This window comes from Eutrigla gurnardus, assembly GCF_963514095.1.
Source record: "Eutrigla gurnardus genome assembly, chromosome: 18".
NCBI lineage: Eukaryota > Metazoa > Chordata > Actinopteri > Perciformes > Triglidae > Eutrigla > Eutrigla gurnardus.
The window spans coordinates 16856647-17000825 of record NC_139929.1 but is presented as its reverse complement, the minus strand read 5'-3'; the positions used below and the strand labels follow the sequence as shown (position 1 = coordinate 17000825).

Sequence of the window (144179 nt, the reverse complement as noted above, 5' to 3'; positions counted from 1 at the left end):
CATTTCACTATCATATCTTGATACTCAGGCATGGTATCGTATTGTGACGTGACGCCACTAGTAGAGATGACACCTCCATGTTGCCTACCTCATTGATGGCGAGCTGCTCTCCTCCGCCTCCTCCTGGGTGTCCAAAACGATGTCCAGCACAGCGAAACTCTTCGTACAGCAGATCCTCTTCGCTGCCCAGCTCATCCCCGAGCCCCGACTTCTCTGACGCCCCGTCAGGAACCACCACCGCTGAGACAGGGAGGGACAAAGACACCAGACAGTGTGATTGACTGACTTACTGAAACCCGCTGATATTGCTAGAGCAAATCAATCAGTAATTAGCAATACAAGAATCGAATGCTACCTGTATGAATGAAGAAGTTAAGTGTCCCAGTAACAAGTGACAGAAACATGACATTAGATGTGATGACAAAATCCTTGCCCTGAAGACACTTTGTGCTCTTGTAATTTTTTTAATTTATTTTATATTTATCTAACCCTATTTGTTTTTACATTTATAATGAACTAACAAATAACAAATTCAATAAATCTGTAATTATTGGCAGCTGTAGTACAAAAAGAAAACAATCAAACAAATGGAAACTAAATGAGTTCAAACGGAAACAGGCAGATTCTTTATAACTACATACATTAAATGTGCCTCAGCATCCTGTCTTTGCAGGTCAGTGCTTTCAAACTGGCAGTTAAAAATGTAGACAAACAGCATTCTTTCCGTAAATATTCTCTTTCTATTGAACAGACATCAATCAGAAAAAATAAATCCTTTGAACCTACCATGAAGAGTCCAGACTAGACACTAATAATAATACAATAATTACAATAATGACATTTTAAGTTCCCTATAGGCTGAAGCTGTTTTTCAGATCATTACAGATCACAGTAACAAAGCTGGCATATGTTCAGTGGAGACATTTTCCTTTTAATGTAAATCATTCTAAATACTCAGCAGCCTCATTCTACTATGACGTTTTCACGAAGGATGCTTTGTGTTTGAGGCTACCTGGCTGAAGAGCTAAAAATATACCTGCTGTCACACCTCACCATCAGCATCACCATCGCCTGCCTCGCCAACAGCTGTTGCCATGGAGGACGTATCAGAGGTGATAAATCACCGTGGAAACAGAGAGAGAAGAGAACACAGAGCTAAAGGATGTAATAGAAGATGCAGTTGTGGGCTTTTACTGAAGGCATTGTCTTACAGCAGCATCATATAACTACATGATGTAACCCATGATGGCAATGGGAGTGGCGGGTTGTGTCCTCATGGGGGCAGTGTAGGACACATGGAGGAGGACTGGCCTTTATTCAGCAGGCTGGTTTACAGCAGCATGGAGGGGGATGGGACAGACACAACAAGGAACAACACTGCTCTCCAACAGCAATGGCATCATGGCAAATACTCCAATTATACAGTAAAGACAAATAAAAGTGCAGCATTGTCCCTCAGTTAAGATCAATGTAATCTCATCACAGTTGCTCATGACAACAGTAGCTCACCATCATAAATGGATTAAACAATCCTTATTTCTTTATTATTGCACTTTCCTCTTTGCTGATGTCATACAGCAAATGTCCCCACCGTGGGACTAAAGATTCATCTCATTTTATGGTAAATGGAGCTGCATGTATATGTCTCTTTTTAGTCTTTTTGACCACACATGAATGTGTGACATGTCACACATTCACACACACATTCATTCACTGATGGCATAGTATGAGAGGGGAGGTATTCAAGGTGTGTTGCTCATGTGTATATAGATATATAATAAGCATCTCTGTATCTCTGAAATACATGTGTGTGTTTTGACTGAGATGTTAAACATTGATTCAAACGGTGTGTGTGTGTGTGTGTGTGTGTGTGTGTGTGTGTGTGTGTGTGTGTGTGTGTGTGTGTGTGAGCCTATAACCGCAGGAAGCAAAGCGTGTTAGTCGCATTTAATCATCCTGAACCTCTGGATGTGGCTTGGCCATGTTAGTGAATTGAGTTTGTCTGTATAGAAAACCTTCAGTACCCAGCGGCATGAGTGTGTGTGTGTGTTCAAGCAAGGAACTCAAGCATAATGGTTGCACTTTCATTAGATGTGTGTGTGCTGCTGTCTGCAGGCCACGTGACAACTCGCAGTGCGTGACTGGACAGCCTCGTACGACTAACTGCCTCGACTATTCAGAGACTTGAAGACGTCTTTTTCAGAATTGTGTATGCCTACCTTGAAACAGAAACCGATTGACAATGTTTGTTCAGAGCTAAACTAACAGCAAACCTGAACAAGTATGTGTATCTAATCACAGTATATATTCCTCCTCTGTAGAGCACCATCAACAACACATCACTGAGTCACACTACTGCACTGTAAGAACAACGATGTCGTGGGAGGAAATGACCAAACCTAAAACAGTGTTACATCAGGAAGGCTGCCCCCCCCCCACCACACACACACAAAACACTACAAAGGTCCATTCGGCCACAGACTGATCCAAGGTCATTCCAGTCATCAGGCTGCACAACTCCTGTACCCCCGCCACGCTAGAGGCTGATGCTCTGGACTAACACTGTGACTTTAACTTCACACTATTATATATGTATGTATATATACCTAAATAGAAAAAAACAAGTTATTATTAATATATCTTATTGTGCTGTATTTAATGTTATTGTATCTTATTGTTTTTTGCACCATTTCTTCAATGATGCTATGACTATCAAATTTCCTTTTGGGGATTAATAAAGTTACCTATACCACACCCACCCACAGACCCAGCTGGACAGCTGCCCCGGGGCGAGCCTGTACCACTTTCTGAAAACCTGCGAAAAAACACAACCACATCCATCCACCAAGATTGTCTTATCAGTCGGCTTGGAAAACAAGGACCAGGACCCCAAATAAACTTCCATACAGCTGAAAGGACTTTACAAACAGGCCAAATCAGCCTTCCCCAAAGCTGACATATACTTCTCTATAATTAACTTTTCATCCAACCTCACACCAAAACATTGCAAGCCTCTACCCATTCCTAGTGGAAATCTCCCACAATGCCTTCATCACAGAACAGGACAACAAACCTTTACATCATTTACCTGACCTCTCACAACAATAGCCAGCACACTAGCAGTTAGCATTAGCAAATGTAAAGGTCCATCATAAATGGTAAGTTCAAACTGGTGTCCAGCTTCATCTATGTATCTAGCAACCCCTAAATGAGTAAAACTGAACAACTTAATGCTTCATCTATGGACTCTTGTCACAGTGCAGGAAAGCTCATTCCTATCAGCAGATACTAAGTCAAGAACACAGATTTTGTAACAACAGATGTGACTGGACGTGTCTCCACACCTGCAAGTTGATAGCCTACTTGTTTTCACCTTCTAGTCGCATTTTTTGAATTTCCAGGCTGGAGACACTTCAAAACAGATCATTTATATTCCATCAAACAACTATTGTCTTTGTAAAGATATAGTGGATTAACTCTCCCTCTGTGTTTCTTGCTATCAGAGCTGCTCTGCGTACACATGCTTTAAGTGCATGTCAGTGCATGTGAGCGTGCCCTGTTGGCTAGCTCATGACTGCCAGTCTACACTGCTATAAATGTGCCTTGCCTTGCTCTCATATGACCATAACAGCTGAAAACGCCCTCCCAATGGCATCACCCATCCTCCGGTCACTCACCCCAACACTGTTAGCTCTGTTGCTGCATTGTTAGCAGTGTTAGTATCGTTTGCTGCATGCTACTGGCTTGTCGCCATAACGAGAGCTGTGTTGTGTTATCACATGTATATAGTCGCTGAAGCTTGAGCGAGGCACACCGAAACAGGAAGCGAGCTATCTCTTGGAGACCCCTGGTAGGGTTGCATGGTATACCGGTACTAATTTGGTACCGGGGTACTGAGGCATTTAAAACGGTACTATATTGCATTTGGACGGGACCGGTACTTGCAGCGCCGCCGGCAGCGCCCGCAACAGCGCGCGCGTGACGTCACCGCGTTGTAACTACAGCTGAGAGGACGAGGAGCGAGCCGCAGCTTGGGGAGATAAAAAGAAAAAGCAAGCAAGCCGGAGGAAACCGCTAGCAAGTTAGCGAGCAGCGTGGACTGGAGCAACAAACGGAGCAAAACTTGGAGAGAGAGACGTTGGAGAGCTTGTCTTTGTGGTATTTTATTTTATTTGCTGATTAATATGTTATTGTTCTAAGATTTTCTATTAAAATAAAGTCATTAATGACATTTTTTAGTATTTTTAGTTTAGTTTTAGTAATGTTGGTATCGTGACAACACTAACCCCTGGTTGGACCTGCCTCTCTCCTGCGTTATAGAGTGATTGACTGCCAAAGCTCCCTCAAGGTGACAGTGGTTGAGCATCCAGCAGAGTAGATGAACTCTTCCCATCTAGAGATAGACACACAGCTTCTTTGATGCCTCAGGGTTTTAATCTCAGGTCTTAGCTAATGGACAAGGATGAGCTTTTTTCTTGAAGGAGTACAGCTCTCCACTGGGAACCTGCTGTGCCCGGCAAACCCACCTATGGCAATGTGGACAAAATCCAATTATAAAAATCCATTTCTTGTCACCTTGCCTCCATGTGTGCTGGAATAAAACTGTACAAATGGTCATGCGACAGCCAGCAGCTAGAAAACCTGTGAACTGAGTGGAAAGAAATGAGAAATCTGCACACACAAAGACCTTCACTTGATCTTTCAGGGTGACCTTGAAGAGCTCCACTACAGTGCAGATTGATTAAAAGGAGGCTCCACTTACTCAAATGCACTTTACAAATAACACACAAATAGCTTGATAAACGATCTACTATTCTGCAGCTTCTTAGTGGACACCAAGAGCTCAATGTCACAAGCACTATGTCAATGTATTAGCTCTGGACATTGCGTTGTAACATGGACGTGTTTAATTCATGTGTCCACCCTGAAAAAAGATCCTAAGCAACTTTACATTGACCTTATTTTAGTGCTGAGAGACATGAAGAAATGGACAATTCATGTCCCAGAACTTGAAACCAATATTACAATTGGTGACTAGTATTCAGACTGAGACAGACAGTGCTGAAACAACAGGAGCCCCGCAAAGCATCCCAGTGGGACTCCCATATATGGCTGGACTGTCACAACATCGAACCAGAGTCTTCACAAGGATTCAGAGTCTTAATCATCTGCTGGTACTCTCTAAAGATAAGAGAGTGTTGTTTGACATCATCTTGATACCACATGTGACAGTTGTGGGGAACACTATTGATGAAACAGCAAGAACCCTGGACAAGAGACAGAAGATATTAAATGTAACTCTAAAACGAGTATTATCATGATTGCTGAAACCGAAGAGGAAAGAAGAAGAAAATATATCCTTTGTTTTTCATAGCGGAACAACACTAAATGTGGTGAGAAAGGAAGACATCTGGGTAACATCATGAGTAATGATCGACCTGATGCTGATATGCAGCGCCAGAGCTGCAAAGTGTATGCACAAGCGAAAATTCTGACACACAACTTTCATATGTGTACCGATGATGAGTTTAGAGCCGACTGAACGCTCTTTACAGCACACTGGTGGTGCACTTATAATGAAGCAAAAATGAAGAATCTTGCCTCAGCTCCCCTGATGGGCAAGTGCAAGTCATTTGTGAGTAATGATGTTTGCAGCTTTTATGCTGTGTCAAGGAACTTGATGTCAAAAAAAAATAATCATAATGGTCCCAACAGAGCTGACACAAAGTGACATATTGCTGATTTGAAAACAAATGTCTCATATATTCACTTTGGATTTTATGTCTGTGTTGGTGTCCTTGTATTCCATCCATCCATTATCAACAGCTTATCCTGTTAAGGGTTTTGTAATTATTAATTAATTATATTGAAACACATGGTTAAAGAAACAAAAAACAAAACAAAAAAAAAACTACAAGGCCGAGAGTGTGGTTGTAACAGTGCAATGTAAACCCGTTCAAACTAATTAAATAGATTAAGTAGTTTAAACTCAATTTTAAAGGGAAATTCAAACAGTTCCTATAAAATGTTCTTCCATTTTGAGTTACCTGATTGATTTTTGATTAGTTTGAACTTTTTTGCAGATCAAGTAAGCACTACTTAATAGTATATATTTAACTGTACTTATTTCTATTATATATATATGTGTGCATCTGACATCAGTGATGTCAGTAACATGTATGTGGTGAGTTTGTGGGAACGCAGGATTCAGTACTGTTAAAGCACCATATTTGCCTGCAGTATGGTGGATCTGCACTATTAAGGCAGTAAATGTAATCACTGGCAAGTGTTAAATATTGTTAACATTTCTTTTTTTAGGCATTTGATATTTTGAGATTGATCTTGTTTAGCTAGTGTTAGACGTTAGCCAGATAATTGCTATCGTTATCTACCAGATTAGCCAGCAGTTTAGTGGCAGTTTAGCAGTTTAGATTCACAGACATGCTTGAACTATTTGCATGTTACCATCTAATGATAACTATCACGAAATTAGAGTAACTTTACATTACAGGATAAAAATGAAAGTTAACCGAGTGCAGCACACTGTTTGGAAGTGTCATGTGTGTGCCATGAAAGTTTTATGTGGTAGTACTAAATTTAAAAATATTCAGCATACATGGAAAATACATATCATTGTGGAGGTGGGCGTGGTGGTGCAGCAGGAGAGAGGTGTGTGGAGGAAGCTCATGGGAGCAGTGTCAGCCGATTGATGCAGCTGCAGGTGATTAACACACTTTTATATACTCCACAGTAGACGGCGGCCACATAGCTGATTCACATATTTGCGTGAGTTGAAGTCAAGCAAGAAATTTGTGTCACTTAAAGCCTCTCAGCATTGAGATTCTCCTCCTGCCATCCTGACGTTGCTGAATCCCAAATGAAGGAAACAAATGCTGTCTCCTGTGTCTGTGGTCCCCCAGAGGTCTACAGTAGGAGATCATATTACTCAGTTAGTTCTCCTTTCAACTTTCCTTAACCCTGTGACGTTTTCCCCCGAGGTCAAGGAAAAGGAGTTAGGACCTCATTTTTTGACAATTTGACCGCAGCCTCTGTCAAAACAATATCCATGACAATTTCATTGTCATTCCATTGTACTTCTTTTTCAAAATCTTAACTTGGCTTTGACCCTGATGTCAACACCATTTAAAACTCTTACAAATGACCGTTACAAAAACATATTCAGCCAACTGTTTACTTGTGTCTCTTCAGGTTTAGATCAAAATTACTGAGGTAAGGGAACAATTGTGGTAAAAACAAAGACTCTTGACTGTCAGTGTAACATGCTTTTGTAAAATAGTAAAATTAGAAGCCTATGTGTTGACAGTCCAGAAAGACAGCTGCTGGTGGGATTAATGTCTTCACACTGCAACCTGGTTGTTTGTGGGCTATGGAGGTACTGCTAAATGGTTGAATTAAAATAAAATAAAACATCTAAATATGCTCAATGCTAAAAAAAAAGCATGAGAAAACACAATTTCAAGCCAATCAAAACACATCATGAGGTCGAAACAACTGTTAGCTAACATTTCCTCAGATGCAGTGATGGCGAAATGGATGGCGGTGTGTTTTTGGGATGTCTGGCTGGCTGGAGGACAGTTTATTGTCTCATGTGTCTATCACATAATATAAGTCCTGAATCAGAGACAGGGGATCAATAGGGATCAACCGGGCCTGGCGCTAGTTTCTATGTGTATTGATCTGTACCAAAATGACTTGGTACAGAACACACGCACACACACACACACACACACACACACACACACACAAATAGCACTGACACCGCTGTGATGTTATCTGGCTGAAACACTGACGCTGGAAACACACACACTTTGATGCTTGGGTTCCGTGCCTTTGTAGGAATAATGACATGTTACATGTTTATGTCGGTAGCTGTGTTAACACATCCCAGTGGTCTTTAGTGAAATCCAAGGGGAAGAATTCAGCCAGCCTGAGGGGGAATGATGGACAACACACACACACTGCAGTGTTGGTGGGTATGAAGGCGCCACAGGAGGAACCCATACATCATGTGGTATCAACGTGACAAAAGAAACTAATGCTGGGCTACCAGTCATTGAATACCCACCCTGAACATCACATTTATAAGACTTTAAACCCCCTCGAAAACGAGAGGATTCCTCTCAAGGGGTTTATCCTATCAAATAAATTTCTGAATGAATAAACTGTATTTTGGTGCTATAACAGATCTCTATAGCACTAACTGACCCTTAATCATAACAATAGTCAGCATGCTATAGATTAGCATTAGCAATAAGCAGTAGTGATTAGCATTAGCACTGCCAATTACCCTAAGCTAATAAAAGATCCATCATGAATGGTAAATTATAAACTGTGAATTCAAGCTACTTGTTAAAGTAATGTAGACCAAGTCCAGCAGTTCACGTGGTGCTTTTTATGTTGTCTAACTGCAGCATAGAGTTTGCAGGTAATTGTGACAAAGTAAAAATTTGATTACTGAACTAAAAATTGTCACGTAAAAAGCACAAATTTAAAAAAGGTAAAAAGTTGCCATTTCTATTCATTATTCTGAACATTGAAAAACTATTCACTTCCTGTTTGTTAGGGACTGTACATTATTATTTTAAGACCCACTGGAGGGATTTTCAGACCTCTAATCAATTTATGCATAACCCCCCCCCGACCCTGCAATCGACAAAGCACCTTGAAATGTTGCTGTTTTCATGACAAAAGTTGAGGAACCTCCCCCCCTTCAGACTAAAAATTGTTGGGTGACCCCCCCCCTCAACAAAGAATATTAAAACATAACCCCCCCTCCGGTGGTCCATTCCATAGGTTCCTTAATAAACCAATATTTACCTCGTACCTGTACCAACTAGCATCTACAGAACGTAAACACAAACTCATAGTTCACATTCAAGCCACTAATACCATTCATAAAGCCAAACATTTCCACAAATAAACCAATATTTAGCTATATGTTTATATATTTAGCTCCTGCTTCACTGAACTAAAGATGGAAAACACAACAATTATGCTGCAAAGGTTGTGACTGAAGAATGGAAAAAAACATTCAGCATGTCCCACTGGCTCAACAGACTCACTATGAAAATGCTGACAATAAAAAAACGATGAAGACGGTCTGGGTGATCGTCTCATGGCAGAGACATGGAGCCTCATTTTCTGCTGATAACACACAGAATGTCTTATGCAAGCACACGCGTCAGCATATTCTGCCTCATCAGGGTTTGTAATCTTCAACAAACTTCAAAACAGAGAAGATAAATATTCCCAGTCCATCGATTCAAAGTCAATCATAGTCGAGCTGTTTGACTATCAGAGGATGTCACCCTGCACGATGCTTACAGCACCACCCAAGCACACAGATTCATTAAAAATAATCAAAATAAAATGTGACATACTACTTTAACTGTGCCACACACACACAAAGCAGTTCCTGTGTAGATGTTGTCATCATATGTATACACACACCAGGCTTTTAAGTAAGTACAATATAAACCCTTCCACGTTATTATTAGATGCTCAGAGAAAACGCTGCAGGAGTGTGATGAGTGTAAACGACCTGTGGAAACTCACAGAGCTGCTTTCAGTCGTACCTGAATTCCTCTAAAGACACATCACTGGTTTCCTTTGCTGGACAGCTAACGGGCTGCTGACCATACATGGCTGGGTTCCTGGTCGCCCAGCGCTGCTGGATTCACTATACTGATGTTTACTCTGTGCACCTCCAGACCTGAGGACTCCTTCGGTCCTGAAGTCTCCATTAAAACAGGACAGGACTTACTTAAATATTATATATACTTACAACCTGTAAGTCTGATACACTTCATCTGATATGTTAATGAAGTTTCGTTCACAGGAACCTGCTAGACGTGAATAGTGTTCTGTTATCGAGTCCAATAAAACAGACATCATCATATATCATTGTCGTCAGATAATGTTTGCGTTGGAAAAATTGTTTGAAAATTAAACACAAAATAGTAACGTGATATGTTGTGTAGCAATACTATATCGATAAATGGATGCCAAGTATCGATCATTTTTTTATTATATTAAAAAATATTAATATTGCAAATACAATTTAAACCTCTTGGTAAAAAGGTCTTCTTCAGCCACTAAATGGTGCAAGTTTTATTCTGGTCTAATGCTGGGTAAAGTAGGCTGATTGACAGGAAGTTGGTCGGAACAGAGATGATGTGTTGGTCAGTCTGTCTGCTTGACAACGCATTTAGCTGCAATAAAATTAAATATTTAGCGAAAAAGTAATGAATCGTAATATTTGTTATTAAGAAAAAAAAGCTTAAAATCGCATTGATTGTATTTTTAGTTAAGTAGTATCGCAAGAACATTGTATCGTGAGTCAAGGATAGGAGGGGATAATAACGTATGTTAGGTTTAGACAATAAAACCAACGTTTGGTTAAGACACTAGAACCTAACTAAAAACACTAGTGTCTACAGACAAACTTATAGTTCACATTCAAGCCACAAACCCATTCATAAATCCAAACATTTCCACATTCAGTGATGTCTGGTTGTCATCATTTGTTGAAGGAGATGGTTTATTTCCTGGCAGTCCCTCACTTGGAGCCTTCCAGCTTGTGAATGATAAGGTTGACAAGTGATGATGTCCAGGCCTTAATGCATGCCGCCTCTCTCACAGGCACACACACACACACACACACACACACACACACACACACACACACACACACACACACACACACACACACACACACACACACACACACACACACACACACACACAGGAATGAGAAGCTCTCTTACACAAACTGACTCAACACTGATTATACAACCCTTCATGTTTATGTTCCTCTTCTTCTGAGAAACCTTCCTTGAATTTGGTTAGTAACCTCAATGGTGCTCTAATTTCACTTGAAAGACCTCCATGGTAAATTTGAGGAGCAGTAAAACAGTGAAAAGTGAGGAGCTACAAAAAATTCTAAATTCAGAGGATTTTCTTTATCTACTGCAAAGATAAATACAAATCAGTTCAGGAATACCACATACAGATATGGTACATTTACTGAACTGAGAAGAGTATACTGGTCAGAGAACACCTTCCTTACATGTCCCAGTATGAATATGAGGAAGATGTACTGGGAGAAGTTGAAAATCATTCATTTCTAGTGACTGTCGAGTCGTATCAGTACGAGCCTGAAATTCACACAAGCCCGACGTAATGCCCTGTAATGTTTATTGAATATGGACAAAACGTAAAAAACAATCTAAAAATAAAGCAACTTTGGTAAACATGATAGAGGTTGAAGAGGTTCATTCAGCCTACTGATATATATTTTTACACTTGTTTCTCTATAGAGGCCAAGTAGACTTGTACCTGACAAGTTTCGGCTACCTTGCCTCTGTAGCCTTCATCAGAGGTGTCACGTGATGTTGGTGTGACGTCGTCTTTGATGTGTTATATGGAGTTTTTCATCCCACCTGATGTGGTGGGATAGCCGTGTCCCCTGGGGTGCACTTGTCAGTTACAAGGAATTCTACTTTATTGGCCTCTATAGAGAAACAAGTGTAAAAATGATAGAGGTTTATGTTAACTAGGTGGCCGATGCTGTTGATGGACAATAATATGTAGTAACACTGGTATGGTCCTTTTAAGGTAGTTATGTAGCGTTGTTTCAGTCTAGTAGGCTTTGGCCGCTACAAAAATGTTCAAACCGGTTTGATATTGCCAAAGACCGGACCGGTATACCAAATTTTACCTCTAGATGTCGCACTTGCCAGCAGCAATAGCTGCGAATGTGAGTGTATCAAGTCCAGACCACATGGTGGCGGTAATGCACCTCTGCCAACCGCCAAAGACTTAACAAGAAGCGCTTGTTGCTGTATTTGCGTGATACACTCAACAACAAAGGAACGCAAGACTCGTTATTTCTCCACCACTCTGACGGGTCGGCTTCTGCGTCAATCACTGTCTCCTTATTGTAAATATCCACCTCCACTGCAACTTTCTCCTCGTGGTTTTGGAAATGACAGGCGCTGCCACTCAGAAAACTTCCCAGAGTTTTCTTCATATCCAACATGTTGCCATATTGGTGCAGTTCTTGTTTTCTTTGAACCAGAAATGCGCTGTCATTTTTGGAAATGACAGGGGCTGCCACTCAGAAGACTTCCCAAAGTTTTCTTCATATCCAAAATGTTGCCATATTGGCACATTTCTCGTTTCTTTGAGACAAACTCTGCTGCCATTTCTCCTCTTGTTACCCCAAAAACACACAAACTAAGTAAACAAACACAAGGTACAGCGTGCACATTTCCCACCTCTACCGAAATGTGATCACTGTCACGCCGGCCTCGGCTCGCTCAGCAGCATGGCGGCCGCACTACACTCGGACACTAGCTGCGGCTCCGTTTATTAATATTGTGTCAATCACTTGTGATTATTGCTACTTATTGCTAATGCAATACAAGTTGGATTTAGTGCCGTGACGCTGTCGGCACAGGTTGCTGATGTTTTTAATTTTACGGAACGTGTCATGAGGACAAATGCTGTTCAACCATTGCATAAATCAAACCGCTTTAGCCCCGTACACCGAACCGGACCGGTGAAACCAGAAATCCAACTCTACAATCTATATGCCACGTGGTTATGCTAGTTCTGTTCCGTTGTGATGCTATTTCAAACCCTGACGTTTTGTCTACCTAAACAGTGGTTCTGTTGCCGAAACCTATCCAGCCGTTTCACAGCGTTAACCACACGGGTGGTACATATTAAATGTATTTATGAAACAAATTTTTGGCTGAGAAACATTGAAATTAATTTTTTCTGGTAACTGACCTGAGCACCAAGGACACAGCTGGTGCTGGTCCCTGTTCTGTGTTTTTAATGCTTTCATAAATAGTAACAGGAGGACAAGTTGTCCTCCAGAAGTGGACCCCACCCCCAAGGAATCCAGCCAGAGGCACAAGAGTGGTGGGAACTGGGGTCTTGGAGGGACCTTTTGACTGTGCCCTACCCCAAGGGCCCCATATAATCCAGCTCGATTTTAGATGAGTGCATAAACCAATGCATGAACTGTTTAAAAAAGGCTCAGCTCACTTCTGAAGAAGAAGACTCTGAGTGGACTTCATACTGGGAGTGGACCATTACTCCCAGTCCCCTTATCTGTTGTGAATAAAAGGCCTTTTCATTTGTGGACCTCTACGTCATTGGGTCTGTAACTGCCACATTTTTAGTTCACAAACACACGTTGTAACATTCCTTGTGTTGCTGTGAAAGAATGTATACACTAGGATGAAGCACTCCCTAGAGCACTGCAGGCCCTAAAGGGACTAGAACTGCATGTCGACGATGCAGGTTTCAAAATGTTAAGAAGAAGCCATAGATTGTATATAAGATGTCATCGTTGTGATTTGATATATTCAAACTAGCCCTTGAGACCATAAACTTTACTGAGATAATAAATCACGTGAGAAGTAGGGTCATTTTTTCATAGACTTCCATACAATCAGACCATATTTTTGCAACTAGAGGAGTCGCCCCCTAATGGCCAGAAGATACAATGTGAGTCTAAGGCACTTCAGCTTGGCTTCACTTTTCAGGTTGCCGCCTGGAAGAAACCCGCAAACAACACACAGCTAGAGCACTGATGTTAAGCAGTCATTGCACTCATAAGCCTCACAAATTTTACTTCTCATACACAATTTCAGTTGTGTATGAGAAACAAGCTCTGCACCAACAACCAGTTTGGTTCATTCATCATCCAAAACTACCAAAACACTGCATACTTATGTAAATTCTATCAAATGACTATTATGTTACATTATGTTATTTCATATTGCATTACCTTATCTTGTATTAACACATCTTATCTTGTCTTACATTAGCTTACATTTCCTTACCTTATTACTGTATATTACCTTATCTAAACTCATTTACATTATCATATGTCATCTTTATCTTTTTTACAGACAAACACTGGTAATTGTTTTCAGATTCTTCATATAGAAAACAACCAATGAAGTTTTCACGTGTCTTATATCAGGACCACATGATCTGAAGTGGCAGCTATAGACCTTTGTCACCCTGTTATTGAAATCTTCCTTCCTCTCAGCCTGCAGCAGCCAGCGTGGAGGCAGCTGAACCATCAAGCCCCCCACCAAACCTGCTCACCCTGTTGTGGCGTTCCCAGTGACGACGAGGTGCGAGAGAGCGAAGGATGCGATGAAGAAGGAGACAGAAATAGAAAGAGCCTTAGTTCTTGTCAGCAGGTCAGCATGCCTTCCCATCAGAGGAAATCTATTTCAAGGGGCCTTACTTCATCCTCTCCTCCAACAAAGTCGAGGAAGAATCATTTTAGCTTCATATGTAACCACAGGGAGGCTCTTCATGAAACACTTTTACGTTTTCATCCTGATTTCGATGTAAGGATGTGCCTCACACTGAGGAGAGAATAAGGAATGATATGGGGTTTTTAAATATATCGATCTTCATTTGAAAGATCCAATATCAATCAATAAACAAACCTTAGATGGATCTTTAAATAGATTCCTTCTCCTGTGTCCTCTAGCGTAACCGAGCAACGAGATCCGTCCAGGTGAGAGACGGTAAACCAAAACCAGCCACAAGCTGCCCTACTGAAGCCAGACGTCAAGTCAAGTCACTTTTATTTCTATAGCACACTTAACAAAACAGCAGTTGACCCGAAGTGCTTCCCAGTATAAAATAATTCTAGCAGAATACAAAAATACAAAGACTCAAAAGCCTCACAGTTAGGATCAAAAAATCAATTCTGAATTTCACAGGTAGCCAGTGAAGATGAGCAAGGATGGGGGTGATGTGTTCTCTTTTCTAGGTACCTGACGACTTGACTAATCTGTTGATTTCTGTCATATGTGCTCATGTTTAATAAAAACTGCTTCAATGTAACTGCTTGGGGTCTATTTTTAATATTAAACTTTAATATTTATACCAGGTGAGAGAGTTCCATCTATGTACAATTTGCAGCATTATTTTTGTCAACATCTCTTTCATAAACAAGAGAAATTAGTTTTGAAATAGCTTGAAATGAATCGATATTGAATCGGAAATTGAATTGATTGAGGAAGTCTGGACCATCCCTAGCCCTATTAAAGAAAGACGCCGTCTTCTGTGATAAGTGTTTTGTCTGGTACAAAGCTGTGATTTGATCTGACAATAAAAAGATAATCATCAATCACATCCAACCCCTGGTGAGTCCAAAGAAATCTGCATTTGAACCATCATCGACTGGCTGCACATTTTATGACACTGTGGTGGCATTATTGATATCATATGATTCATTATGAATTACATTATGAATAGGACCTTCAATATCAGAATGACATGATCCACTCTCAACAGACAATTATTCTGAAAAGGAAAAACAAACAACAATGTTTCAGTTCTAACTGATGTCGATTGGACCCTCATTAAAAGAAGACTGGAGCCTGAAACCTGTCACGTCTACATGACATCACATGGCCCGGAACGACACGTAGCAGCGGCTTTCATCTCATTCTGGAAAAGGCTGCGATATAATGGGCTGTTGGGAGACAACAATGCCATTAAGCAGAGTTTGTTGCTGCCAGCACTTCATCCTCCTTCTGCTCTGACACTCATGTATACTGGAGGGACCGGTTCAACTACATCTTATTGATTAGTGTCAGACAAGGCAAGGAAAAGCAACATGGACGCACATTGGTGATTCTCTCAATAGCATATCATCAAATTGGATGTTTTCAATTCTGTATAGGATCTGATCTGTTTAATTTTATAACAAATTGCAACTGAGTGAAGTTATAAACGACCAGTATTGTTAATAACTAAGTTAATAACTTGTAGCATAAATGCTGTGACATCATCAGTGTAGTTTCCTCCGGTGTGATCAGAGAGGATGTTACGACTGAAGGTCGCTGCTGGAATACCTCCATTAGACAGAAGTGAGTTAAGTTTATACAAAAGTGTCTGGCAACAACAGTCGCTATGGCAACGGTACATATAAAAATGTCCATTTTACACTTATTTGTGCTGTAATGGATATGCACAGCAGGAGGATGTGCTGGCTATATGATTTTTAATGTTATCAATTAGAGTGACTTTTTCTTTGCGTATGTCATCTCAATGCCAACTGCTGAGCTCCAGTGATGGATTCGATGACAAATGAGTTCTACAGAGATAAACTAAGGAAGTCATTGCAGTGGTTCTGTCCTTTGTTTGCCCTGCCAGCGTCTCGACAGAGGTAGAACACAGAGACACTCATTCTGGCTGAATGCCGCTCCACAGCGACCTATTTCCCAGAGAGCCCTGTGCCTCCCATTTTTTTGTGATGGATGCTTTCAGACATCCCTCCTCCTCCCTCAATCTTTCTGGCCCCACAGATGAGGACATTTGGCTGTGTGTGTGTGTGTGTATGTGTGTGTGTGTGTGTGTGTGTGTGTGTGTGTGTGTGTGTGTGTGTGTGTGTGTTTGTGTGTGTGTGTTTGGCAAAGTTGCCAGCTGGCCTTGCTTTAATCTACAGGCCCACACAGAGGCAAGAGTTAACACAAGCATGTTTACACATATATCCTCCTTGGCATCATTTTGACAAATTGCACCGAGCGCAAGAAGAGGAAGTGACATGAGGAATGTCGGTCTGGGGTCAAGCGTGGCAAGGCGCTGTAGGCGACGAGATGCAGCGTCACGCTGTATGACGGTAAATGGATGAGAATGAGTTCTAGCAAAGAGGCGAGGAATGGGCTCAGGATACTTACACCGTATCAGCTAATGCATGAGGACACCCTGTCCACACTGAAGGGTACCTTTGGCCTGGGTTTGTTGGGTTCCTCACTTCCAATGAAGAGGAATCTTTAAATAATAGTGTACAATGATACGTTAGATAATAGACCCTTATAGAGTTTGTCACCAACGATGACGTAGATTAGAGCCACAGTTTAACAGTAGGACAGAGTGCAACAGCTTGTCAGATATGACTAGGGGTGGGTAAAAATATCGATACGGCAATATATTGCAATACTTTGCCGCCCAATACAATATCGATTTTTCAACTCGAAAGATCCATTAAAAAAAAAAAAGATTAATGTTTAGTCGCGTTGTGAAAGCAGTACTCTATCCTTTTTCATTTTATTTTTAATATTATTCCAGTGAATTTCATGGGAATTAATAAAATGGAGAGGCTGTTTTGAATGAAATAGTTTTGACTGTATTTGTCCTCTGATCAATATCATCTGATGTACATATACAGATACTTGTGTTTTCATCTTTATTTATATTGTAATATCGTGATATGTATCGTATCGTGATACGTATCGTATCGTGACCAAAGTATCGTGATATGTATCGTATCGTGATACGTATCGTGACCAAAGTATCGTGATACGTATCGTATCGTGAGGTTCTTGCCAATACTCACCCCTAGATATGACATTGATGACCAAAGATGGATAATGATCCTCAACACAGACTTTCTATTAGTTAATGGGGAGAATGCATTATCTCTACTGGCCATCAGGGGGCGACTCCTCTTTGATTGTATAGAAGTCTACTACAAAATGACCCTACTTTCATTGAATTTGTCGAAATGGGGATCCAATTTATAAATATCTGTGTTTTCCCATCCATTATAAGCATGTGACACCCCACCGAAGCCAAATGAAAGGGGAAGAACTGTTTGAGTGTAATTAACGGGCACAATGCTTCATCTAGCTTCTCTCCTCTCTGTCTGTTTCACAGAGGGCGGGAATGAGACACACACACATACACACACACACACACACACACAAACACACACAGTGGTCGTTAGTCATGTCGCAGATGATAATTATGGAAGAGAACAACTTTTCTTAAGTTTTGTCAACATAACAATGACTCAACCCGCAAAACGCCAGCTACAAGCAAAAAGAAAAGTAAAAAATTTAAAATTTAACTGAAAATAGTGCAGAGTGGACAGACAGATGCGATGTCCTTTAAACGGTAAAAGTTGGAGGGGAATTAATGTAAGTTAATGTAGAAACGAATGTATTGTGAATTGTCCCCTATTCAAAGAGAGCAGACTTTAATACTATTGTAATGTATTTATTGCGATTCCCCCATAAATGATTGCACACGCATTTGAATATAAATACATATTCACATGGTCTCTGAATGACAAAGAATTAGAATTAGAACTACTAGAACGGTACTTCAATACAATAGACAATAAAACCAAGGTTTTAGACAACAAACCCAACGTGAGTAAGTCAACCAGCCTCCACTCGAAAAACGCAGTCAAGCAAGCCGTCGCACTGTGTTATGGTATGTGTATAAACTAGGCATGACGCTAAGAGCATATAAGAACTGACTTCAAAATAAAAGTAACCTTCTGGTAACGTGATATAGCACTTCACATTCATTTCATAAGTTAGTCATTAAGTCTGTCAATAACGAATGACTTAAGGCATATATTAACAAACAAATGTAATAAGTGAAACAAAATGGATAAATGTAAAATAATACATTAAATGTGATAGCTCCAATTGCGGAAATATTTACTAAAACGTATTATGAAGAATAGATTTCAAAAGACCAATCTGACCTTACAACTATTTCAAATGTCAAAACATCCTTCTAAATTCAGATTAGATTTAAAAGGAAATGGTCCACATTTATGCACTTATCTCACCTCAGAATGATAGCAGACCACCTCAGAGTGTCACAGAGTTAATATCAGAACATTCTGATGTAGCATTTCAAATTAAAAGCCCTATAAAATCATATATGTGAGCAAACTTCCCTCGATATTCACATAAAGCACATCTAGGTGTTGGATACATACTGCTAAAGTATTAAAATGTTGAAAATAAGTATGATATGACACCTTTAAATAAGTTAAAGAAAAAAAAACAATCAATTCAACACCACTTTTGCTTGCCTTCTCTTGATTTTGTGTTTTGACAATTTGTGTTCAATTACTACAAGAGCACAAAATTGTTTACAAAAAATAACGTTTTCATAGATTTGGCCTCTAAATGTTGCTCTCAAAGCGCACAAGATTGATGCATTTAACTTTAAAATGTACAGATTGTTGTGCCCCGGACCCCCAACCATAAAATCCTGTGGGAAACACGTGTTTAGGAATAAAATGTCTAACATGGTGTGAAGTCTTTCTGAAAACATCCAGTGAGCTGATGTAAGGTGACTTAACATTACTGAAAACAAAACTAGAACCGTTTTGTTCTCACTGGAACAAGTTGCATTTCATTTGTAATGAATTATACAACAATTACAAAAATTGCAACTGTTTTTATGCAATTTTCACTTCCACAATGTTATTGCAAAACAATGTCTAAAAAACAGGACAACATGCATCACGATAGTTTCAAAAAGCAACTTTTGGCAAAGCAACCCCTAAACAAAGAAGCCTATCACATGAGCCTCGTGGGGGTAGGGGGGGTCAGACACTGACCTTCATCATGAATCATCATACTGCTGTTTGACTGGGAGGTTTTAATCACGCTGTCACTTTCAAATAACCAGATCAAAATGACATTTCATCTCAGCAATGATTTTGAAATCAAATGACATTTCAAACGACAGACTAAGTCCTGATTCATGAGTCTTCATGCTACCTGAGGGCCACCAACATACACAGTATTAGGCCATGCAATGTTTGCAGAAAGTTTAGCTGTAAAGGTCACACTAGATCTGTTTTACAAGTTAGTTACACCAGTTATTAGTTATTTATGTGCATGTGAAGTGTAGGGGTTTGGAAAAAAATAGATAGCTTTGAAAAACTAGCCTCACATAAGCATTAAGTATATCTTTAAATGACAACCTGTAATCATCAAGTGGTCTGCAGGGAGTTGGGAATGCTGTTTAAAACAGCTTGTCTATTGGAGGAAGCTGAGAGAGGAAGACACCTAACTATTTGCTCAGCCTAAATAACAACGGTGTACATGTGTGGTGTAGCTGAAGGAGACACTGAAGTGAACCAACATCAACTGGTTCAACCTAACTGTTGATCAGTTCATGCTAAGAGTGAGCTCAGAAGTGTGACATCATGTGATGGTTATTTAGGATTCTAACAAGACATTAAATTGGAAAAGCAAAAGTCCTTCAGTCTGGTAGCAGCTGCAGAATTGACTGGAGGATAGAAAAAAACTGAAATCTTTGTGATGACATCAGAAAGGTTAACGGGACATGAAGATCATATTTTCTTTAAATGGAAGCCAATGTTTGAATGGATTTTGTGATAACGCTCAGATGATGTATTGTTGAAGAATGCCCTTCCTTTGTTTGACTAACACACGTTGTATTTCATCCATGTCGTGTGCCATCATCTAATGACGACGGTGTGTTGTGTTTGTGCTCCAGAATGTGTGATCGTGGTCTGGACTCTCATCCATCACATCAGCGTAAAGATATCATCTGCAGTCTGAAAGCTATTCGAAAGGAAGGAGAAGAGGCGCCGCTGTGAAAGGTGACGCCGTTGGTGTTTTCTGGCTTTCTGCATGACTGGGAGGCGAAGCAGGCGGCCCACCCAAACCCACCGACACAGCACCTCGCCTGCCACACACACACACACACACACACACACACACACACACACACACACACACACACACACACACACACACACACACACACACACACATCCCTGGACTTCACACAACACACTCCCTTGCTGTAACCTGAACCCAGGTTTAGGCAGAGCCATCTATAATAGCACAGACCCATCAGGGCTTGAGACCTGCACAGACCTGCATCACTTACCTGTGGTGGAGTGTAGACTCTCCAAGCTCCAATAGCGAGATAGGACCCCCCTCAGAGTTCCACCCAAGCTTCCTCCTCCTCCTCCTCTTCCTCCTCCTCCTACTCCGCCACCCATACATCCACCCACCCCGAGACCTCCGTCCACCATGCCGTCAACTACTCCGGCTGTCGGGCTCCCTCCGTCCGAGTCGGACCCGGGTGACAACCCCGAGCTGCCGCTGCTGCCACAGCTGCCACCGGGCAGGGGCACGCCCCCCTCCGAGCCCTGCTGGGTCCGCATCCCGATCTGGATGCACGGCAACACGGGGGGAAACAGAAGTGGGCGGCGAGGAAGTGAAGAGTCGGCCGCTGGTTGTTCCCGGGGCGCGGCGCAGAGAGGAGGCAGCCTCCTCGGTCCGATCTGCGCCACTATTCGCTGAGCTGAGCTCCAGCTGTCCGCGCGCTGCTTCCTGTTTGACTCGCGGTGCAGCAGCGAAGCCGAGCACTCCCCCCCCCTCTCGCTCTCTCCCTCTCTCTCTCTCTCTCTCTCTCTCTCTCTCTCTCTCTCTCTCCCTCCCCACCCACCACAGCCTCTCTCACGGCTGACATCAGCAGCGTGGACACGGTCTCTGATGGTGCAGTATCCGTATGAAGGAGATGAAGATTATCTATTTATCATCTATCTATCTATCTATCTATCTATCTATCTATCTATCTATCTATCTATCTATCTATCTATCTATCTATCTATCTATCTATAGAGAGAGAATACATAGACATATCTATAGATATTTCTATATATACATATTATTTGATTTTATTGATCCATTTTTATTTTAATCTTATCTTAACTCATATTGGCTGTTTGACTATCATGACTGAAACTATGGATTTTGTAGAATATACAACAATAATATATTGTTTTGTATATTGTAACATACACTGAAAAATATAAACGCAACACTTGTTTTTGCTCCAATTTTTCACGAGATGAATTCAAAGATCTCAGACTTTTTCTACGTTCACAAAATACCTACTTCTCTCAGATTTTGTTCATGAATGTGTTTAAATCTGCGTTAGTGAGAACTTGTCCTTTGCCAAGAGAATCCATCCAGCTGGTGTGGCATATGAAGATACTGATTAGACAGCATGATTATTGCACAGGTGTGCCTTAGGCTTATCACTCTAAAATGTATCTGGTGTGACCCCCATTTGCCTCACACAGTGCAACACATCTCCTTCATTGTTGGTTGTGGCCTGTGGAATGTTGGTCCACTCCTCTTCTTCGCTGTGCCAAGTCGCTAGATGTTGGCAGGAAGTGGAAGACACTGTCATATACACCGAGCCAGAGCATCAACGGGTGACGTGTCCGGTGAGGATGCAGCCATGCAAGGACTGGGATGATTTCCTGCCAGGAAATGTGTACACACTGACAACATGGGGCCGTGCATCATCATCATCACGCTGCTTGAGGTGATGGTAGTGGATGCATGGCACAACAACGGGCCTCGGGATCTCATCACGGTATCTGTGTGCTCACCCACATGACGCCATACACGCATTTGCCCAGTTCAGTGAATGTGTGTGAATGTTGTGTAAAGTGGTTGAAAAGACAGAAATGCAGGTTCAGGTCCAAATACGTCACCTTTCTAAAACAATTTCAACAGCAACTGAACAACTGAATATATACAGTATATTTGTCCTCTTTGCTGCTGTAACCCTGTACATCTGTGGGGCTAATAAAGGATTATCTTATCTTATCAGAACCTTCAGGGGGATTCATTCTGGACCCAACGTACACGTGGTGCTTAGTGAGCTAACATCTCTAAAACACCAAGCAGCTCCTTCTGCACAACAAGTCCCAAACAGGCATCAGTCATAAACACTATTCACTATTAGGGTTTGTTCTTAAGTTTGTGCAGCCATTGCTGGTTTAGCCAGGACAGTATCATCAATTATATAATTAAAAGTATTTTTTTCTTGGCTCTACTGCAGGTGTCTGCTTTATTCTGTCTTCTTCCAATATGAAATAAATAAAACAAGTAAATAATTATAAGGTAAAGAATGTAACATAAAAAAGGCAAAGTGATTTGAAGTGGACTCTCGCCTCACAGCAAGAGGGTCCTGGGTTCGATTCCCGGGTCGGCCCGGGTTCCTTCTGTGTGGAGTTTGCATGTTCTCCCCGTGTAAGCGTGGGTTCTCTCCGGGTTCTCCGGCTTCCTCCCACAGTCCAAAGACATGCAGGATGGGGATAGGTTAATTGGTGACTCTAAATTGCCCGTAGGTGTGAATGTGAGAGTGAATGGTTGTTTGTCTCTACATGTTAGCCCTGTGATAGACTGGCGTCCTGTCCAGGGTGTACCCTGCCTTCGCCCAATGACAGCTGGGATCGGCTCCAGCCCCCCCGTGACCCTGAATACAGGATAAGCGGTAGAAAATGGATGGATGGATGGATTTGAAGTGGAAGCAGTTTGAAACAGTTGTTTCTAACCGGGAGACGTTTCAGGGTTTTACAACCACAAAGGAGGGAACATAAACGTAAAGACAAAGAGAACAGCAGCTCTTAAGCTCAAAAGAGACGTAACATTTTAAGGAAGAAGTGAAAAATGAGGAATGTTATTAGTTATTAGCTAATGTAAACCCACAGCTGTAAAAAGGAGGGTGGATAATACATTGAGTATTTATTTAAGAAAAGTAAACAGCATGTAATGTAAAAATTTGTGTTGAATGACTTTTCCAACAATGTGTTTGTACTCGGGGACATCGTTTCAAATTTCAGCCAACATATTAGCCAACAACCCAGCCTAAATATTTCTATCACCTGGTATACAGTGTATGAACAGTGAGAACTTACTGCACCCCGCAGGTGGAATGAGGAACTGCACTTCTGCTTCCAGCCTCAACTAGACCTTTATTAGGCTGCACAAAGCATCCGTTATGGATGGTCACCCATGTTTTCAGGTGTGGCTCCTTCAACCTATAACATGTGTTTGTAGTGACAGTACACTCAACATGGGAACCAGAGACTCTGTTTCTGTACGGTCGGCACACATTCAACACAGATTCACTGCAAGCTGACGCCCCCTTTAAAGTAAAACCAATCAAGGGGAACTGTCAAAAAGATGGAGATAGAATATATGAATGGTCAAAGATCGCATTTTCACTGTTTACGAAGTTATTAAACAAGCAGACTTCCCAAAATGGATAACTGACAACCAGAATAATACAGACAACTCAAACATTGACCATTTAAGTAAACCTGTTTCTGTGAAGTCTATGTTTACCAACTCCAAATGTGAAGAATCGACACTAATAGACACAATTAGGTCAAATGTTTGTCAGCTTATGAATCTTAATTCTCCAGAAGCTTTGCTTTTGTGAGGAAACGTCAATCAATCATCAATTCCTTCTGCCTTCAATCTAAAATGTTGAAAGGGAAATGTATTCTTTCCCAGTTCTGTTTCCCATCATCCCCACATCAACGAGCACATGATGACACTCAGTGAAAACATAGCTGGTCACGTTTTGGAGCTTTGGAGCTCATATACTGTGAATACACATCATGATGGAATAAAACTACCACTTTGCACCTCGTCAATCAGTCAAGCTGTAGTTTGTCTGTCCAAAATGTCATCACTTTCTTCACTTCGTTATTTTCTTCATCGCATTTGATCCTGTTAGACATCTGTGTGAAATTATCATAATTAAATGGATTCCCAAGTTATGGCCAAAAACATGTTTATAGTCACAGTGGCCTTTGACCACCGAATTCTCATCAATTCATCCAAGGCCTCCGGTTCTGTCTTAAACTGTCATTCGTTCTGCTGGCCACCAGGGGGCGACTCCTCTCTGATTGTACTGAAGTCTATGAGAAAATTACCCTATTTCTCTCTTGATTCATTATCAGAGTGAACATTATAAACTTAATTCATGGTCTCAATCATAGCTTCAAGTCTTCAATCCAGCATGATGTTCGTTTAGTACATTAGGTCACTATCACAGCATCGCTACCATCTATGGTTCAGTGGACGTTTGGGCCAAATTTTAAGACATTTCCTCAAAAACACAGTTTTGGTTAGAGTATGTTGAAACCAAAATGTCACAGGTTCAAATGTTCCCCCAGCCAGTTCATCAACCCCAGGTGAGTGTGAAGCGTCTCAATGAAGAAGACTCAGGTACTTACAGGAGTAGGAGTTTTGTCTTCTCCAGCCCAGGCAGTCCAGACCAATGGGGGTGCTCTGAGAGAAGCAGTGAGCTTTGAGGGGCGTCCAGGCCTCAGTGGGTCCCAAGGTGACTCCAGCATCGGTCTGTGGGAATGAAGGATCATTGTGTCAAGTGTGTCTGATATTATCACCAATATTCATCCGTCTGCTAATGATGAACCCGTAGACAGTCACTCAAACAACACAACTAGGTGATGAATTGGTTTATTGGTATAGACAACTAAAAACATGGTTATTGCCCAGAAAAGTATTTGTTTCAAATAAGGTGCAAGATATACATCTGAATATATTGTGCAGGTGTTTTGATTCAGTTTATGTAAAATATATATGTTGATCCTTGTTTTCCTTCTGTTACTAAACAGGAGGAAACAACAACTCCTGTTTTTTTAGGACTTTACTTTGGTGAGACCTTTCGGTATGACCTTAATCCTCTTTTTTTTTGCTGAAGAAATGTCAAGAAATGGTATATTATCATTGTTAATGTCTTATTAGCAAATTTGCAAAACCCAACTCCACCTGGACTTGACTAAAATTGTGAAAATTAGAGCCTTATATAATTAATTTGAGTATGCATGCAGTGTTGTTTGTTCTGCGCACTACTAAATTCCATATTGTAAATAAAGTTTTAAAAAAAAGAAGAAAAGTCATGTAAGAATGAAAGTACAGGAGAGTGGAAATGAGGACGCCCGGCCTGAAACAGGAAGTGAAGTGATGACAAAAGAACTGCCAGAAGCCAGCAGAGTGAAGCAGACCGACCAGGAAGATGAGGAACTCAGAAGTAAGGCAGAAAAGCAGAAGATGAGGACTACAAAGACTTCCAAGACTTGGATCTTTGGCAGCTGACGGCGCTGTGGCCACATCTTACTCTGTCCACGTCTTCAGACACCAGTGAGTTGAGTTGTCCCAAGCTCCCCCTGATGGCTCTGGCCAGTTTGCCTTTCTTCTTCTTTTGCTCTTCAATCCAGAGGTCATCTGAACACTTTAGCCTTGGCTGCTGGCCCTCTCCACCGAAGCCCACATCCAGCCAGCAGCCGGTCCTCAGCTCACCAACAACCACAGGGGCCTTCCCCTCATCCTTCCCCTCCCACGGCCTTCTTGTTCTGGCCTGGCTGGAAGGTCGCCCACCGTTTTGTGCCCCCTTTTAAGTGCACAGTTAACTGGTTAGTCACAGTGTCCTTTCTCTATACCAACTCCACTCCCTTAGTCCAGGTACTACCTTCCACTCTAGTGTGTATGATATGACATGAGGATGGATATTGACAAGACTACCTGTCCTTCATTGGATTACATGCGAGTGCTCACCCCATAGAAATAAAACAGGAGTAGAAGGTACATTCACAGAGATGTACCTCACCTCAGTGAGTCTGCGACACGCGTTACACTACAACCGTTGCTATGGCAACGGTACCCACAAAATTGGCCAGTGCTCTGGCCCTCCTACTATGTAGATTTGAAGAGGACTGCCCCTTCTACTCCTGTTTTAGGCCGGGATGAGTTTGAACATGGCCTTCCTGACAAACAGAGCATTGTTCTCAGCCAAACTATCACCTGTACAAAAGAAGGTTTAAAAAAACATGCTTTGTTCCCCAGAGCATAGAAAAGCCTGTTTTTCCACAGTTACATGTCTGCTTGGTACAATCCTTTAATAACCACATTCCCTTTTTCAAATGTTTATGTTAAACAACAAATATTTTCATTAGATATTTAAAATGTCTGCTTCAAAATATAGTATCAGTCAGCTTGATCAAAATGAAGCAGTGCCTCATTGTAAGCACCACTTTATCGTCCGTATCTTTGCATGGTCACGTATTTCCAGTGAAATAGGAGAAAGGCAATTTGATTTGAAGGTTGAAAAGATTAGCTCACCGCTCTAGCTCTGTGTCATTAAAAGTTGCAGATTGATTGATGGATGACTGTCAAGATATTATTGCTTGATATAGGTTTGTACGAGCTGATGTAAGTATGTGTCATAGCTTGCTATCCAGGAAGACATTTTTATTTTTTTTATCTTTGTCATGTTTTGGGCGTATTCTGTTAAATTTGTGAGTCCAGTTGTTTTTCCAGACTGATCTCATGAATCGGCGTATGTATGACACGCCAACTTGTATGCCATTATGGCGTGTTATCACTACGCACAATCGCCTTTTCGGGTGTTTATCAACACCGAACCCTAACCCTAACCCTAACCCTAACCTTAAAGGGCGTTTATATACACGCGGATGTGATGGGTCGTTTCGCTAGAGGGCGCTGACAAACACACGGATGTGATGGGTCGTTTCGCTAGAGGGCGCTGACAAACACACAGATGTGATGGGTCGTTTCGCTCAGAACGTACACATACACGCGGATAGCTCGAATTGCGTACAGATAACACGCCACAGGCAGTGGCGTTTATATTTACGAAAAGTCATGATGCCACGTTGTGTTTTTCATGTGTGATTATGTTAGTCTCCATAGTTCACATAGATAGACCATCTTTATTCATTCATTATTAATAATGAATGAATGATTTCATAACTTGACATGTAGTGAATCTTCAGGGTCCCAGCTTTCAAATGATGTAGACCATTTCTATTTGGCATCTACTCTTGACCTGCTGTCGCCACCTAAATACCCCCCCCCCCCTCCCCCTACGTTACATGTTGTGCATGCTGGCTCACTGGAATGACTGCATCACACTAAATAGAATGGGACCATCATTACAAATGTGTTTAATCGGCTCGACTTCAATTTCATCTTTTGTCACTGCAAACAGTGAACATGCATCTCTTTTTTATGTCTGAATGTGTAGTCGTTATTCTTTTGAAAGTGGAGAAGGTAAGAGAAAACACATGTAATTTACATTCGCAGCTCAGTTCGTGACTAGACAGCTATTTTTTTGGTGTGTATAACTGGATGGAATCTCTGTCTCTCTCATGTACATCAATAAGTAAAGGTGTGTTGAGCTGTCATAAAGTATGGAATACTTGGAAAATGATCTGCCTCTCAAAAGTAATACTCTTTTTAGTCGGATTAAATTCTATCAGAAATTTAAAGTCACATGAGAGGATGCCACAAGGGGGGGCTAGTACTTCAGTTTTCCTGCACTGGCCATGTATCAGGACTATTGTCAGGACTGTGAGGTGCTACTATGTAACCAGCTAACTCAGAGAATGGAAATTGTACCACACTGCTGGGGGCTGATAGGGTTGACTCTGCTGTTCCTCTCATCCTCTTCATTGAGTTCCCAAAGAAACAGGGACTCGTTGTCTGTCCCAGGATGGATACTGACAGACATGTACACACAAACACAAGCGTCTGCAGAGCAACACATTAGCTGCTGTTGGCTTTTTTCCTCTATTCATTCTGAGCCAGAGTTCGGGGGGAGGAAACCCATTTCCCAGGGAGCCGTGACCTCTCTGGCATGTTGATTGAGGCCTGTTTTATCTTTATAGTGATGTTAACATTCACGCATTATTACGATCATGGCTCTGTCCTGCGAACTCACTACTCACTGTGTGGACTAGAGTGGACTCTACAGTGAGTTTGACACGTTGTAGTGCTATCTGTGTAAAACTATCCCACAATTTATCATGAAAAGTAGTGTACAAGCAATGGTCACTAACCAGCTATTATATATCATCATGCATAGTCCTCCAATGTCCTCTACATAGTCCTCTATATAGTCCTCTACATACACCTCTATATAGTCCTCTATATAGTTCTCTGCTTAGCCCTCAATATAGTCCTCTACATTGTCCTCTATATAGTCCTCGACATAGACCTCTATATAGTTCTCCATATAGTCCTCTACATAGTCCTCTATATAGTCATCTCTATTGACCTATATAGTTCTCAAGATAGTCCTCAAAATTGTCTTCTAAATAATCCTCTACATAGTCCTCTACATTATCCTCAATATTATCTTCTATATAGTCCTCTACATAGTCACCTATATAGCCCTCTACATAGTCCTCTATATACTCTTCTAAATAGTCCTCTACATATTCCTTTTTATATTTTTCTTTATAGTCTTAATGTTTACGAACACCTGCCTCAGGAGAATTCTGAACATCTGGTGGAGAGACAAAGTAAGCAATGCAGAGCTGTGGAAAAGAACAAACCAGGATCCCATTGACTTACAAAGTCTAAGGAGAAAGTAGAGTTGGATTGGACACACCCTCAGAAAACCTGCCACAAACATCATCCGACAAGCCCTGAAATGGAACCCACAAGGAACAAGGAAAAGGGGTCGCCCCAAGAACAGCTGGCGAAGAGGTGTCCAGGCAGAAATGTCTAGGAGTGGGCTCAGCTGGGGAGATCTAGAAATTCCTTTATATGGTGATCTACATGGTTATCTATATAGTGCTCTGTAAAGTCATCTTTATAATCCTCTACATAATCATCTATATAGTCCTCTATATGCTGCTCTATATGGTTATCAATATAGTACTCTCCATAGTCCTCTATATAGTCTTTTATAAAGGCCTCTACATAGTCCTCTATAAAGTCTTCTACATAGTCCTCAACATAAATCTCTAAATAGTCCTCGTCATAGTTCTCTATATAGTCTTTGATATAGTCCTCTACATAGCCTTCTTCATAGTCCCCTATATCATCCTCCCTATGGGCCTGTGTATGATCAACTATATAGTCATCTACATAGTCCTCAAAATAGTCCTATATACTGTATAGTCCTCTATAGACTGCTGCGTAATCCTCTATATGATTATCTATATGCATCTATATAGTCATCTATAAAGTATTCTTCATAGTCCTGCACATAGTCCTCTATAAAGTTCTTTACATCGTCCGCTATATAGTTCTTACACCGTTCTCAATAGTCCTCTATTATTTCTTCAACATCGACCTATACATAATCCTCTATTTAGTAATTTCAAAGTCCTCGTCATAGTCTTCTATAGTCATCAATGTTATCGCCATAGAACTCCATATATTCCATATATTTTACATCCTCTGAACAGACCTCTAACTAGTCCTCTATATTGAACCCTACATTCAACTTCCTTGATAGTGACTAGGGAGGAGTGCATTAGTGGGTGACTTGGGACACAACCCATAATGTATGTATAAAGACACATTTCTTTTAAATATCAAACAATATCAAATTGAATGATAATCTGCTCTATGCGTGACAAGCTGTTTTTCTTACCTCTGATCCTTTCATCGAGCCAATGTCATACAGGCTGATGTGTGAGTGGTTGTCTGTTCTGCCTTGGGCTGCATCCAGAGGGCTGAGGCTGAGACCCAGAGGGCTAGCTGAGGGTTTTAAGGTCTTAGGTCTCTCGGGGGGGTCTGTTAATCCCTCCACACTGACTGACTGGCCCAGAAGGATAGGACACACAGAACTCGTCCTTGTTGAGAGAGGGTAGCAAAAGAATTTACGCTGGGCAGCTGGCCTAGGACTGTTCGGTTTAGGGCTCATTGGCCGTAGGGGTATCTTAGTCAAGCCCTCATTGACCACTGGGTGGGGCCTGGTCCAGGATTGTGAAAGCTGATGGCTTGATAGTGAGCAGGAAGTCGAAAAAGGACTTCTTGGATTGGGCTGTGGGACTGAATCTAAATATGGATGTAGTTCCGAATTACACTGTCGGGTGGAATGACCATTTGGTATACATTTTCTTCTCTGGCCCTCAGATTTACACACATGGGGGATTTCCATTCCACTCCCTTGTGAAAATGCCCGCTTGGTGATGGGATCAGTGTGTCGCAGGGCTCTTAGTCTATACGATGTCTCTGGCCTATCCAGGAGTGGAGAAGATGTTACCTCTCCACAGTCATGCCCAGAAGCTGTCTCGCAACATTGCCCATCTGGCGCTGAAACAGATCTTCTCAGCAGCTCAGCCTCCTTGGCCTTTGTTAGCTTCTTCCAGGATTGTTTAGCTACACCAGAATCCCCATCAATGCCCACAGTACCCTGATCCCTATTCTCCTTATCCATTGGATGAGAGTCAAACAGGATGGAAAGGGACTTTTGTGCTTGTGCCTTTGCAAAGCGCATGCAGATGTTTAAACTGTCATTATTCTTGCTCCTCTTGTAGGTTTGCCCATTAGGTGACTGGACTTGTCTGAGGAAGGGCTTGTCTGGTCGTTTGTCAACCTCCCCACTACTTCTTTGGCTGACGAGCTGGTGGACACTTCGAGTGTGGGGAGTTGAGGGAGAGAAACTAGAGTCCTCTTCTTCTATCTCATAATGGAATGAGGAAAATGTTTGGTGAACTGTGATAAAACCCTCATTATCTGAGTTGTACCTCTGCGGCCCTTGCTCAGAAAGAAGGCCCTCCTCTCCCCCATCCGAGGACTCCTGTGGTACCTCCTCACTTTTGGCACCATTTGAGCCCTTAGTCTTCCTAAAAGAAGGAATTTTAGCAAAGACAGAAAACTTGGACCCTTTGTTTCCTGGCTGGTTGCCTTTTGTTTTGCTTCTCTTGGTAATTGTGTCAAGGTTGGTATTTCTGTCAAAGTGAGGATCCTCCAACTCATCGTAGTTGCTGGGAGTTGAGGTGTAAGACACAGCATCATAGGCAACAGTCAAAGGTCCACAGTGCTTTTTGCCAGATTCTTCTACCTGGTCAGGCTGGTGATATGGACTCTTGGGACTGGATATGTCATATGCCAGGCTAGCAATACCTCCAACTTCCTCAGCTGGCCTTGTGACCTCAGATTCTTTCTTAAAATCATTCTCTGTTGTGCCACATTTTTCCAGGGAACAATCCGCCTCCAGAATTGGCTCCAAACTACTTATGGCAAGCAGGTTGAGGCTGACATCAGGCTGTGAGTACCTTACTACCCTCACCTCTTGGTCTCTACACTCTTCAGCCAGCGTATATTCCTCAAATGATTCAGATAGGCAGCCTCTTCTTGTATTAGGTAAGCTGTGACCACCTTGTTGTCTCTCTTCTAATTTACTGTCCATTAAAAGGCCTCTTATCTCTGAACTAGACACAAAGGGTTGAAGGCCCTCATGTCTTTCTGATATAGAGCACATAGACTCAAGATTTAGGGCAGTGTTATCCTTGATACTCTTCCCTGTGTTTAGTTTTTCGAGCTCATTTGCATGAGCCCGGCTCACACAACTATGGCTATCAGATTGTTTATGGCACCAGTTGGGTCCTTGGTCCAACAAGGACAGGAACCCCTCAGAATCGCCCTGGGCCTTGTCTTCCAAGGGGTCAGTGGTCATATCTGTTGATGGTTCAACTAAAGGGCAAATTATTGTCTCATTAGTTTCGTAGTTGCTCTGGACTCCCCATGAGAAGCAGTCTAAATTGTCCCCTTTCCCCGACCCTGTTACCTTGATACTTGCCTTGGTGTTATTATTGGAGTTTGAGAGCAGAGAAAAAGAGGTGTTCAGGCTACAAGGAGTTCCAGGGATCTTTAGCATCAGCGATTCTTGCTTACAATGATTAGAAATGGTGCTGACAGTAGTTTCTATGTTGGCATTTTGAGCTATATCTGGGCATTCTCTGCTACTTTCTTGAACGGCCTCAGTAGCAGCAGGACATATTGATGTCTTTTCTATCATAATAGGCACATGCTGAGTTAAGCTGACATCTGGATCACTGACAATAGCTTTTGGTTTTATTCTAATATCTTGTGACTGTGAAAGATTAATTTTGCTTAATGTTTCCACAACTTGTTCCTGGTCATGATAAACATGACTGCCCTCCACCTCCTTGCCCTGCCAAAGAGAGCAGGGTGACCCTTCCCTGCCTAATAACAGAGGGAAGGTATCCTCTGCTCCTTGGTTGCCAGAAAAAAACAACAGATTATTTGATGCTTGGTAATGAGGCAGACATTCCTCTGAATCCTTACCAAAGTCAGATTGGATTTGAGTTGATGTAGGTCCTGACTGTTGCCTCTCCAAAAGCTTGTCTACAGAATGAAGCTGCCTATTAGTGGGTATTTCTATCGTAGCATCCAAGTGTTTAGGTATTAAACCCTGGGTTCCACCGGGAACTTTCCATGGTTCTATCCTTGCTTCCTGAGGTTGTTCTTGATCTGATTGTTTCTCCCTGTCTGAGTCCGCCAACAGGACATGTGAGACTAGTGTAGAGACCTTTGGAACCCCAGTAGAACAGGTATCCTTTGGAAAAGAGGCTGAGGTCTCTGTGGAAAATGTGATGGATGCACACATTTCATTTACTCTCCCAGGTGTTGTAGTCCGCTCTGTTGTAGTACAGCAGACAGCAGAGACCATTTCCTTATCCCAGGGTTTTGTTTGAACAGTACAAACCTGAGGGTGGATCTCTGACGGTCCACTGTTGGACCTCTCCTCACACAGAGTATGTGAACAGCAAATGTCCTTGTTGTGTGCCAATATATTGACTCTGTCAAGTGTGTCATGTGATACACTATTTGTCTTTGCACCGTGTGTGTCTGTAAGTAACTGAGTGTCTATGCATTTTGTCTCAGATATGGATTGTGCTGGTGTACAAAAAGTGTCAGATGTTTGTGCATATAAGAGATCAGTGAAATATGTATCAGCTGTGCATGTTTTGTTATGTGTTCCCACACTCTCGCACACATCCCATTTGTCCTGATGCACTTTAAGAGCCTGTATGTCTTTGTCTCTATTTACTAAACCCTGGTGCTCTAAATGATCTCTCTGCCTGTGATGTCTGCATCTATTCAATCTTGTATTTTTCTCAACAGAGTAAATGCTGAGTCGTTTTTCTCTCTCTCTCTCTGTGTTTCCTGTCTCTAACCTTGTGTTCTGTTCATGTGTGATTTGCTGTTGTGTCACCACAATCGTGTCTTCTGTGGAAGCTCTATGAATCCTGTATGTTTCTGACTCTATAGATTCATCAAGTTCTTCAGGTTGTGCATGCAACTTCACTTCCAGAGTGTCAGGTGGACAATTTACCTCAAAGATGTCCTTGTTGTGTTGGCTTTGTACATGTAAACTATATGGCTCCACGCTGGCTTTTGCTTCAGTTTTTGTGAAAACAGCCTGTAAACTGGACTGTCCTTGGTGCAAGTCTCGTTTTAGTTCCTCTGGACTTGGACAAGGTCCAATCTGAACTGAGCAAAGGTCTCTGGTGCTGTGCATCAAGGGAATATTAGAGCTTTTCCTCCTGCTACATCTAAATCGTCCAACATAAGTCTCTGTCGCATCTCTGTGGTTGTCCTTGGCTGGCGATGTCTCTTTCCGTCTGGCTTTTCTCTGCCCAGTTGCTTGCCGACCATGGTAGGTGCCCTCAAGTCCTAAGAATCCATCCAGAGAGTCCTCCCGGTCCAGACTCAAATCTGACAGGGTGTCGCTGTGCCAAGAGCGGGAGTCAAAATACTCATCAGATGTGTCACCTCCTCCGGTTCCTATCTCACACCATTCCAGGGAGTCAGCACCCAAGTCCCCCTCCTCTAAGCCTAATCCTTCTGAGAGTGGGGGGAAGTGTTGAAGGGCATTGTGAGGCTGTGGAGACAGTAAAGAAAAAGTGTGAGATAGAAATCATAATACTAGTAAGAATCTTAAAGCTGACCATCATACAGCCACTGACGAGTGGCAATATGTAAGGTATTCATTTTAATCCTTAGTTAAGTCTCATTTGACTACAGGATATCAGGATTCCAACATCGTCAGCCATGTTGGTTCAGATCAGGAACAATAGTAACAGTCTATAGTTTATAACGTGTAGTGTGAAACATATTCTCACTACATTGCATCAAATAATTCAGCTGAGTCAGAGCTCCAAAGCTTCAAACTATGATGCTCTACATTTCCCTCTAGCATCACTTTATCACAAGTCAGTGACGGCGTGTCAAAATACGCTCATTAGAGAAAAATCTGAGGTACTTCAGCAACCTGGTAAATAAAGATGACAATAAGACACAGTAACTTGTGTCTAGTTGTGGCATTTATTCACCGACAAATAAGCACACACTGCTCTGATACGTTTATGCTGTAATGTTATTGCTGACTTCATACTCACCATCACTCTCTCTCTTGACTGGACAATCACTAACATTTCATCAGACTGTAGCCTAACTGAGTGAAACCCTGACAGATTCTAGCAGAAGGCACACAGCTGACAACTTCACAGCTAAATGAACTGATGTGGTGGAGACTCACTAAACTGTCTGTTTAGCTTCATGCTGCGGATAAATGATGATTTAACATGTTTATTCATCAGGTAAATGCTGCAGCTGTGCGGCTTATTAGGCTCCATGGTGAGTGGTTAACATCACGTTGCTACAGTGGTGTCAGTGCCGTTGTATCTAAGTCGTTTTATGAGGCTGCGTGTTTATTGATTGTTCCATCTTTGTTTTTTTATACTCAAACTTCCCACCCAGAGAGCCAACAGCATTAATGTGTTAAAAAAAACATTTAATTCATTTAAAAAAGTTCATTTTGACAACCTATATATATCAATGTCTGCTGTTTTGGTGCAAATCAAAGTGACAACAGGTGCAATTCATCTCTAGTTCTGGGTTCTGCTAGTGTCCTTGTCCCTACTTATAGCATGAGGCGGTATCTGCAGCCCAATCAGGTTCACAGGTAGTCCAGCTCCTCCAGGATCCACATCCATACCTGGGGTCCCAAGAAGGTTTGCCGTGTCTCCCAGCACAAGAGCATGGAGGAGATACCACGAGACCAGCCATTACAAGAGGAAAACTGGACAGGACTGTAGAAGGGCATCAACCTAGCAGCAGGGCTGTATCTACTCCTTTGTGTGAGGAGGACAGAAGGAGCACTGCCAAAGGGTGGCATGACGGCAAAAAGACGGCTCAAAGTCCTCCAATGGAACACCTGAATTGACATCATCCAGCATCACTGTTTGGTGGTGGGTCAGTGATGGTCTGGGGAGAGATATCCTTGGAGGATCACACAGACCTCCATGTGGTAGCCGACAGTACCCTGACTGCTGTTAGGCACCGGGATGAAATCCTCAGATTTTACACTGGGGCAGTGGGCCCTGGGTTCCTCCTACTGCAGGACTAGCTCGGCCTCATGTGTCCAGAGTGTGTAGGCAGTTCCTGGATGACAAACACATTGATGCCATTGACTGACCCTCACCTGCACCTGACCTAAATCCAATTGACCAACTATGGGATGTTATGTATTGCATCCACCTGCCATAGTTCATACAGGCAGGCGGGAGCCAAACATACTACTGAGCCACATGAGGTGGATTAGCCTGTTTCACTTTCAGTGTTCTCACTTTCAGTGTTCAACAAATTATATTTTTTTATGCATTGTACATCAGTAAAACGTTCAAATTGAATAATGCCTTCATCAAGATCTGATGTGTATTTAAAGTATATGCATAATCCCTTCCTACAATGACAGTTTTACTTACTCTGCAGAGCTTCAATGCATTAGCTATATCCAGCACCGGAGCACATAGGCGAGCAGCAAACCAGCTCAGCACTGCTCCCATGGCGTCCCACAGGCCCACACACAAACACTCACACATAACCAAACAGTTCACACACAGTTATAGGGTCTCCAGTTTCCTGACACTATGCCCATAGCTTCCCTCTGCACTTTTCTTCCTTTGTCCTTATCCTCCATGATCATGAGTCAGGCTTGCTACGAGGTCCAAGTCTTAAATGACAAATCGACCCCTCCCTTTCTTCATCTGCCTGCAGCGACGGGCCTTTACACGAAGATAACGGCACACACAGGAAGAAGCAGAACTTCCCTTCCCACTGCATGTTTAAGATGTGGTCCTTCCCCAGCAGCCAGCACTTAATCCAACCTGGAAACAGCAGGTGTCTCAATAACAAGGGAAGACATTAAGAAGCTATAAATAAGAGCTACAACTAGTGGCAGTGCAGGCTGCATGACAACTCAACTCTAGGACAAGTAACCTCAATGTAAGCTCACTCAAACCACATTCGGAAAGAAAATTGCAGCATGAATTTAAACAGTAGCACATTCTGAACAAGACCTCATCAATTTTAGTTTTCCACCAAACTGCCATACTAATAATGCTTGGATAGCATTCATTCACTATGCACTAGTTCTACTCTGGTCTAAATTAATCATCATAATAAATTAGTTATTTCCCACAGATCCATCTGGCTTCTGGTGTGAAGCTGTTAACAAAGTTAGCTTCATAATTCACAGTCAACTTTACAGCTAAGTCTTAAAGTAATCTTAGTAGCTAACTGCTTTGGTAGCATGGTAGCGACCTGTCAATCACCAGGTAGCCCCGCCCAAAAGCATCGCCTACTTTATGATCTATTTCACTCTAAATGGAGTGCGTCACATCCACATCCAAGGTCAACTTTAAAATGACCCTATTTCATCATCACCCAAATTGACTGTTAATATCCTTTGAATCCTACAATATTTAGAATGAAAGAAAACATGACATTGCTAGACTTCAAAAGTCAAAGTAAAGCAGTAGAAGTAATGGTGTAGTTATTATTATCGTTAAAAGGGCCACATGTTAAGCTTCCTTTAATCATCTGGAGAAATCTGTTTTGGCAATGTTAGTAAAATGAAAAATAAGGAATTAATAAAACAAACTCCACTCAATTAGTTTCAATCAGTTCTATAAACCTAATTATGTAGTTATGTTGTCTCAATCTAAATATGTCATTTAGGTCTATAAAACTAACTATGTAGTTATGTTGTCTCAATCTAAATATGTAGTGCTGCAGTGTGTTTTCTTTGTTTTGTTCATTAACCACGTTTCAAACATTATTTTTTTTTTGCCTGGCAACATAATTGAGAGTGTAGATTAGTTGTATGGGAATGTAATTTAGTATGAGATGGGGTTCTAATATCAGTGATGAGCCATTGTGATGAGAGAAGCAGCACTTAAGCCCCTGACCGCCATCCGCCCGGAGGGCTGGACCGTAAAGAACCAATCATTGGTCTATAAAGTCGTGCTGCGTTGCCGGTGTTATTTTCTGCTAATTAATTAGAGTTGAGTGTCTTAAAGGAGATTAAAAGCTTAGCAGAGCTCCCTTTCTAGCAGATAGTGAAGTGGCCGATTGAGACTCTTCACCAGTTATCCAAGCATGCATGTACCACGGCATTATCCCCCGATGCAGGCAGCGGACTGACCGAGCATCTAGCTGACTCACAATGACTAACAATACAACACAGTCCCCTGATCCTTTTTCATGGTGACACATGAATTAAACACATCCATGTGACTATGCAATGTCCAGAGCTAGTGTTACAGTATTAGTTTGTGTGCCTTTAGTTTTTTTTGTTATCTTGTGCTTGCTTGCTATTGGTTGTTTGGATCAGTTTGGTACTGATTTTTATTTAGTAGTTTTTATTTCTTTGGTTTAACAAAAGTGTGTTTTATTTTATTAGAGTTTTTACTCTTATCTAGTTATATTGGAGTGTTTAAACATGTAAATATAGAAGAAAACATGTAAATATAGAAGAATTTAAAAAATAAAATGATTACTCCAAAAATCTCTTCAGAGAGCATTATCCCCATACAATTTAACTACACTCTCAATTACATTTCCATGACATGTAACATAATCCACAACAAAGTATTATGAAAGGTTTCAATCTGGTATGAAATTACACCACAGTACTGAAACAGTTTTTTTATTACCTTATTTTAACTCTTGACTCTTGGAATTCTGCTATTCTGCTGCTTTTACACCTGACTTCTGCCTTCGACTCTGTGGATCATAGGATCCCTTTATTATGCCTTGAGCATCATGCAGACATTAAAGACATTGCCCTTGAATGGTTCCTGACAGAAAGGAGCTTCTCGGTTCACCTATAGGCAAATATTTTTCAGCTACAGCGCCACATAATTGTGGGGTTCCTCAAGGCTCCATCTTGGGCCCTATCATCTTCTTTTTGTATATGCTGCCCTTGATGGAGAAGAAGAGACGGCCCCAGGAGGAGGAGAGGAGGGAAGATGGCTAGCTTCATTTTTTTACCAGAAACAACACATTCTATTAAAAACATATACAAGATCTCTTTCTTTGAAGTAGGCTTCTTTCTCACTGTGGTCACTATATCTTAGTTTAGGTATGTTATGGTAAAAATAAATCCATTAGATGCCACTCTCATGCCTTGCCAGTTTGCCTTCTTACAGGAAGTTAGCAACAAGTTACCAGAAACAACTCATGCTATAAACAACGTAACCATACACAGGATACCTGTATTTGATCAAGGTTGTCATCTTCAATCCCTTGTCCCTTTTCTTCTTTGTCTCTCCTTCTTCCAACGTCCCCCCGGTGTCCTCCGGCTCCACAGAGCCACTGTTTCCTCCTGACGACGCCCCCACAGCCAGCATGGAGGGAATGTGGACGTGGGTGCTACAGTCACACTCATGTGGCAGAGCCCCGGGCCCCTGGGTATTGTGCCAGTAGGGCTCCACTGAGTTCACAATTATGCACAGTTTGAATGAATCTTTGTCTTCTGCAAGATGCAGCATTCCTTATTCTGCTACACAGGCTGTGACTGAGCCTTCACCTCTGCAGACCCACGACCTGACTTACACTCCACCCGTTCACAAGGAGACACCTCAAAATGATCTCATGTTCTTTGTCTAACTGACATCTGGGCAGCATCAGTTCAGTTATTGGTACTGATACTTTACTCCAGGGGATAAAGAGTTATACAACTCATCCCATCTCACTTTCCTCTCCTGCTGTCACCCTTGTCTATGAACATAAGGTTTTTCCTTCCTCTTTCATGACTCCTCAGATTTGTTGGTATAAAGGTTACTTAAACTCCACACTGGAGCGACCAACCTATTAGTTCAGGTAGCTTAACCGTCACCAGGGTAGTGGCGCTGGTCCCTGGGCAGCATGAAAACCTCGCAGGAATAAAGAAACGGGCAGCGATGGTGAATTTGTTTTGTGAAAGTGATCACATAGGAAACAGAGTGCACCGGCTTTATGGGGTGTAAGGTTACAGCAGTCAGCCGACTCCATTTACATCAGCCACTCAAATATTCACGGGGGGAAGAGAACCCACAAGCTGCTGCTCACAGACACACATGGCAGCAGCCATACTGTGGAGACACACTCACATAGGTGGATTTATCAGTTATTATTTGATTTGATGAAGTGAGTTCTGCCAGTGTTTCTCTGGAGAACACATTTATAGTCAGATGTCCCACATGGACTCTCAAATATAAGTCTCTCTTCAGTCCTTTTTAACTGCGGTATCTTCTGCCTGGTTCTCATCCACCCTGTTGCATCCAAAGAAACCCCACTTAGCCTCCGAGGTCCATACTTAGTGCTTCAGGCCTGAACATCCTCCTCTACTCGGTGTATCACAGACTAGACCGGTATGTACAAGTACTTCACAAAATGTCATGGCGGTGGGGGGATATTGCCTGTTAATAGCAACTGTTTGAAAGGGCTTGCTGCATGAAGGCAGAGCAGCAGCCTCCCACTATCAGTAGTGCCTGCATCATTTAGCCATACCCACAGTGACACTGAATATTCACGTATCTGATGGAACTCATATAAAATAGTATTGTCCTGGGCTCACCGAGCTCACTCGGTAGTAAAAGAGAGAGAAAAGGGTTGTTCGCATAAAATACATTTGTGTTTTATCCGTGGGTGGAATTAAAATATTGATTTCTTAACAAAATGTAAAGTGTCCAGTATGCTTTAGTGAAAATTAATCGTTTCCTGTTCTGTGGGCAGAACTGATGTCAGTCAACAGAACATTTGCTTTGCTAACTGTCTACAGTCTGCAATGAAAACAGAGCACTCCAGTTTGTAACAAAGGCTTCCATTCACTGCTTAAAGAAAGCTAAAGAGGCAATACTCTGTTACCAGGAGAAACAGCACATGAACAGCATAGCTAATGAGCTGCAATTCATTCTATCAAAGGTCAGAAGGAAGCTGTTCAACAGAAATGAAATATACCAAGTACCCCTTGTGCAACAGAAGAGAAAGTGAACACACCAAACTTACACACACACAATCCTACATTACCAACAATGGATAATTATTCTACACTGACTAAGAGAGGACTTTTGTTTCTGCTTGTTTCGAAAAAAAAAAATGGAATTGTAATAAAATATTTTCTTTAAGGAATTGTTTTTATAATACAAAATGCAAATGTGTTTTTACTTTCTTTCAACCCTGAAAAATATCTACCTATAAGAGAGAGGACCACCATAGTCTACTGCAACTGTGGCGAAACAAAACTTTTAAAACTTTTTCTGATCATTTTTATTTAGTGTTCTTTGTCTTTGTTATTTGAGTTTGAAGTGATTTTCTCATGTGTGCATCCCACACTTCATGTGTCTCTCCTGATGTCTGTCTCCTCCAATCCTCTGAAAAGTCCCTGAAACACACTTTAAAATTGTTCAATTTGACTCACATGTCTGAATGTTTGACATTATTGAGGTTTGCCTGAATATTATGAAAGTAGCACCTCCCCCGTTATTGTCAAAGATTCAGAGAGAACCTATTGTTTTGAGTTGGCTCATTCACTGAGAGAGACAGTTGTAATGGAAGCAAGACTAGAATAATAAATACCGGTATGTAATTAAAATATCTGGTTTCCTCCTAAAAGTATTAATTTTGCTTATTTCTTGTGTGAATATTGCTTCATCCAATCTGACCTATACGGTAGAGATGTAGATAAACAAGCAGATTGCATTGTATACTAATGTTCCCTGAGTGCCCATGCCTTCTATAGTACTCACACTTGAAATCATGTATTTGTGAAAATCAGTCAGGGATTTTTTGCCACTGAAAAGTGTTCGAAGTCTACTTGTTAGACTTGTTTTGGATGTTTAATTGAAATAAAAATAATTCAAGTTATTGTTGATCCTTTTATTTCTTAAGTTACCCAGATTATCTTTTCTTTGTTTTACCTTTTATTCCCCTGCCTTCCAAGTGACCTTTTATTTTGAATATATGAGCTTGTCCATGTTGGCTCGCCGGCTCACTGTTGGTGAATGTGGAATGTTGAACGACGCCATGGTTCACTGTTGGATAGTGCACACACACAAACACATGCAGTCCTTTCACTTAAGCCATCTTGTCTCCCCTCCAGATGAAACCATGGCAACATGGCCCCAAATGGAGGGACTAGTTAAAACAGGCCTCAGAGATCTGGGTTAGAATACTAATAGCACAGTGTGGGAAAAAAGCAACCACTAACTACATGTGATTCCCTGCAGAATTCATTATTCTGGCCGGCACTTCCTGCTACAAAAACTCCGTTCACACACATACACACGATAGACTCATTCACTTTCCCATTATTACAGTAACAACTCAACAAATACATTGGTGCTACATGTTGATAGTTACAGTAGGATTTGTAAAAACCTGCTCTGGGTGCTGGAGGACTGACACTGGGATTTACAACCGCGTCACAACAGTCATGAAACTTCATTTATTCACAAGTGACATGGATGGTCCGATTTTTTTCTGTTAGTTCGAACACAAACACTTCGTTAGATTTAGGTCAAACATCATGTTTGGTCTTAAAATAACTACCTAGAGTCACGTTTATGCAATAAAACCAACGTTAGGTTTAGAAAACAAAACCAACTTCACAACAACACTTTGGGAAACCTTGCATCCAACACTAGTCTGCTGGTGGTTAAAGTCTGGTGTTATTGGACCCACACCACACCACCAATGTAGTTTTTCTCAGTATTTACTACTACATCACAGCTCTGGACGTTACATTGCCACATGAATGTGTTTAATGAATGTGTCCTTCAGGAAAAAGGATCCTAATTCATTTAATATTGACATTGTTTCAGTGCTGAGACACAAAAATTGGAGAATTCATCATGAAAACAATAATTGCATTCGGTGACTATTTGAAGACCTCACATCATCAAAACCCTACATTGAGAGAACCCAATATTGAGCCCTTTCCTAATCTGTAGAGTGCATTTATGAAAACATTCTCTGAAAAAATATTTACTCCATCCCAGATTGTTCAAGATGCCAAAACTCCACCAACCTCGTGGCAGACATGAATCCTCTCTTCATGAAGGTTGACTTTGGCTCATGCAGCAACCAGCAGCAAGTCAAGTCTGGCTTTTGGCTGTGACTTTTCTTTCTCACTGAATGCAACAGGCTGAGGGATCAATGCATGTGCACGATGGTGTTTAGCTGTGAGCTGTTGGCTTTGTTTTCATTGTAAGCATATCCAATACGCAGAGATGTCCTGCAGTGGAGTTACCCTCAGGTCAAACGAGCCTCCCTCGTATCTAATCTCCTCTGATGGATCAAGTGGAAAAGGGGAATCTACCATATATACACTCAACAAAAATATAAACGCAACACTTTTGTTTTTGCTCCCATTTTTCATGAGATGGACTTAAAGATCTAAAATTCATTCCAGATACACAATATTACCATTTCTCTCAAACATTGTTCACAAATCTGTCTAAATGTGTGATAGTGAGCACTTCTGCTTTGCTGAGATAATCCATCCCACCTCACAGGTGTGCCACATCAAGATGCTGATCTGACATCATGATTAGTGCACAGGTGTGCCTTAGACTGTCCACAATAAAAGGCCACCCTGAAATGTGCATTTTTTTGCTTTATTGGGGGTCTGGGGACTCAGAACCAGTCAGTATCTGGTGTGACCACCATTTGCCTCATGCAGTGCAACACATCTTCTTCGCATAGAGTTTATCAGATTGTCAATTGTGGCCTGTGGAATGTTGGTCCACTCCACTTCAATGGCTGTGCGAAGTTGCTGGATATTAGTGGGAACTGGTACACGCTGTCGTATACGCCGGTCAAGCACATCCCAAACATGCTCAATGGGTGACATGTCCGGTGAGTATGCTGGCCATGCAAGAACTGGGACATTTTCAGCTTCCAAGAATTGTGTACAGATCCTTGCAACATGGGGCCGTGCATTATCTTGCTGAAACATGAGGTGATGTTCATGGATGTATGGCACAACAATGGGCCTCAGGATCTCATCACGGTATCTCTGTGCATTCAAAATGCCATCAATAAAATGCACCTGTGTTCTTCGTCCATAACAGATGCCTGCCCATACCATAACCCCACCTCCACCATGGGCCACTCGATCCACAACATTGACATCAGCAAAGCGCTCACCCACACGACGCCACACACGCTGTCTGCCATCTGCCCTGAACAATGTAAACCGAGATTCATCCGTGAAGAGAACACCTCTCCAACGTGCCAGACGCCATCGAATGTGAGCATTTGCCCACTCAAGTCTGTTACGGCAACGAGCTGGAGTCAGGTCAAGACCCCGATGAGGACGACGAGCATGAAGTTGAGCTTCCCTGAGACGGTTTCTGACAGTTTGTGCAGAAATTGTTTGGTTATGCAAACCAATTGTTTCAGCAGCTGTCTGAGTGGCTGGTCTCAGACGATCTTGGAGGTGAACCTGCTGGATGTGGAGGTCCTGGGCTGGTGTGGTTACACGTGGTCTGCGGTTGTGAGGCCGGTTGGATGTACTGCCATATTCTCTGAAACGCCTTTGGAGACGGCTTATGGTGGAGAAATGAACATTCAATGCACGAGCAACAGATCTGGTTGACATTCCTGCTGTCAGCATGCCAATTGCACGCTCCCTCAATGCTTGTGGCATCTGTGGCATTTTGCTGTGAGACAAAACTGCACATTTCAGAGTGGCCTTTTATTGTGGGCAGTATAAGGTACACCTGTGCACTAATCATGATGTCAGATCAGCATCTTGATGTGGCACACCTGTGAGGTGGGATGGATTATCTCAGCAAAGCAGAAGTGCTCACTATCACACATTTAGACAGATTTGTGAACAATGTTTGAGAGAAATGGTAATATTGTGTATCTGGAATGAATTTTAGATCTTTAAGTCCATCTCATGAAAAATGGGAGCAAAAACAAAAGTGTTGCATTTATATTTTTGTTGAGTGTATATATATATATATAGATATAGATATAGATATAGATATACATACACACACCACTGAATTTGGTACCAGGGGTTCGTTTCGCAGTTAGGCCATAGCAGACAAATCCAGTGTGGGCCCCTAGGAAAGTTCTTTGATACTATCTACCAGCTTCAGGCATGAGTGAAACCAATACCAGAGTCCTGCCAGCTCAGACGTTGCCGAGGTCAAAATGGGCTACCGGATCACGACATCCAAGGACTAGGGAAAAGAATGTGGAACTGTTGGAATGCTATATGAGCAACCCCGCTAAGAGGGGGCAAAGGATGTGGGATCAACAGATGCTTGGAAACCCAACATCTAAGCTAACTAAGAAACAACTACTAACACACTGTTCCAACGTCCACAAACGCAAACTGCTATCACAACCAGATTGATGGTACAACAATGACCTGAAGCTGACCTGAGATCCAAGAGTGTCATGTATGAACTTAAGAAAATACATATATACATTTGTCCATACGTGGTCATGGAAAAAAATGAATAAAATGAACACTGTCAGTGGACTACTTGATTACTATAAGCAGATTATTTGAATAGCATTTGTGTGATACTGTCCCAAGCTTTTTGAACCATTTAAGCAGACCATTATAAATGGTTTCCTCTGTCACGAAAAATAAATTTAATATGAGAAATGATTATAAATGATAAAAAGTATTATTGGATTTAAACCAAAAAAATACAATCATTATTTTTGCACAAACATGTACAGATGTGTGTAAGTGTCTCTAGTGTGTATTCTGTTCTTACATATAAGAACAAATAAGAAAACATTGCTTAATGTCAGTACAGTTACTGAATAAGGCCCAGTGTTCTCAGGCAGATACTGTACCGGTAAAACACAGCGTACAACAATAGCTGAGGATGAATGGGGACGGGTGGACCAAGAGGCCTCACAGTGTCAGGCATCAGCTGATAACAATGACACGTAGTAATGAAAAACAAGACAGGACTGAAATGGAGACAGCTAACCTGCAAGATAGAGTGGAGGGAATAGATAACACTTGAAGAATTCAGTGACAGACAGCCATCTACCCTTCCCCCCTGCTCTGCCCAGCTCCTGGACCAAGTCTCTGGGTCTAAAAAAGATCCAGCTTCACAACCTGTTACTATTTTAAAGAGACTTAACCCAGATCAGAGAGAGAGGGAGGGAGAAGGCTAGAGCTGGACCAGCTGAGCCCACACAGGTGGAGGACATGTTGGGGCTCTGACCTCAGCGGCATGTGGATGGGCCCTGCATGGGCCAGGCGGACTTTGGGTGAGGGGGGTTTAGGACCCTGGCCCTTGCTTGCCATTGAGGGGGTCTGGCCTGGTTCGGGGTCTGGCCGTCTCTTGTACCTCCATGGGCTATGCCCTGGATGGGGCTGTGTCCCTGTGGCCCCCTGCTGGTCTCCCACGGGGGATGGGGATGGGTGGTGTGGTCAACTTGTGGGGGGGTCCAGTCCTGGTAATCTGGTGCTCTGGTGTTGTGGGTCCTTGCCTGTTGGCTGGTGGGGGTTGACAGGTAGATGGGACTGGGATCACCCAACCTCAGCATTGCTAGTGACAAACTCACACACACACACATGTACTTACAGTCTAATGTTGATTTGAAGTTGTGTCAATGTCCTTTTTATTTATTTATTTATTTATTATTATTACAATAGGTAGAGCAAGTAATGGGTCTGAATCATAAGGCGGTAATCGTGGATTTAAAGTGGCAAAGGAGTGATTCCGTGTGACCCACAACGACAGAGAATGCACCTCCAAATTTGGAATGCCTGAAATGTAACATTAATACTCAGATGAAAGACCACGTCATAATGTGAAATATCTCTTTGTGGATTGAAAAACGGAATTAAGGAGCGCATCAATGTAAAGTGAGACAACTGAGTGCGGTCAGCATTAATATTGAACTAAATACCTCCAATCAGCCCGCAAAAAGACGAGGTTTATTATAGCGGACATCAATACAACAGCAAATGAAAGCACAAACAAAATGTATGCAAAAATACTCCAAGTGGAAACTGCACACCTCTTCCTCATGTCTGTCCTAACTGACTCCATCTATTTAAAAATGAGGTTTTATTTTTGAAAAGCAATAGGCCTAGAGAGGGGAACTGGTCCGGCCACAGAGTCTGGAAATTGAAACAGGAAGCAACCTAGTGTATTATAATGGCCGGCCAAGTGACGGGCTGTGATGATGATGACGATGATGATGAAGATGTGAATGACAGATGATTTGTGATGATGTGACGCTTCTCATGAAAGGCCTTATATATTTAGAAGAGTAGCACCCTCTGTTGGTCACACCAAACACTGCCGGGTTGGACTGTGATGTGTTTGTGTTTGCTACAGCGTTAATCACATACAGCGCTAAAGAGGAATCCAGATGGGGAAAGAGGCAGGCCGGTGGTTTGCAAACCAGTCGTTTGAAAACCTTCATAGAACCCCTCAACAACCCACGGATGGAGCTGCATCCATGAAGAAGTTTAGTGGAACAGAAGAATGCACCATTGATTGAGCAGCGGAGACCAGAAGCGTAGATTAGCACCGTTCATCTGGAGCAGAGATCTTCAACAGGGGGTCCGGGACCCCTCGGGGGTCCGCAGAGTTGCAGCAGGTTTTCCCAAAATGATTTGATCGCAAACTTTTTTAACTTTTTTGCTTTTTTAAATTTGTCCAAAGAAAGACATTGATATCAATGTTTAATAAGAAAATATATGTTAATTTTTGTGTTAATGTTAAGTTGTGATGTAGAAATGCCAATATAGAATTGCAATATGTTCTATAAATATATGAATCTGTCAACAATTATTATTTTTAATGGCTTTGCATTGTATACATACATCATTACAAAGTACCTTTATTCATGGCACTATAGGCTGCACTACACATTGTTATTGGCCCGGTTTTTATAAGCAACACAATTTTATATATGTAATAGGGGGTCCCTCCACCGTGTCACAATCAGTCAAGGGGTCCTTGGCCTGAAAACGTTGGAGACCTCTGGTCTAGAGATTTGTTTCTGTTTGTTTGAAGTGAGTGCTCTTGTGATGATCAGGTGATGCGTGCTCCGGGGGAACGATCATGCTGAGGTCGGGCTCTTCTAGGAAAGGATCAAAGTCAGAACCCGACATTGTCTTAGACTTTGACAACAAGATGCTAAACGAGGTACAGAAGGATTTCCCATCTGCCTCGGTTTGAACTGCAAAGACAACAGACGGCAGCAGAGAGAACCGATTTTAAATTTGACAGGGTGATATGATTGGCTTAGGGAGCTCGTGGAAGAATCTGGTTGGCTAGCCAAGTGGATGGTCAACTGATGTAGAAGAAGCCAGGGAGAGATTTGTGAATGAATGACAGTCGTCCTGACTGAACGTCCACTAACCTTCATTAGTTCATTGTTAACCAACAGAAATACAGGGATGTAACGCTCATTCTACAGCCCACCAAACTCTGTTCTCAAATGTAACACTTTACATTTCGTTATGTTTCTTTATATATTCATCAGTTGATATTCCAAATATTCATTATCAGTCCCTTTTCTAAATCCACATGAACCACTCTTCACATCGTCAAAAGTTGGATCCACCACCACATCACTTTTAAAATACTTTCATGACCATTTAAAATATTTGACCCATTTTTCACAAGAGACATATCTTCTGATCATTATGACACTTATTTATATTGGCATCTTTTTCAGAGAGGCAAATTGGGAGAATATGAACTTAGCATGCATGCCAACGCCAAAGCTTACAATATTTTGTAATACTAAAAATGGCTGTAGGCTTTGTAAATATAATGTTAGATAGTATTAGTACTACCAGAACTAGCTTTATTTCGATCATGGTCCTTCATACAGTAACACTGAAGACTAAACTATAATGGAGATGAAAATATGAATAGTTCAGCTTTCTGCTAGCCACAGCCATGAGCTTTCTAGCCTGAAAACAGGGCCAAGAGGTGCTACAGAAGTCAATTTAATTACTAAATGATTACCAAGTTATTGTGGAAAGTTTGCCCAATGATGCTAAAATTATACTGCCTACACCAGCTTTAACAACAGGAAACAATGACCTCACTGTTCTGCAACAGGGAGTGAGAACAAAAGGCCAGCTGGGACTCTGCTGCCCATCACACCAACAAACAGCTAAACCATGGGCTTAATTACGGTCAGAACCTCTTAAAGGTTCTCCCTCTTAAAGGTTCTCCTCGTTCAAGAATCAGCTTTTAATCCATCATTTTTATGTCTTAGAAAACGATGGGGAAAACAAATCACTGTGTCAAATATACACTCCAACTTAATTTTCTCAAGCTCGACAGAGAAACTTGGCTGAACACCATTGCTCATCGCTGTGCTTCACTTTTCACATTGAGCTGTTCTGAGCAGCAGTCCTGGTTTTCATGTGGCCGGAGTCTAGTGAGATCACATGACAATCGTGGGATCACATATCACACGGACATCCATCTTATCAGTGTTGGTTTGTGTCCGGTAGACAGAAACAAAACAATGGCAGCTCCTGAAGAGGTTAGCTTAGCTGCAATAGTATCCGTTCTATCACAACTGGAGTGTTTCTTCACTGAAAGAAGAGCAAAGATTGCCTAAAGGCTTTTCTACATGAATCGAAACCAGGATAGTCTTAAAGTCACAGTGAGTCTCATCTGTGCTGGCCTTTTCACAGTGTGTAGAAAGCGCAATGAATCCCAGCATAACGTGCTGTAGACAAACACACATTTGTGGTTATTTTACAGACAAACAGTGAGTGAAATGAAGCTGCCTGCTTCTTCTGCATCTCTAAACCCAGCCGTCCAGGGAGCTGCAGCCATGCGTCTCTTCCCAGAAGGCTTGAAATAAATGTCTGTGTCCTGGCCAGGCCGCCTGCTGTTATTATAGAGGGAGACAAAGACTGCTGCGGTTCAAGAACCATGGACGTCCCATTTAGCCATTTTGCACTTCAGAAACGATGAACAAAACAGAATCATATCGGACTGATCAGACATATTGTGTTGTATGACAGCGGTGGAAGCTGACTGACTTCTCAAGGCGGGATGAATGGTGTGTAGAAATGACCAAGCAGCTGGCTATGCAATGTTTTGTTTATGAGACAAAATGTTCAAACCACAAGAGATTCAAATTTGAAAAGATGTTGCCTTGTTTTGTTTGTGACAATGTTGGAGTAAACTTTGCTGGACAGTCAGTCCCAGACGTTCTACATTTAGTTTGTTGAATGTTATATAATGGAAAAGACAACATTTCTAAAAGACTCTGTGGAGACGACAACTACATGCTACACCATACTATGGCCAACACAGAAACCCCTGTGGTGGGACTGGAACCCTGTCAAATACAGAGATCTGAAAGAGAGACCAGCTCCTGAGTGAAGCTGACCTCAGACCTACCAGATCACCAACCGGAGGCCTGAACCATGGAGAAAATTGTAGCCTCACGTTACTCTCGATAGTTTGATCACATGATCATTTGTGTTTATTTGCAACACTCGTGCTGGATGGACAGGAGAGGAGGCGGGGCTTCCCTCCACGTAGATACCAATCAGGTTTCATCCATCACGGCTGAGATCCCCATTATTGCTGCTTTGTTACATGTTGTGAAGTCCTAGATACACCAGACACATCAGAGTTTATCAGCTACCTTCACTGCTCACAAACAAGGTGTCATCTCAAGTACATTGTGATCAGAGGTCAAAGGTTAAACTCAGTTTACAAAGCTCAGAGGCTTTACTGCAGACCTGACAAACCCACACAAATCTATTCCACTCTGTTTTTCCTGGCAATGAAAATACCTTTGAATGGGAGACATGTGGGACAGAACCTTTCTGATTGGTCCACTCCACATATACATGACAGTCGGAGTGCTGCTGGCGTGCTAGGCTGTAGAAGGCTCTGTCCTGGGAAGTTCTACATGCTGACGAGTGAGGAACAAACATTAAGAGGCCGTGGAGCCTGGGAACAAACACTTGAACCTTCTTCTTTGCTCCTTGACACAAACAGACAAACAAAGGCCATGGACTCTTCAGAGCAGTCCTTTAATGAAGACTGGCTGATGAAAGATGGCCTCTCTCTCCTCATCAGTGGTTACTATGACACCCAGCCCTGCTTTCTGAACCACATCCAGGAGCTCATTGGTCTCCAGTATGTTGTAGTTGATGAAGACCTGGGGTGTCCAATCTTATCCAAGAAGGGCCGGTGTGGGTGCAGGTTTTTGTTTTAGCCCAGCACTCAGACACCTGATTCAACTCATTAACTAATCATGGTCTTCAATCAAGACCTTGATGGGTTGGATCAGGTGAGGTAGGTGAAAAGAATGGACACCCCTGATGTAGACACTCACACTCACATTCCACTATTATTATGAATAAAACAACATTCCTAATTTGATATGTATCATGGCCCTGCGATGGACTGGTAACCTGTCCAGGGTGTACCCTGCCTTCGCCCAATGACAGCCAGGATCGGCTCCAGCCCCCCCGCGACCCTGAATACAGGATAAGCGGTAGAAAATGGATGGATGGAAATGTATCATGTTAACATCATGTTCCATCTGGAAATCCTGATTTAGGTCTTATTGTGAATGGATTATTTTCAGACAAACACAAATATATTGTTATTATTCAGCTTTAAGCAACATCCTTTGGACATGGACATGGATACATCACATTCACTTCATGTGTCTCAGCTGTTTTTACTTTGTGACACATCCTCTTTCCTGTTTACATCTAGCAATAGGAATGATGGAAAATAATAGAAGATTTGCAGCATGTGAACATTGTCAGTGAATAACAAGACACATTTTGAGTTGTAATGTGCTTTTGCAGCAGGATGGTTCTCATGCTGACTTTATATTTAAATGTTTTAAAGAGATGTTGCTTCAAGTATTCATCCTTCTGTCAATCCATTTCTATCAGTCAGGGTAGACTAAAGAACAGAAACATCTCTCTGAATGATACGATGCTGTTCAACATCCTCCAAAAAGGACCATTCAGATCTGCAGCAGTTTCAACAGAACAGGAGGATTTATTGCACGACTGTTCTCTTAGGTGGAACTAATAGTGGCAGCTGCACTTGAACACACCACAAGGATTCCAACCAACTGGCATAGACGTAGTTCTGCGGGTCACCTGGTCCCAGACCAGAATTGCAATTTGACATATCCTAGGAGTTCAGGAGTTAAAATAGTTGCGATTTTGAGCTCATTGATAGCAGTTTCCCTGTCGACAACAATCGACCAATAAAGCTTAGTCAGTGGGATTACGGGGACAAAGTCCAGAGAAAATATTTAATGCGGGGACAGGAACTGATTGCAGAAACATAGAGACTAAGGCTATTAGAGAGTAAAGTGAAGGTAGAGTATGGAGGTGGTGGGAGGACAGGAGGAGGTCGTTTAGTTTTTCTCTGTCAGAGGAATTATGTCAGTAGTCATTTCTATTCCAGTAAAAAATGTAGGAACAAAGCAGACCCTTCTAATATTTCATTTAAAAAGCTTCACAGTCGACGGGCTGTTGCTTGTGGAATGAGGAATGAAAAGGTTGAGGAGAGACGTAAAGAGAAACCACACTAAATGGGTTGACACAAGACTTTAAGAGCAACTAAACCCAGATTTGGGCTGAAGTGTCTCCGGCCTGCAAATTCAAAAGGTACCTCAAGAAGATGTGCAGGTGTAGAGACAGTCAATATGTCTATTATATCATATAATAATAATATATATCATTCAAATACTTTGCACTTACATGTCCAGATTTGGACCTGGATCAGTGAACAACACTCTTTAGTTTAGCTTGATCTTTGACTGCATTTTCATTCGATATAAATATCATCAAAAAGATGTTTGACAAAAGGAGCTTAAGAATTGGTTAAATCTGTAGGGAATGGTTTTCTTTGATCTCAAGCAGGATCGTTTAATTATGGTATGAAAGTATGTTGTTTAAGTATCTGTACAGAAACTCAGATGGTTTTAGCCTTGACATAAAACTTAATGATATGCATGAGTATATAATACAAAACTGAAATGCTTAATTTTGTCACATCATAACCATTTCAGCAGACCTCATACAAATGAAATCCACAGAGAATAACAACAGTTGTATTTAGAATGTGTTTCCTCAGCAAAGTGGGCCCTGCATAGTAACCAACAGTTACAGGAGGAAATCATCATGCATGCACTCGTTCATTTGCATAACAAGCGCTGCAGAGGCTGGGGCCGACCCTGGGAACCTCTCTCTTCTTCTCCTTCTGAACACTGCACATTTCTTCCTCACACAAAGTTATTAATGGAGGGGGGGGGACATGCAAATCAGCCGTCTGCATGTTGATGGAGTCCAGAACGTTTTGGGCCCATCAGCAGGACCTGGTTCTGTGTTCTTCGAGTGTCTTATAGGGGGAATCCGTCCTAACTGTCTGGTCCAACAACGCAGGACTTGGACCTCCAGACCGTTTTGGAGACCACAAGTCCCAAAGTTTACTAAGAGGTTTTGTTCCCGAAACCTAACTTTTGCTTCGAGGCGCCATGTCGCCCCGAGCGACAGGAAAAGATTTAACATCCGTATCGCTCCTCTGAAAGCTGGGAACTTGAAGTTTAATTTGAGACGCTGCTCAGCTGTGTGTGTGAAGTTGTTCTAGACATGAATAAGAATGAATTAGTAAGGAATGAATTAATGTGAAAGTGTATAGGACATTATGATAGTATGTAAGTATATGACACTATACTTATGTTCAATTATGTCCAATAAATTGTTGGGTTGATAGCATTTATTAGAAAGATTGGTGCAATTATTTTCTTTAACCATTAGAGAATCAATAAACATTATCAAAATTGTGACATTTGGAGATTTCTTTAAGAGCGTCTTTTATCGGTGATTGGACAGCGAGCACTTCTGCTCTGTAATCAATAACCCTGTTATTGTCAAAGAACCTAGTAGAGCCGTTCTCACTCTCTAGTTTGTGGTTGTAGTTTCAGAAGGCTGTGATTATCTGAGATGCCACTACAAGATTTAAACTTATGGACACTATGTGACACGGTTGCTATGGAGACTAACATCATCACACATGAAAACATCGGGACTAATTGGATGCACAATAGTCAGTTTTACAGTTGGACCAAATTTATGAAGTTGCATGACCCGCTGGCCCTCACAGGTTCAACATACGCCCAGATGATCGCGAGATTTGTGAGCTATACATAGCTGAGGTTTTACAGACAGCTGTTACTGACTGGGAGCTTAAAAAACCCAACCACGGCATCGCTTATTGTTACCGACAATGCAGTAATCTGGACGTGGCCGTGCGCAACGCGGGATTGAAGTCGCACATCTGTTTTGCGCACACTATAAATCTTGCAACCCAAGCTGGCTTCGGTGTTCCCCGCGTCGCTCGTTTACGCGGGCGGGTGAGACGTGTGACTGCTTTTTTTCATCGTAGTTCAGCGGCTACCGCGGTGAAAATGTCCAAGCAGAAACGGCTACAATTGCCATCACACAAGTTAATGACGGGCACGTTGGATATGCTGGCTCGTTACCTTGAGCATCAAGCTGCCATAGCAGCATCACCAGCCCAGAGATGAGACAAAACTCCCGAAGCATTGATACACTTGACAGCTGCGATGTCAGAGATGCTGAAGATGCTGTAGTTGCAGCATGTTGTTCATGACATACTTGGTCAGGCTCCGTTTGCACTATTTGCACTCTGTACTGACAAAGTAGAACTTTGATTTGGTTTTGCACATATTTACACTTGGGAAAAATAAATATTTTATTTTATTTTAACTTTTATAAATGTTAGTTTCAGTTTAAATTTGTGTAAGAAGAAGTTTATTAAAACATCATGCTTACATGATGCATGTAAAGAGTTATAATAAAATATTTAAAAATGCATGTGCAACTCTGTTAAATTAAAGTCTGTTGGTCCAGTCATATATTTTGTCATTGTAGTTTTCTTAAAATCTCGTCTCGTCTCGTTCTCGTGAACCCAATATCGTGTCTCGTCTCGTCTCGTGAGCCTGAGTGTATCGTCACACCCCTACAAACAACCATTATATTATGAACTATATTGTTTTTCTTCCTGAAGCAAAATATGACGCAAACTTCAGCTTGTACCAACCAATAATATCTCGTCTCAGCTAAAAGTCTCAGCTTTACAGTCAGACCAAATGTATTTTAAACACCATGAGATTATCATAAAGTGGGCATATCTGTAAAGGGTCCCCATAAAACCCATTTTCATTCACATATCTTGAGGTGAGTCAAGTGAACCGTCGTGTCTGCTTGGAAAGTCAACTGACTCACGCTCACTTTCCTTCAAATCATTTTCTGTTCTCTGCTGTGTTTGACAGGCCGATGCAAGAACATGTTGTTCATCACGTCCAAACATGAAAAGTTCCGCCTCATTTGCGAAGCTTTCACAGCAAATATCACCTTCCAGCTAAACATCACCTTAGATACCTCCAAGTCAGACATTTCATTCAGACCGACACTCCTAACTTAAACACAAATAAAGAAGGTTTTAGAACCATGTACTTCTGGTTTCCTGGCTGCTTGAGTCCACAAAGTCTCACATCATGGAAGATGATGTTTACAGGACACATTTATTAATTCGGCATCCTGTCGTCTTCTAAATAATAGTGGAATATGAGTCAGCATGTGAACACTGCTTTTGTTTGGATTTTAATTTGTAAGAGGGGTTAGGATTCTTGATCATTATCACTGCAGGCTCTTGTCTCAAACATGTCCATATGTACATTTACATGGACCACTAGACAAACATAGGAGGTGGGAAGCATTAGTGTGTGCTCTCTGAACATCTACTGAGAGCTGACAGTGAGGAGCCTGCTGGACGTCGTCTAGAGGAGCTGGATAGTGAGAGGACAAGCCCTGAAAATGATTCTCTGTCTGATCTGCCTTTAGACAGAAAGATGTTGCCGCCAACTTATCAAAAGAACACAAAGGAAACCCGTCAGTCCCCTCGTCTGGCCCGTGTTCCTCTCTCTGTTGTGTCAGGCCCAGAGGACCGGAGAACCCTAACGACCGGGCAGCGAAACCACAGATCCAGAAAAAGAATAGTCACCCGTTGCACTCCCTCTGGCTCATTTCATCCTCCTGAGTGAGGAATGCTTTCGTTGGCTCTCCCCTTTCCATTCTACTTCCAACCCCTTTTCTCTGCCTCTCTATTTGCAGCTGCTGGCAGCGTTTGGGTTCGAGGTGGATCAAAGTAACCCATTCCTACTCTAAAGTCCTGGCTCACACCCATACAAACAAGTGATGTCATGGATTTGCTGGATGAGAGTGTAAACATGAGAGCGGGCTGTCAGCTGATCTCATTCTGGGCCTAAAGTCCAGTCCAGTCCTGGAACGGGCAACTATTGTTTTTGTCGGGGTTATTGTAAGGACACGAGCCCGGAAGTGCCAGGACCCACCGGTTCCTTTGATCTTCATGCAGTTTGGTGGGATATTTGCTTTCATGTTCAAGAACATATCCATTTTTTTTAAATCACCTAACTGGAAATGAGGTGTCGGATGTTGGATTTAGTGCATTCTTTCACTTTCCAAACACGTTTGAGGACTTTAGGATGCACAAAAACCATAGAAATAAAATAGGTAGAATGAACATTCCTATAAAAATCAATGTAGCAGGATGTTCAGAGCATTGGATCGTTGTAACGGGCCACTTCTGTATGAAGTCAACGGAAGAGTCCCTGAGGTTCCCAGGAGCAACTATCAGTGGAGTCGTAACGTTAGGAAGCAGAGAGAGAGACTACGTGAGGAACATTTAACATCCTCACTGATCACACCGGAGGGAACTACACTGATGATGAAAGTAGTGAACTATTTCACTGTTGTTTAGGCTACTAAAAGACAAATATTTATAAATTAAATGAACACTGAAGGGATATCGGAGATACGTTTTTTCTGTTGAGGCTCATATTGAAACTGCATGTAAAAAACTGCACAAAAATACATCAAATTACAATATGTTGATTTTTAGGTATTTGTTTCTTTTCACTTTTATTTCTATTTATTGGTTTATTGTTTTCTGACAAGGCAATAATCAACATAAAAACACACAACAAATGGCAAAGCAAATACTCAATATATATGAGCATCTCGATTATTTACAAACCCAATGCATTCAATTCATGTTCAAATCATCTCACATCATATGGATAGGATAGGGAGGTGAACTGCTCAAAGTAGGCCCAGAATGGAGACCAGATTGCATAAAAACATTCGGTTTTCCCACAGAAGCTGTTTCCAATAAAGCAAAATGTCCCATCGATCCGGGTACGCTACCGTATCAGATTGGGCATGTGATAACGGACAGCCCACCGGTAAACCATCTGTGCTCAAAGAGAAGTACTTACGTACTTCATTGTCCCCTTAAGGAAACTGTTTCTCAGTGAGGAGTCACTGGCATGACTCTCAACCAACCGGTAGAATCCCAGATGATGGATGTGGGGTCAAAGTTCAAAGTCACATCCAAACACTTCAGAGAAACATTTCAAGATGGATCACCAGAAACCTGACACATTATGTTATTGCCAGAATTGGTGAAATAAAATGTCTTCTACCAGTTAACAGTAAGGCCGGGGAGGGGAGAAATTGGGGGAATAGCTTTCCAATTAAGTTTAGCCCTCGGTTTCTTGATGTTAAAAATATGCCAAGCAGCCCACCAGAGAGCCTCGCTGCTATTCTCATCCTCTCGGACTGTGGTTTAATAACAAGAGCAGCAGAACAAATGTGCTGTTGTTACAATTTGTCAGAGCTCAGGGAGTTCTGCTCGGACAAAGACAACACAAATGAAAACCAGTGGAACTAATGAGGGAGGTCGCTACATAACAGACTCTCTCTGTGGACCTGAACGCCTCGTCCTGCTGCCTCACGCTGTCCTCACGTTCACACGAACAGAAACAGTCTCACCTGGGCCAAAGCAGCGCTGAACAAACATCCGGTGTTGGAGACGTTGAAAACAGTAGGTCTCCACAGCAGCCGGGACTGTTTGGTCAGTCCGACCACATGAGAAGAGCTCATGAGAAAGGGGGGAGGGAGGGGGAGAGAGGGGAGGACGGCCCTTTATTCCAGACAGACGAGCACATTTTATGGCTGTCCTCCTCAACCAAAGGAATTCTAAGTCTACAAGTCAATTAATTCATATAATGGACACATTTGTAAAACTGAGTTTCTCCGCAAACAATTAAACAAAAGCTTCACTTTAAATCTTGTGTTTCCCAGAGATGTGTTCATAAATGTATAGGAAGTCATTCAACATGAGCAAAAGCATAAAAACAACTGACTCATTTAGTTTCAGTTAAATCTTCAAATTTTAGGCCACACAATTTTCTTTTTTTGGCAATCATCATCTTGGTTTGTGGCCATTGCCATCTATTTTTTGACATCCCCGGCTGCTTATGAAGGTTCACTACTTCATAATTGTCTCCTTGTAGATCATACAAATGTTATGCTGTTTTGAAAGCATGAGGACTTCAGCTTTCAGAATTCATAAACCAAGTGTATTGTATGTCTTATCATGAAGTATTTTAACAATAAAGTCTTACAGATACAAACTTCTTAAATATCAGAACACGTTGTGATTAAAAGATTCAGGATAATATTCTCATCAACATGAAAAAAACATGCTTGGTATCACTGCAAAGTAGAAATTTAGTGCTTTCTAATGCACCTGAACGCACCTTGAATCAGAACACACAGCTGCTCTCATCCTTCGATGTTCTGGTAATAGTATTGCACAACGAACTATGTCAATTTGACATTTTTTTTGAGAAATAATTCATGTTTTGAAGTCAAACTCAACTTTCAGACAGCAAGCATGGCCAAAACAACACAGACCGCCTGAGGATCTCTTTATAACTTGTGTGATTAATAAAGAGAAGTTAAAAAGAGGAATGTTCTTACTTTTGAAGGAGCAGACTGGCATCTGAGTTTCTGAGGAGAGAAAATAAACAAGGGATGAATACAGCATTTTTGTAACACATTTTAGGGATTAATCCTTAAAAGATTCATCCTAAAAAAAAATGTATATCGAACAGCAGTGACATATTTTCACAGCAAATAATGAAACCCATAAAGAAACTACTTCTGTAGCATTCCCTGCTATCCAGATATCTGCTCTCTATGTATCATAGATCCATCTAAAAGAACCAGATCTGTGACATGCTTCAACAGGCTAGTCTAGTCTATACCTGTCTGCTTTCGGACCTATAATCACAACTTATAACTCATCCAGTTATTAATGAGTTAAAATGAGCATTCAAACGACTGGAGTTGATAAAACAGAGATAGATAGTTGTGTCGTTGGCACAACAGTTATATTGGACGTTATGGTGAATGATAATGTTGCTCTGAGGGAGCAAATATAAGGAAAAAAGGACAGGACCTAAAATGCTTCCTTGAGGAACACCGTATTCAATGTCAAACGTCTAGGCTAACAAGACTGTTCCTTTCTGACTATTACGTGTGAAAACCAGTTGAGCACTGCCCCAGAAAGGCCTACGCATTTCTCATGTAATTTGATTAAAATGCCATCTATAGTATTATTATCCAATAAAAAGAGGACAGCCACATCAGTGAAGCAGCTGACATTCTCAGGTAGTTTCCTACCTCATATAAAGAGGTTTCAGCGCTGTGGTTTATCCTAGAGGTGGACTGGAATTTGTCTAATATCGTTATTTTTCAGATCTTCATGTAGAGGGTGTTTTTTAGCACATGTTTTCATGATCTGACTGTAACAAATTGCTGTTACTAACATTGTAACATTCAACTGTATGGTTTTGTATACACAATTACAAAAGTACATTTCACACACAATATTTCACTATCCTGGAAACCATTCAGTGAATTTCAGTACCACACAAAATGCAACTGAACAACTGAAATTATACATTTAAGGTATCATTACTAACTTGCATCTGTGAGGTCTAAGCTGTTTTGAAAAAGTGAGAGGCAGGTTGTTTTTGATGAAAATCTGCATCATCAGTGAGCCTGTTTCTGTTTTCATCTACAATATGTGACACTGAGTTAAGCAGTCTTTCACTTTCAACAATACTGCTCAGATGTCTCTGAGACATGTGAACCAGATTGAGGAACCATAATTTGTTAACCCCCCATTACTGCAGAAGATTGTCTTCTCCAAGCAGATGTGGTCCCTCCAAGGTATGTCTCTAACGGCAGCACCCGCCATTGGTGCGCTTTTCATGGATGTTGATGTGAATGCCGGTACAACAGACAGCGTTCCAGAGACATAAAAATCACCTGTGTTGAAATTCTATGACGTCAGCTCCATGGAGAAGGCTAGAAGTCAGTATTGCTCCAGGAGACTGACTGATGTGGAAACCAGATATGTGCAGATCAAGTTTCTGCGCCTGTGAGAGGTTCGAGAAATACCTTTTACGACCGAAGAGTTTCAAACTAGTGATGGATCACAAGCCCCCAGGTGGCCTGGACATGTGAGTAAAGTCCCAGGTAACAAAAGAGTATTTCCCAATGAAAAGTGAACTTTCAGAGTATAATGGAATGGTCGCCTACACTGAACCTCCCTCCCTCTCTCTCTCTCTCTCTCTCTCTCTCTCTCTCTCTTTCCAGAGTCCTTGTGCTTTCTCATCTCAAAAAGTTTATTTGGATCTTGGAGGAACCTGATCCAGACTGCATCGCCACCGTGGTCCTGATTCTGCTAGTATTTATTTTGTATTTTTTTATTATAACAGAAGACTATCGATTAAAGAAATTAATTAAAATCTGCATATCTACTGTTCCTAACTCGACTCCTCCCGGGATTCTTCCCAGGATGTGGCTGTGTTTTCTTGTCCAACATTTTCCACAGCAGGAGCATAACTACTACGGTTAATATTACTAGTAGCTAACATTGGTAGAGTGGTGACGAACTGTCAATCGCAAGATAGCCTTGCCTCAAAGCATCCCCTGCTTTCTGGTCTCTTAGACTCTAAATGGACCATAATTTACTAAATGAAAATCATGCTGGGTTGAAGAAGATTTGAAACTAGAGATTGAGACCATAAATGTTGACAATGTTTACTGAGATAATAAATCAAGAGAGAAGTTGGGTCATTTTCTCAGACTTCTAAACAATCAGAGATGAGTCGCCCCCTGCTGGCCAGCAGAGAAAATTGCAGTTTAAGGCGGCTCACTGTACAGAACCGGAGGTTGCTGCCAGGTTTTGCCCATTGTGAGCCTGCATGTTGTTGGTGACAGTGAAGTCTTGGTGTATAATTTGGGAGTTCCTCTGGTACTGTGTTGTTTTTCTTTGCCTTGTCAACTCACTATGTGCATGCAAGACCTGTGGTTTGGTGTTTGATGCCAACCAACCACTTCCTGTCTGTGTGAAGCTGTTTTTAACACATGACAAGCTGCATGAAAACCACTGCACCATCTTCCAAGATGCAGTAAATGTAACATATGGGCCATCTGTGGTACCTCGATGCTCTTAGAAAGCAAGATTCCATACAAAGAAGACTGTTGACAAAATCAAATGAGACATGAAACACTAGTTACTAGTTCAATGGACTCAATGTGTTTTTAGGAGGAGCCAACTATTGAATAAAACCTAGATTCTGTTGGAAACCTGGGATATATATTATCCCAAATTATCATTATCTTTGTATGTATTTATGCATTTCATGTGTCATTATTTAGGTGTGTGTATAATTGATAAGGAAAGGGAGCATCATATTTAAGTAAACTTTACTATTTCTGTCTAAGAGATCTCAGACCACAGATTTTTGTTTAGTTTTCCCTTTCTCTTCCATCTTATTGTCATTATTACCTAATTTTGTCATCATTTGGATTCTGTCATATTAATCATTTATTTATTTGTTTATATTTAAGGTAATAAAGACTTAATTCAGGATTAAAATAAAAATAGAAAGTTTATGTTAGTTTCAGATGTATTCTTTCTTCCATAATGAATGAAAATTACAAAATGATGAGAAATGCTGATACAAAGCCCTACTAAAAAGAATCAACTTACTAAGACTGTATCAAGGCAATATTTAATATTCAATAGACATCCGTCATGTTGACAACTTTATTCTTAGTTTAGTAAGTTTTGTTTAACACGACAACCAGGACAAGAACCTGACTGGATACATACATGTGGTTTGATGAAAAAAAGTCTTAAATGCAAGTCATCTTACTCGTCCAATGTCTATATGGGTCAGCTCAGTTGACATTGTTTCAATCATCATCACCTGACCTTAGTGAGGAACCTTAGTCACATGATTACATAATGGGGGATATGGTTTCCTCGGTCCCTGTTCAGCCGGTCCCTGGTGTCAGATAAGAAGGTCTAAGCCAGAAAAAGCAACATGGAGGCTTCATTGTGCAGCCAAGGCAAAGAAAGAATCCTGGACAGAAACGTCTACAGTTTGTCACCAATGATGATGTACGTTAAGAGTCTCCCATGGTTTAACATCCGTAGGACAGAGAGCCACAGCTTGTCAGATATGAGAGAACATTAACACCAAAGATGGAGAATGACCCTCAACACAAAGACTTTCTATTAGCTCATGGGTAGAATACATTCATATTTAATGTCCACATATATACCTGCCTTTGTTGGGTAACGTTCCACCACAGAGACATTACAAGCATCAAGTCACGAGATGATCCCTCCGTTAATATTACTATTATTATGACCTTGCATTTTGTTTTGTATAATTATGTCTTATGTGTTACTTTCCAATGCTTTTCATGTTTTATGTAAAGCACTTTGAATTACCTTGTTGTTAAAAGCTGCTATACAAATACAATTTGCCTACAACTGTTAATATTACTATCGTTAATATTACTACTACTATTAATATTACTACTATTGTTAATATTACTTCTCCCGTTCATACTAACTACTACTTTTAATATTACTACTACCGTTAATATTACTACTACTGTTAATATTACTACTACTGTTAATATTACTTCTACTGTTCATACTAATTACCACTGTTAATATTACTACTACCGTTAATATTACTACTAGCGTTAATATTATTACTACTATAAATATTACTACTACTGTTAATATTACTTCAATTGTTAATATTACTACTACCGTTAATATTACTACTAATGTTAATATTACTACTACTGTTAATATTACTTCTATTGTTAATACTAACTACTACTGTTTATATTACTACTACTGTTATTATTACTACTACTGTTAATATTACTTCTATTGTTAATACTAACTACTACTGTTAATATTACTACTACTGTTATTATTACTACTACTGTTATTATTACTACTACTGTTAATATTACTTCTATTGTTAATACTAACTACTACTGTTAATATTACTACTACTGTTATTATTACTACTACTGTTATTATTACTACTACTGTTATTATTACTACTACTGTTACTTCTAATGTTAATACTAACTACTCCTGTTACTACCATTAATATAACTACTACTGTTAATATTACTTCTAATGTTAATACTAACTACTCCTGTTACTACCATTAATATAACTACTACTGTTAATATAACTACTACTGCTAATATTACTTCTACTGTAAATATTATTATTACCGTTAATATTACTACTACTGTTAATATTAATACTACTGTTAATATTACTATTACAGTTAATATTACTACTACTACTGTTAATATTACTATTACTGTTAATATTACTACTACCGTTAATATTACTACTACTGTTAATATTACTACTACTACCACAACAAATGCAGATGAACCAAAGAGCCTGGTCTGGTCCAGATTTCTGCCTCAGAAACCGGTCAGTATCTGTTGTGACCATCATTAGCAGGAATGTCCCTCAGAGCAGTTACATCCAACTGGCCTCACAACCACATACCAAGGTTTCTTAGCTGGTTTGCCTTTCTTGGTTGCATTTTCAACATTGTGGAAATCCACAAATATGTAATAAACAGGAAATGATGTGAAGCGAAGGGACAGTCAACGGGAGATAGAGAGAGAGAGAGAGAGAGAGAGAGAGAGAGAGAGAGAGAGAGAGAGAGAGAGAGAGAGAGAGACAGGACATAAACAGCTGTTTGTCTGCACCTCCCCCAGCTGATTGGAAGAGAAGCTGTGTTGATGTGGTCCAACAAGTCCACCACCGCCAAACAACTTTGCAAAAGCCAAGTATCGTAATGTGACAAGCATCTCCTGCTGTTGCCTTTTTCATGTTTTGTTAATAGGAACATTAACGGCAGCATGTAAAGAAGAATATTAGTGGAATATTCATTTGCGACAGTGATGTCAAAAGATTAGGAGGAATGTTGTGTTTTTAGGAATAAAGCTAGAATATGTGTTGCGTGTAAACGTAGTTAGTGTCTCCAAGGTGAAAACAGGAAGAGAAGTAAAGAGGATTTTAATTGAACCTTAAAGCTTTAAAGCTCCAAAGCTTTTCTGTTAGCACTCAAAAGCAATGTGTGCCGATATGTTATGTGTGCAGAGGTGGATCAGTCTGGATGTGAGCCACCTTACCAGAGAGGAGCCTGCAGGCGCATTCAAGATATGACTGCTTGTTCCTGCAGCCTGCATGCTAAGACAAAGAAGAGGAGCTGAGTCCAGCTGGGTGGACCCTCTTCCCGTCATGCCCCGTCTTAAATTATATTCAGCTTGCAAATGGTTTTGTCAAGTGCAGCGAGTCATGACAAACTTTCAGGTAAGGCTTTCAGGCCTATACACCTGTGTGATGTCAGAATTAATACTGCAGCCCCTAAAACACACATACATGCAACTATTGCAGTAGAACATATAAGTTTATAAATGCACATCTGCAAAATTGTATATAAGATTCCACGTTTCTCTTTAACCATACAAGACAGACCTTCCTACTGAATGTATCTACTGTACAAAACCTGTAAATAAATATATGGGCTGTCAAATGATTAAAATGTTTAATCAGATAAATCACATGATAGCTGTGGATTAATCACGATTAATCACCATTCATATACCGGAAAAATTCCAATTTCCTCTGTATATTGTTGTGGGAACGGAAAGATAAATTACAGAAGGCGTATGAGAATCTGAAGCCTCGACAAATAGGGATGCACCAATACCACTTTTATTCAGACCCAGTACAAATACATAAATGTCAGTACCGATACCGAGTACTTAATAATACCATTACAGTTCTAACAATAACTTGAAAACATTCAACTTTGTGTCTCAACTGAACTATGTAATTTAGTTTTATAAACCTAACTATGTAGTTACTTTGTCTAAACCTATGTAATTTAGTTTTATAAACCTAACTATGTAGTTAATTTGTCTAAACCTATGTAATTTAGTTGTATAAGCCTAATAAGACTGTGTATGTAATCACGTCTTAAGTATTGGCTGCACCAATGGTGATTATAGGTTTATTGTAGCAAAAGAGATTAATACATTTGCTCACAATTATTTTGTGTTTTATGTATGAATACAGACACACAAAGTGTGAACAAAGGAGTGAGTCACGTTCCACCATCAGTGTAGTTTCCTCCGGTGTGAAGAAGGATGAAGCATTAAGGAGTTAGATGTCCCTCAATCCTTCATGTATTGGACCGACGTCAGTGAGTGGACTTAGACTGCAGCGTGATACAGAGAGAGGACTGAGGACCACACACACTGAGGGCTAAAAGCTGCAGATGGACGATATGATTGGGTGGTTGCAGCTTACATAAGCACATGTCATATTTTGTTTTACAGGGAAATAAAACTTGAATGGATTTTGATGAAAAAACATGAACGATATTTTTTCATGACGTGCATAACTTATAAATAAATGCAAAATAATATATAAATAAATATAAGTGGGGATGTGACATTTTTATTTTTAGTTTAATCTCAGCTTTAAATCATCCAGTTGACAAAAACACACAACCGTGTAGCTGATACACTGATTTACCCTTTTGGGAAAGTTGCTGAAAGTGCAGGAAAAGTAAGCAAGTGAACGCAACACATGATGGTGTTGATGTCGCCTCTGCAGAACTATGTTAGAAGCCATTTTCATTACATGTACAGGCGAGTCGAGTTTGTTTTCACAGCCGAACGGTAGAAAAGCTTCTCACCTGGAGCCACCTGAACAGGGCCCAGCAGAGCAGGTACGCCGCCAGGCTGAACTTGGCGCTCCGGTATCTCTCCGGTTCGCAGGTAAGTTCCACCGGCAGCAGCTCGGACCGCGTCCCGCTGCTGGACTCCTCTCTGCCGGCCGACCAGCTGCTCTCCGCGGCCGCGTCTCTGTTCCGACCCGAGTTATCCATGAGTGTCCCCGCTGCTGGGAGGCTGGATGTGGCCCAGGTGGAGGTACCGTGTGTGTGGCCCAGGAGGAGGTCCCGTATGTGGCCCCGTGGACAGCGTCTCCCGGACCGTTTGCTTCTCCCGACCTGCACCTTTCTCCGGCTCCAGTCCCACGACTCCCCTCCAACCAGGCGACCTGCTTGGCCCGTCTGTTGGTCTGCTCTGCTGGCTGGTTTACAGCGCCCCCTGTTGGCAGAACCACTTAACACACAGGACACCTCAGTCCAGTTGTGAAAACTGAGGTAGTTGTTTTGGGAGCTAAGTGAGGAACAATTAAAAGTAATTTACACAGTCAGCCTACTGTATATCCAGGATTAAAGGATTTATTATGATCATCATTTATCTGCAGTAGACGCTGAGCTCTTTACAGCTTCCTGTCACTAAAATAATTGATTTCAAAATACTCCTATTGGTTTGTAGAGCAAGGGCCATCTACATCATCATCTGCTAAACGATGAACCATCCAGGCCTCAGGTGGTCTGGTTCAGGGGTGGATTCCAGAAAGCAGGTCTTGCTGAAACACTGAGTTACCATGGTAACTGACCTACCAGCTGTGGAAACATGGGATGTCCTTTCCTTGTCCCATTGATATGGGAGCAAAAGTTATTCTAGCAGCCTCACCTCAGTAGAGATGTTGAATATTTAGTCGAATATTAACATTTTCTTCACATATCTGAACAATATTCTCTGACCTTACATTTCCCTAATTTCATATCTGTATTGACATTTCTGTATGTAGACGAAGCATTATGTTGGTTAATGTTGGTTAATGTTACAAATTGAAATAGCCATTTATAGTTACTTTTAATATGTGTATGCTTAAAACCACATGCCTTAGGTTGACTGTAGAAAGATGTGTCAGATGCTGCAGTATTTTTGTTTTTTGTGTTGTATAATGATGGTCTCTACAACATGGACGTGTGAGGTGGACATGAGCCAAATAGAAAGTGATGATATGCAGAATGTGAACTTCTTTTTAATTAAAATGGTTGTCTGGTTCCAGCAAGCTCACTGCTGATTAAAGACTCACAATGACTCAGAAAAAGAACAAATTCAACCCTGAAACACGCAGCAGATAAAACATAAAAATCACTACGAACTGTCTCATATAGAACTACAAAGATGTTTTTTGTTCATCGCAGTCACACATCTTGAGATACGTTTACAATAAACCCAACCTGACTAGAAATAAACTGCTCCTGGTCCCTCACTAGAACTAACTGTACATTAGTGCAGACAAGGCAAAAGAAGAGACGCACACTTGAGGTCAGGTGATGTCAACGTTGTGCAGATCCTCTACAGTGAGATACACCACCTGAAACCACACAAACACAATTACACCTTCACATTCTCACCACGCTCAATTATGACACACACGGTGCCTCACAACAGCAGCTTGTTGTTTTACTGTTTGATTCTGATGAGAATTTCAAAGACCCACTATTTTTTATTTTCTCATCAAATTAAGAGTTTAATGTCAGAGAATCTTTCTTGAAATTTTATGACTTAACCTGCAAGAATTTTTTTTTTTTTCTTGCAAATTTACAACTAATCTTAGAAGTCTTTTGCGTTTTTCTTGGATATCACTCCATGTCTATTTTTTTTCCCCCCCTACAATCAAATACGTTGTATGCCGTTGTAGTTATTCAGTGACAATCTTCAGATTTTTTCTTCACACTATCTTTGTTTAGTGACAGTGGTTTCCACGGGGGCAGAAGCCATGAACATGAGTTAATTCTCAATAAATGGGTTTTGAAAGGTGCTGACACTCACCCGGTCATGGCAGGGGTCGGGGTGATCACAGATGTCCTGGGAGAAGACGGACCGCATCAACAGTTTGATCTCTTCAGGGTAAACGTATGTGGGCTGGCACTGATCCCCCTCCTTCACACCGACCCTGTGAAACAGCTGGAATAAAAATGAGAGGAGACGAAAAGAGAAAAAAGAGGAAGTTGTGAGACCATGTTTAATGAGCCGGAAGAATCCTTGAGAATTCACGTTTGTTTTTCCCGTTCATTTTCTCTTGTCCATGTCAGGGCTGTGGTGAAAGCAAGGTGGTCGTATATAAAGGTCATTTTGGCATCGCCGTAACTTTACACATGCAACATTTTCCCAATTCGAACCTACTAATATCAATATTTAACTGGCTAGCATTTGCATTTAATTCCATAAGTACCGACCAGTTTCCTCTGCAGAAGCCTGTAGGCCTTCTTCCGACGGGCGCGGTCACTCCTCAGGCGTTTGGCGGCGTGCAGCAAGGATGCTATCCACACAGGAAGTCTGAGAAAAGGGGAGGAGTTAGACATTTCAAATGTATCCCAGTGTTTTGTTTTGTTTTCTATGTAGGGAATATCAGAAAATAATAGGAACTTTAACAAGCAAAATCCATGACAGGCATAAGACAAGATATTATGGAAATGGTGTTACGTATAAGTTATGTGACTAAAACTCAACATTTGGTTTAAAAATGAAATAACGAATAAATCATGTGACTTCTGGTAACATGCTAGGTAAGAGACACGTAAAATAATATTCATCTCTCTCCTTTGATATACTATGTCCCATAGGGAACACTGGAAGGGGCGGGACTTACCCTCTCCATCTAGTTTGCAGGACATTTACTGTATTTTAAAGGAGCATGCACAGCAGTCACATGTTAACATTAACATGCAGCTGTGAAACATGTTGATCGAGTTAACTGAGCTGATTTGCTTGTTTTTAATTCACTTTTATTTTATTTTCATCTTTTAGCTTTACCAGGTCAATAAAGGTTACAGGAGATGTTTCACTTACCCAAATGAACCGCAGAGGTCAACATACACATCCATGACAAGGTCGGTGGAGGGCAACCAGGTCTGTGAAACACAGTTGAGGGCTGCCGAGCTACTTCAGAACAACTGAAAAAACAAAACGGTCACAAAATGAATTTCCTGCTACAAAATAAGTGTTAAGTTTGGGCAATAAAACCTCATAAATCAGCACGTGAGTTCCAATAACTATAGAAATTACATGAAAAATAAATCAACATTATAAGTTTTGGTTCCACACAAACAGTGGTGTAGGTCTACTGGTCCTCCCTCCTGGTCCACCGTTCGGTCCAGTCAGCTAGAGACATTTTCCTGCAACGTCATCATAATTATTGGTGCTCATGTAGCATGGTTGTGTTCCAGCCATCCAGACTAGATACTAAAACAGACTTCCCCCATCAAGTGTGTGTGACTGGATGGGAGAAGCTGCAAATGAATTGCCCTCCTTGGGACCAACAAAGTTGTCTGAATCTGAATCTGACTCAAGTTCTGCTGCAATCAGACAGGATCACGATGGTGTTTCAGCTGAACCGGTGACCGTGTTAACTGGTGACTTTCAGCTAGGTTGGTTTCCATCAGATGGAAGTAAGGAGGCTTTAATGAGGACACCTTCATGTTCTGTACGTCATCATTGGTAACAAACTGTAAAAGGGTCCGTATGACTCCTGACTCCAGGTCAGCTAATACTACAATTCAATGTCATTAGCTAGTTTCAACAGTAGAGGACAGTCACTGTGTTTATAACGCAATATTTAGAATTTAAATACTTTTAACACTTAAATGTAATTTGGCCTCCGAGTGTTAACATGTTCTAATTAACGTGGCGACCGGAGGAAATGCGTCACGGCGGCACGTTAAAAAGACGAGTTACCTGAGTCACGTGAGCTGTCGCGGGATCCCGTGGGTCATCAAACACTTCCACACAACAGCGGTTTGGTCACGCGCAGTCTGGGCTGGTGTTCAGCCCAAGCTGTGCCCGTCCGCCGAGTAGCACATGCACTTCGCGGGAGCGCGCACAGCTCCAGCGATAACAGTGTTGTTCTTTGTGGATAATCGATCTGAAGGGTCGATCTTTTATTAGGCTCAGAGGAAGAAGCATTTGCTTGATTGGCCTCTTGTCAATGTGTGCCATTTAATTTAACTTAGGGGGGGGGGGGTTATAATAATGTTATGTTGTATGAGTGTAACCCTCATGAAGGTACAACTTTGGATTTACTGACTATTGTTTGTTTGTTTGGCCTTAAAGTAAATAGGTTTCATTTCAAGGTCTGAATTTATGAGTCATGTTCAATGTCGGGAAGCTAAACGTGGGCTGATGCTCATGATTTTACATGTACAAGTGTACACCTATACGTGTGAATGAGAAAGACATGGTTGATTAGAGATGAGGGATCATTTGTGTAACATGATTTATTAACACTGTTAAGGAAAAAGCACAAAGGTTTAAATGTCTTAGGATATAGTTCCTCTTTCCTTTTGTGGTCAGTATTATAACAAGTTATACTTGAGTTAAAGAGAAAGAGGGAGATATGATCCTGGACAGTTATTGATGATTTATAATTAATTTTATTTCCTACTATGGCAGATTGTTTTGTTTTTTTAGTTGCTGGATCTGCATTCTGGGACAGCACAGATTCCAACCAGGGTTCCTGTGTGACCGAGGCAGGGTTAGAGAGGATCTGGACTTCTCTATCTTCTTCATCATCCTGAGGATTCATGGAGCAGATAAGAGCTCAGCTGCAGGCAGCAAGCATACATACAAACACACACACACACACACACACACACACTGAAAAAAGTGTAACTGCTGGGTCTTTAATCTAAAGTAAATTTTTACATTAGACTGAGTGAGAATCATGGTTTCTGGTTTAAACCTCTTGTTTCCAGTTTGACTTAAAGCTAATCACGAACCCAGAACAAATTAAAAACAACCATTTAACTTTCATGGATATTCATGAAGACATACTTGACATGAGCCTGGAAAGTTTGGAAGAGTGTGGTGTCTTGGGGAGAAGGATGTAAGGAAGATCGGGCCACTGGTTATATCTTGGCAGAGGGGAATTAGCTCAAATGGTAGAGCGCTCGCTTAGCATGCGAGAGGTAGCGGGATCGATGCCCGCATTCTCCACAAGACTTTGGTTCCAGTTGAGGAGAGACTCATTTAAAACCCATGATAAAATTTGATCATTGGATCAACTCACATCACTGGCTGAAAAGAAGAACTACTGTTGAAAGATTACGGAGAATTGTGGAAGAATGAGCATCCGGCAAGATCTGCCGCAGCATGTGCTCAGCCGTTTTAAATTCAACTACGCAGTTTTTTAAATGGTAATCTCCCGTCCTTATGTTTTGTTTAACCTACTACCTCGAACAACGTATCTGCTGTTGAGGGAGTATCATATAATATATTGCACATAAGTAACGTTTGACAGTTATACTGTATTAATGTGTATCTGGGTTTTTTATGTCTGCCTCTTAAAGTGCACTGCTGCTCGTTTTGATAAGGGCTATATAAATATTATCTTTGTTATGATTATTATTAATATTATCAACTACATGAATTATATTTGTTAACAGACTAAACTTTTATTGCACAACATGAGCCTAACAGCCCACAACATAACGTTAAATATGAACTTACATAGGAAATTTGCACTTTCTACTAAACGTGCTGTTTGTTGTCAAAACTAAGAGCCAATGGCTTTGGAGCCAGGTGTTTCCCATCATGCCCCGGGTCTTGCAGTCGGTTGAGAGCAACTGCGGCACTCATCTCTAAAAACTGCGACCGCCTTGAGCAAGTCGGGACCAATCAGACACAAAACTAACCAGCATGCATTGTGCTGCGTTCGCCGGCGATCGATTCTGCGCAGGCCTGACTCATCTCGAACGAGCCTAAGGTCTCAGGTGTGAATGGGGAGCAGGTGTGTTAAATTTGGTGTTATCGCTCACACTCTCTCCTACTGGTCACTGGAAGTTCAACATGGCACCTCATGGCAAAGAACTCTCAGAGAGTCTCTGAGAGTTCAACACCCTGAACACTGAGCTGCAGCTCGGTGGCCAAAACTATACAGCGGTTTAACAGGACAGGTTCCACTCAGAACAGGCACATGCTCAGCGTCATATCAAGAGGCTGTCTATAGAAAACAGACGTATGAGAGCTGCTAGCATTGGTGCAGAGGTTGAGGGTGGGGGGTCAGCCTGTCAGTGGGCAGACCATACGCCGTACATTGTATTCAATTGGTCTGCATGGCTGTCGTCCCAGGAGCAACGGCTTTAGAACCCTAACCTGAACACTTTGGGCACAATAGTAGATATTAAGGATAATCCTCAATATCGTCACAGGTGACTTGAAAACGGTCTAGCTCGCTATCTGGTACAGAAGTGGAAAAAAGAGGCCACTTTAATTTAATTATCAGCAAGAACAGACACACAATGCTGCAATTCTTACATCTTTTTTATGTCATTGATTATCTTCACTCAAAAAAGGCATTGAAAGATGAATAATATACACTATTTACATAACACCCACAATGTTGAAAGTTAAAAATGCATAAACATACAGATACATGCAGAGAATAAGAAATAGATGAAGTCATTTGCATAAACAACTGTCTCTTGATCACAATGAATCAGATCGACATTCTTTCCTGCCTTCTTATGCAGAGTGAGAACCAACAACATGAGAAATCCCCCGGTTGACTTCTTTTTAAAGTTCGCCCACGTCATGACTCAGCAGAAGTTCTCCCCTTCGGTAAACTCAGGCACTGCATTGCCTTCACATGCCATATAATCTGGATTTGCTCCGTGATCTGGTCTGTTACAGTTTTCTGTTGTCAAGCAGCATCGTGAGCCTGTAACGGCCTCGTTCTCAGCTGCTCTCCATGTATGAAAAGTGATGACAGGCTGTCAGCCGTGTCCCTTTAGGACGAAGACAACATGTCCACGGCTGAGTCTTTACCAGCAGAGGACCTGTCTGTCCAGGTACTGGATCAGAAAGTGGATTAGTGATGAACTGGGGGCCAACATGAGCAGCTCAGCGTAAAGTCACACTGCCACCTTGTGGTTGAAGAGTGGATGTGAACTGAGGACTTTCAGGATAACCAGTTTACACTATTTTAATTTGAATCAAATAAGAGGAGGGTTTAGTTTCTCTCTAAACATGACACTTGAACGTCAGTTTGATCTTCATCATCTTTAAAGGAGTCATTACCTGGTTTTATACGTATCCAGCCCCCCTTGGATCGCTTTGGATCAATTCGTAAAACTTATTAGAAAAAAAAAAAAAAAATTTAATCAAACATTGAGCTTGTTCTGACCCTTTTTCGTACCGCGATTTTATCACGCGAGATTACGCGCGAGGTTTTGACTGGTCCGGATGTGCATTGTATAATATGTAATGAGGCGCGCGTTGATTCGCCGCAGGAAGGACAGAGCCGGGGGGGCTTGCCTGCATGCAGACTCCAAAACATAATGGCGGCGCTTCGGCGATTTCAGGTAGCGGACGGGGCGGGGTTGGGTGGTGAAAGAGGGGTGGGCTTATGCAAGTAGCCGCCACGGTGACGTCACCGTAGGCGCAGAATCAAAATCTCGTGCTTTAGGAATGCACACCCTTGTGTGCTATTCCTGTTCGGAAAAAGAGCAGAAGCGAAAAAACGGCGCCACTTTCAAACTCCAGCCTTTCAGGCAAGTTTCAACTGAGGTCAAACACAGATATGCATGTTTTAACAAGAGAAATTGCGATTTCCTGGTGATGACTCCTTTAAAGGACTTTGATGACTATCTGAGTTTTTTGACCTGTCAAAGCCACCGTAGAGCGTGGAACTATCTAAATGTCATACACTTCATAACTCAAGACGTGACAAACAATTTAAAGACCATCCAGATACGATGACGAGGATAATTAAGAAGAATGGTGGTGACGTCAGCCTGGGTGTTGACGTCAGCCTGGAAAGTTTGGAAGCGTGTGGCGTCTTGGGGAGAAGGATGTAAGGAAACTCGGGCCACCGAATCCGTCTCGGCAGAGGGGAATTAGCTCAAATGGTAGAGCGCTCGCTTAGCATGCGAGTATGGCAAGCCGTTTTAATATTTAATAGCTAGGCTAGATATTTATTGCAGATATCTGTAATTCAATTCTTCCTAGTCATAAAGAACATTTCAGATATCCACAATTGCATTCTTCCTAGGACAAATGACGTCACTTTTGCCATTCATGTGTATTGGGCTTTCAATTTCAGATATCCACAATTACATTCTGGATATCTAGAATGAACATTCTGGATATCTGCAATTGAATTCTTACTCGGAGAAACTCCCATTTCAGATATCTTCAATCCAATTGTTACTAGTCATAATTTTCATTTCAGATATCCAAAATGAAAAACTATTCCAGATATCCAGAATGTAATTTTGAATATCCAAAAATACATTGTGACTAGTAGAAATGTCGTTATGGATATCCACAATTCATATTATGACTAGTAGAAATGTAATTTCAGATATCTACAATTAGAATTGTGACTAGGAACAATACAATTGCAGATATCCACAAATGTATTGTTGATATCTGTTGACAGGTAGACAAAATACTTTTTCATTTTGGATATCTGAAATGAAAATTATGACTAGTAACAATTGGATTGAAGATATCTGAAATGGGAGTTTCTTCTAGTAAGAATTCAATTGCAGATATCCAGAATGTTCATTCTAGATATCCAGAATGTAATTGTGGATATCTGAAATTGAAAGCCCAATACACATGAATGGCAAAAGTGACGTCATTTGTCCTAGGAAGAATGTCATTGTGGATATCTGAAATGTTCTTTTTGACTAGGAAGAATTGAATTACAGATATCTGCAATACATATCCAGTCTAGCTATTAAATTATAAAACGGCCACTTATACTTTTTAAGGATTTTTAGATATCTTAAATTTAGTTTTGACTAGTACAATCAAAGTTGTAGATATCTTAAAATATCATTTTTACTAGTAAGAATGTATTGTGGATATCTTTAATTACCATTTCTCCTAGTCAAATTTACATTTTGACTAGGAGAAATGCTATTATGGATATCTAAAATATAATTACAGTAGTGTGGTTCGATTAAATGTTAAAACGGCTTGCCATATGCGAGAGGTAGCGGGATCGATGCCTATGGCAAGCCGTTTTATCATTTAATAGCTAAACTGGATATGTATAGCAGATATCTGTAATTCAATTCTTCCTAGTCATAAAGAACATTTCAGATATCCACAATGACATTCTTCCTATCCACAATTGTCATTTCAGATATCCACAATGGCATTCTTCCTAGGACAAATGACGTCACTTTTGCCATTCGTGTGTATTGGGCTTTCAGTTTCAGATATCCACAATTACATTCTAGATATCTAGAATGAACATTCTGGATATCTGCAATTGAATTCTTACTAGGAAAAACTCCCATTTCAGATATCTTCAATCCAATTGTTACTAGTCATAATTTTCATTTCAGATATCCAAAATGAAAAATTATTCCAGATATCCAGAATGTAATTTTGAATATCCAAAAATACATTGTGACTAGTAGAAATGTCATTATGGATATCCACAATTCGTATTATGACTAGTAGAAATGTAGTTTCAGATATCTACAATTAGAATTATGACTAGGAACAATACAAATGCAGATATCCACAAATGTATTGTGGATATCTGTTGACAGGTAGACAGGACGCCATTTCAAATTTTTTAAAATTATGACTAGTAACAATTGGATTGAAGATATCTGAAATGGGAGTTTCTCCTAGTAAGAATTCAATTGCAGATATCCAGAATGTTCATTCTAGATATCTAGAATGTAATTGTGGATATCTGAAACTGAAAGCCCAATACACATGAATGGCAAAAGTGACGTCATTTGTCCTAGGAAGAATGCCATTGTGGATATCTGAAATGACAATTGTGGATAGGAAGAATGTCATTGTGGATATCTGAAATGTTCTTTATGACTAGGAAGAATTGAATTACAGATATCCTCAATACATATCCAGTTTAGCTATTAAATGATAAAACGGCCACTTATACTTTTTAAGGATTTTTAGATATCTTAAATTTAGTTTTGACTAGTACAATCAAAGTTGTAGATATCTTAAAATATCATTTTTACTAGTAAGAATGTATTGTGGATATCTTTAATTACCATTTCTACTAGTCCAAATTACATTTTGACTAGGAGAAATGCTATTATGGATATCTAAAATATAATTACAGATAGGAGTGTGGTTCGATTAAATGTTAAAACGGCTTGCCATAGATGCCCCCATTCTCCACAAGTCTCTGGTTCCACTTGAGGAGAGAATCAGTTATATTGCAGGTCTTGTGTTGATGAGTCCATCGTTTAGTCCTGAAAATGTAAAAACACACGTTAGCACGGTGTTTCTATCGATGCTATAGAGCTCATTTACACAAACGTCACATGTGTGTTTGTATGAGTCTTCATATAAAGAAACATTTTTGAGTACAGAGCGCCTGTCTTAACTCTTTCACGTAGAACAGCAGGTTCGCTGAGCGTCTGGTCGTCGTGGTAACCTGCTCGTCGCTGCAGGTGAGCCGGCCCCTCCTCTCTGTGGACCCCGTCGCAGAAGAAGTGGCCTGAGAGGATGGGAACACGTTTGTTAACGGTGCGTCTGAAGAAGAAGTGGATCGTGACCTTGAGTGCGACCTTGAAAGTCGACTCATTTTCAACAGGTGGGACGCCAAACGCAGCCAGACACTTACCAGACTGAGCTGAGGAGCCCTGGTGGCTGACGATGCTCACCAGGGACACAGTTACCAACAGTGAGCTTCACATGCAGACATGTTGGATTTGACAGCAGCAATTGTGAATTGCTGCTAATAATATTTTACCAAAATTCGCCAAGCTCCGTACTTTTAATGATCATAATCACACAACACAACAAATATGAAGCCTATGAAGAAACAGGATCTCAGGAATCCTTTTACACAAGCAGCACCAATCATCTGTGTGTTCTGGTGTTGTTCCTCTAGGCCGTCTGCTGCCTTGCTCAAAGGCAAATACTGACTCAACGTTTTCCCAAAGGAGTTTCTGGTATGAATTTCTAATCAATGGGGACGTTGCACATACACTCCCCAAAACAAATCATCTCACAGGACGTCGGCTCCCTTAAAGGCCGTTTCATCAGACTTCCTTTTCTTCCTCAGAGTTGCATCAGATTGAATGAATGGATCTGTTTCTGGTTTATCATTAAAGCCTTGATGCAATAGTGTGTTCCATCTGAGTTCATGACGTTTTGTCTGGTGTGAATCATGGATCATCAGTACAGAACCACCTGGGCTTCATGTTATATTATGAGTTTCCTGCAGGCCTGTATATGAAGGGAAGACCGGGATGGTTGTAACATATTTGATATTTCTGTGTCTTGTAGCTCTTTTAAAATGTGTCTGCTAGTAAATGTGCAGCTGTGATCTCTGCAATAGAAATGTCATAGTTTAGTCTCAAACACAAGGAGGGAAATGTTACAAATCACCGTGTGGTCCGGGTTAGTTGTTACAATGTAACATGAAGAGTTATGACTAAACGTGGCATTTACAGGAGAATGTTGGGTCACTCCGCCCCCAAACATGTAATCTCACTCCCATCCTTTGGTGAAACGTGGCAGCCCTGCAGGTAAATTCCAGGGTTTATACATGGTCGCCTGTGATTTACTGCTGACACATGATATCAAACATTACTCTGAACCATTTCTGATGCACATCTCAGATCAGTTTCACTATAATGCACCACTTTGACTTCAGGATGCAGATCTAATGTTTGCTGCCTTCTTTTGTTCAATTACCGTGAACTTTAAAATGCAAACATGTTATTAACTTATAATTAATTACATGCAATTGTCCAGACTGATCAAATATAAGTATAAAATGAATAAATCATGTACAATAGTGTTGTACTTCATATATTTTTCTCAGATGTTTGTAGACAGGCTGTTTACACTGTTCTGTGTTGATACTATGGCCTGGGTGATATATCATTAATACAACATCAATATATCATTAATAGACGTTTCCTTAACACAGTAAAAAATAGTTCAATATAATAGTAGTATCATTCATGATTTCATAAAAAAAACAGGAGAGAATAAATGATATAGATTATTTCTAAAAAAAAAGACTCATTGTTAATAAAGCACATCAAACTAACCCATATGATTAATACTTTATTAAAACTATGTTTTGACCACTTCCCTCACTGTTGGTGGAAACTCTTTACCGTTATGGAGTTACAGTCACTTCAGCAGTTAGACCACAAATTGAGACTTGATTATCTTTTAAACTGACAAACATCAGAAGTGGAATTCATGATAAGGATTCTTTGTCTCTCGCCACATACATGACATTTCCACAATAAGGTCCCATGATCCAGTGGAAGGGGCGGGGCTTCTCCTCTATGGAGCAGCTACAGATGGTCACTTCCACGTGACCCGAGCTTGAGGACGGGTCCGGCCTCGGCTCAGTCATCACCATGCAGTCAGGTCCTGCTGCCGCCGGTCTTCACTCTCAGTAGGGTTTTCCTCCGACAGCAGCGAGCATCTCCTGCCTCTCTGCAGCGGTGGGCATGGCAGGATTCACGCCCTCTCTTCTCCTCTGCAGCATGATGCTGTGCTACAGGAAACAAACACACATTGTTTACTTCATTAAAAAAAAGACTACATTTCAAGAATGTCTAATTATTCATTATTACTAGAAACCACACTAACTACTTTGGACTGACATTCTTCGCTGGTTGTCATTGAATATTGGTCGTTTTCTCACATGATGTAGTTCCTTTTTTTAAATATATGCTGGTATTTCAGATGGTGTTAATCGTGTGCTTATTTTGGTCAAGTATCACATTCTTACTTGTAAGTGGAACAGTTCTACTCCCTATTTCACTGGATTCATGTTTAATAATAACTGCATTAAGTCGCTGAAATCATTTCTAAAAACAAATAGAAAGACTAAAAAATCTGTTGCAAAAACAAATCTCAGTCTTTTTTAAAAAAAATCTCTCAACTCTGCTCTAGTCGGGGGAGGGGGCAATATTCTGAGAAATATTTCACAATATTACGAGAAAAATGTTGAGATTAAAAGGTCATACATTTATAAAAAATAAAAAAACAAACTCACTTGCCATATTAAACGTTCTTAAGTTCTTTGTATTTGCTGTTTTACACACATGTATACACACCTTCTCCACCTTGGCACGTCTTGGATGTTTATTCAGGGGAAACAACAACAACAAAATACTGTTGTGGATGAGGTGATAATAATGCTTATGTTAATGTGGTGATTCAGAGCTAAAATGGAGAGTATTTGGATGTTGTCGCTGCGTACTGGTGATCTGGTCCTCCTGGGGCCTGTACTACGAAGCGAGTTCAACATACCCAGGGTATCTTTCAGAGATCCAGCTTAAGTAACCCTAATAAAGGCAATCGGAGATAAGCGGTCACACGAAGCTGGTTATCAACTCGTTAACTCAACCCAGGGTTTACCTGCCCAGCTATGAGCGCGTGCACATGAAAGAGGCGGCGTTTGCAGCATTTGACCAATCACATCAGTCTACGGCAGCGGAGCAGCGTATTTCACGTATGAGGAGCGAACCATAATCTTTCAGAAATATGAAGAAGTTAAACATATAATACAGGCAAAAGGCAACAGTTTCATCTCAAAATGCAGGAAGGACAGCTGGCAAAAACTCGCCGACTGTGTGAATGTCGTATTAATAGTATTAGTAGTAGTATAATATGACTGCCCCATCATAAGGGCATTAGTAGACCTGACTGATTAAATAGTAACTTTGCTGATAGCTTAGTGGTAGAGTTACTGCCCCATGTTGCGAGGCTCCTAGCAGCGGCCCTGGTTTGAATCCGCCCTTCGGTCCTCTTTTAAATCATGTCGTCGCTCTCTCGTCCCTTTAACTCTTACGATGTCCTTCCGCAATAAAAGGCAGAACACATAACTTTAAAATAATGAATTTGTTGCTGGGATGTATTCTTATAACGTGGTTTATGACAATATCAGCCTCATTCTTTCAGCTGCAATCCCAGCGGTGTAAAACGGACTTGGGAGCAAATCAAATAAATATAAAAACATAATTCATAGTGGTAAGTAGGCTGTACGCTGACACAGAAAAGTCTTTCCCTCCGATGAGAATCTGTATCTCTCATATAAAACATCATCAGGGAAAGAAAAAGGGTTTTGCCGGTCTCTGTACACTCTATAGTTCTCCTACGAGACCCTCTCACGATCCACCGAGCTTCTTTTTTTTTTTTATATCCGCGCACCAAGAAAGCTGATTGGTCAGTAGGCGGTGTGTTTCTCCACATTGATCTCTTATCAGGAACATAACCTGCTCCGGAGCAGGTTAGCTCCACAGCGTAAGTTACCATGGCGATCTACCCCGGTAAGAAGTGAACCAGCGTCATAGGACGGAAAACCCAGAGTTAACGCTTAAGTTACCTCGCTAAGCACAAATCCTGCTTCGTAGTACAGGCCCCAGGTCCTCCAGATGTTGTGGTGCCTCGCTGACACAGGCCTGAGGTCGGATATAAACACCAACAAAGGAGGAGAACTCCTGCGGTGAATAATGGAAATCCTCTCTATGTGAGAGGAACATAGTTTCCTTGACACTGTGACATCTGCACACTGACCTTTGTTTATGTCGATACATAGTCTGCCTTCACTCGTTTCCCCGTTTAAGATAACATAACTCTGTTATAATTATCTAATCTAGAAATTAATACAAAAATAAAGGTATCTCACTTGTGACCTTTTTCTAAATATGTCTGCACCTTTTTAATGGAGATGCAAAGACAAAGCCACTTGCAAGCTGTTAGGTTTTCACAAAGGAATGTTCCATATTTGAATTTGTTTTTTAGGGAGAAACTACCTAAATGTTTGGTGAATGGAGACTACACTTTTTTATTACATATCTTCTAACCTTTTGTGGACTTCCTCTGTTCTCTCCCTCCCTCACTGTTCTCCTCCTGATGACAAACATGTGACACCTCCATGAGCTGCTCCTTCTCACCCTCGTCTGTGCAGGCACCCTGACCGGCCACTGGGTGTCGCTACTGTAGCGTCAAGGACTACAATTGTTCTCCCCATGCCTCCCCTGCAAACCAACTCATCTGTTCATCTCTGGATTGTTTTTCTCTTGGACACTGGAAACATGCACTTACCCAGTATTTCCTACAGTTCTTGTATCTATGGAAGTAGGCTGAACACATGCTCGCATCGTAGTTGTAGGCACCCAAACACTTTTGGGAGGCGTCACTTTCCTGAAAAAGGAACAGGTTGAGTAACTTAGAAAAAATCTCACATTCTAGCACGTTTGAAACGATGTAGAATTAAAGGAATGGTTAACTTACCTCGATGCATGGGTTACTGTCCTGATTACGAACTTTACGTACAGTTTTATCCATTCGGATCTGGGAAAAGATGAATATAAGATGTTCAGTGTTCGGCTCTTTGTGTGTGTTTACAAGACAGTCTTGTCGTTTAAGGATTTACGTTCTTTAATTTGTTGGTGTCGCTGAGGAAGACTTTCAATCTGATGAATTTCACTTGGTATCAATTTTGTGTTTTTTCTCAGTTGGGACGACATTCCCTGACAAAACCAATGTTGGCTTACATTATGGTTTAGACAACAAAACAACGTTGGTTTACATTATGGTTTAGACAACAAAACAACGTTGGTTTTAGACCAAAAAAAAAAAAAGAAACTTTAGCCAACGCTCTTAATTAGGTTTTGGAAAACCACCAATATCTCTACAACAACCTTCGGGTCACACGGTGTGCAGCATCGGTCTGCTGGTTTAAAGTCCTGTGTTGGGTCTTAATTGTCTGTTTCTGCTTGCTGCTTTGAATTGAAGGCGTATTATGACGTGCATGATACATGATTACATGTAAACAAACCAAAGACACCATGTATTTTCTATGGTGGCAACATTTCATTAGACATTCTAAATGTGATGGGCATCATTCTACATACACTTCGACAACACTTCCACATGTATGTTATCTTTCAGAAATGTTCTCTACTGTCTCCATCTGTCAGCTCAACTTGCTGATGAACCACCAAGAGTTGATAAACCTCTTCAGTTCAAATAGACACGTTATAGTTACATTGAGAGCAAGTTGACAGAGTCCGATTGGTGCTGGATTCTTGAAGATCACATGCAAGTAAACAAATGTGTTTTTATGGATTCTGATCCAAACCAACCATTTACTGAAGTTACCATCTAACCAGATATTTTCAAATGCATTTCCGTGCAGATAACGTGTTACTGTACCTTTAATACATCATTTAACACCAAGGCAAACTACATTTCAGTTATTTTCAGACACATGTCCACATATTGCATGTTGAGGGTATTTCATGAGTTGAAAGGGGATATTTAGACTTGACAAAGCTGCAAATGTTTAAGAGGAGAACATTTAGATGCGTTGGTGCTTTACGGTAATTCTACCAAAGACAACACACGATCCATTCAATCTGTCGCAAACAAACATGCTGGGATCCATTATATTACTAATGTCTCCTGGAGTCAGAAAGTACAACCTCACACAGTCACATTTTAGACTTCATATTTCAGGTTGTTGTGTACGCCGATTTGAAAAGGTGACCCTTGCTTTTGTTGAAACTATCTTTATTCGTGTTGACCAGTGGAGGAAATGTAACAACAAACATGTCTTCGTAAATTCCCCCATTTCCCCACGGAGACTGGTATGCTCCACTGTGTGGCAACACGCTGACCTTCATTGATATGAGCAAACGGCTAACTTTGCAGCGGCTGAATGACTAACCTGACGGTGAATGGAGACAGATACCTACCTTTGACAAACCGGCTAGCAACTTTATCCAGTGGGAGACTAATATCCACACTTCAGTAACGACGGTCCCGTTCTTGAAAAGACCGAAATAGCTGCTGTTAATGGCTATTCAAGAACCATGTTGTCATCCCCGGAATAACAGCACGGGTGTTGTAGTTAACAGCTAGTTGCTAGCTGTACACACTAGCCTACATGTGGCTAACTAATAGAGCTACATAAGCGTTCACCTCCCCGTCATGCTCAAGGCAACTCCACTCTCCTTGTTGCAACAGCGCACCAGGAAAATAACCAGTACGTCACGACAACTGACGGCAGCATCAGCCAATAGGAACGCCCGACGTCGAGTGACAATGAAACGAGCCAATAGAATTACTTAGCTGACATGTTGGTCTTCCCATCGTGGTAAATGCTAATAAACCACATTTAAACGATTGACAGTACATCTAGCAAGTCCAAAAATGGAGTCTTACTAAACAGGACTGTAAGTGACATTGAAGTGAAAGTGGCAGTGGCTTACACAAATCAAAAAGCACAAGTAGGCGGAACTTAGAGTGGGCGTGGCTACGTCCTAGTGCGGTTGCATCGCAGCGCATACACAATGGCTGCTCGAAAGAGAGGAAAGCAAACAATTTTCAGGCCCGCCGCGTCTAGCAAAAAATATGAGAAAAAAATTATTAAAAATTCGGAAAATAGTTGAAAGTCAAGAAAAACCCGACAGAAAGGATGTTAAAGCGACCGGGGTAAGTTTGATGTAAATTAAGTCAACGGTGACTCAGTTCTTGAATTAAAATATCGGGGTTATTTAAATTATGAGAGAGGGGTGAGCTGGGGAAAAGTTTGTGTTAATCAGTACCCAGTTTGGGACCACCGAGAAAAGCAGGGGAAGCACACGTTTCGTTTTCTTTCAATTGTATCACTGGTGATATTAGTGTCACGGTGCGTGTCCGCGAACTTTAAAGCCCCACAGGAGGCAGGAGAATGGGAAAGTTGAGTAAAGTTGAACAGAGCCTCCTCACTTAGTCTATTTAAGAAAATAATACAAGTAATAACAACGGCATTGCGGTGAGCACCGACAGTAACAGGCGCACTCGGATTCAGCATTAATGTCAAATGTCCTGCCATCTGCGTCCCCGTTGCTTTTGGCCTCACAGCCACACTTCATCACGAGCGCTGTCAACATATCCTTATCGATTGCAGCATCTCCTGTCCGACACCGAATGTAGCGCTCCCGGTCCCGCTCGGTCCCGCTCGGTCCCGCTCCGCGTAGAGCCGCTGGACGTCCTGTTTTCGGGGATGACAGCTCGGCCGGCCGGGTTAACTTAACACGACGCGGCGCGACCGCTTCGCCGTCCACAAAGTAGCAACATGGAGGGACAACTAACGGCAAACTCAGTCTGCAACGCTTAAGATTGCGCATCGTGCGAGTGCTCGGCTCGTGGCAGGTTGCACCGTGCACGTTACTGATCCCAGGTCCGCAGCAGCCTGTCGTGTTAAAGTCGGTGGAGCATCTTCCCCGAGCACATGTGTTGTCGGTGGTTTCCACCTGCCCTCCACCCTAAAGGAGACCTAAAGTCTCCATGTGGCGCGGAAGGAGTCCGCCTCTGGCTGGGACTCTGATGTCAGGCTGCTGTTTGCATGTGTTTGCAGAGTCCTGCTATGTGATGCTAATGGGAATAAAAAGAGAGGTGCATGAGAGGAAATGGTGCTTTCTTTCAGTTAGCGCTTTGCCTCGAATTGGATTTTAAATGCTGCTTTTGGTTGAGATGAAACTGTAATGTTCTTTATGATTCATGTCGTTAGAACAGATAGGAGGGAGGGAATAATGTCTCACTCACTGCACATCATCTACCTTGAAGACATGCTAAGCTTCTTAAAATCTGTACAAAAAGATACTTATTATATGTTCATAAATGTTTAAAACACGTTTTAAGGTTTTAATTGTGACACATTAACTTGTTGTTGTTTTGAAGACTATAAAGTTAATTTAGTACTTTGAAAAACTACTTTACTACATGATTTTGCCTTTGTCCTGAAATGTTTAATGTGTACAATCCTGCTGCTGAACCCTCCTCTAACACGTCCTATCAAGGCATTTTTTATTTTTGACTTGATATTAATATTTACTATATTATTGTAACCTCAGTGTATTTCACCCTCACTTTCAATTTCAACAAAAATAATTACAATTTGAATGTTTCTGTCCGTTGATGAATTAGTATAATTAATAACAATTACAGTAAAGCAGGGAATTGATGTGATTTATTGTTGTTATTATTTTCATTAATATTACTCAAGATTATATAAAAAATAACTGAAAACATTGAATTTTTACCAGGACAAAATATGAATCACAAAATGCTTATTCATGTGTTACAATAAAATATTCTTTAAAATTTCAAGCATTCATAAGCCTTAATTATTGCAAAATCATTGCTGTTATTATAGTAGTTGTTTGTAGTAATTTATTCTGTTAGAGAATGAAGAATCACACGTTTGTTACAATAACACAGAAACATCACCACAATCACAAGGCAGTGAGCTTCCCACTTTAAATGTTTGCCTAATTTAAATCCCGGTGAAAGCAGAATATGTAAAAAAATAAAAAAAACACTGTTATTTGTCCATGTGGGAGTTCAAAGTCTTGCCTGGATTTTCAATAACAATATAATAGGAGAATGTGTGGTTGATATGATCTATGTATAATAATATAATAAAATAATAATAATTAAAACATTTACAGCACCTTTTATAAAATGCTTTGATAGATGAAGCAAAGTAGAAGTGAGATACAAAGCAACAGAACAGCAAGAGTGAGGCTAAACAAAAGCAGACGAAACTAAAGTCCGATTTAAACAAAGATAAGAGTGCAGTAGATGAAACAATGAAAACAAATCAATACAATAACAACATATAAAAATAATGCAATAAGAGCAAAAGTAAATCAGATAAATAAACCAAAGCTGGAGTAAGAAGATGATCACATACAAGCTGTTATGGGTTTTAAGAAGAGATTTCAAATGTGTGTTTTTGTTTCTTTGCTTTCTGTATCTTGTATCAAATCATTTAATTTATTAGTGTTTTGATCGATGAAATGTCTCTTTTACAACATTTGGGTTTGGTTAAGAACAAGCTTTAAACTTATTCTCTGTTTGGAATACAAAATTCAAGTATTTTGTATTCCTTTGCCCGCATATATCAATTAACAGGGTTTAATACTAAAACCAGAGTAACGGGGACAGATTCTCCAGTCTGTATGGATGCTGGTTCACTGTGGACCACCTTTGTATATAAGGGGGCATGTGGAGGTGGTTTTAGTGTTGGAAGTAAAACAGGTTTAGAATAAAACACCTCTGGCAGCACCTTTCTATAAACTATTCCCCTGGAGGCACCAGGATGGAGAGCTCAAGTGATGTTTTAAAAGGCCCGTCTGTCTGACGGTTGGCTGACGTTGAAGGTGTATCAGAGCATAGAGGATAGGTCCCGCCCCTTCCTGTGTCCCCAATGGAAGCGGTGTGATGGATGCTAGGTCATGCTAACGTTGTAGCTCCTCCATCAACACTCTATATAACATCATCTAGACATAAATATGGCAGCAATGTTGTTGTTTGTACCATACACGGTCAATTTTGCATATTTGCCTCATTCACCCTGTTTGGTGAACACAGGCTGACGTTTTTATTGTCTTGTCCACTCAGATGACCAGTTCTCTCTCTCTCTTCCTCAGGCCCCCGAGTCCGGCCAGCGTTGAGCACATAAAACTGGATAGAACGATTGTATCAGTTATAGTTGGGCACTGCGCCCTTGTCCATGTAGCTGGTCAGCCATAGAGTGCCATGGCCACGGGAACCCAGGGCCACCGTGACCACGTCCTGGAGAGAACCAAGCTCACGCCGCCCACGGGGAGGCGCAGGAGAGCAGAGGGGAAGCCGAAAAAGAATTTCCCCTGCCAGGAGTGTCAGAAAGCTTTCAACAGTTTGGAGAAATTGAAGGTGCACTCGTACTCTCACACAGGAGAAAGACCCTACCGCTGCTCCCACCCCGACTGCACCAAGGCTTTCGTCTCCAAATACAAGCTGCTACGGTACAGACAAGCAGCAGCACATAGCAGGCTGCAGCATGTTGCTTTTCTCTTTTACACCTTTGCTAACATAGTGCTCAGTAGTAAGCAGAATGATGTGTTGGTGAATACTATTTCCAGGTCTTGTGTTTGTGTCTAATGTAAAGCATGCCTACTTGAATGATTGCAACAATTCTGAGTGCTCATAGAATGTGTCTGTGTTCAAAGGCATATGGCAACTCACTCGCCAGAAAAAAACCACAAGTGTTCATACTGTGAGAAAATGTTCCACCGCAAGGATCACTTAAAGAATCACCTACACACTCACGACCCCTACAAGGAGGCGTTCACCTGTCAGGAGTGTGGCAAGAGCTACAACACCAAGCTGGGCTTCAAACGCCACCTCGCCCTCCACGCCGCCAACAGCGGAGACCTCACCTGCCAAGTGTGCCTGCAGCCGTTCCCCAGCACCGGGGTTCTCCTGGAACACCTGAAAACGCACGCCGGCAAGTCCTCTGGTGGGACCAAAGAGAAGAAGCATCGCTGCGAACACTGCGAGCGCCGATTTTACACCCGTAAAGATGTGCGACGCCACATGGTAGTGCACACCGGACGCAAGGACTTCCTTTGTCAGTACTGTGCCCAGCGCTTCGGCAGGAAGGACCACCTGACGCGTCACGTGAAGAAGAGCCACGCTCGGGAGCTGCTGAGGGTAAAAACTGAGCCAGCTGATTCGCTGGAGCCCGTCGTCTACGACTTGGCATCTGGGGACATCAAGGGCGAGCTCCCGGGTATGCTGACTCCCAGGCCGCACCAGCTCAACATGTACACGGGCCCCGTCCTGGACACAGAGCCCTTCCCCACCTCCACACACCCCTTTTCTTTTAAGTACCCACTGGGCTCCAACTTTACCTCATACAGCATCTCCTCACAGGAGCGGGAGCAGAATCTAAAGGGAGAACTGGAGACCTACCTGATGGAGATGCAGAACAGCATGCCCTCCTCGTCCTCTGCAGCCCAGGAAGCCCAACACTCCTCCTCCAAACTCCAGTTGGAACCTCAAGCGGGCGTCCTGGAGGAAGCGGGCGAGGGAGCGTCTCTGTCCAAAATGTCTGCACAGATGGCCGCCGCAGGTGACTCTCTGGCATCGTCCTCCTCTCTGATGGACTTCTCACAGCTTTTCAACTTCCTGCCACTCAACGGGCCCCCGTACAACCAGGCGGCGGGCGGCGGGGAGCAGAGCGGCACCTACCCTCCCAACGAAGAGCCCACGCCTCTCATCCAGCTGAACCCCCAGCCTCCCGAAGTCCCGGACGCAGCAGAGAGTCCACTTCAGAGGCTCCCCTCCTCCTTCATATCCAACCTGAGCACACCCACCACACTGCCCCGCTTCCACCAAGCTTTTCAGTGATCCAGTATGTACTGCACACACACACACACACACACACACACACACAGAATAGATGTTTGAAGGTATTCTATTAACACATGATGGTCAGCACTGAGAGCAGCACACGCACAGTTTAAACATGAAGGAGTATTTTGGTTGGAGAGTTTCCACATAAATGAATGCTAACAGTAATTTGATTGCAGTGACATGTTTTCTCTACTTAACCCCATTGCTTTAGAATAGATCGATTTTAGGAAGCAGATTTTGCAATCAATTTTGGTTTATTGTTGTTCATACGGCACTTTGAACGTTGTGATGTCATCTGTCGTCACAGTTGACCTTTGTTTTATCATCTTTATTTTGGCAGGGACCAAACTTTCGTTTTGGGATGTTTCTGCCAATTGAAATACATTTAATACATAATGTAATATAAAACAGCATCATTTCTAATCTCAAAGTCAATCAATTGACATGCATCAGGTAATCCATCACAGTGATCATGCCTGCTTGCATTACGCTGTGCAGTGAAGGTCACCGCGTCGGCAGCAGCAGACCTAATGTTCACTATGCTGGATTTCAAACCTCTGCAAGTTGATTTTCAATACAGAGTCAAATTATAGGACACCGACAGCTCGCCAGGAATTAAGCAAAAGTGAAATGAAATATCTCATACACATATTTTTTTTTATCAGAAAGTATATGTGATTAGTAGTAAATAGACTAAAACATGCAAAAGCATTGATGTGGTCCTTTTGATTCATTCATAAAGCAGAAGATCAGGGACATGGATATAGACGTATAGTAGGAACTACTGACCAACAGTATCACAGTTTGACATTTCATTGGTTGGTCAAGTTTTGTCTGAATTCTCCAACATTGTTGAAGTTATCACCTACAACCCTGTCTCCTACAAAATAAAGTTCCCATACAAACACATTTTCAATTACCTTTCCAGGGAAACATGCAATTTTAAAAAGTTTCAAACATGTTAACACACAAAACAAAATAAGCCAGAAAACTACAGTTGGGTTTGATTTAAAAAAAAACAAAAAAAACATGGTTTGGATTAAAATGACTATGAGACTGAAACAAAACAAAAACACAACAAAACAAAACGACTTTGTTGTAACGGGACACTAACATCAGTCTCCTGGGTGTCCTGTGTTTTCTGACCCATCCACCACCCAGACCTCCTCTCTACATGGACCTCTAGGACTCTTTGAAACTCATTTGTGATACCTTAAGAGAAACCTAATCCACCACAAAATATGTTTCCCTCAAAATGTAATTCACAGTGCAGTTCAGTTGTGTGGGAACGTAATGTTTAGGAGAGCAGGCTGCCTCTGAACACCAAACCACAGTCAGCTGAAACATCTCATCATTGTATTTCAGAATTTAGATTTGTGTTAAACACCCTCTCTATAACACAGGCAGCAGGCCAACAACCATGCATCTGAGATTACACACAGAAAACTGAGATTACACACAAACACATGAAGCCTTTATCCAAGCCTTTAACTCAGTGTGACGTCGCTGGTGGTTTGGTTACTCCAGTCCAGTCTCATCGCAAATTATGAAGTAGTCACTAAATACAATCTATTGGTTTCATGATCAGGGACACAAGTAAAGTGAATTGGGATCCTTTTTCATGGTGACACATGAATGAAACATCCATATGACGAAAGTGACGTAGTAGTAAATACTGAGAACGACTGCTGATGGTGGAGGGGGTGGACGGGTCCACAATCCAGCAGGCAATGACAGACAGATAGTAATAGACTGGCCTGCTTTCCTTGAGTAGCCCCTTTAAGTGCTGTGTCATTACAGTCTGATGGGAATATCTGTGACTACATTGATTGACTTCCCGACTTCTCCACTGGAGTGATGAACAGAAGGTCATGCTGTAGAGCCCAGTCTCACGGCAGTGAAGTAGCCATGAAATTAACTCTGCTGGTTTCGTGTTCAAGAACATACATTTTTTTTTTTTTTTTAGATTCTCTCAGTGCCAATACAATGTCAATGGAAAGTTCATTTTAACACACAAATGAAATGCATCCACGTGACTATGCAATGTCAAGATCTAGTGATGTACTATCAGTTATAGAGAGAGACGACTTATGGTGGGGGGGTGGGGAGGTGGATAGGTCCAACAACACAGGACTTAACCACCAGACCGGTGTTGGACACCACATGTCTCAAAGTGTTGCGAAGTGACGCGTTGGTGAACCTAACTAAGAGGTTCCGTTGTCTAAAGCTAACGTTAGTTTTGTTGTCTAAACGTTGGTTGATCCAGTAAGGTTGCTGCTCGGGGTGCTGCTTGTCTTCATCAGATCCACCTGTCGCTCCTCCACAGTCCAAATATGGTCACTTCCTTGACTGGTTGCAAAAATTCCAAGATAGCAACAGCCAAAATGGCGACCTTTAAACTGTTGTTCACAAACCAACGGGTGACGTGAACATGACTACATCTTATATATATTCTTGTATACAGTCTATGACATCAGTCAACAGCGAGAGACAAATACATTTTTGATCCCGTTTGAATTGTGCCATGAATTCCACATCTGATGTTTGTCAATTTAAACGATATTTGTTCAAGCCCAGAAAGTCTCAGAGTGTCGTATCATTTTGTTTAGTTTGAAACCGCTTCGTGAACTACATGTAAAAGGGATTTTTAAATTCACATCATATGTGTAATTCATGGTACAACAGCATCAGAAAATTATAAGTCTCTCACCATTTACAAAATATGGTCCCATGGTGGTCCACAAAAGAGGCGGGACTTAGCCTCTCTATGGACCACAGTGTCAATTCAAAACAAAGTAATTTATTTGGTAGGAATAAATCATACAACAGCCCTGTTAAACAAACTAACGTCTACTCTCATGATGAGAGTGCTGCCTTACACATGCCTGCCTTAAACAAGTTCCACATTTTAAAGTGTTGTTATTAACACACTTGTGAAATGGCTCCTGTCCTCAAGCAGCTGAACGTTGATAAAAGCTAATGGTAACTTTGAGGACAGCTTGTTAACTTGATGTACCATTTTAACAAACATTTTAAAATGGTAGAAGAGACTAATGCCAACCTCTAATCTAACAGCAAGTGTTTTTTTTTTCATCCACTTCATGCTCCATTCTGGAACAAAGCTGGGTGAATTACCAGGCACACTACCTCCTATCGGTATATGTAAAATACAAAAATACAAAGCACCAGTATTTTTCTATAAAATAAAAACGTTTTATTTAGTACATTTTTTTTCTTTCAAAATGCATATTTGTATTGCATAACCCAAACCCATATATTATGCTTATTCAGTAGTGGCTCCTACAATCTTAAACAATGTAGAACTCCTCAATATTAAATTAAGTCTTGATATATTTTGTGAAATGCTGCTGCTCTTTGGTTAAAAAGGGGATGTAAAAACAGATATTCAAGATTTTCATGTTTATCCGTCAAATCAAAGAGTTTTCTATCTTATGTTCACCTTCTTCAGCCTTGCCTGAAATGTTTAAACACTTCAAATGTTGTTTATGGTGGAAGAAGTAGGTGTGTGTGTGTCTGTGTAGGTTTACACAGACACAGACACACACACACACACACACACACCAAGGATCACTAACATATCACAGGTTTTCCCAGCTCCCTCTATAGAACTGCAGCCCAGTCTCATGGCAGGTCATGAAATAGTCACTTGATGCATTATATTGTTTTCATGTTCAGGGACATGAAGTGTCCATTTACTTTCAGTCTCTCAGCACTAAAACAATGTCAATGTAAAGATTGGGAATTAGGAATAAGGAATTCGGGGGGGGGGGGGCTTGATCACGTTGGTTTTGTTGCCTAGACCTTACGTGGGTTTTGTTGCCTAGACCTAACGTTGGTTTTGTTGCCTAAACCTAACGTTGGTCTTGTTGCCTAAACCTAATGTTGGTTTTGTTGCCTATACCTAAGGCTGGTTTTGTTGTCTAAAGCTAACGTTATTTTTGTTGCCTAAACCTAAAGTTGGTCTTGTTGCCTAAACCTAACGTTGGTTTTGTTGCCTCGACCTAACGTCGTCCAGACTGACACATGTTTGTTGACAATTCCTGTTGCTCCACACAAAACTAATAGATACTTTCTGACTGTTCATGTGACTTTCATGAACTGCCGTGAGACTGTGTTAGATAGTTTGAGATGTCTAATACAATGGAGGTGAAATATACTCAAATCACGATTCAGCCCAGTAAGAATCAATAGTGTCCATGTTGGATGATTTCACATCTCACATTTCCACCCAGTACCTATTCAGGAAGTAGTGTAGTAGCGTGTCCTGTATGTTGAGAAGGAGTTGAGTAGCTTGTCTGACTCTCATGCAGGATACAGAAGTTTCCGTTCTATCACAGACCAGCAGTTATATGTGCCTTTTAATTAAAGTCCATGTTTTTTATTTTTTTTTACCATACCTCAAAAGCCTTACACAGAGAGTTGACTTTTAAAAACATTATTAATAGATTAAAAAAAAGAAAACCCTCATTGAAGTGATCTGAAATTTTCAGAATCAAACATCAGCACTCCTGATTGAATAACACAACACTAACAGTCATGTTCAAATCATACATTGTAAGCTTATGCCTTATTTAAGTTAACATATCAGCTGTTTGCTGCGATTTAAAATCAGAAAAAATGGCTGCATTGGAACAGATGCACATCATGTTGCAGTCTGGCCTCCTACAAACTAAGTTTGCACACAACTAAACTGCATTGTGAATTACATGAAAGGAAATGTATTTTGTGGTGGATTACTTTTCTCTTGATGTAAATACATTTCAAAGAGGAAGTCGGGGTGGTGGACGGGTCAGAAAACACACTTCGACCAGAAGACTGTTTTTGTTTTGTTTTGTTTCCGTTTCATAGTCATTTTAATCCAAACCATGATGGGCTTTTACTAAACTTAACCAAGAAGGGTTGTTGTCTAAACCTAACTGTAGCTTTTAGCATGTTTTGGTTTGTTTGATAACCCAATTGTTTCAAACTGTTTAAAACTGCAGCAGTTCAGTTCTGAAAAAAAAAAAAATCAGTATTCATACGTTCCACAGGTCAACCATGATGGTAACATCCACTTCATATGATCCACACATTTCCTAAGATATATGCTGAGGTTTTGGACGGCCTTGAAAGCATGAAGTCATCGGCGTTTGTAAACAAGATACATCTTCAATGACATGTTGGAACAAGCAGATATAGAATACATAAGTGATGATAAGTGGGACTATTCACCAGGAAAATGAAAAATATATTTTTGCAATCAAAATGCTAACCAAATCATTGTGAACTACTGTTGGTACTGATGCATTGCCTTGGCACATCATCAGCAACTCTCTTGGCAGTTGCTTGGTTTGGTTTAGCGTCATTTGTGACCTCAGCATCCCCACATAGCATTCCCTATGCAGACCTTTGGGTAAAGCCCAAACAAAATGATGTTCCTATACAACTAAACTACACTCTCAATTATGTTTACAGAGAAGCACAGTTTTGTGTTTTGTTTTGAATGACACAGTTAGGTTGAGACAGCTGAACTTCATAGTTAGGTTTAACAACTGAACTACGTAGTTAGGTTTATTAAATAAACTACATAGTTAGGTTTAACAACTGAACTACATAGTTAGGTTTCACAACTGAACTATGTAGTTAGATTTATTAAATAAACAACATAGTTAGGTTTAACAACTGAACTACATAGTTAGGTTTAACAACTGAACTGCATAGTTAGGTAGTAGGTAGTTAAATAAAATACATATTAAGGTATAGACAAATAAACTACATCGTTAGGTTAAGTAAAAAGAAACATCATGGTTTTAAATGAAAAAAACAAACAAACAGAAACACAACGAAACCACTTGGTCCTATAGTGGACACTAACATCAGTCTCCTGGTCAAAGTCTTATTTTTTTTTTAATCACCCACCACCCAGACCTCCCTATATGGACTTACAGAATTCTGTGAAACCATTTTGTCATACGTGAAGGGCAAACTTCATCCACTTAAAAATATGTTTCCCTTGAAATGTAATTCACTACTTAGTTTAGTTGTGTGGGAACATACTTTTAGGAGACCAGGCTGTTTAGGTGGATGGTATATATAGCTGTGAGATGATCACAAAAATATATTTAAAGATGCAGCTTGCTGCTGGAAAACAGGTTTAATCTTGAACTCAATATCATGATGAAACATACAGGATGCTGAGGTCACAAATATTTGGCTTGTTGTCAGCTATTTCTTGTAGACTCATACAATGAATGTAGTGCTAGCAATCACAAGGGCCAGGTATCGACTGAAATATTTGTGTCGCACTGAATATCAAAATATAAGGCTTTCAGATCCTTCTTATGCCTAATATTTCCTCATTCAAACCCACATTCTGATTAAAAATAAATAAAAACGAGGGTAATCACATACATACTCTATAGTCGCTGGCTTGTAGACATACAGAAAAAATAAATGGGAAAGCTGCACACTCATAACTCAATTTTGACCGTATTTTAATTGACCACAAAACGATAGAACATTTGGCATTTCAATTTTATAATGTGGCCAAAATTCTGTACTGATGTCACATGATGACACTTGAACAATCTCCACACAAACTGAGATGTGTGATGCAGTTTAAAGGGCAGTGTGAAATCTAGTGGCCATTAAGCATTATTTTGTTCTAAAAAAGAAAAAAACATTCATGCTCAATATTTGAGTACGTTTACTTCTTTTGTAGAAAAACATGGTTAACATATTGTTTTGGAAACCGTATGAGACCTCTGGTATCAAACTGACAAAAAATGTCAATCGATACAAGCCCTATACAAGATGACTAAAGACTGATGAAACGTCACTGATTTGTATTATTTCTTAAAGCAAAGGTTGCATATTTCATCTGTAGAATCATTTTGGACACTTTTTATACTTTCCAGAGACAGTGGACTGAACTCTATGTGGCTAAAATGTGAACTTTCCAGCCTGCACCTTCACCGTCTCCACCTCCACCACAGCAGTTAACAGATGACTGATGCATATATAATCCGATAGTGTTATCATTTACCTCACATACTCATGTTGTTTTTGTGCTCTGAAATTCAAAAATAGAAGTGTTAAGTTCCCTGTTTCCCTTCCTGAATGACGGGACGTGATGAGACATGAATGGACACAATATTTTCTGGGTTATGTGAAATGTAAAGTTGAATGTGTGATGTTTCAAAGCATTTATGGAAGTTTGCTATTAGTATCTTGTGAAGGTTTGTGGTTTTACAAGAGATGTTGGCAAGCCACCTTTTTTTGTAATCATAGCACTTTTTGTAAATTGAATGCCTTTTTATTTCCTCCAATACCTTTTTGTTTAAAACCTTTATTACAAATGTATAGATGATATATTTAGCTCCTTTAGAGAACAATAACATGTAAATACAATATAAAATGTTTTATTTTTACAGGTACAATTTTGACAGTGTTTTTCCTATCAAGGTGTCATTTTTGCTTTACTTGCACAAGTGTTCTGTGTATCTCATTGAGGGGTCTTTTAACAAATATTGTACCTTAAACACAGAATTTGTTGGCCCACTTTTTCAGAAGGCCTTCATTGACTTTTCAACCGCTGGTTTAGCTGAGAGCACAAGCGATACTAAAGCTTAATGGACGGATTTATAGCACTTACTTCTTTCCTCTTTCAATGGTTGTTTCATTAGTTGTTCAAAAGACAACCCAGATATACTGTATGTTCAATAACTCCCAGGGTGATCGTGTCCTCTTCTATCATCCTTTGACCTCAGTGTGCCATTATGAAAACATATTACTTGATTTTTTCGATGGTTTCTGCCTGAAAGCTCTTAGACAACAACAAAGTTTCCAATCAGCTACCTGATTATTAGCCAATATAGACTTTATGACAGAATCCAAGCATCGATACGAGACGGCAAAAGAATAGCCGTAAACTGTGGATCAAAGTGTCAACCTGTTCTTACGTCCAAGGCGTCAAATAATCAGCTGGTCCGGTCTCCTTGGTGTCCGACACCCAGGCTCATTTAGCTTGTGAGCGTTTATATGTGACACGCCCACCCACAGCATCACACAAACAAACAAAACAAACAAACACAGGACTTTAACCCAGGAGACTGCTGTTAGTGTCCTGTGTCCAACTAAAAGGAAACTTTGTAAATATTTTGTCACGTCAGTTGTTAGTAACGTGAATCACTAGGGTAGTCACGTGACTTCAACCACGCTCTTTTTTCTAAACCTAAGTGGATTTGTTGTTGCTTTGAAGTTTATTTTGAAAAGACGCCCTGCATGTAGCAGGTGTATGTTGACACGGCGTTCTGATAAAGTGACTAGACGGGCACGTACAGCATCATCGCTTGAAGTTTCGGACCTCTGATCAAGCTGTGTTATTGGACACGTTGACGTGAGAATGTGTTGAAAGTCGAGAGAAAGTAGATCCAGATCTGGAGTCTGGTCGTAGATTAAGTACACCATTTAAAAAAACCTGTCCTGGGATAAAGACATCCAACACAATGTCTCCCAGGAGACGCTCTTCAGTGAGAGGCACAGACCTTCAGCAATTCATGTCAAACTTCTTTATAAGCTTCAGTGGTACCAGTGAACTTTATTGAATGTGTATGTAAGAAACACTGCAATACTGCAATATATGTTTGGTATTGGATCAAGCTGCTAACATACTTCTAAAGCTCCTTAAGGTGCTACAGACCTCTTTTCTAGTTCTTAAATGTATCGTTTGTACAAACAAAGTATCCAGTTTAGCTGAACATTTGGCACGTGTGCCTGGTTGTACTCTATAGCTACATATATTTTTTATTGTACTGTGACTTTTGTAGTCTATTTACAGACTTGCCTGTAATATCACCCCCCTGTTTGTCGTGGTGTTGGGAGTCGTGGTGGGAGATTCTCTGAGTGAGGTCATCAGTGCTGAGAAACACGACTCCACATGACGCCATTTAAAAAAAACGAGCTGCATTCCAGCCATGTTGGTTTTGTTATTCGTTGCATTTCTGCAATGCCATCCTGTGACAATGATGGACTCATTGCTAATTCTCAATATTTTACTTCAAATCTATTTTACAAACTACTGTTGTATTTTTTATAAATATAGGCAAAGTAATTCGCTTGAACATATATATATATATATATATAAGTAAATCTATATATATGTATATGTTTACAGGTTGTGTTCAATAAAAATGAATGCTGCAGCTTTTATCTGTTGTTTTTAAACATTGACATCATCCAAAGAGGCAGATTATTTATTGTCTGGCAGAATAACCTGATTTGATTTACATACTTGCTGCTATGAGAGAGTAGAGCTGCAGTCGTCAACTCCAGTGTTTTTACACGATGTAATGAAAGTTCAATAAACATAAGAGAAGGATCCAGCTGCACGTCTGTCGGCTCATTCACTGTGATTGTGTCCATGTCTTTCAAGCTTTTTCCTCATGTCACATCAGCCCGCCTTCACTCACTCTAATGACTGCGAGACCAGATACCAGCGATGCTCACTGTGCTCACAACAGGAAATCTGATTTTGTGGCTATACTATCCAGACAAAATGTCTGCAGCCTCGAAAAACGTAATGAAACTCGTAAAAGCTGAGGTTGATCATTTCATTGGAACCCTCATCGACACCCAAAGAAATATTGAAATCTCATTGGAACAGTGAGCTAAGCAGCGGCTTTAACACAAATTTAACAAATCTGTCAGCATGGAGATCACCAGTAGATCCCCTGAAGTTTCCTACTTGCTGTTGGTTATAATGCCTTTCATTTAATAGAAATGTGTGTTCAAACAGTTGTTTTTGTCATAAAAAGAAAATTAAATTCTTTTACACAGAATGCCATTATTGTGTGGAGAAAAAGGGGCATACCTGTTTTCAGAAGTTCAATTTTTAGAGCTGTTGCGCCACAATCCTTGTTGTGCAGAACGGTTGAGTTGCACCTTTAGACCTTCTATACCGTAACGACATAAAGAATATGCATGTATGCGTGTAGGCATGGACATTTTGCCCCAGCCATCCAGACCAGTTAGTGAATTCACACTGTCAGCAGCCTCTACATGATGTTGTTACACGTTCGGTTGTCAGAATGGATATTCCAACAGACTCAAATTCTCCAGGATTCAGACAGGATCACGGGCCGTTTCAGAGCGACAGGTGTTTCAGTTTAACCAGTGTCCGTGGTTAACTGGTGACTTTCAGCTGAATGTGACCTACTGTGAGACCCTTAACATGGACAGTAAATGTCGGGCAGACCCCAGCCAATGGAGACTGCTGGGCAGCTCGGAGAATGAAGGTTTCCTCGAACACCCGTTTAGTGGCTGGCGGCAAGCTACCTGAAAACATCTCGGCCCTCCCAGGGCCAGGCAGCTTCCCAGGAACGGCATAGGGCCTGAAGCAGGCTGGGGAATGGCAGGAGTAAAAGTCCTCTTCCCACTCAGGCAGCAATTTCATAGAAGACACCTCCTGGCATGCCAATGAAATGACTCCCTCTCTTTCCACACAACTGGGGGCATACTGTACCTCCAGTTGTTCTCGAGGCAGCAGAGGGATTCCTCATTTGGGTCCGAGCCAGAAATTCCTTCTGCTGGGTTCACGATGGTCAGGTCCTACTTTTTTCTGGATGTTCTGAATAGGCTAACAAAAATGCAGAGAAGAGAGAAGTTGGTTGAATTTAGCAAAAGAGTGAGCTTTAATAACTGAAGCTGACGATAGAACGAAACACTGAGGAACTCAGCTTGAGAAGTACAATGGCTAACAAAAACAAAAGGACTGAACAAACAGTATGCGACTAGGAACAAACAAACAGACATCAGCAAGACTGAGGTTTTATAGAATGCGTCAGAAGCAAATCCACACAAAATTTGTACTCACTCGAGTTGAAATGTTTCAATAATAATTTGTGTAATTCATTCAGCGTTGAGATTCTTGTCCTGTCATCATTGAATCCGAAATGGAGACTAAACATAGTGTAGCAGTCAGTGTTCCCCCAGAGGTCTACCATAGTGTCTGAGTCCAGAGACCAGACCAGACCATGTGGAGAAACCAGAGACCGTCTATTGTCCAAAAAATAAGGTCGCTGCCGTATTTATGTCTAGATGACCTTATTTGGAGTGTTGATGGAGCAGCTACAATGTTAGCATAGCAAAGCATTCATCAATCCAGACTCCATTCAGAAAACAAACATTTTAAATGTTATTTGCTTGTCTTCTTGCAGACAGACTTAACAAAGAATGAATACAGACTTTTTCTCTAATCTTATGGAGTTATTTCAGCATCCCTTTCATCTGGTTATTGCTATTAAATCACAGCTAAATCGTTTATTTAGCTGTGGTAAACCATCCGACGTGTCTCTTGCTAGATCCAGTGAATCCATCTTGGTGAAATTCACCGAGCACCTCTAGATGATGTCATGAACCCAGACAGGACGGCGTTTGGTTTCCTGGTGTATCTGGGACTTGCTCAAAGCAGTTCACCATGAACATGGGTGTGTTATCATCACCGTCTAACACTGAGGTTGTGTTTCGAATGTGGACGCATGGGAAGGTGTCAGTAGAAAGAGTGAAAAAGGCACAAGCAGCAGCTCTGAGCTCTGAGCTGTGTTGCATGTTCCTCGGCGGAGCCCCCTCCCCCCAGCCAGCCTCATGAATCTACTCAGTCAAATCTCATGGAGCACTTCGAAACCTGGACCCTGTTTCAAGCCGTCATAGCTGCTAATTATGGAGCCCACGGCATGCACACACACACAAATATTATTTTGCTTTAATACCACAGAATGCATAAAAAAACGTGTCTCATTTTACCCCGCCCTCCACCGCTGCAGAGAGCATAAACTGAGTTGAACCGGCGGGATGAACCCGGTGAACCCAAACAGAGCGCGTTACATCCTCCTCGACGCTAAGTGGCGGTGTGCGAGCTGGCTGCCCGTGTGTGTGTGTGTGTGTGTGTGTGTGTGTGTGTGTGTGTGTGTGTGTGTGTGTGTGTGTGTGTGTGTGCTGAAAAGCGTGGACACTCCAGAGCTGCTGATCAGTCAGCAGCAGACTTTCGAGCTGCCTAGTGGTCTCCAGCATGCCGTCTCCGATCCCCGCCACCCGCCTCCTGCCCAAAGACCTCTACCCCTCCCTGGACATCGGGACCTGCAGCAGCCCCCTGACCAAATACATCCCCGGCACCACTTTGCAAGTCCCGGTCCAGCGGCTCCACGGCAGGGTTGCCAGCCGGCTCTGGTCCACTGTGATCCACTGGAAGGAGCTGCGCTCCGTGCAGCCGGTGGGCTCCGGAGGGTTCGGCTCCGTCTACAAGGCGGACTACCTCGGGGAGACCGTCGCGCTCAAGCGGGTCAAGAAGTGCACCAAGAACAAGCTGGCGTCCCGGCAGAGCTTCTGGGCCGAGCTGAACGCGGCGCACCTGCGCCACCGGAACGTCGTGCGCGTCATAGCGGCGACCACCTGCGTCCCGGCGGATTTCGGGGACGAAAGCAGCATCGGGACGATCCTGATGGAGTTCGTGGGGGACCGGAGCCTGCAGCAGGTCATTTACGGGTGCACGGAGCCGCTGGAGGAGGACCGGTGGCTCCGGTACTCCACGGACATCGCGCACGGCTTGGAGTTCCTCCACTCGCACAGCGTCGTGCACCTGGACATCAAACCCGCCAACGTGCTCGTGTCCGGCGAAGACGTGTGCAAGATCGTGGATTTCGGCTGCTCTCTGAAGCTGGACAGCGGCTGCGAGGTGAGCGCCGTCAGCCCGCTGCTGAGCCACGTCGGCGGCACGTACACGCACCGAGCCCCGGAGCTGCTGCGGGGCGAGGCGCTCACCGCCAAAGCGGACATCTTCTCCTTCGGGATCACCTGGTGGCAGCTGATCACCAGGGAGCAGCCGTACACCGGCGACCGGCAGCACGTGCTCTACGCGGTCGTGGCGCACAGCTTGCGGCCGTCCGTTCAGGACCATCCGGTGTTCCGGTCGGAGCTGGGCCGGCGGTGTCGGACTGTGCTGAGCCGGTGCTGGAGCGGCGAGGGCCCCAGCAGACCCGGAGCTCCGCAGCTGGTGCTTCAGCTGGAGCAGCTGCGCTCCCACACGTGAGACCGCCACCGGGATCCGGTTTCAGATCCCGAATCTCGTTTTTTTTTTAAAGCCAACATTTGGTGGTGTCTTGTTTGTGTGAACTGTACAGACTGCTCGACGAACACAGAAGTAAAACATCCTAATTTCTTGTCTGAAAGTATCACATGAAAACAGACCGATGTCTTTATTTGAATATCAGCGTGTAGAAGTGCCCCCTCTAGTGGTGATACAGGATTTAAGTTGCAGGCTGCTTGGTTACTGCTCCCTCTGTTAGTTTTACCGTTTCCTTTAACAACTCGGAGTTACTGTGAGTTGTGACATTATTTTAGTACCCCCCCCCCCCCCCCCCCCTTCTTAAACTGTAATCAAACTGCATTGTGAATTGAGTTTTATTTGCCATGATGTGATTGTAATGTGAGATTTCAGTGTGATCTGAGACATTAAAATTATTTTTATACTATGAATGTTTGCTCCCTGGTTCCTTCATGTTAACACAAACACATTTACATTTTCATTTAAGAGCTTCTAGTTCAGTGTTGTGCTGTGAACAATCAAGATTTCACAGATTTAGATCAACACTGCAGCTCATTGATTGGTGATAAATGATGTAAAACGTGTTTCCTGCAGACAGACTGGACTTCTATCATAATAAAAGTTATTAAGAGTTCAGTTCTTAAACTGATCAAACCTGTGGAGGTTCACGTGAGTCCAATCAGCTGCAGCATCCAATCCATTACGGATGTTGACGGATCAAATCCAAAATGGCGAAGTCGAAAACTCCAAACTCCACGAACCAATGAGTGAAGTCACCATGACGACGCCCCCCCTCTGATCCAGTCTGAGTGAAACTAATGGAAGCTGCAGGCAGCACGATGAAAGTCACCAAAGATACTTGACAATGTTGTCACATTTTATTTAGATCCAGTTCACATTGTATATGGACATCTACTATGAACTTTTCATAATTCATTTGAATCTTTTCCTGTATTTGTATTGAATTCATTATATTTATACAGAAATACTGACAAGATACAGCCAAGAGAAGATTATTCCATTTAACACTTTAGATGGACGAACATAACAGTCATAGAACGTAGTTAGAGTGAATAGAAACGGCTAATAAGTACACAATTCACATATCGGCAAACTGTTCACAATAACAAAGTAAGAATACTCATTTGACGACAGTATATGTGACATCACAGATCACATGATGGTGACTCTCTCAGGTGAAACATGGGCAGCCGAGCCCACCGGCTCCAGGCGCTGACCCCGGTAGTGCCCGTGTTCCAGACCCTTGCGGATGTGGTGGAGCTTGTGGGCGACACACGGGAGCAGCATCAGCACCTTCCCGAGGATGACGCACAGCGGCAGGGCCAGGGAGACCACGAAGCTGGGGGGCAGGTAGAACCGGTAGGCCTCCTCCTCGAAGGCTCGCTTCCATCCAAACAGCAGGCCGTGGAAGGTGGCGATGAGCAGAGCGATGTAGCCCAGTGTGGACTGGAGCAAAGACAGCAGCTGTTAGTGTATGTACCATCATCAGCCTTCCTGTTATCACACAGCAGAAAGACACACGACGTCACCATGTAACCAACATTAGTCCACTTCAGCTGCTTCTATCAGGGGCTTTCAACTGTGGTCCAGGCTGTGAAACGGCTCATGGAGGCAATGGAGCTACTTTACAGAAGAAATGAACCCCCAAAGCACTTTATTCAGCTGAAAACCATTGAAATTGAGTGATATTGCAAAGGTGTGTAATTTATACAGGTGGTGAACGTACCGATGCAAATATTAAGAAACTCGACCACATCTTCTCTAGTGCTAAAGAAATGTACTCAAGGCTGTATCAACTCCAATCGGCTTCAGTGATCAGGATTTGGTGGCAACTGTTAGGAAAGTTCCAAAAGTTGGACCTAAACCAAAGATCTTTTAAACATTTAGCTGAGAATGACTTTATTAAGGATGTGAATGAGGTGCTTTGGGATAAAGTGTGTACAATAAATAAAGTGGACGCACGCAACTTCTTACAAAGATGTTTTTAGACGTGGCTAATAAAAACGCCCCGATTAGGAACTTCACAGTGAGGGAAAGAGAAGCTTTGATTGATGAGGAAACTAAAGTCTTCATGACCCAAGTCTGGAATTCATGGAACGGCATTATGTAATTAGGATACAATAAAAGGTAACTGTATGCCCCGACAGTTCCAAGGAAAAGAGACCAAGATCAGATTACAGATACAGTTTGAAAAAAAGGGGGATTATTGGCAAGATTCCAATTTTGAAATTATGTTAAATTTGATTTTTATGTAATCATCAAAATTAATTGTGCACCACATGTCACAATTCAAATTAAAGAACGATATATGTCATATAAGACTTCACTGGAGGGAAAATGTTTTCCAGTTCACCATCACGGCCTCCACATGACAGAATACTTTCTTTGGCTGGAAATATGGACAATATTTTGTATTCAAAGCTGAAAAAGGAAACAACCTCATCGTGCAGTGCAGCTTATGCCTTCCGGCGCTGAAAATACTTTATCCAAAGACTCCACACTAATTTAAGGAACATTTACAGGTAAAAGCCAGACTGGAATACATTTATGGCAGTTTAATTGAAATTTGAGTGAAGAGCGTGTACTTAACAAAGTACATTTTAGTTAAATTAGCATAATTAAGGCTATTATCACGTATGAAAAAGGAAGGAATAGCTGGGAAACAATAAACCTAAACTGTTTATATGCATATTTGGTATAGAGGGAATCCAAAAGGATGGTAGTCAGTTAATCAGCAATTGTATCGGAATATATTTTTAATATAACCCAGCTCATATGCCATGTTGTGAATCTGAGTCTAGAAGGGTGTATGGCCCTTGGAATGGAAAGCTGCAAAAGTTATTCCTTTACCCAAAGATAATAAGGACATGTTTAAAGTTGCTAATAGTCCTCTTTTTCAGCATCCTCCGGACCAAACGTTGGGGTTTTACGCTTTTTCTCTGAGTCGTAATTTAGATGTAATACACATCTTCTTCGATTGGGTGTCCATCGTGAAAGAAAGCCGAGAGGCCGTCTTCAGTGTGAATGTGCGTACCTGTATGAAGCTGAACTCCCTCCAGTTGAGTGTGCTGTGCACAGAGGGGATGGAGGTGATGGCCAGGAGCGACAGCAGCCCGAGACTCATGATCCCAAAGGAAATGTACATCTCCACCCTCCACACCTCCTCCTCATTCCAAGCATTCTCCACATTAGCATGGACCTGCCGACAACCAACATGGAGCTCATCATCTTTCATTGGTTTGATGCATGGCCAGATGGCAGTGTTTACAGGAACACATGCACCAGTTGTGCTGCTTGTTATTCATGAAACACATTCACTCAGAGATAAGCAAAATGAGTTATTTGTTACCCCAAGATTTAGTAATCAAACCTTAAATCCCTTATGATGTCAGCATACTGAGTACTGCACTTCAACTGTGTATAGTCCGAATATGAAATGAATAAGTCTCCACTAGTGATGGGTCCATATAGAATCTATCAGGCTTGGTGGTTATTAGCTGATTAGCTCATGTAAAGGTCCATCACAGAGGGTAAGTCCAGGTTAAGCTAAATATAAATAATAAATACATTTAATAAAACCGAACAAGCTTCATCTGATCCAAATCCAGAATTTGAATTCTAAATATTGTTATAAATATACATAGTGACTGCCCTCTACTGGTTGAAACAAGGTATTGACATTTAATTTTCACCATTGATCTGGAGCCAGGTGATGTATATATGGAGGCAGCTTTAGACACCAATGAAGTCCACAGTAAAGAGAAAAGGCCTGTGATTGTAATGATACACTAGTTATGAAAATGAGACAATAATACATGTGACTGGACGTGTCTCCACCTGCACATGTTGATCCTTTGTTTTTACCTTCTAGAGGCGTTACTCTTTAACACACAGGCAAGAGATTTATATTGATCTTCTCCTATCAGTGGTATCACTGGAGTCAATAATCATATTTACTTAAATGTTACGCTCATCCTTGGCTTTGTGTTGTTGAAGGTCAAATCAGTGTGTGGACACGGTGTGAGGAGTGTTCCCTCCGCTCACCTGCTGGTAGGCGGTGTTGAGCATCAGGTACCTCTCAGACCTCCTCATGGGCAGACACAGGCTGTAGAGAACATGGACGGCAGCCAGGAAGAAGCTCAGGAGGCCCAGCTGTTTGCGGCTCTGCAGCCAGCCCTCCAGCCAGTGTGGGAAATGCCTGTACTTAGTTCCATAGTAGAGCTGGTGGGCAGCGGCCAGCTGGCCTGCCAGGTACACCAGTGCCAAGAGAGAGATGGCAACAGTGGGGAGCGTCCGGTTGACGATCTCTATGGGGATCTTGTAGAAGTCGCTCTGTTTGTATTTCACGTATGGGTGGATGATGTCTCGTACAAAAGAGTAAGCAAAAAAGAAGATGGAGAGGGCCACGGCAGCGAGGACGGGACCCTTCCAGCCAGGAAATAACTGGATGGGAATGTTCTCAATCTCCCGTGAGGAAGACAGGGTGCCCATATCTACCGGCAGGAAGTTGAGCTGCCGGGCTAATTCCATTATCTGCTGCCGAGCCTCCAAGGAGTCGCTGCAGATAAACACCTATACAGAGCAGGATTATAAAGTTGAACATTGGTTAGACGTGAGAGCACATGTGACATACAGTATATATTCAACTGTGTCATAGATCTCAATTGTTAAAACGTATAAAAATCAAAAATAAATCAATCAAGACAAGCAAACAAAGATCACATGTGGGGTTCCTCAAGGTTCCATTCTCAGGCCGCTTTTGTTCAATATCTACATGCTCCCCCTAGCTCACATTATGGAGTATTTCAACATCTCTTACCAGACATGTGTGTGTGTGTGTGTGTGTGTGTGTGTGTGTGTGTGTGTGTGTGTGTGTGTGTGTGTACCTGTGTGCTGGCGTCTTTGGGGCAGCTCTGCTGCATGGCCCAGGCTGAGATGACGTTGAAGCCCTTGACTGTGATGGAGTCAGGCAGCAGTGAAGCCAGATACTCAGCGTTGGACTCCGGGTACTGGTTCATCCTCCTGTTGTTACTCACATCCACGAGGACCTTGCCTGCAGGACAAAGACAACCAGTTCAAGAAGTCTCATTCATGAAACGTGAGCAGACTTAATTTGTGTGTCAACTGTGCACAGAGGGAATGTTTCTGACTCATCAAAACGTTAGAAGCTCCGAACGTTTCGTAGCTACGAACACAATGAAACTACAGGGGCGTTCTGTACTCTGTTGTGTTCACAATATACAGATTTCTTTAAAACACGTATTTTAAACATGACAAAATATTCAAAATATATAACACATTTTGTGGGCAATCCCTGTGAAGAGAAAGTGTAAGACTTGTTCCCAACAGCGATGTTTCTCAAGGTCAAGGAAGGATCCTTCAGCAGCTGATTTCCAGGGACTGAATCCTTCATTCACAGGATTTTGAAGGATTTGTTTCCTCTATGCACCTCAAACACCCACAATCCCATCAACACCAACCTTTTCCAGTCCCCTCATTGGAAATATCGGAAATATTTCACCTCAACAGTCAAATTCTGAATATGACATATCTGGCTTCGGGCCTAATTTAAAAGATTGTTAAGACTTTCATCACTCAGCGACAGCCTTGTTCAGTGAGCTATTAATATCACTGAGGCCGAGGACGTCAGAGAGAGACGGCGTGTAGCGCAGTGTAATTATCATCTAAATCGCTGCATTAAGGCTTTATGGACGCCAACCCAGAGCTGGTGATTGTTGGAATAACGTAAAGAGACCATTTTGATGACTTTTATTTGGTTTCTGTCATGTTTGATTGACAATGAAGTCTGTTGGCTTTGAGGAGACGTTTATAGATGATAATAACTGTAAAAATCAACTGCTGTTCCAGTGTATGCTCTCTGAATGTGAGGAAGTACTCTTGCTTGGTCTCTTTAGGACCCGTCCAAACAGAGGATCCTTGACTCTGAGAGACCCCCTTCGTGTTCTCCGGGTGTGTGTATGTGTGTGTGTCTATACCTTCCAGCAGATGCTTGAGGTCCCACAGGATGGAGTAGTGCTCGCGTCGGATTGCCAGGAACACGACGCTGGCTTTCCCCACGGCGTCTTCGTGGTGCGTCACGTCCACCACGTGAGGAAAGGCCTGGGCCGCCTGTTTGGGGTGGCGGCTGCCCACCACCACGTGGAAGCCACAGCGCAGCAGGCGGATGGTCAGGCACTTGGAGAAGTCACCGGAGCCCAGGATGGCCACGGTGGGCCGGGCGGGCGGACAGGAGGCCTCCGCATCTCCAACGCCACTCTTGCTGCCGTTGGGCAGGAAGGTGGCCTGCACGTGTCGGAGGTGGTGGGAGGACGGGGCGGTGAGGAACACGGGGCTCCTGCTGCCGCCCATCATGGAGATGGAGTCCATCCTTCCTGTCATTTTGTCTTCTTTATTTGGCTTTGATGTATGTGGGTCTAAGGAGGTGAGAGGAAAGAAGGCCAAAATCAGAGATTCTGATGACGGCACATCAGCTTATCAGGTTATTATAGAAATAAAACAGGAGTAGAAGGGACGTTCCCATTCAAAGCATAGCAGGGTGGTCAGAGTGGCCGCCATTTGTTGCCATAGTGACTTCCATATAAAGTAAACCGACTTACGTCAAGTGGTGGACTCAGGTGAGGTTTTCCATGAACGACTATCAGTGGAGGAGGATACTATCATGTTGGAGCACCGCTTTAGTGTGACGATCCATGATGTGATCAGAGTGTGTCAAGTAGTCAAAGTGGTCTACTAGAACCTCAGTGAGTCCATCACTTGATGCAAGACCACCACCAGGTCACTATGGTAACGGTACACATAAAAGATGGCTGCCACTCTCACCATCCCGCTACGTTGATTTGAATAGCAATGTCCTGTTCAAAAACGGTTTTATTCCATTCAAACGTGACCTTGGGAACAGCAGCTGAAGGTCGTGTCACCAGCAGGTCACCCGGCTGTGTGTCTGCGTGCTGCTCGGCTGCTGCCTTCTCACGAGGACGCGTCCATCGAGGCTCATCGGAGGATCCGTCACGTAGATGAGAACACGGAGCTGAAAACAGGCGGGTCGTCCAGCTCTCCGTGCTGCGTCTCTCTGATCACCTTGTGATCTCGTGAAGGACACGGCCGTGCGCGTGCTTGTGCACCTGTGGCGCTGCAGCGCACAGCAGGCAGGGAGACAACACGCACGCCCCGGTCCACAGCGCCTCTACATACAGTGCATGAGTGTGCTGTTACCGACCTGTCACCGATCAGCTGCTGTTAATGACGACATGCGGTCCAGCTGCTGGGAGCCGTCCTCATGATGCTGCTGTTCAGCCTCCGCGTCTGCTGCGTTCGCGTCCCTTTGGGAAGATCGGAAATAGCAGCTTTCGACTCAAAGGAACGTGTCTGTAGTTTTTGCACAGTCAATATACTTTTGTTTTTAAATTAACGTAAAAATATGTGAAGAAGCAAAGAGAAAATGGATAGAATACAGAGGCTGAGAGATGATTTAGCAAATTATTGCAATGGTCTGAGTCAGTAACCTATGAGATACAATAAACACAAATAATACAAACTGAAATTAAAATATGATTGTTTTTTTTAAACAGGACCAAAAAAACAAACAAATTGTACACAGAAAAAAAGAAAATAAATGATACAGTAGGCAAGACATGGCCAGTTTGTTTCAGATGATGTTCAATAGCTGAAAAGTGGCTATAAAAAGTGAGAAATAAAAAGAAAGTACATGAAATGGTGTAGAAATTGATTATTATCCCAATCGCAATGTTGTTATAAAATATTCAAAATATTTGTTCAGTGTGGAAATAAACAATGAAATGTTGAGAATCAGAAATTACATTAACCAGCCACTCATGTAATCATCACAAATGCTTTTCTAAAGAGGCTAAGTCTCTTCCTGTGTCCACCATTGGACCTTATTTCAGAATAAATATGTTCGGTAGTCAGTGGCGATTGACACAAATCATTTTATGATCAATTGTACCATGAATTACATATGATGATCATTTTACACGTCAAGAGTGTTTGTCATATAACTGTTGAAGTATCAGACTGTATAGCCATGTTCAAAATCACATGCTAACTACCGACTACATAGTCAATGTGTAGGTTGGTGCCAGAGGGCCATACTGCAGGGTCGATCCTCACTGCTCCTCCTCCTGTTGTGCCTCTACTTTGGGGAAGGTGATTTGAGGAAGGATTTCCATCTTTTCACCCCCAAGTACTCAGACTCAAGTTTGCCTCCAACACAGAGGGAATCCTGAGGGGATGTCAACAACCGCAGTATCTCCTGAGGAAGCTCAGCTTGTTTGGGGTCATTAAAACACCCTCGCCACCATCTACGCAGAGAGTGTCATCACATTCTCCATTACCTGCTGGTTCTGTCTTCAGAGCACAGTCAAAGTGTACGCCAAAATCACTGGAGTCAGAGCTCTCTCCACCATGTGTGAGCAAACACTGAGGACAGCGAGTAGGATCATACAGGACCCCTCACAGTCTCTGTCCCCTCAGGATGCCCCCCATCAATTTATTCTTGTACAGTTATCCTTTATTCTTGTACAGCATCTCTGTGTGCCCCCTAATTGCCCCCCGGGGACAAATAAAGCTTTTTTAGAATTTGAATTGTATTGAATCCACCCCAAGAGCCTTATTGTCTTCGCCACTCTCCTCTGGAGATTCCTGATCCAGGTTCTCCTGATGCATGCTGCTGACTCCCACCTTGCCCTGAACAAACAGAAAAAAAAAAGAAAAAATCCACCAGCTTTCAGGATTTCCTCATCCTCCTCTGTGGTCTCGCCCAGCCTCTTCAGGTCATTGTCGGATGTCAGGATATCATCTACACAGTTTTCAAGGACTCTGCGCTCATCTTCAAAATGGGTGAACATTGGGAGAGAGCGTCTCTCCAGAGGAATCTGTGGAGGTGCATCTTCCAGCCACACAGAATAGATCTCAGCAGGAGATCCATACAAGGCGTACTGATGTTGTCACAGAGTAGGCTACCATCTCATACTGAGCTTTGTAGGCCACTCAAGCTTACTCCTGTTTCTCTGTCCTCAGAAAAGTGGCTTCCACTCCTGTTATCTGGAAGAGAGGTTGGGCCTTCAATCCAGGGAGATGTTGTGAGCATCAGTGTGCTTTCTAATTTCAAGCTCCCTCTCCTAAATCAGTATACTTTCCTTTCCTCCTCGTTGACAGTTGCCTTGGCGACACCCACCTCCCCTTCTTTCTGCTCCAATACTGTCCCATTTCCACCATGCTAGAAACTCTCTGCCACTAATTGTACTTCTGGTTTCAGCCTGAATATCTTGTGTCTCCATGATCTCTTCATACGTCATACTTCCTCTCTCTCTCTCTCTCTCTCTCTCTCTCTCTCTCTCTCTCTCTCTCTCTCTCTCTCTCTCTCTCTCTCTCAGAATGTATTAATTGTATTAATAATTAGGAATGATTAACGGAGCTGTTGAGCCAAATGGAATTACTCTTGGAAAAATAGTTCCTTAGAAGAACTGAATTTGAGCTAAAAGGGAGATTTTTAACTAACCTTGACAAACATTTGCAGCTACATTCTGTAACGTTTATTGATCTGGACAAAACTTAAATAAACAAACTCTATCACAATATCAAAAAAATAAAGCAATTTTAGGAGAAATGTCACCTTTACCTTGTGTGTGCTTTTCCTCAGGTCATAAGATTTACTTTAGTTTGACTTATGTTGTGGTTGTGCCCGTTACTGAAGGTTGTCTATGATAGAAGATTATTAGGTCGGAGCTTCTTTCTTCTTGTATATACTCCATCAAGTGGAAACTGTATCGTATCTTTCTGAATGTATAATCTAAATCTACACATCACAAAACAGCAAACATTTTGAAGTGTGTGGTCCTAAATAAGCTTAAACTGTGGTTTAAAGCTGCTCAAGAGAAGAAGAATAAGGGAAAATGAGTGCTGTGCTGCCCTGAAAGAGGCTTGAGAGGGATTATTATAACACTGACTCCCTCTTCAGAAGGGGACAAGCAGACCGTAGACTCTGAAAATCTCCTGTCAGTAGTGGCAGTACCAGTCCCTGTGCTGACACAATATATATATATATATATATATATATATATATATATATATATATATATATATATATATATATATATATATATATATATATATATATATATATTTATATTTAGTGTAGTGTTTTGTTATATTTTATAAGGTGATTTGTGATATTATTAAAATAATAATTTAACAAGCTGATGAACAATAGCTTATACAAATATTACTGTAATTTAAATCCTACAGCATTATACAACTGAAGAATTGAAGAAAACCTAATAACCAATTATTTTGCATGTCAGCACTCAAATGTGTGTAAGTGAGTTCGTAGAAAGAAAACATTCGTGAAAGTGGGGTGTAAGGAGATAATTACAGTTACAGTTACAGTGAGGAGATAATTACCGCCTACTCAGCTTGGGAAATCTGCCTGAAAGCCTGAACTCAGGGAACCACTCCAAGTTTGCTTTTTTTGCTTTGGCCCTACACAGCTTCCGTAGCCGTCATGGCGCTGCTGGTAGGAGCTGCACTTGCCGTCTTACTTGTGTGTGTGTTCGTTGTTGGCCGGTTATATCTCGTTGTGAAGACTGGCTCAAACTACAAACCTGGAAGAAAAGGTCCGCTCGCTGTCCTCGTCGTCGCAGGATCAGGTAACGTTCACAACATTAACTGTTGACGTACACTCACCTACCACAGGAACTGTGACGTCACACAGCGTAACTTCAGTCATAGCCAGATGACGTTAGCCATAAATCGCCCTTTTATTTGTCAGACAATTTCAAATTCTAGTGCTCAAGCGCGAATAATGCCGTTTCCAAGTTCTGCTATTAGCTAACGTTAGCCTCCATGCTAACAACCCGCAACGTCACTACCCTGGACTTTACTCAGGTATCAGGCTCTTTGGAGATGAGCTGCTCCTCCGGGAAAGTAGAGGAGGAGGAGGAGGTGCAGGAGGAGGAATATGAGGAGGAGGAGCAGGAATATGTGGAAGAGAAGGAGAGGAGGCTAAAAGCTCCAGTCCAGTCTGACATTTCCAGCAGCCTTCAAAGAATTTACAGGAAGTCATAGAAACAGTTTCTTCCTTTTATACAACCAATAATATATTTTCTTCAGACATAAATATAGTCTGATTATAATATTAAGAGCCGAGCGACACCATGGGCATATATAGTTGCTACGATACTTGCATTAGATGCTGAAGTGTCTGATAGAAACGAGAATAAGACATTTGTCAGACCAGAGGATGTTGCTCATGTTCATCCTCACTGTGTGTAATGGACAGAGGATCTTGTGTTTTCCAGGTGGTCACACCTCCGAGATCCTGCGGCTGATGGAGAGCCTGTCTGCAGCCTACACACCTCGACACTACGTCATCGCTGACACCGACACGATGAGTGAGGAGAAAATCTGCACCTTTGAAAACTCTAAACAACAGTCGGACTCGGAGTCACAGGTACACAGCTGTCCAGGCTTACCTTTGAGGATGGATGATTGTCCCCCCACATGTCCAGCTCAGACGCAGAGGGGGGAGAGAGATGTTGGGTTTATGCTATGTGCCCACTCAGGGTGTAAATCACATTCTATTGATTTGGACAACGATACCATATTTGCCGTTACCACAAAGTGTGGCACGATATGATTTTGATTGATTCTGGGTCCCGCGATCGATATAAGACGATAAACCCATTTAAAATCAGTTACATTTATATTGCATCACAAAAGCAGCCAAAATATAATTTGACTATTTTATTACTGAACTCTTCCAGCCATTGAAGTTAAAAACAATATATTGTTTTTAATAAAAAATGAGACCATCTGTTCTTCACTATAAAGTGCCACATATCTCATGTCTGAGTGCACATATTTTGTTCTCAATGAACTTAAAGAGGCCTTGGTGACCTTTCAGTTCTGAACATAAACCATGCATATCTATACTCCTTCAACTGGGTTTTTATTCCATATTCAAGGTTTTAGTGAGCAGTGTAGTTTGTTAATGGTGTAGAGGATGTGACATTTAATGCACAGTCAAATCAAATGAAGCTGCATTTGTGTAGCACATTTAAAAACAACTACTATCCTGAAGGAGGCGCACATAGGTGGAAACAGTGTCACGTGCCATGAGAATTTCAAAATAATAGCCTCTTCCCTTTGCATCGATCACATAGGATTATGAATCATTAAATCAATATATTGATCTAGATCAATGGATCGTTACACCCCTAGTGTCCAGATGTCCACATGTCCCAGTAAGTAGTTGGTGTTGATGTTAAAGTGCAGACTGTGGAATACACGGAAAGACACTTTACTATGTCTTTAATGACAAAGTGACATGTCATCCATATATATTGTATGACTAAATGGAAAAGGGAACACTGATTGTGATTTGAGTGAACATTCATTGTTGTTTGGCAGTATCGTTTGAAATGTCTACCTTCTGACCTGTTCATGTGCTGGTGGAGGCAGTCCAATCTGCTAAATGTGACCGTTTAAAGCCACTGTTGTCTGAACCCCTGCTATGGTGACGTATCTGAGCTCCTCTGATAGTCGTCTCCTCTTTGCAGTTCACCATCAGTCGGATCCCTCGGAGCCGGGAGGTCCATCAGTCTTGGAGTTCCTCTTTTATCAGCACCCTGGACGCTCTGCGGTACTCTCTTCCTCTGGTGTTTAAACTCCGCCCTGACATGGTGAGTGGACCCAGACACCCGAATGTACGACATACGTTTGTGTTTTGAAAGCTTAATAAGGAGACTTTGGGTATTGGTATATGATGTCACAAGGGGGCGGTAACTTGATGGTGATGGCTCATGTAACACAATTAATTGATAAATTGGACACGGGTGTGTAGTGGCGGTGTGTTTGTTGGATCACGGAGAAAACAGTTCTTACTGCATGCACGTAACTCAAGGCGAAGTATGAATGGATAACACAGTCATTAAAAACAAAAGATAGTTTTAAGTTATTTTGGCACGATTACTAACACATCAACAAGAAGCCGAAGACCGAAGAAGCCAGACAAACAAACAAACAAACAAAGGTATGCACGTCAAGCACACTATCTTACGGTTCAACACACCACCGTGCTCATTCTTTTTATAATATGTCCCTTGTGAATCCTCCATCTTTATAGATGGAAATGCATTTCTAGTCTTCTAGGCTTTATACATGTCTGCATTCAGCCATTCACACTCATTCATACACTGATGGCAGAGGAGCCGCCTGCACATCAGGATCTGATCTAATCTAACTCATTCACACTCATTGACACACCGATGGCTCAGCCTTCTGGGGCAAATTTGGGGTTCAGTATCTTGCCCAAGGACACTTTGGCATGCATGCTGGATGAGCTGGGAATCAGACCACCGTTCATCCCAGTGTTTAGTTATTTGAAAAAAGTGTAAAGCAGACAAAGTGCTTCTGGTTTAATAAATGAGTTAGTGATTGGCCACATGTAGCAGTCACCCGGAGTACCGTCCTCTGCAGCCAGGGGGAGCAAGCAGTGAAATGTGCTGATGTTTCTGACAGACTTTTGTAGTATTTTCTGCACAGTGAGCCCCTAAGCTGAGCAGTGAAAAGGTGAGAGGTGTGTCATTGTAATGTGCTGCTACATGAGCCGTTCCATTGTGTGGGTCAGACTGGCTGAGCTCTCCTGTGTCAGCTTCACGTCGTTTCCAGAGCAGTGTGGGGAGGAATGATGCACATGTATAATGACTTCTCCAGACTCCAGAGCAGCTCAGTCTGGTTTCCTGTGGAGCTAAACTGCCTCAACTCCTCTTCAGCCCTGAGGCCACTTATACATCCCAGAACCCCCCCCTCCCCATAAAGGACTATGTAGAGGTCTACGTAGAGGACTAATGCGACTTCTGTCTACTGGTGGACTTCCTGAGTTAACCAGCTTTCTAATTCTGTCTTTTCAACAAAAAAAATTATTCAGTTAACATTTTGTAAGTACAATAAAGATTAAAACTCTTTCAACACAGTTTGATACAAACAGTCATCATTGTTCATACAAGTACAGATGTCTGTCAGGCACAAATCTGAAAATCTTAATCTAGACTTCTTATCCAGTGATTTACAAACTAGAAAGCAGTGAAACTAGAGAATGTTTCTGCAAGATATAAATATATTAAAGTATTTTACTGTGTGTGGATATGAGTTCAACACAGGTGGATCTTCCACCGCTGCTCATCCTGATGAAAACCCTTTATCTACCGGACAGCCTGGGATTAACCCGACTTAAAACGGCCCTGAATTGTCTCCTTTCCTCTGTGGGCCGTCTGCCATGAGAGTTCTGTCCCAGATGTCCAGACCAGCCCCAGGGTGCTGCTTTCTCTGTAGCTTACAAAAAACGGTGTCACTTCCTGGAAATGTGCTCATCCCCCTCCTTCTCTGTGTTGTTTCAGGTGCTGTGTAACGGCCCAGGGACCTGCGTTCCCCTGTGTGCAGCAGGACTCCTGCTTGGAATTCTGGGAATGAAGAAAGTCTTGATAGTTTATGTTGAAAGCATTTGCCGGGTGCAGACGCTGTCCCTCACCGGGAAGATCCTGTATCCAGTATCGGACTACTTCTTTGTGCAGTGGTCCTCTCTGAGAGACAAATACCCCAAATCCATTTTCCTTGGAAGGATAGTGTGAAAACATCGGTAACGTGCACAAACGTCGGTGAAAATACGTTGGAATGTTTGTTGTAATGCTCATGAATAAATGCACTTTTTTATCTTTGAGTTACACTGTTCTAGTTTAATAGTTCATTACATACAGAATGCAAAAAAATGGAAAACATGCCATAGTTGAATTGACAAGTTTCTTTCTTCTGCTTGTTGAGGATTTTTACAAGTGACAGAACAGATGTACTATATACTGTATTTCTAATCCATACTAGTCTCCACACAGTGTTGCACTCACTATACGTGGATCATTTATCTTCATTATGCAACACAAGGATGCACGGCGTAAAGAGGTCGTAGCCCGCAAGAGAAATATGACCTGTGAAAATGCAAATACATCTTAAGAGTTCTCTTGATAAAAACGTTCGGGGAACATTCAGTTTGTTCTGGGTACGTTTAATGAATATGATATGAAACCAAGGTAATTTTACGTTCCATTATTTAAACATTTCCAAGTTAACCACACATAGAAACCAGGAAGGAACATTTGAGGATGTTATGTGTTGGTTGGGTGAGTCTTCTCAAAGTTAACATACAAATATCAGGAATAGCAGTGACACTATTTGTGATAAATACAGTGGAATGGATTTGTAAATGTGATCATGTGGGAGGAGGATTCGAGGAATCGGAGCTCCAGGAGATCAGCAGGGAGCGAGGGGAGGGAATGTGTGGGATGCATTTCATCATTTATCAGAATGAGATGTAAAACCAATGGGTGAGGTTCTGATGACCACGTCCGACTAATGTACGGTCTGTGGGTGCTTCAGAGTCCGGAGTGAACCATACATGAGTCACAGCAATTTTGGACTATGCTGTCCACAGCCAAATAGTTGGTGGTGCACACTAACCAACATATTTGGCTAAGCTATTACTCACATGGTGCCTGCAGGGTGAGGCCATGGCTCTGCTCAGTTCACTTTCCTTCGTGGCCTTGCCTCTACTTCTCCACTGTGGCGGGCAGCGTTATGAAGAACTATGAACCTTTCATTGGTCAGCATCAGTGGAGTTGGGTCCATGTGATGTCGTGCATCAATAAAGGAGACGATTCGTGCAACAATGAAGGACAATCAAAGGTGAGAATGAGAATTAGCTGTGAAGTTGACCTGGAGTTATGGAAGCTGTTCAAACTTTGGCACCAGAACCCAGATGGAGCCGGATTCATTGAGGTGGCCATTCTGCTGCTTGTTTGTTATATATTATTACTATTTTAGTATTTGTAGGATTAGATTTCTGACTCGAGTGATCTAAACATTTCCAATAACTTCAGAGCGTTGTAACGTCCCAAAGTAAAATCCAGCTTTTCTTAGACCCAAGCGCCTCGAGGAGCCACGGTCAATAACTCACTGTTTAAGTAAACTCACAGTGGTTTACATGTGTTTTGATCTGTCTGTTGAATAAGGTGTATTTGTATCAGAGCTGCAGAATACAACAGTAACCTCTGAGCAAACTGGTGCAGGCATCATCCAGACCAAACAGCCGGCTGCTGTAGAAGAAGATGTGGTAGAAGACAGATGTTCCGTCCTGTGTCGCTGGAAATAAGTAAGAGATACTTTTACTGTTTGATTGAACACATATATATTAATGCTCCTGTTATGTGGTTTACCTGCCTGAACCTCATCGTTGTGACCAAACAGTAGAACCATCCGTGTTTTCTTTCATCACTAGTGTGAAAGGAAAGCCCTCCACCTGAGACCCCAGAGGCCCAGACAGGAGGTCATGGTGGGAATCCATTGGGAACATCGTTCCCCTCAACCAGCAGACAACCCTTCCACAGAGCAGAACCCGTCTGCCTTGGGTAAGCACTTGTAAAGAGACTCATAACACTGAATCATATTTTGTTCTTCCAGGTTTAGTTATAGAAACCCAGAAATCGAACAAGCTCTGACTTTTCTCCTCGTTCTAGTTGTGTTTAAGTTTCCCCAACTTGGCCTAGAGCTGCTACATGAACTCCAGCCTGCAGGCCCTCCTGACCCTGAGATGTGTGGTCCAGGAGATCCACAATCAGCAGCAGGTGTGGAGTCGTCAGCCCAGAGCCGTCCTCTTCAGGTACAGCAGCAGCTTCTAACCTCACAGCTCAACATGAAGGCACAAAGCTAAGCTAAGTACATCTCATCTTTGGTCTTTCTGTCTTTGCAGGGATTTCACTGAACTCGGACTCTGTCAGCTCAACAACAACAGGGGAGAGAAAACACACGTCCTGACTTCCTTTAAATCCACCGTTGCTGGGTTCAACTCAGAGTTTGCTGACAACCGTCAGAAAGTACGTATGCTTGTTATTTACAATACACGGCTCTTAAATACTTTTTGTAAAAGGTCCCACCTTCTAAAACATTCTCTTCTGTATGTTTGTCTTCAGGACGCTCACGAGTTCCTCACCTCTGTGCTGGATCACTTCAAGTCTTTATCCGTGGACTTGGAGGAGGCAGCAGTCCACATGGGCCTCAGATACATGATACATGTTTGACAAAGTGATTTGTAATCGTCCAAGTAAGGCTTTAAAGTAAACCCCGCCTCTTCCTGTCCGGTTGCCGCCGTAGGAGAACCAGCTGGACTATCACTGCTGCTGTGGCACCAAGGAGTCGACCCAGCAGGGCTCCTTCTCCACGCTGCCAAAGTGAGTGACATCACCCATCATCACAGTACAGCCGGGCGTCACCTCCTCCTGTCTCCCTCTGCCAACATGTGGTCTGGCCCTCTTCCCTCCTAGACCTCGTTCCTGTCCACAGGTCTCCAACCTTTTTGGGAACTGAGGGCAACTCGACAGGTGGGATTTTTATGGAGGGCTTCTCATTCTCAGTAATTTTCTTAAATAAAATGTTTGAAGTTACCTTTAGAATTATGACTATATAAGATTATTTGCATTTTTATTAACATTAATCAGTTAAAAGACATAAAAATATAATTATTGATCTCAATCTCAACAATCTCACTCAATATATCAATAATTTCAACATTAGAGAGAGAGCAGTGATGATATCTTTGAGGTTTTTCTGGTCTTTTAACAAGGTGTTTGCTACGAAGGACATTACCCCGTTCACAACCTCGCCATCTGAAAATGCCCTTTTGTTTTCAGCGAGGTAATGTGCTGCCCTGAATGACGCTTCGGTTGCAGCTTTTGGCGGTTTCAAAGGCTTTGTGGGAAATGACTGCTGTTTGCCCAAAGCTGCTTTGAGCTCACAAGCTTTTTCTGTCCTTAATGTGCTGCTCATAGCAACACAATGGTTTATTTATTTAATAAGTCATCGCTAATAAACGCTAAGTTTCTTGAATTTTACCTTATTATAATAACAACAAAGTCATCTGACATCTAATCTATGAGAACCTCTGATATCGGGTAAAGAGAGGAGCCAAAATTAATCCAGAAGCAACATGTATCTCCTTTGCTCTAGTGATGGGCAGATGAAGCCTTATGAAGCTTTGGGGCTTCAAACAGCGACATCTGGTGGCTCAAACACTTGTAGCAGCCCTTCAAGACGAGAGACACGGCTGCACTGGTTGAAAGAAAAATAATTCCTTCATGAAACTGATCCCGTCTGTGGATTATATCACTGGACATAGGCTTTGGGCAGCTTCTTGATGACTAAATTACTAAGTAGTTTTAGTGTCAACATTGGTACCTAATGAATACTTCACACAGCCACTTCCAGTCAGTGAACACAATGAGTTCTTCTTCTTTTCAAGGGAGCTGAACTTCCAAATCTCTGTCTGAAATCCCTCTGAAATGCCAACGACAACTGAGTGATTTCAGTAAAATGAATTAGTTTATGTAGCCAACAACTAAAACAATTTAGCCTCAGGGCTCTTTACAATCTGTACATCAGACATCCTCTGTCCCAGGATCCTCCATCAGATAAAACACCTCCCCAAAGTAGCTTTTAACAGGGAAGAGAAGAAGGAACCCCAGGGAGACACTGAGGAGGATCCTCTACCAGGAACGACACAAGTGCAATAGATGTTGTGTGAACAGATTAAACATTCAACATAGTGAATCCACACCGCTGAAAAGTGGACCACCTCACCATGTGCTATGCTGTAGCCTTCAATCTTTCCAAGCGTTCCCGAGGAGCAGCCCGGCCCACAGCCGTTGAGACGGCCTGTTTACGAGGATGAGACTGTACATCCCAGCCCAGAGGGATGCCTGCATGTGTGACGCCTCTCTCTTGTGGGAAAACCCCAATGATGGAAGACAGTGTTTTTTCCCCAGTAATTCAGATTTTTTTTATGTTTGTGCAGCACACTTGTGCAAACTGTCAGCGAGGCGATGCATAAACCTGGTCCTGGAAGTGGCAGTGTGGGCTTATACCTGACTAAGAAAGAGGCCCTCTGGAGCAGGATGGATGCCAGGGTCCTGCTCCAGCTGCCTTCTCCATGTCAGCATGTCCTCTGGTGCATCAGTCGTGTTTATTTGCATCACTCAAGCTAAGACGCGGCAGGGAGGAGGGCGGGGGCTTCCCTCCACGTAGACACCAACCAGGTTTCATCCATCAGGGCCACTATTGCTGCTTTGTACATGTTGTTAAGTCCCAGAAACCAAACGTCATTCTGTCTGGACTCATGACATCATCCGGAGGTTCTCAGTGAACACTGGTCCACCACAGCTGGAGGAACCCAAAATAAACTATTTAGCTGGGATTTGATAGCAATAAACGGATCAAAAGGACGCTGAAATAACGCAATATAGATGGTGATCAGTAACAAGTCTGAAGGTCTTTGCATTGACTTTTAAATGCACAACCATAATTATGTGGAATTAATTCATTCAAACGGGATCAAACATAATTTGTCTCTCTGTTGACTAGCGTACATATTTATCCTGAGATAAGGTCACAAAGAGGATAATTTAACAGACAGTTCTGGAATATTAAAGTCACATGTTAATAGAAAAGATTTTGGATGGAAAATCCATCCAATTTTTTTTCTACTTTTTTTAATTTGATTGGATCAAAGTCCACTGCATTTAGACCCCCTTCATCACACGGTATTATTTTCATTGATTCAATCAATTTAAATTGTTAAAAACATCACTTCTCCTTCATTAATGACACGTGAAACTGCCTTGATTTCTCATGGAAGTCCCTGAACGTGTAGGCAGGATAGATAGTGAACCCAGGCGAGGGCGTGGCCCTGTGCCAGCGGGCTGCTCTGATTGGCTGTTGTGGCTACGTCAATCATTCATCCCCCGGTTAGTGAATGTGAGGCCGCCTGTCCCGCAGACAGTCTCCGGCGCTCCTGTTGGTTAACGGAACCCTGTCCTCCTGTCCTCCTGTCCTCCTGTCCTCCTGTCCTCCTGTCCTCTGGTCCTCCTGGAGCCGAAGCAGCTGCCCCCCTCCACACCGGCTCTGTGCTACACTGTAGCCGAGAAGCTGCACCGAAACCGACAGAATGACCCATTTTAATAAAGGACCATCGTACGGATTATCTGCTGAAGTGAGAAGCAAAGTAAGTGTTCAAGTCTTCGGTTTGCGTGTGAGAGGGAGTGAAGCGGACAGTCCCTCCAAACGGTACTCTCCGCCAACAAAGGCAGGAGAAGCGAGGTTTTAGCGGAATGAAATGTGCAGGAAAGTTGACGGAAGTTGTCCGAACTTTCCCAGCGGAGTCCAGTAACGCGGGACAGAGTGGTGGTTGTCAGCCGAGGCCTCGGAGACGGAAACTAAGTTCCCGTGGCCCCTCTTTGTCTCTGGATGGGGCCGCTTTGCACTTAAATCTGGTAGTGAGCTGCTGTTGACGGTGTTTGGAGAGAGATCCTTCCTGCACGATCATTTCTCTCCGTGTTCGATAAGTTGCTCCGTTTTAGAGATTGCCACGTAGCGCGAGCGCGATTATTGGCGCTTTCTATTCATCAAACGGTGGTCGAGGGAAAATCTGCACAACGAGAAACCGGCGGCGTCCGCCAGACTGCTGATAGACTGGATGTCGAACCGATGACATCATCGGAAGATCGTAGACTTTAGTGCAGCAGCTTTCGGCGGCATCAGAAAGATCTGGAAAAAAACAGAATAGTGTAAATACATGAACGCCATAAAGCATCTGTGTTTGTGGCTAAATGTGTTCATGGAGTCAGAAGGAACATCTGGACTTTTACCTTCTATGTGCAGTTCAATGAGTCATTACAAAGTTACACATCTGCAGTTGTAGTTGTACACGAGATCACATGGATGGATGTTGGTGTGTGATGGTGATTCTTCCAACAATACTACTGTTTCTGTGTGCGACACACACACACACACACACACACACACACACACACACACACACACACACACACACACACACACATCTCTCTCTGATTCAATACAACAGGTAAAGAATCTCAAAGCAGAAATTTCTCATGCGCCTGAATCCAACGTTTCTCTCCTGAAGCACCGATGGATCTGTGGTGATGTGATCACTGTAAAAAGTTCTGTGGATGAGTAACAAGTGACTCCCTGGATTCATGTTTGAAGATCTTTAAAGAACATGACCAGAACAGCTGCACTGCTGGTGTTACGTATACCAGGGATGGAACTGATGACACCGTATCAAATAGATAAATAGGGTGTAGCGTGTACGTATTTGTATCGGCCGTTTTGGGTGCAGTTTTATACTCCCACATGTGAAATAGAAATATTGCAGCATTACTTTTTCCAGTTCAATTTTATTTGTCATATCGCAACACAAGTTATCTTAGAACAGGTTCCACATATAGAGCAGGACTGGAACATCACCCAGGAGCAAAGAGTTACAGCACCAGTGGCGAGGGAAAACTGCCATAACAGACTTTTAGGCAGGAATCTCTAGAAGACCAGACTCTTGGGTTCCATCTGCATTTTGTGTTGATAGTAATATTAGTAGTAGTAGTATTAGCAGTAGAAGTAATATTAGTAGTAGTACGCGGAAAGGTTTGGCAATGCACTAGTTGTTGTTTAGCCCAGTTAATTAAGGTCAGTGGACCATGAAACTGTGTGCAGACACTGTTAAATCAAACTCTGATACAGCTGTGGATACACTTCATTTAATTTACAACGGCATCGCCTGAATTTATGGATTAGCGAAAAGAACTATGGGGTGATTCTAAAAAAATGCTAAATGTAGACACGTGACATCATACGCTTCCTGTTAAGACACGATGTCTCTCTCTGTGGACGTCGTCTGTCATCGCGCCTGTTGTTGAATTGCTTCCTAACGTTTCGTTACATTTTCCATTCATCAAAGTGACATGACATGTAATGCTTGTCTTGTGGTGCATTCAGGGGACAGAGCGAAGATGTTGTGCTGGGTTTTTTCACAATCAAATGTTATTTTTCATATTGGAATATCTGTTTTTCAAAATAAAAGCTCCATAGAGTAACTTTATCCACATTTTTAATGTTTATTCCACCCAAATATCTAATTAATTTCACCTTCCATATTTTCAAAGTATTATTAACAACTATACAAGAAGGTAAAAACCTAAATACCCCACCAGTCAGGACCTGGATGACTGAGACTCTTCAACATTGTATTTAACACTGTATTTATCTCTTCTTTATCTAATGCAGCTCCGTTATCAACACATTCTTAAAGGTCCTTTTTTCAGGATTGCTGTTCATTTCAGCCTTGAACTTTCACAAGCATTTTCGACAGGAAATGCATTTTCTCGTTTGATCAACCTCTTGCCTCCAAAAATAGAAGTTGAACAACCCCCTCTGGCTCTGTGGACCGGCCTCCTCGGGCCCACTGAGCTCAAGTTCAGCCACTGCAAACAAGCACCAGGGTTTTCATCCATCGTCAACATCGAAAGTGTTATAAAAGAAGTTAAAAAAACAAAACAGTTTTTTAAAAAAGAACAAAACTCAGATGAGGATGCGGGTCCACCTTAAAGGCCAGCCCGCCTTAAGTGAGGGGGCTAACCCCTTTAATTGGACAGGGGAGCTCGCTTGGATCTTGAGGAATTGTAGTGTTTATTCACCAATAATGGCAACGGAGAAGGCATCCTCTGTGGATCAGGGTCCAGGCTGGCTGGGGTGTTGTTTTTGATGTGTTGGAGAATCAGATTATCAAAGGACTTCATCGCAAGGGCTGAGTGTCATTTAGACTGGACACTGCAGACTGTTGTGGTTCAGGATCATGATGGTCCAGGATGATGGTGGTTGTCTTGAAGCAGGTGGGAACTTTGTCTCCTTTGACAGTGATCTGTTGACACTGTCAGTGGTGGGTTGACTTATGTTCTTAACACAGGACCAGGGTGTTATCAGGCCCAGCAGCTTTACAGGGTTGGGGTTTTCTCCACAGCGGCTGGACCTCTGGAGGTGAGGAAGACTGGAGAGTTGACTCGTAGTTGAGGAGAATACATGTGTGCATGTGTGTGCGTCCTTCACATATCTCCAGAACCGTTCATCCGGTCTGCTTTTTACGTTCAATGCTTGTGTTTCTGGATGTGTTATATTGAAGTTGGTGCAAGTGGACATGCAACTTTTACATGCAACTTTTACGGAACAATTTTCCCTCTGGAATCAATATATTTCTATTTATTTTACGGTAGAGTAGAGCAGGCGGCGACGACACACCGTCATAATCGTTTTTGGAAAAAACAAAGCAGGGCCGCTGAGTTGTTCTTCAGTGGAGACACTGGGTTGATGATATAGAAAATGTAACATAGTTGGATCCGTACGGTTAGTACGGCTCAGGAAATGAATGTCTGCTGGACACCAGTTTGGCTCCGCCCACATATTTATGTCATCACTTCTTATAAACACAGAAAAGTTCTATATTCAGCAAAACGAAATTCCTTTATACATGCTGGATGCTGGGGAAGTCCTGCAAAAATGTGTGTGCGTGTCGGCGATGTAGTTTGCCTTTTTAAAGCACTACAGAAAGCTAGAATACATTACACCCGACAAGATTTAAATTCCTCTTTTCTATTTCAAGGCATCTGTGTTGTAACTCCGTCTGTACAGTGGGGTGACTCTTTTAGTTGCATCGGCCCATTTCATGCAGGAAAGCCTCTGTGAGAAAGTGCACATAAATAAAGGAGCAGGTCAGGCTGGGGCCCATATGGGTTCCATTGCATGTGGTGTGATCAGTAGTCCATGCTCTTCTCCCAGCTGCATACATCACATTCCTGAAGTCCTCCAGCAGAAACCCCTTGACGAGGACCCCGTCCTCCGGGCCTCGTGCCCATGCATTTGACTTTCCGCTGCTCAGCTGGCATCGTGGTGTTTTTCCAGCCTTGCTAGCAGACGTGTGCAAGCAGGTACGGGTCAGATGTGCCTCTATGAAAATGTTCTGTGGAAAAATCTGTCAACTGTAAAGTAGATTTGGATACAAAAACAGGTTTAAAGAGCTATGTAGATGAATAAATAGTGTTTTAATCTAACAGAACTTCGAATATGAGTCTAATGAATGAATATTGTTTTGCACTCAATATACACTCAAGCTTGTAAACTTAATTTTAGTGTGGGGATGATAAACATGTTATTTGTGAGCTAGTTATGTGAATAAAAATCACTTGCAAATAATAAAATCAACCTCTTTGTGGAAATTTGGTTGGCTTTGAAACATCATTCATCATCTCCCCGGTTTTAGCTGAAGATGTTCGTCACACTCGTGGCTCTTTATTAAGGGCACGTGTCCACAAAGGGTCTGTTTCATCTGTTCTCCTTTTTTCTGAGTGCTCTGTCTTTTTAGTGCGGCGGCTCCGAGAGCTGAACTTTTCAGAGAATCTGTGGTGATGTCACTTTAGAGAATGGAGGAGAGGCTTGTTTTGTCCGTGTCTGTCTGTCCTGATCTCTGTCAGACAGACAGACAGACAGACAGACACCATCGTAGCAGAGAAAAGAGCAGATCAGTTGTCTCTGACAGATCGTCCTCTATAATGTTACAATTGTCAGATTGAGGAAACAAGCTCATCATACAAAGTATGAAAACAAGTGTCAGATAGATAATCAAAGGGCCGATGCTAGTCTGTCACACAGCAGTGGTTAAAATGGTGATATGTTGTCATAGAAACATTTAAAAGGCTTCCTGTGGACGCTTCCCTGCCAGAACCAGAGTGAACCAGATGTCCTCCCTGCCTTCAGCATCATTACGCAACAACCCAACTGTAGTCGTGAAGATGTGTAGAGATACTGTAGTTACAGTTTAAAGGAAAAACAACTGATGACTACTGTTCCAGTAATGATGAGGTCTGACTGGATCGCAGGACTGAACGACTCCACTGGGGCCCAGTCATGCGGGTTAATTGATATCTCTAAAGGTGTGAATGCTTGTCTGTTTCTACGTGTCTCTTATGTGTCAGTCCTGTGGTAGACTGGAGACCAGTCCAGGTGAACCCTGCCTAAGCACAATGTCCTAATTGTACTACTGTCTACTACTCGTGGTTATAAACACACCAACGTGGGGTTGCACAACCTTTGTTTAATGGGCCAAAGTTTAGTTGTCATTTGTGGGTCAAAGGACTTTTATTGTCCGTCACTGTCATGAAGATAATCTCACACATCAGGGATGCAATGAGCGAAATGTCGGAGTCGTGTTGATCCCATTAAGTGGATACAAATGACAAATGGAAGCATGTGATTGATTCCCATTGAACATCACTTCTTGTCAATATCAATTTCAGCATTAATTCCACCAACAGTTGAGATGACAACAATCCCTGGCTTCATGTTAATTTATGTAAGAATAATTTCCCAGCAGTAAAGAGATTGTAAATGTGGTAAATGGAGCACTAGTATTAGATTAGTGCTTTGTATCGGCAGATAGCCCATTGAAGTAATGGAATTAGTGCTGGAAGAGGGAAAGTGTGTGGAGTCAGTGCACCAACGTCACATGTGAGCTAGAATATTTTAAACAAAAGCAGTATTATCTTATAATACAGTTGGTCTATGTGTTGTGCTTGAAGGAGAACCCAGGTGCTGACATGGAGACAGAAAAGAAGGTTTACTTATTAAATTCAACTAATTATTAATTAAGCTACGTGGGAATTGGGACCAAGGAGGGGGGATCTGAAGGGGCTGCTTGTGTGGTCCTCAGGCAACACTAGGGACACTTTTGTCCATTTGGGCAAATTTGTCTTCTTAATCTGCCTTTAATTTAATATTTTTTAGCCTCAGATTTAAAATGCACTTCCCTCTTTTGCCTTTAGGGACAAAAATGTCCCATTGAGTCCCATTAAAACCGCATTTTTTAATTTCAGCCATTACAACAAATAATCATGCATTCTGTAATGTTAGGGTTTCATTCTTGAGAAAAATAGTAAAATTTGTAATTTTTAGTGTTCACCACTAAAATCAGCCATTTCCCATTGTAGGCCTATGCATAAAGTGTCTGTCATTTCTTGGTGATAAAACATCTGTAAAAACACAGCAGTAATACTATTTCCAATGAATTATTTTTTAATCAGCATGAGATTTAACAAATTACACAATATAACACAACAATTTTTAGAACAAACGTGTGTATGGTTTGTGCTCGACTTCCTCCTTATTCCATCCAGCAGGACTTGCAGCACAACTTTTTTTTTTATGTGCACATCCAGCACAGTCCCCTCTTCTTAGTGGAGCTGCTGGCGGGGGTATCGGTGTCAGGGGCAGCTGCCGAGGCCCTTGTATCCTGCATCATTGTAGCAGCAGAAGGTGTACGGTGGAGGCGACCTCTCCTCAGCATTTCTGCAGACACCAGGTTTTTCCCCAACTCCTCCACAAAAAGCCTCCTCTTGTGTGTCTTTCCATGGTTCCAGGTTGGATCTAGAGCAGTGTACAGCACGAAGGAGTTGAAGGCAGACACACTTGTCCAAGTTGTCGACACCTCCCTTGCAGCGGTTATAATCCGTGTTGATGACTGGTATTCTTTTTGGATCCTGAGAGCTGCGTCCTGACTGTGGAGTTGATAATCCGGAATTTGGTATGACTCATGGTGGCCAGGAAAATTGCGCGTCTACTGTGGTTATCCCAGAGACTGTAGGTGGATTCCCCCTTGGACCGGTACACACCGGCCAAAATGGGAGCCCAATATACGCCTGCACATCGGTGTCATCGACACCACTCCAGTTTCTCAATGTGCATCTTCCATTAAGATTTGTCATTTTGACAATAATGTTGACAATCTCTGGCGTGAGAAACAAATCAAAAGAGGATTCAATGTCATAAACCCTTGTGATGGCGTACCTTGTCGGCCCCGGAATCAAACCACTGGAAAAAGGAACGTAGCGGGTAGTCTCAGCATTAGTGGGTCACCAGACTAGCTCACTTTTAGAGGTCCATTCTTTCAGAGGATCTGTTGTGTCCTCTCCGCTCTCAGTGGAACAGACACTCGAGGAAGAGAAGGAATCCACAGAAAAGTAGCTGAATCCACATCAGCATCTCCCCCTGAGGATGTGTCACTCTCCTGCACCTCTCCGGGAGTTTCAGGTCGCAAAATCTCTTCCAAAGCTTCGCCCACAGAGAAGCGCCTCTTCATCCTGCTCCTCGTCTGTCCCAGAGTGAAATGAGCAGACAACCAGTCTACATGCAGTTTGTGACAGGGCTCCAGCCAGGTGCATAAACATACTAACCATTGTTTTTTTTTACTCCACTCTTTGATTCCAAGTTCTACAATAAAGTCAAGCTAAGGTCAATCTGTCTACTTCAAAGACACATGAAACAGCGCGCGCGCGCGCACACACACACACACACACACACACACACACACACACACACACACACACACACACACACACACACACACGTAAATTAAAGTGAAGCCTGAGGGTTAAGAGAGTGAAGCAGGTTAAAGGACTATACCAGTCTAATTCTGACTTCTCTCCATCAGCAGAAATTCCTCCCGTCTTCAACACATCTTGTATGCATCAGTGTCTGCAGTGTTTACTTTAGTCGAGCCCAGCCTCCCCGTTTTAACCTTCGTTCACAGCCATTCATGTTGAAACGGAGTAAAAACACTGGAGACTGTTAAGTTTCTGGGTTTAGGTCATTCAACCTTGTGGAAATTATTGCATGGTTTATTTTATCTAAATTTACTGTATTACTCTTAAAGCTATGATCTACGATTTGAAAGGTTTGAAACAAGCATTCCCCCCCACACACACCCCTCTGTGCTCCTTAATCCCTCCCCTCCGAGCTCCTATCGACCTCCCCTCTGTGCTCCCACGAAGCACACCCCCCTCCAGGCTAACGTAACCGTCGAACAAATAAACAATACTGCAGAGACAGAAATAGTCTTGTCTAATAACTCAACAACAAACTAACGGCAGCTTTCAGTCATAAACCAGCATCGGCATGAAAGTTAAATAAAGACGAAAGATTACCTGGTCCAGGGCTAGTTTTTAACTTAGTTCAGAGTGAGATTTTGGCTGATCGTGCAATGCCGTCGTGCCGCGGCGAGTTTCGAGAGACGGGGCGCTGCCCGCAAGCTCTCGAAAAGCTTTTAAACTGACCGTTGTTGATCTAAAATAAAGACAGATTTAGCAACTGCATCGCTTATTTCTCGCATAAAATGTTTTCAGAAACACATTTCGGTGAACTATTTTCGTAAAATGAGAGAAGGTTTTTTTTTTTATTTGTCCCGGTAATTTGTCTGCGTGAGAAATACTAGATGTGGCGTGTGAGCGTGTGAACAGATTGAAATGCATGAGACCTGAGAGCACTGCTCTTCAACAGAAACTCCGCTGTATCAGCATCGCATGGCTACTATTGGATCAATTTTGGCTCAATTGACAAATCTTTCAAATTGTAGACCAGAGCTTTAATAAAAGTCATAAAATTAAAATCCCATCTGCATCCAAAGAAGCAGGTTCTGGGTTCTCTTGTTAATGCCCGGCGGCTTCCAGTGTCCGTAAGTGGCCCGGAGTCTCATTTCAGCGTGCGCCGACCTCCATAACAAGCTCACTCTCTTCTTGGCTGCATCCTATTGGCCACAAGTTCTCTGGTTGGCTCAGATTGGATTTGTAACCAGGAAGCGGTGAGATAAACAAGCTTGTATGAGATGCTGCTCAACGTTGGTTTACGATCGACAATTCAAAGAAGAAAAGAAGTACGAGCCTGAAATTCACACAAGCCTCAGTCTTTTCTTTTTTTTTAAGTGTATTATGTTTTGGCCTGTTTGCCTTTATTCCGAGAGGATAGCGTGAGAGTGAAAGGGGGACAGAGAAGGGGATGCAAAATGGGCCACCGTTCGGACAAACAAACAATCTCAAAAATCAAGCAACTTTGGTAAACATGGTAGAGGTTTATGTAAACTAGTTGGCCGATGTTGTTGATGGACAATGATATGTAGTAACACTGGTCTGGTCCTTTTTAAGACAGTAGAGTACAGCTGTCCTCAGTAGACAGTAGAGTACAGCTGTCCTCCTACTTTCTTTGAATGCTCCACACAAATTGCAGCAACAACATAAAATGATTGGTAATTGCTACCTAACTCTAATCATAATGTACAGACAGCCTGAAAACATAATGCATCCCGGAGCTATAACGCCATAAAAATAGAGCTATGAGGCTCTAAGTTATATTAGCCATCAGCGGTTCATCATCTCTACTGCACGTCTTAGATAATGTGGCTCATACGTGACCTACGTGTCCGATCTGTACCATGATTGAAGTGTAATTCTCAGCATTACATTTCTGTCATTTGTATGTTTTGATGATGTATATTTGTCTCGTTGACTACAGTGTATGTTTTTAATCAAACAAGGTCCCGTGGTGGTCCATTGGAAGGGGCTGGACTTAGCCTCTCTATATCATACTCTTGGATGAAAGTCCACCAGGTCCAATAACTGTGTAACTGCACACCGCTGAAATATACCTTTTCATTGTGAGATCCTCACAGAGCAGAAGTTAAAGACGCTCTAACTTCTGTTTCACTGGGACTTTAAAAAAAACACTAAAGATGTGATTTCATCTCTACTCGGACTAGAACCACTGACGTTTAAATGTCATCCCCCCTCCAACTCCCGACAGTCAGTATGTTCTTATTCTCATCACAGCTTAATCGTGTTATCTGATATGCTACTTCAGTACGCAGAACAAATATTACCACTACCGGGAACACAGTCAATTCCATTTGTCACAAATTAGCCTCAGAGGGCTTCGGCATCCTGTGTCCCCTTCCCTTTTGGGCCAAAACATGTTCTGCAGGGACCCTGTATGGATTTGAAGCAAATGTAATTAGTTTGAAGTCTTAAAGTGGTAAGATGACCAACAAGTAGCATGCGATGATAGAAATGTGGTTGAAATGAAAGGGAATGGGCAAAAATGGAAACCAAATCTGAACTACACAGTGGGGCAGTGATGTGTGATCAGCTCTGCTAGGGGTCTGAAGTGATCCACAAGAGGACGGTTTGAACTTTGCAGCAGTCAGAACATCAAGTCCAGGTTCAGTATTAAGCATTCAGTGAATGGATGAAGGAGTAGTCACCAGCTGTGACCACCTAGAGACTAACAGAGATCCACAGCCAGGTCTGACGAGTCTGCCGGGGCCGACTCGGCCGACGGTGTCTTGAGATTAAAGGCCACAACACCCAGTGACGCTGACGACCACAACTGAAGATGAGTCCGAATAGTAGCAGCATCATTAATGGTCAAGTTGGTCAACACAAGCCAGTTGTTGTGCAGAACCTTCAGGGATCATAACATCCGGGCCACTGATCAGCCTGCTCCAACGAGGATTCGCTGTGTTTCTCTGTTCTCGTTGTAGTCTTTTTGACTCACTTGTATATTAATGATTAGCAGCCTCTCTGTTTGCTCAGCCTTGGTTCAGTTTGACTCCATGCTGATTAAGCACTGTGGTTGGATGATTCTGTTTCACACTCTGTGCCTGTGCACTGTGTTTCACTCTTCCATCACCCTGGTTGGACCATGGGTCGCTGAATTCCTAACTGAAACCACTTCAGGTTACATAACGCCTGATGCAGTCTTGTGTGTTTGTTGCTTCTGAACCCCCCCCCCCCCCCCCCCCGATGATCAGTTTATGTTCCATCAAAAGAATGACATCCCTTTTTCCAACAACTGATTTTCTTCTGAAAGTTCTTGGCAAGAAATCTACTGGGAGAATTGAAGAGAGAAAATTCCCCTCTCTCTTGATCTTTGTCCTTTCAGTGGGCTTCTCTGTATTATCAACCTCCACAGACAAAGCCCTGATGTTCGGAGGAAGACGCAACGTTTAACTACAACCTATCTCTGTTCAACCAGCAAAAACACCATCTGTCCATGTGTTTAGATAGGAGACCGGATTGGGCCTGGTTAATACTGGACGTCATGTAAAACTGGACAAATAGTACATTTTCTAACCTGATATCCATTGACAAAGCAATTTTAGTGGCTTCAAAGCAACTCATAGATTTCACATTCAATGTATTATGAAATATATTCCAGACTTACTTTTTACACTGGTCGCTCCTACTCTGCCTCTGATTGGCTCAGACTTTGATATTTCTTCGTTGCTGTATGCTGATGGGGGGAAAAAACATTACACACAGACATACCAACGTTGGGTTCACCGGTGCAGCCAAGGAAAGTCTGTAGTTGCACATCGCAGAATTTTGGCCAAATGTGCCAAAATTGTAGCACTCTGGAGCCCTGCTTTTCCACATCCTCATACTGTACCTCTCTCTCTCTCTCTCTCTCTGAAGCCCAACACTACTCCCGCATTGAAATGTTGGAAAGTGAATTTTCTATGAAACCTATTGCTGATACAAAGTGTGTTACATCTTAAATGGATGAATATTCGATGTCAATGTATTCTGTTAGTCTCACAGGAGTTTATGAAATGGTTACAAAATGTATTCTATAGGTTCTCTAGGTTTGGAAAAACAAAATGAAAAACTACGTGAGATTTGGTTTTGTTGTTTCACGTTGGTTTTGTTGTGTAATGCGTGTAAACTGAAAGAAGAAAAAAAGGTGGAGCTGGCACAAATGATACTTCCAACTGAAAGACATTATTAGAGAGTCATGCAGAGGGACACAAACACTTTTTAGAAAATTCCTCTCCATGTAGACAAATTAGTAGATTTACATATTGTCAGAGTCTCCTGACAATAGAGACTAACCCTATTAGTGGTGGGAATCGTCAGTCACCTCATGTTTGGATTACGCTTCAGAGGGTCAGGATTATTAAACGATTCTTAATGTATCACAATGCATCTCTATTTTGGATTTGAACATAATAAGATTTTTTCCTTCAAATCTTTCAAACCAATTCCTACAGTTGATGTGCTACATTACTTAATATAGACTTTACTGCATCGCGACTCATCATCGAAGCGATTATTTCTCCCACCTCTACTCCCTGTTGATATTTAATGAGTTTCTTTTTTCCCAAATATGGAATTCAGATTGAACATGATGTTTTATTTTTCAGATTGCTCAGAAATATGACCAACAAAAGGAGGAGGAGCTCCGCTTCTGGATTGAGGAGGTAACAGGAATGACTATTGGAGAGAACTTCCAGAAAGGCTTGAAGGATGGAGTCATCCTCTGCGAGTAAGTTTTCTCTCTCTCTCTCTCTCTCTCTCTCTCTCTCTCTCTCTCTCTCTCTCTCTCTCTCTCTCTCTCTCTCTCTCTCTCTCTCTGACATTTTGATGTGTAACGTCTTTGATGACACTACTTGTTCTGTAATGTATCCTCCATAGTTCATAGATGACATTATATTCTGATACATGTTGTGTGTTCCTTCCTGCCAGACTGATAAATAAGCTGCAGCCTGCTTCAGTAAAGAGAATCAACCTATCACAGCTGAACTGGCACAAGGTAAATACCCGTTGTGATCTGGAAACAAGCTCATTTCAACTCCGTGAAGACCAGTCACAGCATGTCAAGCTCTGAGCAAAGTCCACTCATTTATGAAGCTTTTCACTAACAGCATTATGTGTTGCTTCCTCCTGGTTTTGTTGGGCTCCCCGTCCCAGCCCCCATCACTCCTTTTTTGTCTTTTTTCCGTTGCTCTTTGCAGCTGGAAAACCTTGGGAATTTCATCAAAGCTATCCTGGCCTATGGCCTGAAGCCCAATGACATCTTTGAGGCCAATGACCTGTTTGAAAATGGGAACATGACTCAAGTCCAGACCACACTGCTTGCGCTGGCCAGCATGGTGAGTGAACACAGAGTACAGAGGGTCATTGTGTATGGAGGAACACATTTTCTATTGTTTCTATTGGGAACAAATCTCACTTCCCCTGACCAGCATGTCCTCTCTGTTAGGCAAAGACCAAAGGTATGGACTCAAAGATTGATATCGGGGTGAAATATGCAGACAAACAAGCGCGACACTTTGACGATGAGAAGATCAAGGCTGGTCAGTGTGTCATTGGACTGCAGGTAAGTCTGCCTGGTGATGAAGTGATTCTTAATCTGTAGGCTGATGTCACTGAGAGCTGTATTAGCTTTAATACAACCACGTTAGTGCCAAAGAGATAAACACATTTAGCATTTTCCCAAGAGTCTCATTTCTCCTGAAACGATCCTGGGACTCTCCAGACTAGTGTCTGTTTAGGAGCTCTGTAAAACAGGCCAACAGCAAAAACATAGTCAATGGGAGAAACTGATCTACTGAGAGTGAGACAAGCTTCAATTACCTTTAAAATGCCAATGCTTCATTTGGGGGTTATTTATAACATGATTGACTGATGGGTGATTGGTCTTTTGTCCTCAGATGGGGACAAACAAGTGTGCGAGTCAAGCTGGCATGACTGCATATGGAACCCGAAGACATCTGTATGATCCAAAGAATCAGACGGACAAACCCTATGACCAGACCACCATCAGCCTGCAGATGGGGACCAATAAAGGAGCGAGCCAGGTGAAAATCTAGTCCTCTACTAATCCCTCCGCCTGCCGTCCTGGCTCCCCCTTGTCCTAACACCTCATCAATCTGTGGTTGTGATAGCAATTTCCATTTGCGAATGTTGGACCACTGAGCTAGTAGTTTCATAGTTAGCTTAGATGTTGGGTTTCAAAGCACCCGTTGAACCCAGATTCTCTGCACTCTTGGATAAGCTTATGCATTTATTTCTGTCCAGAGTTGCATTAATTTTTTTGCCAACATCTTGTATCGATGGTGAGACCGCTGCCGAAAGTCTTCTCCAGCACATCCAAGAGATTCTCAAAGGGGTTCAGCACTGGACTGAGGTGGCCAATCCATGTGTGAAAATGACGTGTCATGCTTCCTGAATCACTCTATGTGAGCTTGATGAATCCTGCATTGTCATCTTGGAATATACCCGAGCCATCAGGGAAGAAAACGTCCATTGAAGGAATAACCTGCTCAGCTGACTGTAGTCAGGTCGTCAGCTGACCTCATAACACTGCCCCCTACAGGCTTGGACGGTAGACAAGAGGCATGATGGCTGCATCACTTCATCTGCCCTGAGGTCCCATCACTCTGGAACAGGGTCAATCTGGACTCATCAGACCACATGACCTTCTACCATTGCTCCAGAGTCCAGCCTTAATGCTCCCGAGCAAATTGAAACCTTTTTTCCCCGATTAGCCTCACTGATATGTGGTTTTCTTAAGGCTACAAAGCTTTTTAGTCCCAAACCCTTTATTTCTCTTCACATTGCATGTGAAAATGCTCTTTCTTTCACTATTAATGATTCTTCACCATTTGATTTCACCAAACATTTAAGTGATCTACGATCACAACCATTCCAGATTTTTTTTATTCAAGGGAAGTATATGTAATGCACCTTCATTAAGTGGTAAAGTTTCTGTTACATTGTGGTTTCCTGCAGGCGGGCATGTCAGCCCCAGGTACCCGGAGAGACATATATGACCAGAAGGTGGTGCAGCAGCCACTGGACAACTCCACCATCTCCCTCCAGATGGGCACCAACAAGGTGGCGTCTCAGAGAGGTATGAGTGTGTACGGTCTGGGACGACAGGTCTACGACCCCAAGTACTGCGCCCCCCCAACAGAGCCGGTCATCCACGCTAACGGCAGCCAGGGTACTGGCACCAATGGCTCTGAGATCAGCGACAGTGACTATCAGGCCGAGTTCCAGGAAGAGGAGTACCAAGGAGGTTACCATGACGACTACAGCTCCCCTTACAATGACCAGGGCATTGACTATTAGTGGAGACCTCCATCTCCAGATCAGTATTAACTAGTGTGTTACCAACTACACAACAGAGCAAATCTTTTGCTACCCTGGCTAGTCTTTTTCTTCTTATGAATCATACAATGAAATGGTGCCTTGAGTGCTTTCCTTCTTCATCTCGACTCTTTGATGGGAGAAGCAAAGGTCCTAGAAGCTGTAGAAAGCATTGAATGATGAGATACAGTTGTGCAAATGTGTAAAGCTTCACAACATTCTTTTTAATACCCACATTTTAAAACATGTCTCAACGATGGAGCACTGAAGTAGTGATAGCTTTCTGGGCCGGTGGTGTAGCATCAGGTGCAGCCGCTGCATTCCAGTGTGTGTATTCCGGGACTGAAACTGGGCGGATGATCCCCGTAAAAAGGAATTCAACAATAGGCTGCTCCCCTCTGTGTTCCATCTGTATTCAGCCACTGTAATCCAGCCACGCTTTGTGATACTGGTATTCCTTTTTTTACTACATTTAATCACTAGATAGTGTTTCTTTTTCTTTTAATGTTGAGCATGATGAGCACGTGACTAAACTCGAGCTGACAGACAGACAGACTTCCTTGTTTCATTACATTACCTATATTTTCATATTATTCCCCTTGTATTCCCAAACTGTATTTATTGCAATGACTCTCGTTGTAAAACAGTCCTCTCCTATATGGTAAAGAAAATGCTATGTTATAAATAAAGCCTTAAATTCTTAAATTCTGGAAGCCTGTGTGTGCAATACTGTTACATTTAATTCAATTGATATAGTGTAAATCATAACATTTGTGTTCTCTCACATGTCCAGCTCTATTGGAAGAAGGTGCTACATTAACGTTGAGTTTGTTGTCTAAACCTCATGTTGGATTTGTTGACTAAACCCAACGTTGGGTTTGTTGTCTAAACCTAACGTTGGGTTTGTTGTCTAAACCCAACGTTGGGTTTGTTGTCTAAACCCAACGTTGGGTTTGTTGTCTAAACCCAACGTTGGGTTTGTTGTCTAAACCCAACGTTGGGTTTGTTGTCTAAACCCAACGTTGGGTTTGTTGTCTAAACCTAACGTTGGGTTTGTCGTCTGATTTAGTATTTTCTTAAATAGCCTAAACTCTAATTTGTATAGGCCGGTTCTGACCACTAACATTTATTTCCACTGGTTGGAGAATGAATCGGCCAATCAACTTCCAAGAAGAAGGATCTTCCTTTATAGCCAGCTAGCTACCGAGCTAACATCCATCCAAAATAGTTCCAGAAAAATGAACTGCTCCTAGCAAATGCTACCACAGCTGTCAGCTGTATCGTCTCAATACTTTAACCCAAAGCATTCACTCGCGGGGTTACAAACCCAGAACAGCAAGAATCATGTAAGTGCTACATAGATGTACAGGATGTAAGTACAATTTCTGTTTAATATAGAAACCATCATCTTAGCCGAGGTGCAATCTGAAGAGATGTTTTTAGCCTGCGGCGGAAGATGTGTTGACAGATTACATCTGTGTATATTTTTAATTTTACTCCCCAGTGTGGGTCAAGCTCCGGCCATGCTGGAGCCTACATTTTCCATAATGCAACTTGATCCCATCTTTCAGCCTCCTGTCAACCCACATATTTCAAACTCCACACCTCTAATTACTACTGTGTACTCTGTATTATTAATGTGTAGTTTCAGGCTGAATCTTAATATAGACTATAGCTTCAGACATATTTTCTATCATCAGTTCTTTCACTGGTTTGTGTAGTTTTCATGCTGATGACCATGGTGACCGGCTGACACCTTTTTTATGACGGTGTGGTGATCGGTGGCTCGCTGCGTCCTCCTGGTTAAATGTAGTGAACTCTCATTGTGATGAGTGGATCAAACAAGCTCTGACTGTTCTGTGGCTTCAGTCAGGGATTTCAGAAATTTGGAGACAAAGAGTGAGCAGCCAATGAGCTTCATGAGAATGTGATGGCATTCATTCAACCCCCCCAACCCCAACCCTGCTGCTCAGGAATAATCACCGCTTTGTGCAGGCCTGTGGAATCCAGGGTGAAAACGCAAGACTCAATTATAGAGGGGGAATCCAAAAAAGCATGGTAACCGCGGCAACCACAGAGGGCCCTTAAAGGGAAGGCATAAAAACCTAAGCAGGCCTGGATTGTTTTCAAGCTGAAACCTACCTGGTGCAACTACAACGCCACACATGCTGCCTGAGGCCAGAAACATGTCAGTTTCTGTGCTGAGGTTTGTGAGAAATGATGCAGTTTAAAGTCCGCTGGCCGACTGAATGGCTCTGGTGCAAGGTCTCTTAATTACACTGGCTTCTCATCAAAATGGATGGTCTGTTTGGTCTTTGCAGATTCATACTGACGGTGACACAAATTGCCATCACACAATATTTCACCTCCTCTTGTGGTTTGAAATGGAGTCATTTAATTTAATTTGACATGTGTATATGTTTTCAATATTACAAAGTTGTGCTAAATCAAACAGCTCTTTGTACTGGCAGGTTGTAATCATGTAATAATAAAGTAAGGAGTCAGATGATCAGGAAAACGTGTTCATCAATCAGTCAGTAAGTGTTAAAGTAATCTTAGTAGCTAACTGCATTGGTAGAGTGGTCGATGGTTATATTATACATTGCAAGATGTGGTTTCAAATCAATATACATTTACGTTGCTAGCTATCAAAGCTAACAGTAGTTGAATGTAGCTGACTGTAGCTGCATTTGTTGAGGAAAGATAACACCATAAATGTTTCTATGATTATGAACATGATGACCCACATGCACCAGGCAATCAACACACATCCTGTAAACAGCTGCGTTCAACTGAAAAATAGTACCAGGCTAAAAATAATGAAGGGGACACTTAATAACAAAGTCTAACACCCAAACTGGAGGCAAGAACCACAAAAAGGGAGGCTCTGATGTGGAGGCCACAGACAGCTGCTCTCTCTCCTTCTCCTTCCTAGTACATCAATCTTTTTTTAGTCATTTGTTCATCCAGATCTGATGTTTGAAGTGTTCCGTTAAAACGTTTTTGTTGTTGTTTGTTTTTACATAACAAGGAGGTGGTTTTCATGGGAAATGCAGTCTTCATTCTGGGAAAAGTCTGCCGCATTTATCCCCAAGAGCCGCCAAAATCAACACAACACAATAACACAGGGATTTTCTCATTCAAGTCTGATAAGCCAAACTCACGGAGAAGCTGTTTTTAATCACAGAAAGTAAAGTCACTCAAGAGGTACTTCTTTTTTAACTAAATCTGTTTGTTGTTTCATTTGTCATTGTCACGATCATATGACAGATTAATAAGCACTTTCCATTCAGGATATTCTACAGTAAGAATGGGACATTTTCTCTTCATACGTGTTTAGAGGCTGATATTTTCCACATTAAAACACGCTCGGCTATCTCAACGTTTTGGCTGATTAATGTAATTGTAAGGCGCTGCCTTCGGCTATTCATAGATTTTAGAATTAGTGAGTGATATATGACAACTCTCCGTACTTGTTGAATTTATAGTGATGTTAATGATTGTCACAATAAGTTAAACAAATGATCCTATTTACCTGATGTCGGGGACAGCTGGGCACTAGGTTGGTGGCAATGAAAAGGAAGGATATTAGCATACTTTTATGTTAAAGGTTAGAGAAAGTGGTTGGTTGACCTCGTCTAAATTAATTTATATTTTAAAATGATTTATCAGTTAATCCCTCACTATGATCCGGAGCAGTATTTAAAAGATAATCTACTGAAATTAAATTTGATATTTTTTTTCTATCAAGATAAAGGACATAATATGTTTGCAATTAGATGTTGAGAAAGACATTGTCTGGTCATGTTTAATAAAAACAAGTTCCAATCGGCCCAAACAAGCAGGACGGATGAAACAATACGCCACATCCGATCAAAGTCATCCCACATTTGTACAAAATAGAATCTGGTATTGATAGACACACGTTGATGATCACAACAATAATGAGTTTTGTCTATAACAATATATTTTAAAATTACGTTTACCACTCCTATTTCTATGACCTGACTCCAAATCAGTTCGCAAAATTCAATGTCAATAGCTGGACTCAACCAGTAGAGCCACTATATTTATAACACAATGGGTTTCAACAATAGTCAAGATTTGGACCTGCATCAATCAACAACAATACTAAATACACAGATACAGGCAACATGGAGCTGGCTAATGGTGTGAGCATATTGAATTAAAATCTGACATAGAATTAATGATTCAGATATCTCAATTAAGTGGCAGTGGATTCATGAAATGAACAGTAAAACTTAACTGATGGAGAGGAATGGTCTACTGGATCCATAAAGCCCCTCAGCAGCAACCTGAGGATCCGCCTGATGTATTTGAATCAACTTCTGACGTTTTAGAGACATTTTTAATGAGATATTTCCAAAAATATAATAACAGAACTGCTGCAGCCTTGATGTTCACACAAACACACTAATAGTTTGAGATCTGAACCGTTCAGATCATTTACCTCTACAACACTACATTAGTTATGTTGTCATGTATACAGAATAGTGACTTGTATTCTGTGTGAAAGGAAGTGAGGCCCTCTAGTGGTCAGATTAAATCCAGGTCCAGTGCTGAGTCTGATGATACTAACTTTGTGTATTGTCTGCAGAATTACTATTTAACTTAAAGATGAATAATTAAGAGCTTTGTCTAACACACTCCTATGTTGAAGTCTGGAGACCAGAAGAAACCAGCACCTAGACCCAGAAACTAGTTTTACATTCATTCTAGTGTTTTACATTTATACTTTTGTTTTACACCCATACTAGTTTTTTAGACCCATACTAGTTTTTTAGATTCATACTATTTCTTTACATTCATGGAGCGAAGCCTGCGAGCTAGTTCAGGCAGATAGAGCAAACATAGGCTCCACAACAAAAATCTGTCAGTTTTTCAAAGTATTTATTATAAAGAAAAAAACAATGCAACACTCAGAAGGTAAAGTCTAAATAAGGATATTAAAGATAAACTAAGGATTCTATAAATATAGAGCAGGGGAAATCTCTGCTGTAGTGAGAGGATGTGAGGTCAAAGACTCTTCTTCCTGCTTCACCCTCCAGACAGCCTTCCTTTGCTTTAATCTCAATCCCTCCACGGCCACTAGATGGGGCACACTCAAAACAATAATGTTGGCTCCTACATCCATCATAGTTTTATACATTTAAACTATTGTTTTACATCCATACTATTGTTTTGAATTCATAGAAGTGATGTTTTAACATCCCCACTATTGTTTTACATCCAACTACTATTTTACATGCACATCCATAATAGTCTTTTACAGTCATACCATTGCTTTAGTATATAGATGGATACTTTATTGATCCCGAGGGAAATTCAAGCATCCAGTAGCAGCTTACAAAAAAGAACATACAACATGACCAACAAACAGAGACCCGTCACATATTAGGGAAGAGTTCAGAACCAAAAAGCAGGTTTAACATTAAATAAACTTACAAATAAAATCCAGAAAAAGGCATGCAACAAAACTAAGAGTCCAAAAAAAACGAAAGACATGCAAAATCCAGGAAGACACAGGAAACACTGGGAAACGTGAGAGTTAGGAAACACAGAAGCACAAGGAACCAAATCAGTACGAACTGACAAAGACATAGTTCATGGTGTATTTAGTCTTATTGGCAGAGAGACAAGAGGCAAAGCAGGAGGGCGACCAAGGGAGCGCCGCCGCTCTGGAGGCCAAAGGCGAAGGCAAGTCCCTGAAGGCTGCTGGGAAGATATAGAGGACTATATAGTGGACTACGTAGAGGACTAAAGGGGGCTATGTAGAGGACTATATAGAGGACTATGTAGAGGATTATACAGAAGTGATCCATGTAGTGAGAGCAGAAATAGCAGAAATAAGATTAGAATAGTAATAGTAATAGTAATAATGCTAATAGTAGAGTAGATCTATCTATGAAGGGTCCAGATACTTCCTTAGTCACATCCGCTGTGTTGTGAGTTCACAGTGGGGCCAAGCAGAAGTGGTTGCACAAGGTTCACAACATGAATGTTATCAAATATGACAAATCCAAAATGCTGGTATCTCTGTCAGCGCCCTTCCAGTCGGCCAGCCATCACAATGCAGTTGTGTCTGCATTTACTTCCGCACTTTGATTCGTGCATTGATATGTAAGTGACACGAGCAACACAGTATAGGGGTAGACGAACCTCCGAGTCTGGAAAAATATTTCCAGCCCTTTACACTAGAATGACACGTACACACCAAGACGCTGTGACTCAGTTTGCCAACTCCTCTGTGGTTTAGTGTATCTTTAGTATTTAGTTTAGTTCAGTCCTGATTACTTTCTGTGTCTGTGAGGACGGAGACAAATGTCACAGGTCATAATGATTCATGTTCTGTGGGTTGCAGCCAGTTTCCAACAGTTTTCCGTGCAGATGTGAGTGACGCTACTCCTCACCCTGATGACCGACTTCCATTGAAGAGGTGGACGGAGCATGAGCTCACATATAATTCCTGAGTTATATTTACATTTTCTGAGTGTCAGCAGTCACGTTAAGACATGACAAAACTGTTTTGTTTGTCAATGGGAACATGTGGTTATTGCAGTTGTACAGGGACAGCAATGGCAATGTGAACCACCAGACAGGGACAGCAATGGCAATGTGAGCCACCAGAGGACCCACGGTATGATAATATCACTATACTTAAGTCACGATACGATCTCATTAAGATTTTACACTTTTTGCAAGGCATCCTAAAGTATCCTAAAAAGTATTGCACTATTGTGATATATTGCATTTTTTTAAATGCCACTTCTGCGTTTTGCAGCAACATCTGCTTTAAAACACTAAGAAGTGGACGTGGTCATTGCGACCATATTTGAAGTTAAGCGACGGGTGGATCTGATAACAAAGTTAGCTTCATAATTCAAGGTCAACTTTACAGCTAAGTGTTCAAATCATCTTAATAGCTATCTGTATGGGTAGCATGATAGCGATCTGTCAATTAGCAGGTAGCCCCGCCCCTAAAGCATCCCCTGTTTTCCGGTCTGTTGGACTCTAAATGGACCATAATGTACGAAATGAACATCATGTTGGATTGAAGAAGACTTGAAACTAGAGATTGAGATCATAAAACATGTTTACTGAGATAATAAATCAAGAGAGAAGTAGGGTCATTTTCTAATTAAATTCTAGACAATCAGAGATGAGGTGCCCCCTGGTGGCCAGAAGAGAGAATGACAGGTTGCCAGAGGTTTTATCGAATATGATCAAGTTTTCACTTGGTTCATCTCACTTTAATCATTTTTCCTGCAGCTAAATGTGTTTGGTTTATGTAGGCTGGTTGACTTTAACCATGACCCTCAGTAAAAACTCACTGATGAACAATTGTTTGGTTTTACTTGTATTTGCAATATTAATAGTTTTTATAATAAAAGTAAATTCTCGGTATCCATATATCGACACAATATTGCCACGCAAAATATCACGAGACAGTGATACGATACATGCACACATGTTTACATGCACACACGTACTGATTGTGTGATGCAAAAGGTGCAGATAAATAGAGGAATTATGTAAACTATATACTGACTGTCGTAATGCCCTGATGGAAAAGGCATGTTTGAATGGTTAGAAGGGCCCACATGAGGATCTAAGGTTGTGAACAGGTTCGTATGGGATCAGCACTTCTGTAATTTAGTCAGGGCTATAATTCAAAGTGATACAAATCTTAAAATCAATCCTAAAACAACAGGTCAGCCTGTGAAGGGAGTGATGTGATGTTGTAAGAAGCCTGGCTGCTGAGTTCTGGACCAGCTGAGCGGAGAGGGATTTATGGTTGATGCCAGATAGAAGGGAGTGGCAGTAGTCGGGAGAAAATAAGAGCATGAATGACTTTTGCAAGATCAAACTGAGATAATATGTTTTTGATTTTAGAGATGGTTCTGATACGGACCAGGGCATAAATGAGACTTAACTTTCTGGCAGTGGGCTTGAGGTTGAGACATAAGAGAAGCAGGACGGAAGGAGGTGGAGAAGTAAGAAGGGGAGGAGAAGATGCAGCAGAAAAAATAAACTTCCACCTGTTTTTATTATTTTTCATATCTACTATCAAAGTA

General features: G+C 41.8%; 8 protein-coding genes across 10 annotated transcripts in view; 4 read left to right on the top strand and 4 right to left on the bottom strand.

Moving 5' to 3' along the window:
* Positions 1-25966, bottom strand: part of arhgef4 (Rho guanine nucleotide exchange factor (GEF) 4) — a 46094-nt gene extending 20128 nt beyond the window's left edge. Inside the window, exons 1-3 of one of the 2 annotated variants that reach the window (XM_084033907.1) lie at positions 25813-25966; positions 24908-25031; positions 89-240 (exon numbers count right to left, since the gene is read on the bottom strand). Coding sequence is in view for 1 of the 2 variants with exons in the window: in XM_084033908.1 (XP_083890034.1) it covers positions 89-240; positions 20746-21025 (432 nt within the window). In the remaining variant the exon portion in view is untranslated. Of the gene's footprint in view, positions 1-88; positions 241-20745; positions 21168-24907; positions 25032-25812 lie in introns of those variants that run through there. The other variant, XM_084033908.1, reaches the window with a different exon arrangement.
* Positions 25967-32853: 6887 nt separating this feature from the next.
* Positions 32854-68347, bottom strand: LOC311029042 (uncharacterized protein). Its single transcript, XM_084033910.1, has 6 exons — positions 68259-68347; positions 67852-67986; positions 65850-66264; positions 58702-58731; positions 33814-34362; positions 32854-33056 (listed from the first exon to the last, which is right to left on the bottom strand). Exons 2-6 carry the CDS (start codon positions 67857-67859, stop codon positions 32994-32996), a joined length of 1065 nt encoding a protein of 354 aa, XP_083890036.1. The 5' UTR covers positions 67860-67986; positions 68259-68347; the 3' UTR covers positions 32854-32993.
* A 9739-nt stretch (positions 68348-78086) lies between these two features.
* chchd7 (coiled-coil-helix-coiled-coil-helix domain containing 7) lies at positions 78087-83010 on the bottom strand. Of its 2 annotated transcripts, none has more exons than XM_084033914.1 (4): positions 82758-83010; positions 81292-81351; positions 81103-81201; positions 78087-78539 (listed from the first exon to the last, which is right to left on the bottom strand). In XM_084033914.1, exons 2-4 carry the CDS (start codon positions 81343-81345, stop codon positions 78411-78413), a joined length of 282 nt encoding a protein of 93 aa, XP_083890040.1. In that variant the 5' UTR covers positions 81346-81351; positions 82758-83010; the 3' UTR covers positions 78087-78410. The 2 variants fall into 2 exon arrangements, with proteins under 2 accessions (XP_083890040.1, XP_083890041.1); XM_084033915.1 differs by having other exon boundaries at positions 78087-78544; positions 82758-82998.
* A 173-nt stretch (positions 83011-83183) lies between these two features.
* Positions 83184-97613, top strand: plag1 (pleiomorphic adenoma gene 1). The gene is made up of 4 exons (XM_084033913.1): positions 83184-83496; positions 86481-86837; positions 87042-88228; positions 95148-97613. Exons 2-3 carry the CDS (start codon positions 86590-86592, stop codon positions 88222-88224), a joined length of 1431 nt encoding a protein of 476 aa, XP_083890039.1. The 5' UTR covers positions 83184-83496; positions 86481-86589; the 3' UTR covers positions 88225-88228; positions 95148-97613.
* Positions 97614-100179: 2566 nt separating this feature from the next.
* On the top strand, positions 100180-101596 carry mos (v-mos Moloney murine sarcoma viral oncogene homolog). The gene has a single exon (XM_084033432.1). The coding sequence runs from the start codon at positions 100298-100300 to the stop codon at positions 101312-101314; it is 1017 nt and encodes a 338-aa protein (XP_083889558.1). The 5' UTR covers positions 100180-100297; the 3' UTR covers positions 101315-101596.
* A 609-nt stretch (positions 101597-102205) lies between these two features.
* steap2 (STEAP family member 2, metalloreductase) lies at positions 102206-108394 on the bottom strand. The gene is made up of 6 exons (XM_084033383.1): positions 108259-108394; positions 107347-107784; positions 106237-106403; positions 105395-105922; positions 104385-104549; positions 102206-102796 (listed from the first exon to the last, which is right to left on the bottom strand). The coding sequence occupies exons 2-6, from the start codon at positions 107747-107749 to the stop codon at positions 102503-102505; spliced, it is 1557 nt and encodes a 518-aa protein (XP_083889509.1). The 5' UTR covers positions 107750-107784; positions 108259-108394; the 3' UTR covers positions 102206-102502.
* Positions 108395-111887: 3493 nt separating this feature from the next.
* On the top strand, positions 111888-116105 carry alg14 (ALG14 UDP-N-acetylglucosaminyltransferase subunit). Its single transcript, XM_084033127.1, has 4 exons — positions 111888-112035; positions 112687-112838; positions 113947-114069; positions 115786-116105. Exons 1-4 carry the CDS (start codon positions 111891-111893, stop codon positions 116014-116016), a joined length of 651 nt encoding a protein of 216 aa, XP_083889253.1. The 5' UTR covers positions 111888-111890; the 3' UTR covers positions 116017-116105.
* A 5194-nt stretch (positions 116106-121299) lies between these two features.
* On the top strand, positions 121300-136791 carry cnn3a (calponin 3, acidic a). Its single transcript, XM_084033126.1, has 7 exons — positions 121300-121487; positions 133353-133474; positions 133675-133741; positions 133944-134081; positions 134192-134308; positions 134643-134789; positions 135724-136791. The coding sequence occupies exons 1-7, from the start codon at positions 121431-121433 to the stop codon at positions 136063-136065; spliced, it is 990 nt and encodes a 329-aa protein (XP_083889252.1). The 5' UTR covers positions 121300-121430; the 3' UTR covers positions 136066-136791.
* The last annotated feature ends 7388 nt before the right edge of the window (positions 136792-144179 follow it).

Bases quoted from the DNA above. Each gene is read 5' to 3' on its own strand.
- LOC311029042 (XM_084033910.1), bottom strand. The intron at 58,732-65,849 runs GTGAGAAGCTTT...TTCTCTCCTCAG, and splicing joins CCCTGTTCAGGTGGCTCCAG to AAACTCAGATGCCAGTCTGC. The intron at 33,057-33,813 runs GTAAATTGTCCA...CATTTTCCACAG, and splicing joins ACAACAAGGACATCTTTGAG to AGACCTCAGCCTCTTTTCCA.
- chchd7 (XM_084033914.1), bottom strand. From the start codon at position 81,345: ATGGATAAAACTGTACGTAAAGTTCGTAATCAGGACAGTAACCCATGC. The intron at 81,202-81,291 runs GTAAGTTAACCA...TTCCTTTTTCAG, and splicing joins ACAGTAACCCATGCATCGAG to GAAAGTGACGCCTCCCAAAA. The intron at 78,540-81,102 runs GTAAGTGCATGT...CCTGTAGCACAG, and splicing joins AGAACTGTAGGAAATACTGG to CATCATGCTGCAGAGGAGAA.
- plag1 (XM_084033913.1), top strand. From the start codon at position 86,590: ATGGCCACGGGAACCCAGGGCCACCGTGACCACGTCCTGGAGAGAACC. The intron at 86,838-87,041 runs GTACAGACAAGC...CTGTGTTCAAAG, and splicing joins TCCAAATACAAGCTGCTACG to GCATATGGCAACTCACTCGC.
- mos (XM_084033432.1), top strand. From the start codon at position 100,298: ATGCCGTCTCCGATCCCCGCCACCCGCCTCCTGCCCAAAGACCTCTAC.
- steap2 (XM_084033383.1), bottom strand. From the start codon at position 107,749: ATGACAGGAAGGATGGACTCCATCTCCATGATGGGCGGCAGCAGGAGC. The intron at 105,923-106,236 runs GTACACACACAC...TGCTCTGTATAG, and splicing joins CCAAAGACGCCAGCACACAG to GTGTTTATCTGCAGCGACTC. The intron at 104,550-105,394 runs GTGAGCGGAGGG...GGTTGTCGGCAG, and splicing joins TCAACACCGCCTACCAGCAG to GTCCATGCTAATGTGGAGAA.
- alg14 (XM_084033127.1), top strand. From the start codon at position 111,891: ATGGCGCTGCTGGTAGGAGCTGCACTTGCCGTCTTACTTGTGTGTGTG. The intron at 112,839-113,946 runs GTACACAGCTGT...TCCTCTTTGCAG, and splicing joins AGTCGGACTCGGAGTCACAG to TTCACCATCAGTCGGATCCC. The intron at 114,070-115,785 runs GTGAGTGGACCC...GTGTTGTTTCAG, and splicing joins TTAAACTCCGCCCTGACATG to GTGCTGTGTAACGGCCCAGG.
- cnn3a (XM_084033126.1), top strand. From the start codon at position 121,431: ATGACCCATTTTAATAAAGGACCATCGTACGGATTATCTGCTGAAGTG. The intron at 121,488-133,352 runs GTAAGTGTTCAA...TTTATTTTTCAG, and splicing joins CTGCTGAAGTGAGAAGCAAA to ATTGCTCAGAAATATGACCA. The intron at 133,742-133,943 runs GTAAATACCCGT...TGCTCTTTGCAG, and splicing joins CACAGCTGAACTGGCACAAG to CTGGAAAACCTTGGGAATTT.